Below are 144,179 nucleotides of genomic sequence, written 5' to 3' on the forward strand. Positions count from 1 at the left end.
TCGTTGTGGAAACTATTAAAAGCAGCTCACATCGAAGATCATGTTAAATTTTGAGCTTCTGTAAAACTTTGCCAATCTTGGGGATTTTGCATTCTTTTAAATTTGGCATGTTCTACACATTTAAACCAGACTGGAAGGAGTGGAGAATGTCTCTTAGTTAGGTGTCAACTGATATTCAGCTCCTTTTTTAAACAGATATCTTCTGCATTTATTTTTGGTGGAGTTGGATGTCATGGTATTCAGTCTTGCTACACCAACTTTTTAGTCTCTAATCCCTGTATCCGTCATGATGCTCCCTCTATTTGCTCTGCATTCTTTGTTATTAAGAGGTCAAATATGTTTTTGCAACAGTTCCTTCCTTGAGTGAGCTCCTGAACTAACTGTTCAAAATAATGTTTTGGAAAAGTGTTCAGTACAATTTCGAGTGACACTATATGTCAACCACTGACTTTAAACATGTATTTTTGCCAACATATTGAGGGTAGATTAAAGTTACCACCAACTATAATTGTATGACTAGTGTATTTGTTTGTAACAGACTCAAGTTTTCTTTTACTTTAAACTCTCTGGCAACTGTATCATCCAAATCTGTGGGTGGAGGGGGTCATTAAAAGGAACCAGTTATTAATTTATTCCAGTTGTCAAATACAATCTCTACCCACACTAACTTACATGAACAACCTACTTCAGTTTCACTGCAAGGTAAACTACTTCTGACAGTAATTAGCACTCTACTACTAACTGCATTTAATCATCTATCTTTTCCAAACACAGTAAGGTCATTTGCAAAAATTTTGGCCGAACTTATATTCAGCTTTAGCTAGCCTTCCATACCTACAATGATTTGAGCTTCAATGCTTTCTATTAGCACTTGGTGATGTGGTTCTTTCCCAACACAGCTACAACTACCGCACTGATTGTTGTTAGGTCTACCCTCATCCTGTCTTTGACCTGCACCCTTCTAGACTGATGACCTCTATCTGTATTCTCCCCAAGACCCTCTAACTTAAAAAAAACTGCCTAGTCCCCTCCACACAGCCCCTGCTATCTGTGTAGCTGCTACCTGTGTATAGAGGACCCCTGACCTATTAAGTGGAACCCCAGAATCAACCACCCTAATGTACAAGTAGAGGAAACTTTAGCCTACACGGTCGCAGAACCATATGAGCCTCATATTCAGTCCCTCCACTCAATCCTGTTGATGACACTTCAGAGGTTGAGCTTTGCTTTCATCTTGCAAGCAAAATGACAGTCTTCACCAATTCAGCTAGCACCTGAAACCATACAGAATCTCTTTCAATCCAAAGCTACACACACTGTTAGTATCAACATGAGTCGCTGCAGTTTGCTGCACCCTCTGTCTTCATGGTATCCAGAAGCACCTGTTCCACATCTGGAATGACTCCTCCCGGTACACACATAGAGTGCACACTGGTTTCCTTCCCCTCCTTGGCAGCAGTATCCGTAAGGGACCCCATTACATGCTTAACATTGGAGCTCCCAGCAACAAGTAGTTTCATCTTTATGACTGCCCAGATCTTGCAAGCCAAGAGGCAGCCCCTGAAAATGGGTAAGTGACTGCATCCGGGTCAGGATGTTTATCAGTCAGTGCATAAAACCTGTCCATCAGATAAACTGGGGATGTCCTCCAATTGGCCACCTGGGATGTCCTTCACGACTTGCCACAGCTTGTAATCACTCCCACTTGACCAGGGTGAGGTGTCAACGTCAGTGCGGGCAGTACCTGGGGCAGTCACAGCAGTGGACCAATCGAAATGTGCTAGACATCCATAGGATCCCCTCATCCGGACCTTCACAGTGGTGCCCATTGACAACAGCTTTAACCTGTGTGACCAAAGCCAGCACCACCTGGAGATGTGAGCAGAGGGTCACCAAGTCAGCTTGCAACAGATCAGAGCAATCACAGTTTCTATTCATACTAAAGGCAACAGAAATACACCCTAGGTGGTTATTAAAATGCAGAACTGTGCCTGACAAATACAAGAACATGCACAAAATTTTGGAGTTTAAACTAAAGAACACAGAGGAATTTCACAATAAGTCTTTTGTTATGAGAAGTAGTGTCAGTTCACAAAAAAACTGTGTACTTCAATGTACTTCTGCAGTGACAAAAGCTACCACTTGACTGAAGGATATAACAGTGGCAATGAGCTATCAAGCTACAATTGGGATGCTGTAATTCAGTATTGACAGGAACCCTTAACTGCAAAATACATGATCATCCAAAAGTTGCAGAGGATTTGTTAGTTTTCCCATTTCTAACTGCAGGATTTCTTAATATAAGGGGCAGTTAGCTGAAAATGAGCAACATGGGAAAAAGAAAGTGAGGTGTTTATTATTTCAAAAGTAGTTGTCACAACTATTAATACATTTATCAGACTTTGAGACAACCTGGTAATGCCTTTGTGGAAAAATGTTTGTCGATGGAACCATTATTGCATCTAGGCACATTCCTTTTCGTGCAAAGTGAATAGATCTTTCTTCAGGGTTCCAAAAATACAGAAATCAAATGTTGAGAGATTTGAACTGTATAGAGGATGGATAGGTGTTTTCTAGTGAAACTTCTGTAGAATAGTAGAAACAACTTTCCAACAAAATTCCCGTCTACATGTTGCCTTGCCGGCCGCTGTGGCCAAGTGGTTCTAGGCGCTTCAGTCCAGGACCGCGCGACTGCTATGGTCGCAGGTTCGAATCCTGCCTCGGGCATGGATGTGTGTGATGTCTGTAGGTTAGTTAGGTTTAAGTAGTTCTAAGTTCTAGGGACTGATGACCTCAGATGTTAAGTCCCATAGTGCTCAGAGCCATTTGAACCATTTTTTACATGTTGCCAAGATTGTTTTGACTATGTTGCAGAAATTTTGCGGGGAAGCCCTTACACATATTTGACACAGTCCCAATCTCTCCCCACGTGTTTTCCACATTGTTGGAATCCCAAAGAATGGGAGTCATATTTGTCTATTTACTTCAGACAAAGAGAGGCATGCCTGTGTACAAACATGGCAAACAACTTTCCATTCAGGCATTAACTGTCTTGTCTCAAAGTAGAATACGTATATTTACAGTTATGGCAATTACTCTTGAAATAATAAACAGTTCACTTACTTTTTTCCATTAGTCTCGTTTTCATTTGACTGACCCTTATAAGACTCAGTAATCTGGTTTGTAAGGTGGTAATTTTGAGTGTATATTACTTCTTTCTATTCATCTGGCAACTGCTTTTGCATTATTTGAAAACATGGCACACAGTCAGAGGAACTTTCACTCATCAGTGCCATCTACCATGACAATGATGCATTTCCATGCCCATGTTCACAGGACCTTGTTTTCTCCATCTCCAGTCAGGAATCTGTCCCTGCAGTCGGTTGGTTTTATTAATATTCAAGCTGCATAGGAAAGGCTTCCTATGCAGCTTGAATATTAATAAAACCAACCGACTGCAGTATGGGGTTTATTAATAATATAGAAAAGCATCTTTGTTACAGTTCTAGATACTCATTCCACTATTCCTTATGCTTCAGGATGAAAAGATGTTGTCCGCCACATTTTGACTATCAATAGTTTTGAAATTTGGACAGTAACAAAGGCACAAATTTTGCCCCTTGGTCTGTAAGAACTTCATAGGGAAGGCAGAACCAAGTTTATAATGAACACCTTCACCCCAGGTTTTGTTGTAATGTCAGCAGTAGGTGGTCAATCATTGATAATATATTTTTGTTGTTTAGTTGGGGCTGTGGAATGGACCCAAGTATTCTAGAGTAACAATTTCAAATGCCCTGGCAACTTCAAGTAGCAGCTACAATGAAATCCTATGCTTAGTCTGTTGCGCAGTGAATTCTACTGCAAATAGATTCCTCTATATCTTGCCGTCAGTTTTTCCACCAAGACGTAGTGGTCACACATGCATTCTAGCCAGGCTCCCACTATGATAAGCTTGAATACTGTCATGACACTGCACTTTGCTGGGGTGTTTTCATCATAACAAACTAGTTTCCTTGTAGAGTTTTGTGGTACAAAACACAGTCTTTAAGAAACAAATTCTGGCTAGGTGGCAAATTGTTGGAATACCTCACATTTTCTTTGAGCTTCTCCCAACTCATCTACAAGCACTTCACCTACCTGCAGCATGCAAGCCTTCCTACTTAATACATCGGCATTTTGATGTAGTTTGCTGCACTTCATAACTGCCTCACTAAGTTTCTATGCCCATTCTATCAATCAGCTACTCGGGTATTTTCTGTGTGAAAGCCTTAGGACTGTCGCATGGTCATGGACTTAAGTGAAATGGCTGCCACAAAGACAGCATATGAAATAACTTACACCAAATACCAGAGCTAATAGCTCCTACTCAGCAGCACTCTAGTTAACTAATGCTTTGTTAAGTTGTCGAGAAACATAGCTAATCAGTCTTTTTCTTCCTTCTTGTTTGTAGCGCAATACACAGCCATTAGCATAACCACTGTAAAACGCAACCAGTTTTCATGGCTACATTTTAGTTACTTAACTTGCTGATCATCAATGGTTTGAATCAGATATGTAGTTCAGGTCTGTAGCAGTTCCTCCGCCCAAAATGATATCTGGATCAAGTTTTACACACGAGACAATTTATGTCACATTAATGAAGAAATAACATAGGCAAAATGGACATTATACTTTTTAAGTGAGTTTATTGCATCACAATACAGATAACACTGACATTGGTTTAGTGTACAAATAACATAGACTGACGTAATACAACTACTGCCATGGGTGTTTATGTAGGTTCCAACAACTACAAAGTTACATTAGGAATTGTTTAAACAGAAGTTAATTGGATTTAGAATTATGATTTCAATGGCTTCACAAAATTGGTTACAGAATGTGGCCTTATAATTCATTACAATTTTTCTGAAATAGTTAGCATGTCAAAATACTTCAGTTCTTGAATTAAAGTTAAGTGAAGCATACATCAATAACAATGTTGTAATCACTTCTGTTAATTAACCACATGGTGAATGATTGTAGCAGAGCTGGTATATGACATAGCTGCTTTCACAGGTGGCTCGGCCTCTGATGGGGCAGGATAAGCCTATGGCAGGAATGGAAAAGGAAGTGCAGGGTAGGTGGAATGGGCAGGACTACAGCAGATCTGATATAGGACATGTTTGCTTTCACAGGTGGGCTACCCTGTGGCACAACATGCAGCCTGAACATAACACCTTTCATTTCAATGGCTGCTTCACAACCCAGGCCATTTGGATCCTATCCTCTACCACCAGCTTTTCTGAAATGCACAGGTGGAAGTTATTCTTACAACACATTCTCTGCACCTAAAACTATCTAGGCCTCAACTGATCATAACCTACTGTTCCCATACACTTCACCCAACAGTTTCTATACTATCATATCCTACCGATTCACGTCCCCTCATCCTCATTGTGGGCCAATTCCTGCCAATGCACCCACCAGTTGTAGCAGTTTGGCCTGATTTATTTATCCTTTCATTTGTTGTCCTCAGTGTCAACGTACTGCACTGCTACACTGGCTGAAAAATGGGTTGTGGATTGACATTGACATTGTAAATAATGTAGCCGACAGGTGCACAGTTGTGTTTCACAGTAATTTAATTTCACTGTTCACAACCCCCTAATAATACACAGTTATATGGCCAGTGCACTATTGTTTAACTTTTTGTAAGCCTCATTAATAGTGTGCAGGCAAACCTGAACATACTGCTACAATAGTTTACTATTGAACATCTACAAGCAATAAAAGCCTAACCACAAAGTTCACAGTTCTTGAAGAATATAAAGTTACGTATGGAGCAGACACTGTTACTGTTTTAACACACGGCCTAATTGTGTAAACCTTATTACACCGTTAAGTTGATGCATTGTTGTCGTTCTAACAAACACAGGTTCCTGGTCTGAAACTCGGCCGTGGGCTGACTGTCTCTTGACCAAAAATCGGGCTCTTCTATATCATCACAATAATAGGTACTGAAACTACACATCATTTGAAATTAAATTTACAGAAATTAAAATCAAAACTTAACTCATTAAATTAACTGCATACACCAAAAAATTCATTCCTTTTAACAGTTTCTTCTACCACAAGGTTTAGGCCGAATTATTTGTTTAAGTGATTAAATTAACATAAATAGTTATGTAAACAATACTTTGACAAAACTGATAGTTACTTTGGAATTAATAAAGGGCTGGTTTTGCTAACATTTTTTCGAAGAGAGCCAAATAGATACTTTAAGATTACTAGTATTACGTCTTCCAAATGTTTATAATTAGTACAGAATTTATATTTGTTTATAAGTCAACAACAAAATTTAAGTTACGAAACAATTACTGATTTCACCCTATAACAAAAATTACTAACTAGGCATAAGCCAAAATAAATTAGAAAATCAATTTCATACATAAAACTAAGCACAAAATTAGATCTGGTGTTATATTCTTTAACACTGAGGGCCAACCTTTCTCCTTTATGAAAATAGAGATTACACTCACGTATGTTGATGGTTTCAGTTGTCTGAGACAGCAGACGTGTGCAAGTTGCGTTTGCATGAGTGTGTGTGTGCATGTATGTATGTGTGTCTGTTACTGACAAAGGACTTAATGGCCAAAAGCTATAATTGCGTGAATCTTTTTGTTGTGCCTATTGCGACTCAGCATCGCCGCTATATGGTTAGTAGCAACTTTCCTTGTTACATTCCATCCTGGAATTTCCATTGTTGATTGTATGTTAATGGTAAAACTAAAAAATTTTTTAAAAAATAATTTAAAGAGGCAGTTGACAAAACAAGAGGGGAATTACAAACATCCCAACTTGCTTCGTCACAAAGTCTCTTTCCCCTCTCTGCTACTCCTCCCCCTTCTCTGCCCCAGGACTATAACACTAATATTACTGAAGTATTATCAGAAGAGATTCTTCAAAATATTAGGTAATTAGAGCAAACCAATAAGCAGAGTGATGTCACTGGATATGAGAATATTCTAAGCATAAGTCTTTGTGAAACATCTGGGAAAAATCACAAATGAGATTATCTTGAGTTGAGTGCAAAACAAAATTTTGCACTTGATATGGAAACATGGATCCACTCAAAGAAAGGAATTGAGAAATTTATTAAGGTGTGAAAATGTAAGATTTAGAAACATACAAAATATAAATATTAGTTTAACAGGCATGATGTATTCAGTGAATATAGTGATAAAAGCTATCCAAATATTACTTGTTCCCCTATTGTTCTCCAAAACAGAAGGGTTTCTAGACATCTCAATGAAGATACCAGGAATCAAACAATGGAAAATCCAGGATGGAAGTAACGATATTATGGAAAGGAAAGTTGCTACTCCCCATATAGCGGAGATGCTGAATCACAGACAGGCACAACAAAAAGACTCTCACAATTAAATCTTTCAGCCATTAAGGCCTTTGTCAATAATATATGACAGACAGACAAACAGACACACACACACACACACACACATACACGACTGCAGTCTCAGACAACTGAAACCATCAACATACATGAGTGTAAATGTATTAAATGAAAAATGATTGTTACATTTTTAATTTAGTGTAGAAAATGATGTTTATTAACATGAAATCAGTGATGTAATTTAAAGTTATTGGAACTTATTACCAAAAATGCATAACAAAAACATCATCATCATCATTTCAAATGCACCAATATACCACCATTTACCACAATGACTACACATAAACAAAACTATAGAACACTAAAATTTGATGTTAAAAATACTCTGAAAAAAATTTAATTGTGTACATTTGTTAGATATAACTAAAAAATATAACTAAGATTAGCGATGAAGAGCACATGGGGTGGGTAAGATGAAGTACTTGATTACAAACAAAAATGAAATATAGTCCTACCAACTTTTTGAGAGAATAAAACTGAAAAATATTTGCATTCTTTCAAATAATTTTAAGTGGCAACTCTAGTAGCGCAATACTGCTTCTGTTATGAATCAGAGATTATGTACAAACGGAGTAGCCTCTGTACTGTAATCTAACACTAAATACAAGAGGTATCAATTTCCTTATTAAATATTTATTTTAAAAAAGAGTACAGTTTTTGCAAAAATGCTGTTACATGTACAGAACTTTATAAATACCATCTGTTTCATGATTCATGGAGAAAAAATACGCACAGCAATGACTCAACATAAACAACTTATATGTGTTGAAGTGATTCATACATTCCTACTCTGCTTTGCAAATATAATGCAGCATCTTTTAAACAGACATGAACAAGCCAAAATATGCAAGCTAGATATACATAAAACTAAGTAGATTAATCAATAACAGTATCACCTTTCTAAACAACTGAAACTGAACAAACAATGTTTCAGTAAAATAAAATCCCTGACAACAAGAATATCAAAAGCCATCTATTGTCAAAATGATGCAGATAATCAATAGAACTTTAACACTTCAATCAAAACAGTCCTCAGTACAAAGGCATCTCCTAGTGTCTTGATGATTTACTTTGAATAGAGAATGACAAATCGAGTTCTACCTACAAGGACAGCATAACGTCCAAATGGGTCACACAATATCCTCTTCACTAAAACTTCACCAAGAGCTGATCCATTGGGCACTGTCATGCATTTAGCTCCTTTAGTGACATTTAGAATGGTGATGGTAGAAGTGTTAGTAGTTGATAGCAAACATGGTTTCTGTGGATCCCAGATCATACCTAAAATGCAATGAAGGGAACATCTGTAAAATTAATTCTTAGCAAACATTAGCTGGTACATCAGAAACAATAAAAGTTGAATAAGCAGTTAAATTGTCTCCTGAGAGGGCAGTGCAAATGATATTCCTGTTACTATGACACAACACACTATGACACAACACACTATAACAAGCACACAATAAGCTTCTGAAGTCTTCTCCTCAACAATAAAAGTTATAAGAGGGCGGCCCCCAAAGTATTTTGATTGGGACTAGTAAGCAACAAACAACTTTCAAGTGACAAAGTCTCAATATACTTTCTTTTATACCTCACTCTGAGTACCATTCACCAGCAAATAAATGACATAGAAACAAAAGCTACACACAATTTTTATGGGCAAGCAGAACACTCAAATACCAAATAAATTGTGAATAGTGAACCATAAAAGCAATTAATAGAAACTAGGAAAAATTAAATAAGGATGGTTGGACCCCAATTTGAACTTCACTCATCCTGAAAAAAAAAAAGATCCAGTACTTTAACCAGTGATTCAATTTGCTGATATAACAGTTTATTAAGTCAATGGTCACTTGAACACAATTTATATATGTTTATCTTGCATTTACAAATATCTACTTCTGGCTGCCAAAATGCCAATTTTCAAAAAAATAATTTGATTAATTTAAAATGTCAGTATGGCGCAAGCCAGTAAATAAGAAAAACTGTCATAAACTTCAGAATTATATATAAATAGTACATTTGATGCTGGATATGAGAGACAAGTTACTGGACATTTGTTGAACACTCAGTACAATATGTGCCTCTCAAAATCATTTCTAAAGGACTTGCCCCTCCTTCCAAACACCTCTCCCTCCTTACAAAACAAATAGTTATGAAAGCCAGGAACAATTTTTTCCCTACTTTTAATGTGTAGATGCAGGACTGACCAACAAATTCCACATCACTGCAAGTAAATTCTGAAGAAAATTTTCGCTTTTGATACAAAGCAATACTTTTTAGACAGAGAAAAATAAATGTCACCAGTTTAGATTAAAAAAGGTCACCCTGTCTCTGATTAATGCAGAAAGCGGGTAGGATAGAACACTAACTGAAATCAGCAATAGACTCAATAAGACATGGAAGTATATCTGTTGTAACTGTGTTGTTGTTAGTATCCTTAGTAGCTTACTGAAATGTTTTCAGAGTTTTATCAAAGACTATCACATTTTGTTCTTATTACATCCTTCCTTGTAACTACTACTTAATACTCAATGAAACCTCATATTAAAGGTTCATTTCCTCACATTGTAATCATAAAATCAACAATGAAACACTGAGCAACAGTTATTGAGCACAACAATGTGATTTCCAAATCCTATTCTTGCTTCCTTAATGCTAAACATTTTTCGGATCCTGTTTTGTTTATGAACTCTCTCCTGCACTGGTTATTTTTCCCCAGAAATTAAGATACTGATTTTATCTTAGTTAAATGGCTCCATTTGTAAAGCGCCACTTAATGTATTGTTGAACACCATACCTGTTCGAATTTCTTTTGTAAACTTTTATGTTGCATCATCAGAATGCAAATTAAGTAAATTTTTTACAACAATTATAGATTTCCTGTTTCCAAATGGATTGTCACTCAACTTTGATAAAACATGACAAAGCCAAGTAGTACCACAGTTCAGACAAGGAATCTCACCCTGTAAGCAGTGTTTTACATTCTCATTTGGCCCCAGGACAAATTTCCCTGCAATTTACCTAAATCATTAGTTTAATGCCAGATTGGTTCCTTCACCAAGAAACCAGCCTTATCCAACCTAAGGTAGTGCTCCAATTTCACCTCACAGTCAATTGTACATTAAACTATAAGTTCATTTTCCATCATTTGGGTAAAATAAAGAGCATAAATTTCTCTATGAAAGACCACTTATCAATAACCAAAGAGCTAGGAATAATTAGTAAATCAAACATAATTTGCAAAATTCTTTGCTACGCACACTAGTTAGAACTTTTATTTCTTATAACATGATTTCTTAAGCAAATAATATCAGTAACTTCTGCTCTGCATTAATATCCTACGAAGTTAATACCATATGAGGTTAACACAAGCAGAAACAAGTTACTAACTTACTGTATAAGTCAAGCACAGTCCCAGGCAACCAAATAGTTAGATATAGGCTATTGCCAACATATTCAGTACACTTACTGCCTTGTCATTACTTTTATGTACTTATTTCAGAATAACAAAGTCTTGTTTGCAGAATTATTTAATGTCAATTTCAATATTAAATATCAACACTGACATTAAATAATTCTGCAACCAAGGCTGTTCCAATACTGGTTGCTGTAGTGCCCTGCCACAATGGAATGGAATAATTTTTAACTTTATGTACACTGCCCTTATTGCTTGCTCTTTAATGTCACTTCTCTAATGCCATAGGTGTCAATATTTTGTAACACAGTGAACCACAGCGTTGTAAATATCACAATGATTCTAAGACCCATGTTTGGGTTTACTGTTCTTCACAGTTCAACAGAACTATTATATATTCTGACAATGTAATAATGTTAATCTCATATTTGTTTTTGTACACTGTCAAAATATAGCTGATGGTAGAGAATTACATGCTACAATTACTTCCACGATGTAAGAGTGCCTTCACTGTAATTGGCAGAATTTGCTATGCTATGGCTCACACTAAGAGATAGTAGTCGGTGTTTTTAATTCAGTTGTTCACGAGTGTACTTCCGCACTACAATATCTAGCCCTTGTAATACAGGGTGATTCAAAAAGAATACCACAACTTTAAAAATGTGTATTTAATGAAAGAAACATAATATAACCTTCTGTTATACATCATTACAAATAGTATTTAAAAAGGTTTTTTTTCACTCAAAAACAAGTTCAGAGATGTTCAATATGGCCCGCTCCAGACACACGAGCAATATCAACCCGATACTCCAACTCGTTCCACACTCTCTGTAGCATATCAGGCGTAACAGTTTGGATAGCTGCTGTTATTTCTCGTTTCAAATCATCAATGGTGGCTGGGAGAGGTGGCCAAAACACCATATCCTTAACACACCCCCATCGCAGGGGGTAAGATCAGGGCTTCTTGGAGGCCAGTGATGAAGTGCTCTGTCACGGGCTGCCTGGCGGCCGATCCATCGCCTCGGGTAGTTGACGTTCAGGTAGACGATAAGGTTTCATAACTAACCTTTTTTGTAGGACTCTCCATACAGTTGATTGTGGAATTTGCAGCTCTCTGCTAGCTCTGCGAGTCGATTTTCCTGGGCTGCGAACAAATGCTTGCTGGATGCGTGCTACATTTTCATCACTCGTTCTCGGCTGTCCAGAACTTTTCCCTTTGCACAAACACCCATTCTCTGTAAACTGTTTATACCAACGTTTAATACACCACCTATCAGGAGGTTTAACACCATACTTCGTTCGAAATGCACGCTGAACAACTGTCGTCGATTCACTTCTGCCGTACTCAATAACACAAAAAGCTTTCTGTTGAGCGGTCGCCATCTTAGCATCAACTGACGCTGATGCCTAGTCAACAGCGCCTCAAGCGAACAAATGTACAACTAAATGAAACTTTATAGCTCCCTTAATTCGCCGACAGATAGTGCTTAGCTCTGCCTTTTGTCGTTGCAGAGTTTTAAATTCCTAAAGTTGTGGTATTCTTGATGAATCACCCTGTATATAGATAATTCTATAATTATAGCCAAATTAAAATAACATATGTTAAATGTGAGCATGACTGATTACAGTTAGAAAAACTGCTGTAAGACAACGAACTTGTCAAACTGGACGATAAGACTGTCTTAAGCAGAAGAGGTTTTTCATGTCCTTGGGCATCCTTACTTGAAGAGCAAGAAGTAAATAACATTCCAGTAGCTTCTAATAATAACTAGTTAACTGTCTTTCCATTCTGATATTCTCTTGCTTCAAAAGACTGCAGAGTTATAGACAGAATGTTGACTGAGTTCAGTCTGTAGACCTGTAGTCTTTAAAGACTCCAGCAACATAAAATAATCTTCATAATCCTTCTTTTCCTTTTTTACCTAGTTGCGGTAAGGAAACATGGTTGAAGAGGGTGTAACAGAATAGAAGCTGATATCACAAACATTTTAGTAAAAATTATTTAAACTTATTTTTTGTATTTACAAATTAAATAAAAAACACACACACAAGTAGATTGAACATTTCAGTGTAAAACTACTTTTACTACATCTAAAAATATTGTAGCTCTCTTTTTCACCAAGAACTACATTCACTGTCTCACCCTATTTTAGCAAGGTATTGATATCCAGTGTTTTGCAGGTATGATGTATGGGTGTTGCATTTGTTTATCTTCTTCTTTACCACCCATCCACTGACACTAAGAGGACCTTTTCCTCCCTCTGACAGAGGATCTTTTCCTCCCCCCACCCCAACTTACTCATTTTTAGAAGTAAGGGCTGGATTTCATATATCATATTTGTTACCTTCCACCTAGTCAAATTTATATAGCATGGAGTCACATCCCAATCTTTTAAGAAAATGAATGTTAATTGTCATTAACTCACCTCGTTTGTAATGACAAACTGACAGCACAATACACATGACTGGAGAGGAGTTGGAGACTTTTACTGATACAGGACACCCATACAAAAAATTCCCTCAAGAAACAGTATGATACCTTTTACTCTATTCTTCATACAGTACAGGTAATATATCAGTTTCAAAAGTTTTGCACCTAACAGAATATTAGCTCACTTGGTTGGTCAGTTGCTTTGGAGAGAGGGGACCAAACACGTAGGTCATCAGTCCCATCGGGTTAGGGAAGGAAGGGGAAGGAAATCGGCTGTGCCCTTTCACCATCCCGGCATCTGCCTGAAGCAATTTAGGGAAATCACAGAAAACCTAAATCAGCATGGCCGGACGTGAGTTTGAAGTGCCGTCCTCCTGAATGCAATCCACCTGTCTGCCACACATGCAACACATCCACCCAGAATAACAGAAGGCAAGAGACAGATCCAGTGAAAACTTGCTGATAATTGACAATTTGACTGCTGTGTATACCTCAGGTTTCTTGCAAGTTCTCCATGTAAAATATCATCTATGTCACACATAATAGTTTTGAAATATGTTTACTGCCTCATAACACAGAAAAAGCTGACATTGGTTTAGTGTCCAAAATCAACCATAAGACTGACCTTCAAAACAGAAACACTACTAACTTAATTTTTATAGATTCCAACTATAATGAAGTTACATTATGCATTGTTTCAATTAAACAAATCTGCATTTATGGTTAAGATTTCAATGTTTTTAGAAAACTGGCTATGAAATTTAGCTTTGCAATTCGTTACAATGTTTCTGAAAGTGTCTGCATGTCTAAATATTACAGTTCTCACATTAAAGTTACATGAAATGTACATCAATAACAATGTCTCAATTATTTCTGTTTATTACTTTAGAAATACAATGTGACTTTTGTTCCTAACGTAAATCCTGTGTCTTTATAGTTGCCTGTATTGTAATTTTTATTACTTTTCTACATACAAATTTCACGATTGATAAATTGGGATTTTGTTTACATTATTTTTGACATTTTTAATTTATAGTTCAATATATCCATAAATTAATTAGAATTCATCCTATCTTATCACAATTCATTTTAAGTTGACTTATTCTGCTCAGAGTAATCCAACAATATTACAATTGGAGCTCTTGCATTTACATAACTTCGCACTAACAACACGTTAGTATCGCATTCTCTGGTATCTTCAGAAACAACTTTTTGTTGAGTCTGTTCATTTTGTGATATTTTTAATCTTATGCTTTCAGTTTGTTCATTTAAATTTTCATAAGGGCACATTTTTGTTATTTCTTATAAATTTGTGTGCTTCTGCCACAACCAAATCGGTTTTCTATTTTACAACTCAGTTCAATCAATCAAAACAAGATTTATGATAATTTGTTTTGTAGCAAATGGTTCAAATGGCTCTGAGCACTATGGGACTTAACATCTGAGGTCATCAGTCCCCTAGAACTTAGAACTACTTAAACCTAACTAACCTAAGGACATCACACACAACCATGCCCGAGGCAGGATTCGAACCTGCGACCGTAGCGGTCGCACGGTTCCAGACTGTAGCGCCTAGAACCACTTGTCCACTCCGGCTGGCTTGTTTTGTAGCAAAACATTTCAATAATCATATTAAAGTTAAAACTGTTTTGATAAATTGGTTATATTAAAGAAATATTTAAATATTTGTATAATATATACAATTTTCACACTCTCTATGGTGGTCATACTGTTTTTGTTCAGTAAAAACTGGGACTAGATATAGTATGTACCAAGTCAGTTGTAAGAGGGAGTTGTGAAATGTGTTGTGGGTAGAACTGTATCATATTAGTCAAGATATATGTTATATTTAATAAGAAACCAAAATGATGAAATTCTTCATCTATTTATGAAAAAACTGAACCAACTAAAAGAATATGAATTAATATAGAACTTGACATCCTGCAGCAGCAGTTCGAGAATGGGGTAGAAAATTCAGTTTTACTACTTGCTCTCAAACAATTTTCAGAATGTGCAAAATATCAGATTTATTTGAACAGATTGCACTCATTTGTTAACTTTTTCCAGATTAGGTGAGAATGGGTATTATAGTCTCTAAAAATTTTGTATATTGTTTCCAGTCAACACCTTAGGATCTATAAAGTACCCGAGGTCTAGCACCAGTACAATCTGAAAAACACTTTCATTTTCTGCAGCAACATTATATCCTATACTAGTTCCCACACACTGCATGCAGTACAAATGTGACACCATACCTTGCCAACATTATACTTACTCACACACGATGGTGTGAACATTTAATTACAAAGACAGGTAAGTTGAACATAGTACCATGTGACAGCATAGCTGCTTATTAATGGATAAGACCTCTTCTGAGTACTCATTGTCACACACAAAGGCAACTGGAGGATTAACTGAGATGGCACAAGTTGAGTCCAAGATCCAATTAAAGGATTTGAACTGCCTGCTGAATATGGCATTGCACCACCTGTGGTCAGAAATTGGCTTTTGGTCATTAAGTCCATCTTTCCCACACACAAAGCAAATCAAGTAGAGGGAGTAGTGGAGATGCAGAGGGACAAACACTAATCGTCTGAGTAAGGCAGAAAAAAATGACACATATCACTGCACTGTGCCAAAACGAGCTGGTCTCTGATTTATGAGGCATCAAATTGCAAGGTATTTTACATTGCTACCAACCTTAGCCCAGTATACAGTATAGTGTATACTGGCACTGCCAACATCTTTCTGTGTTGTCTTCACTGTACTGAGTTTTGTTTCAAGTGCCATTAACATTGTGAGTCCTGTCTTCTTTCACATACAAAACCAGACAACTTGCCAAACTCAGTGCTGTCTGCTAATGCAGTCAGGCTACGTCAGCAGCCACGTTAAAGCTGACAGGCTGATCTGATCAGTTAGTCCAGACCACCCATGGTGCAGTGTCTCCAAGCAGTGGGCAAATAGTACATGTACACATAAATAAGTCATTGTGCATTATTACTTGAATGCTGAAGTAGCATTCAACACCTTAAGTGTATGCCTTGGCCTGAAATGAGACCAAGCTACAATTAAAGAATAGAAGAATCTTTAAGAATTAAAGAATAGAAGAATCTTTGAGCCATCCACCCAAGAGTATTTACAATCCACACCTTACTGAATAATGCTCCGAACTCCCACTGAAGTCCTGCTGACCTGTACTGGAAATCACAGTCTGTTGCAGTGTCATACTTTTTTCCTGGTGTAAGAATGGTAAGAGACTGAAATCTAACAAAGGCTTCTATCGTAATGGCTACCATGACCACTATATACCAGGAATATTTGGGGTCACCTAAATAGAATCTAAACAGACCAACCCAGAACTCTGTCTACCCCAGACAGATGCAACATTGCTGATAGCAATGAATGCGACTGATTGAGCAGCAGAGTGTACTATGAAACACACTGTCCAACAGTACTCCATGAGAAGATATTCTGGGAAATGGGTGATAGTGAACATTAATAAAGATCTGTAAATGGTGAATGCTTCATCAAAGACACCAACCACTTTCTCGAACGCCTGGATTCCTTACCCAATCCGTTACCCCCAGAAACCATCCTTGTAACCATTGATGCCACTTCCTTATACACAAATATCCCACACGTCCAGGGCCTCGCTGCGATGGAGCACTTCCTTTCATGCCGATCACCTGCCACCCTACCTAAAACCTCTTTCCTCATTACCTTAGCCAGCTGTATCCTGACCCACATCTTCTTCACTTTTGAAGACCAGACATACCAACAATTAAAGGGAACAGCCATGGGTACCAGGATGGCCCCTTCATACGCCAACCTGTTCATGGGTCGCTTAGAGGAAGCCTTCTTGGTTACCCAGGCTTGCCAACCCAAAGTTTGGTACAGATTTATTGATGACATCTTCATGATCTGGACTCACAGTGAAGAAGAACTCCAGAATTTCCTCTCCAACCTCAACTCCTTTGGTTCCATCAGATTCACCTGGTCCTACTCCAAATCCCACGCCACTTTCCTTGATGTTGACCTCCACCTGTCCAATGGCCAGCTTCACACGTCCGTCCACATCAAACCCACCAACAAAAAACAGTACCTCCATTACGACAGCTGCCACCCATTCCACATCAAACGGTCCCTTCCCTACAGCCTAGGTCTTCGTGGCAAACGAATATGATCCAGTCCGGAATCCCTGAAGCATTACACCAACAACCTGACAACAGCTTTCGCATCCCGCAACTACCCTCCCGACCTGGTACAGAAGCAAATAACCAGAGCCACTTCCTCATCCTCTCAAACCCAGAACCTCCCACAGAAGAACCACAAAAGTGCCCCACTTGTGACAGGATACTTTCCGGGACTGGATCAGACTCTGAATGTGGCTCTCCAGCAGGGATACGACTTCCTCAAATCCTGCCCTGAAATGAGATCCATCCTTCATGAAATCCTCCCCACTCCACCAAGAGTGTCTTTCCGCCGTCCACCTAACCTTCGTAACCTCTTAGTTCATCCCTATGAAATCCCCAAACCACCTTCCCTACCCTCTGGCTCCTACCCTTGTAACCGCCCCTGGTGTAAAACCTGTCCCATGCACCCTCCCACCACCACCTACTCCAGTCCTGTAACCCGTAAGGTGTACACGATCAAAGGCAGAGCCACGTGTGAAAGCACCCACGTGATCTACCAACTGACCTGCCTACAGTGTGACACATTCTATGTGGGAATGACCAGCAACAAACTGTCCATTCGCATGAATGGACACAGGCAGACAGTGTTTGTTGGTAATGAGGATCACCCTGTGGCTAAACATGCCTTGGTGCACGGCCAGCACATCTTGGCACAGTGATACACCATCCGGGTTATCTGGATACTTCCCACTAACACCAACCTATCCGAACTCCGGAGATGGGAACTTGCTCTTCAATATATCCTCTCTTCCCGTTATCCACCAGGCCACAATCTCCGCTAATTTCAAGTTGCCGCCACTCATACCTCACCTGTCATTCAACAACATCTTTGCCTCTGCACTTCCGCCTCGACTGACATCTCTGCCCAAACTCTTTGTCTTAAAATATGTCTGCTTGTGTCTGTATATGTGTGGATGGATATGTGTGTGTGTGCGCGAGTGTATACCCGTCCTTTTTTCCCCCTAAGGTAAGTCTTTCCGCTCCCGGGATTGGAATGACTCCTTACCCTCTCCCTTAAAACCCACATCATTTCGTCTTTCCCTCTCCTTCCCTCTTTCCTGATGAGGCAACAGTTTGTTGTGAAAGCTTGAATTTTGTGTGTATGTTTGTGTTTGTTTGTGTGTCTATCGACGTGCCAGCGCTTTCGTTTGGTAAGTCACATCATCTTTGTTTTTAGATATATTTTTTACCACGTGGAATGTTTCATTCTATTATATTTATACTATATATTTATATACTATTATTATTATTAAAATATTTATTTGCAATTTTTCTTTCTAAAATTTCTGATCTGTAACTTTTTTTTATTCATAATTTCTGCATCTACATAAATCTAAGACTGTTACATCTTAGATTGTCATACAACAAATACATTGTTATATTGCAATATCATTCCAGAAAAACTACTGAAAGCAAATAATTCACCTGATTAGATCTTATTTGCACATGAAAGGTATCACTAACAGATTTCCAATTCTGTGCTGCTAACACATTTTGCATTTTAAGCCTTATGTTCAAAAACCACACGTGATTTAAAATTCACTTTCTTTCGAACAGTTTTATAACTTCTGCTGAGAAATTACTATATATCCTTTGAATAACTACACAAACTTTTTCCTCCATAACAGTTATTGCCTTTGAAACACTCTTTGAACTATGAAATTTACAAAAAAAGGTTTGAGCAGAAGTAGCAGAGATACTTTAAGCAACTAGTTTTATTTCTTTTCAATGTGCATATTCCTGGAAATGTGAAACCAATCTCAATCCTTAAAACTATATAGCACTTCCAGGATACTGAAAGAAGAGTAACCATGTAGCAGATCCATTCTCTTTGCCACTTTGCTCATTTGTTTCCAGACAATAAAAAGTTTATCTGCAATGTAAAAAAAATGCAAAAAACACTAGGAAGATGTAAACTGGTCATTCAGTCAATTGACAGTCAAACACCCGCCTTTAACTTCAATACAGGAGGGAAAAAAATCCTTAATGATGACACAGTTTTTAATCAATGACAGTCTTTCCTGTCCATAACATATGGTTCACAGTACTGTAATACATGAATCCACATTGTAAATAAGGAAACAGTAGTGCAATTATTGTTTTACTAACTAAATTCTCCATAGATTAGCAGCATTTTTACCTTACACGCATCCACAACAGAGGTTTCTAATGCACACCTGCAACGGGCACTCAATGCTGAGGTAAGGTGATTTGAATCCTTGAGGTGAAGAAAATTTTCACTGCCAGTACTTGAACAGCAAGGAGTGCAGAGGTGGTGGTGTGAAGTTCTTGAGCACCAGTCTTTGCACTAGTGTTGTGGATTAAATATCAAAACTCTCTGCAGTGTCTCATGAAGTGAGGGCATGTGGTACTGTTCATGGTTTTCAGTCCGTTGGATGGGATATTAAGCCCAGCAGCCCTCTTTGTGCTATTCGAGAGTGGAAGACTGTGCCAGACTGTGTTTCATCCTCTCCCTTCTATCTTATGGCCAAACAATAAACATAACATGACAATACACATGCACCTATTACATTTGCCTACACCCTACAAATACATGTGTGACACAGCTCTCACATATCCCCACAGGAAGGAGCCAATGCACCCAGAGGAAGAAAACACTTTCAAGAAAGGCAGTTCTGTGAGATATCTCAGCCAACAATGCTATATGACCTTCTCTTCATTGATGTATATTGTACGTACACAAATCTTAAACTGAAGATGATTGACTGAATGACCAGTGTTTTCTTGTGTTTTCCTTGTGCTTCCAGTGAATGTGTTACATTACTCTGGATACTTGCAATGTGTGCTAGCACAGGAACGTGAAAGTCAACTTTTGTGTTACATATTTAACATCATGCTTGCACGAATGGTACGTTGTGATATGATTCTGAATAGGTCTTGAGGACAGAAAATGGATTATGAGAAAAATAAAAGAAAATTAAGGTGCTATTTTAAAAAGATATAATGCTTTTCATATTTTCATAATGACCAAAGTTAGAAGAAAGGCACTCATGCTGGGAACGTGTCCTGGTATGTTTATATATAGTGCTATATCTTGCTTAAAGATATTTCTCCTTTGTAGATTAAGCAGTCCTGCTCACAGATCACAAATGTAGTTATTATGTGTCAAATCCACCTCAGTGGCCGATATCACTAACACACGTTTGTGCAGTGGCACTCAACATGGGTGTAAGCCAGTTCAAATCCTTGGTGGATGAAATTTTCACTGCCATTATTTGGCCAGCAAAGGGAGGAGTTGTGGTGACGTAAAGTTCTTTATCATCAGTCTTTGCACCAATGTCCTGGATAAAATTCTGAACAACTCCACAGTGTCTCACGAAGTGAGGGCATGTGACACCACTGATGGTGATCCGTCTGTCGGAAAGGGACATTAAATTCATTGGCTCCCTTTTGCGCTATCTGCGAGGAGTAGGATAAGGGTCGGCACAGGCTTTCACCCTCTCCCTTCTCTCATCATCTTTAACATAAACAAAACACTATGTCTCTCTCTCTCTCTCTCTCTCTCTCTCTCTCTCTCACACACACACACACACACACACACACACACACACTTCAGTCAGTTACACTTACATACACATCTCACATTTCACAACAGAAAGGTGCCGATGGCATTAAGTATAGGGAAAACCTTCACAATTAGGTGGCTGAACCTGCCCTTTGGGGTTTCCATGCCATTCATGCAATACAGTCCTTTTTTTTTTTTTTTTTCTTTCCCTGTGTTAAATATAAAGTCACATAGTGGATGTTGAAACACTGAAGCCACTTTTTTTGGGCCAACTGTAATTCAGACTTCCTGCAACTGAACATCTTTCAAGAATGAATGACAGATTATACATACTCTTATTTTTTGAAGTGTACAACAGGCATTTCCTATGATGATTCCAGGATTTTGCAATAAAACTTTGATCTAACAGCACAACTCTGTTATGCTACCCAAATCAAATAGTGATGCATGCTCCACACAATGACATGTCCCGCACGCAAATTGTTGAGTGATCTGCAAATGCCATTATACCTCCCCATGTGTACTTGTAATGGGGCAGGGAACAGGAGATATAAATCAGAAGTTAGAGGGATACATGGCAGGGATGGAGCTCCAAGACTGACTGTTCATAGCCTGACTTGGTCTTCCTCTTCCCCTGCTACTTTCACAAAGGTGTCAGAAGGATGCTACATCTCACTGACCTGTAATGGGCTCATTGTGGATGACAGCACTGACAAGGCAGCCATTCAAATCCCAGACCCATGCAAGAGCAGGCATGCTGTCATCGCGTGTCACCAGCCACGAGCCACAGCTACTGAAGTTCAACACACCGACACCCCGGTTTTTCCAGCTGTCACCTCCCTTGTCCCAGGCCAATGGTATCACTGTCACTGGGCGATATTTTACCACTTCAGCTGCAACAATTCAGTTGCAGTGTAGTAGTGACAGACAGTTCACCAGCAGGATTCATAAAATTTCATCACATATTAATATGAGGGAATGATTCAATGATGAAATTTGATCAAAAATAGCCAATAATTACAGACATGAAAAATGATACACGTACAAAGCACATAAATTTTAATTGTAAAATAAACATAAACATGACAAAACTGAAACATTATCTTATTATTTGATTTAGATGGTCAATATACTACAGTTGCCTATCAGAAAGGTCTTGTTAGATGTCAAATATTTTAATGCTTCATTACCTACTGTGCAATTAGAAGATCAAATTTACTGAGAATAACTTTTGAGTCATTCAGGTAAATATTCTGGGTGGGTGATATCCCACACTGCTACTGAAACATATTTGTTGCTGAGTCATATATATTAAGCAAATACTACATTCCATAACAGAGCCTGTTAAATTTTGAATAGGGTAGAATTCACCAACAGAACAGCACATTTTCGTTATTCCCATCAGTCTTTGTTAAATTTAAATGAATTAATATCATTCATGCCTTCTTACTGAAACAGGCAGTCTCAGAGTCCTGTGTCATGCACAGATAGGTCTGTGCTGCCACGGTGTTATTTGCATGCTTCAATGTGTTCTCTCCTTCGGAATCCTCCTGCGCTCAGTGTTGCTCGCATGCCTGCAACATCTTTCTTCCTTCTGTAACAGTTGATAGTGGAGGACTCCCAAGTTTAGAATTGATCCACTGCAGAAGCAGTGTCACCGTTCCAATTTGGCAGCTGTCACACATTTACAGCTCCACGTGTGTCGTGTATTCTCGGCTACAAGCCAGTATTCGTGCATTATAGAAATGTGATATAGGAAAGAGAAGTATATAAATTTTACATTCAGTTTTGAGTGTAGTTTGTATGTGCTTGTCGACCATGAATAAAAGATCAAAATCTAATTATTTGTGGAGATATTTTTTCATGTGAGATGAAAATAACCAAATTATGCAATGTGATATTTGTGGTCAAACGTGATTTTTCAAAACTGCTGCAAGTAACCTACCAAAACATGTGGAGTGAAGGCACCGAACAGTACGTTTCATTCACAGTCGAAGTATGGTAACTGCATATTAATCAGACCAAGTGCTGTTTGTGATAATATTGATGATGTCAATGGACAAGATAACCAGCAGCTTCAAAACTCATTGTTGATTATTATTCACATGAATCTCTGGCATATTCCTCAACAATTCAAGCTGCTAAACAAAACTCTGAGAAAGAAACTAGAAGAACTTATTTTAAATTTATGAAAACAATGGAAACTTCTGGATGGAACATTATTATTTTAAATTTATTCACAACAATGTCCAGCCAGTTGCAGTTGTCTAAAGTGATAAAACCTTCATATTTTACAAGTATTTGAATCAAGAACATTGTTCTCTGAGCCAAAAAGTAATTACTGGAACTACAGTTTGTAAATGGTCCGCCTAGTCGTTGATATCGCTAATTGCTATAAACGCGCTATTTCACTCCAATTTACGGAGCTTGTTAGCACTTGATGTTAGGTTGGCGCCATTAAAATGCATTGTATTGTAGTAATCGCTGCTGCTTGCTGGATCGCTGCTGTGTCTCGATGCTGATGCTGGCTCTAAATCTGGTTGTCTAGGGTTAAAAACATGAGGTCCCGTGTTTTTCATGTGCTTTTGATGATAAAGAACGAGCGAAACCAACACATATGTAAACATCAAATATTTATTAATTTGGTGGCCATATTAATTCCACTGTCCACCAAAGACCATAACTCAACACAAAGTAGTACTTCCTTTACATGTTCTTTGCATTGTTTTTCCATCCCAAACAATAACACAGAAACACACTTCACCAAAGTGACATTCCGACTGCCTCCCGACCCTTCTTGCTGCTTGTATTTATAACATTGTCAAAGAACTACTAAAAAGAGATATAGTTTATAAATCACATGTACATCTGTTATCATAATGTGTGCAGAAAAGTTATTAATTTGCATCGAGTGACATAATTTAACATGTTATTAAAATGACAGACAGATTTGTTGACTTGACAGAATAATTCTTTGTTACAAAAAGGCCGTGTTTTAGAAGTTTGTCAATTGACTTCTCTAATTTGCATAAATAAGTAAGTAACATGAATTATTAAGAATTACATTGGTTTTCGTCTAAAATAGGATTGATTACGTGAATACTGAGTGAAAACGCTCCTAGTGAACAAATAGGTTTCACTGGGTGATTTTTATTTAAGGGGATCCAAAATACCTAAGTTGGCCACTATTTTTCATACTTCATATTAATTATTTAAGATAAACTTAGTGTTTTTACATGATGACATTTGCTGTATCAGTGATCAAGTGATATTAACTTTTGTGTGGGTCAGTTATTCAGTATAATTTAATGGGTTGACTGTTTATGGAGACATGTTGTGCAATCATTGTTAACATACATAATAACTTTTCTATAATCATAAATACTCGTTAAACTGGTTGAATTTGGAGGGCATCGCATACTTCGGTAAAGTAAAGCCTTTAATATGTTCCGTTACAAGTTCCAGCAAGGTACAATATGTTTATGAATGATGTATGAGAATGGATTACACAAGGGGTGACTGAAAAGTTCTTGGCTCACTCATGAAATATTTGTTGTAGTCAAATGTTAGTTGAGCAACTAGTAGTACACACCTTTGATAGGTTACATACCACATTTTTCATTAACATCTATTTTTTTTTCTCCAGATATTGGAGTTTGAAGTGTCCAAGGTGTACACATTTTGAAAAATGTACAAGGAGAGCAAGTGCATGGTCATCTAACACCTGCTGAAAAAGAGCATGAGTGCAATGGAGATCCATAATGGTATGATGTAATATTGGGGGAGGATTCCCCTTTCTATTCTAAGGTCAAAAACTGGGTGGCAGAATTTGAGAGGAGTACTACCTGTCTCCAAGATGCATCACACAGAGGAAGACTGGTAATAGTCAGTACAGATGAAAAAGTCACTGTAGTCCAGGGTATCGTCATGGCCGACCGGTATGTGACAGTACACTACATTGCTGAGAAAGTGGGCATCTCTCTGGAACAAGCTGGACACATCATAAGAGTTGTACTTGACATCCACAAGGTCTCGTCTTCATGGGTCCCAAAAAATGTTGACACATAGAGAAAAGTCACATCCACCAAAAACTTGACTCTTTTTGAGGCAGATGCTTTGACATTTCTCAAATTTTTTTGTGACAATAGTTAAAGCATGGGTTCACCACTTTCAACCTGAGTCCATGGTTCAACTGAAACATTGGAAACACCCCTTCCCACTCACCCCCACAAAATTCAAGACAATCACATCACCTGACAAGTTGATGGTATCCGTTTTTTGGCATTCAAGAGGTGTAATCTTGACTGTATACTTCAAAAAAGCTGTAACAGTGAATGGAGCATATTCTGTTGCTCAACTAGTATGTCTGAGGTTGGCCATCGACATGAAACATGTTGGATGTTGCCATAACAAGTGCTCTTTCATCAAGACAATGCCTCTCTGCACATATCCATTATTGCGATGTTTGCCATCGATTCCTGTGCCTTTGAACAGCTTTGATACATGCCTTATTCACCCAATTCATCCTTTTCTGACTTTAATCTCAATAAACATCTAGCTGGAACCCATTTTTGATCAGATGGCATGTCGTGCCTGCAGGAAGAAATGATCTACAGGGAGGTTACGGTGGATCTGCAGCACCAATGGCAAAAAAGTCTGTGGTCCTAAAAGTGGACTACACAGAAAAACAGCCAAAAATGTTTGGATACTGACAAAGTTTATTGGGTGTGCTGTGAATTTTTCAGTCACCCCTCATAGTTGGAAACTGTACGCTTGAGAGCAGATACAGGCACATCTGAAAATAATGAAAGCTGGGTGGCTATGACAGGTGACAGTACATTCCACAACAGAGGATCTAAACTCCAGCGAGATTCATAACAGTGTTCCTCGATGGAAGGTTCTCGTAATGGTGTTCACTTGGCAGAACAATCAAGAAGATGCAGTTCAACTTTTCAGATAAGGTTCTAGCAGTAATCACTAATATGTGGCAAACATGAAAAATATAATAGATACAAATTAACTTCAGTGGAAACATTTTGGATGTTTTGCTCACATGCTGAACCTAATTCTGCTAGAGGCTTTCAAATAAATTAAAGTGTTGAAAGGGGAGATAAAAACTATGTTTACTTATTTCAAGAACAGTACATCAGGTGTGGAAAAACTTACTGCACCTTGGAAAAAACTATGTTGGAGTTAGAAAAACTAATTCAAGATGTTTCAATGAGGTGAAACTTCATTTTTTACATGACTCAAGGTTTCGAGAAAACTAATTGATGCTATAGAAACAACTGTAGGACTAATAAAGACATTTCAGTTTTAACAGAGGAGAAGTGGGCAAAATGCAATTAACTGAGTGAAGGATGGAAATAATTTAAAGAAGTGACTTCAGGTAAGTGACAAACAGCATGTGACACATTATTCTGTTCTGATTTCCACAAATGGCCTCATAGATGCTTGCAAGAATATAAATAAATGAAAATTCTTTCTGGTGGTGTTAATGTGGTCAGTCTACTACATAAAGAACTGGCTGCATGAACAAGAGATACTGACAATGTGTGCAACAAAATTGCAGTGTCAACTTCCTTGGCCCCCAGATTTATGTTGTTGACTTATTGCTGCCCATTCAATAAAAACTCATTGCATACAATTAAAGTCAAATGCACAGAGCCAAAATAACACAGAAAACACAGAACAAGCCATAAAGAATAAACAAGCAAAGATTTTAGAAAATATTGGAAATTTCTCACTTTTGGAAAGGTTTCCACAGAAGATTACCACTAAAAACCTACAAGTACATACAGTAGCTCTAGGGTAAGATAACTGTGTTCTTAGAGCACTGGCTACAACTCTTTAAGAATTCATTCATATGCCTGCTATAAATACTTTAGTTGTATTATGACACTTTTGTTATTACATTTGAGTGACACACATCTACTCCCATTATAGAAATGAATTGCTATTTGAAGGAAGACTACCTTCACAATGACAAAGATTCATTGTAGTTACGGAAACCGACAAGAGCTCTTGTCCAATATTGTGAAAGAGTCTTGCACTTGAGATTCCATGTGTTTGGAAAACCACTGCCTTGGGAAAGGACTTTTTTCAGATGCAGGCTATCATATGTAATAAATGATTCTCATATTTGCTTAAGCACAAAACTTGTTGTTTGATGAAGCATGGACACTGTTTCAAATCTTCAATAAATCTTAAATTAATTAAATTCAAAATGATTTCCTTAGCCACATGAAATACCTATAAAACATTGCTACACTAATACAAACTATTTTGCTGGGTTTAATGTATTTAGACCCAATTTGGAACCTATTAATAATTAACAGGTTTCTGAACTTATTACCTGTTGTAATCTTACCATAATTAACATTTTAGTCAATCCTTAGCATATGTGTAGTTTAAATCTGTTATGCTTTATTGTAAAGAAAGTCAATTTCAGTTAATGATCAGAAACCTGAGCTATATAAGCAAGCCATAGCACAGTGAAGTCATTTCTCGATATAATATACAACTCTTCAATACCTACAAGGACTTCAAAGCAGGCATTTCATAGTCAAAATAGGGAAGAGATGTTAGAAGACATCAAGCTTCTTGGCATACCATCCAAATATATTTCAGTTTTTAAGGCAATCTTGGCAGGTTCCAAGGCAATGGTAGGAGTGAATGGGGAGTTAACTGACTGTTACAATGACAATATTAGTGTCAATAAAGATTTAGACAAGATGATGCTCTTTCCATAATGCTTTTCAATTTGATCTCAGAAGCAATGATCCAAAAACTCCAGATATCTGAATGCATAGGTATAAGGGCCAGTTGGCTGCATGTGCTGATGATGCAGTTATTAGCAGATGGAGGATGCCAAGTGGTAGAATTGAAAGAAGCTGCACAGCATAGGCCACAGAAAGTTAACGAATTGAAAAATAAATATATGAAATTTCATAGAACAGGAGACAATAACCGGGATAGCTTGTTGGCAGCAGGTTTAAATTTTTGGCATGTGGAGGATTTTGAATGCCTAGGGGCTAATATTAATAAAGTAAATAATGATGGTACCTGGACAGCAAGAACCAATTACGAGCTGATCTGGCTCATACAAGGAGCTGATATTATAGTAAAAAGTAAAAGTATAGCAAGCCTGTGGCATATCCAAAGGGAGGAAGATACAAAGTAGGTCTTCCAGTGGAAACTGACAGGGAAAAGATTAAAAGAAAGACTACATAAACGATGGCTGGACACGAAAGAAAACATCAGAGCCCTAGGAATCAGAGGATGGAGAGGGAAAGTAAACAAGAGAGTAGTATGGAAGGAAATTGTTAAGAAGGTGAAGACCCACTCAGGGTTATGAAGCCACAAGAAGGAGAAGAGTCAATCTTTAGCATATGTGTAGCTTAGATCTGACAATATTTTGAAAAGGATAGAGTGATACCATATAGTGGAGATTTTGAATTGCAGGTAAGCAAAACAAAGAGACTGTCACAACTGGTAAGCTGAAAAGGTCTTCAACCAAATTAAAAACAAACAAACACACACACAACAAACAGGTGGGAGGGGAGGCCAGAGAGGGAGTTGGAGGGGGGGGGGAGGGGGGGGAAGATAGAGAGAGAGAGAGAGAGAGAGAGAGAGAGAGAGAGAGAGAGAGAGAGAGAGTTAGTGCCGGTTTTTAGTGAAATGACTACAGGTTGATGAGTTAGATGTTTTATGCAGCATCAATGTGTGCAAGGAAATGGAATTCTCTGGTTGTCTCAAATCTGAATGAGTGAGTTTTGCACTCAGTTCTCTGTTCTTGAGCAAACAAAACTCTGGTCGCAACACAATGAAACATTTTCTGTCATCATTTCCTACGCTACAAAAAGGTATAGACTATTCAGCTCACAAAGCACAACAAGCATATATTGACCAAAATCATGATAAAAAATCCTGTAGCCACATCTTAAGGCCAATCCATGAATGAAATTTTAGACTCAGCAATGCAGTGAGTGAACTAAGAAATCTTCATGAGATATTAAATATATGAGCAGAATTGGGCTCAAGTCCAGACCTAGGGCTTTCCAGAGCACTGTCTAAATTTGTCACAATGTTACCTTGATTATGAAATTAATGCTAAATATTTCAGTACTAGTGTGACTTAATAGCGAAAGATTGAAAAATTTCCTATGTACTTACTGCTATAGCTGACATCAGTTTTCTCCTTATCTACTGGTTGCCTGTAAATGGCGCAGTCTGAGCCACTCAGCTCGTTGCTATGTTTGATCACTACAAGAGGTTCCCATGTTATATAATTCAATAGCAGCACCTGTCAGATACAAACCCACAAAAAAATTGCTATTTAGAATAAAAATGTAAAGTGTGGTGAACTATTAGGCTTTGCTTCTGCCATTTCTTCTCAAAGTTCAAGGCTTTATCGTGAAAACTTACAAAAAAAATATGATTCAAATTACTAGTCATGACTGGCAATTACTTCCTCCGATCTTTTGCGTAACACGTGAACCCTGTGGCAGAAGAACTGTGTGTCTTTTGAGGAGACCCATGAATCAATCCAATTTTGCACTTTTTAATATGGCCAGAAGTGGTGATCAGCCGGTTTGTGTACCACTGAGAGAAAAAAGTGGCAGTCAGAGGAAGCATTGTCTGGAAAATATGGCAGGTGGGGTAGGATTTCCCATTCCAAATTTTCCATGTCTGTTTTGACAGGATGTACGACACGGGATCAAGAATTGTCATGCTGAAAAATTACCTTTTCATGTCTATCACTTTCAGTGTTCAGCCCAAATGTATCAACTGCTTTCAATAACAATTTCCTGTGATTGTTTCTATTGGTTACAGTAGCTTCAAAAACCTCTCTTCCACCACCAAGCCTGTCTTTGATGCCAAAATGACCATTCTTGAAGTGTTGAAACCATTCTCTGCATGTTGTTTCACTAAAGTTGCCTCACCATAGGTTTTACCCAGCATTTTAGGAGCTTCAGCCAAAGATTTCTTCAAGTTAAAGCAGAAAATTAAAACTTCTCACAAATGAAGAGAACTGGGTTCTTAAAGTGACATATGCAATTGAGAATAACTTTATGATGCAATCACAACTCGACTATTTTTATTAATGGTGGTATGTTTACAAATGCCTAAGCTTCCTGTATGACACTTACAACTCACTGGTACCACCTGGACCATCATTCACCACTACTGCCATCTATTGTCAAAAGGCAGAAGCAAAGTTACAGACTAAGAAAAACATTAAATAGATAGGAGGGTTCCTCAAGCCAGACTCAAAAATGAGATCATCTCTATTATATGATTAGACCTGGTATAAAAGCTAGTTATCTCTTATCACAATGCAAATATTTACTACTCAGTTGAAACCTTTGGTATCCCCTAACTACCATTCTTACACCAGAATTCCTACTTCAGCAAAACCTGTCCCAAGCATGTCCATTCACCAGATTTTTTGCTGACAAAACCTACAATATCAAAGGTTGAATCACACATGACAAAGTACACATTCCTTATCAATAAACCCAACACTCAGTAACTGCCATATATTCATTGCTGTGTCTTATGCGTAATGAGTCTCCGAACTATTGAAAAGTTTTATCTTTTCACCCTCTGTACATGAACAGGCTTAACGTTTTGCTTGTGCGTATCCACTGCTCAGTACTTCTCCTGTGCAGTGAGTGGTTGTCTTTAGCCAGCAGCTGTCACTGCTGCCAGCAAACACAGATGTATGAAGGCCTCCTGTAGCCTTTCCCATCCATTAGCCTTCAGTTACATGCATCCATATTGCTTCTCCACATAGTCTAATGACCCATATTCCCAATTGTATCAGATTATCATCTTTGCCTTTTCGTATTCTTCAAATCCAGCAAAGAACTTTTTGGTCAATACACTACATTTTTAGTTGGCTATGTGACCGATCTACTCATTAAAATGACAAATTATGTCTTCCACTCAAGTCTGTTCCCTGATACACTTCTTCTCAAAGTAATTTGCCACAAATATCTCTCCATTGTCCTCAGTTATCAATTCTCACGTTCTTAAATGTTTTCACACTGAAAGTCCATATATCACTGTCATAAGAAAACCTCTTCATATCCTTTCCTTTTTAGACATGTGTAGCTTAATTTTGGGAAACCAGTTTACTTTCTCCAAAAGCATTTTTACTCTTCAGTTTACTTTTATTCATATCCAGTCTGTCAGCTTCAACTCCCCTAAGTAAAAACACACACAAATGGGATCTATGAGAATTGTTAATAGTACTATTTTCTTTTAAACATTTGTTGCATTTATTTAAATCTTAGTACTGATGCTCAGGTCTATTTTTAAACTTGTTCATTTTTTGTTAAAATTTATCTGGCAACACAATGAGGAAAACAAAGGTGGTTCAACTACATTTCATCTCTATACATACAAATGGAAATACTCTGACTTGACTAACTGACTGACTTATCATCACCTAGCCTAAACACTAAGGACATAAACTTAAATTTTGAGAGGGTGTTGATCTTATACTGCAGGCATCATTTAAGAAGGGACTTCTCAAAATCCCACCTCTAAGGAGCTGAAAAATGTTGTTATTAATGCAATTATGAAGTGAGAACTACGAAAATTTTGTGTTTATGAAAAGGAAAGTTGCCACTTATCATATAGCAGAGATGCTGAGTGCCAACTTTCCTTCTCATAATATTGTTGCATTCCATCCTGGATTTTCCATTGGTTGAAAATTGTGTTTGGTTTCTCTGCCAGAAATAAATACCTGATTCAGCAGTTTTGAAAATTTAACCTCTTAGAGGGTGAAATGGTGGGTGAAAGTTTTCTTCGAAAATAAATCCACGTTAAAGAACTACTAAAACATTTTTAAAGCTACATCTATGAAAACTGGTGAAAATTGGTATTTGACTTTTTGGTAAGAAATAAAAAAAAAGTTTTTTAATGTTTTCAGAAATACAATCCCAAGGAAGTGAAATAGGGAACAAAAATTTTTATAAAAATATTTCATCATGAACGTTTTTACAGCTAAATGTGAGAAAATTTATATTTGGCTTCTAAAGTCTTTTCTAATCAGTTATTTTCTCTATTGCTTTTATTCTTCATCCTCTCCCTTCCCGCCCCCACCTCCCTTCTCCAATTCCACGGCCTCTTGTTTTCTACCTCTCACTGTGTTTTAGCTGGCACAATGGTTACCAATGTACTAGCTTCAGTGCCTACTCTCACTCTGATGCTTTCCCCTTTGTGCTCAAAGCATGTGGGTCCCTCTCATCCTAACCCTTTCTCATCCCCAAAATATTTCCAAAAGGTAGGACAGTGTCGTATACTTTCAGATGTGTCAGTTGACAATGCTAAATGTTCTGCCTCCTGAAGATTATTAGAAGCCAGAAATTCGTAGTTTTAATTTCATCAATACATTGATGACGATGATGATATTTTTGTTGTTTTAGTGGAACATTGGGGTTAAATATAAACAATGGTATTAGTAAAGGTGTATGTGTTATGTAACTTAGCACCACCATTTTGCTCAAGCAGACTATATGATTGCCACAATTTTTTTTTAAATTGAATTTTTATGTTGTTTACAAACTGCAACATCTTCTAAGCTTTTCGTTCTGATTAAGGCCAATGGTCTTTACTAACAAGTTAATGTGTTAGGTATTTGACATTTAGCATGTAAGAGAGAAAAAGTTTAGAAAAAATTTGAAATTATGTTTTAAGTTTGTCAGAAGTCACTAAGTGCTCTCATTATGATACCATGTATAAATGTATTCTGGGCAATTTATGTTACATTTTAAGCAATCGTATCTCCTGAACTATGTCTTGTACAATGATATAATTTTGCAGGTATATTCAGTGGTACACGTAGTTACTGACTGCTAAAGTCTTGTGAATAGAGTTAGTTAGCAAAAAAGTTATAAATTAAAATGTCATGCTTGACACTGAAGTTTTACTGCAAGAACAGCAAAAATTTAAGGAGAAACATTTTTCCTACATCATTTTGTGGGAAGTGTCAGCAATAAAAAGTTTTGTAATGATTTGAAATTATGTTTAAAGTTGTGACTTCTGAAATTTTCCCAGCGTATTTCTTTTTCCAGTAATTTTCAGGTTTGCAGCCGGATCCCATCAACATTCTGCCACGATATTTCAGCCCAGAGACGTCCAGCTATTCTCAGGTGAGTAGACGAGCATGCAAATGGTACTGGCGGTTTATGGTGCATGCGTTAGGAGGTGACATGTGCAAGGCAGCCAAGATGTGTGTGCTGCCCTCAGTGGTTAAGTAACAACAAACTAATCGCTGAGTATTGACTGAGCTTGTCAATTCCGTTGTGACCGCATAATTTTAATAATAGGATTCCAATTTTTACCCAGCTGAAAGCCGTTATCACGATTCATTAAATTATCAGCAAGATGTATTTCCATGGATTCTTTAATTACAGAGTCCCAGAAGCTGGAAACGAATGCTAAAACTTTGGTATTATTGTATTCCATTGAATGTCCCATGGAAATGCAATGTTCTACCACTGCTGATTTTAAAGGTTGCTGCAGACGGGTGTGTCTCTTATGTTTTATACAGCGTTCCTAGACTGTCCGTGACATGTGACCTACATATGCAGAGCAACACTCACATGGGATTTTATAAACACCCACCTTCCTCAATCGTAAATCGTCTTTAACGAATCCGACTAAGGCACTGCTCTCTGCTAGTGGACAGAAAATTATGTTAATATTATTCTTCCTAAGCAACCTGCCTATTTTAGAAGACACAATCCCGGCATATAGAAGGAATATAGTAGATTTATAGTCATCATCAGTCTCCTCAGAGCATTGCTTCTTGCTATTATAATTGTGCATGGTCCTTGTGACAAGGGAAGCCACAACGAGAAGATATATAGTCAACTAAGTGACTCTATGTACCACAAAATTGATGAGGACCCAACGAGCTATATTTCCAGAAAAACTGTTACTCTTTCAAATGATAGTTCTTTATCTGAACAAGTTACCAAGAGGCTGAGACCACACAATGCTGTTCCACCAAGACTGTATGGCCTGCCCAAGATTCACAAGGATGGCATTCCTCTATGACTGATAGTGAGTAATATTGGTGCCTCTACTTATTCGACAACAAATCATCTGGCCTCCTTACTCAAGCCGCATGTGCTTAAGTGCTGCCACCATATACGTCATTCCAAGGATTTTATCAATTGTTTGAAGACTGTTAAGCTAAGCAGCTCGGATTTACTAGTTAGCTTCGATGTGGTCTCATTTTTACTGAAGTGCCTTTATTTGACTCACTACATCTTATTGGTAACTTGTTCAATGATGATTTTATGGCTTTTTTTTAACATGACAGTGTCACCATCGGGAGTCCCTTGTCCCCTGTGGTGGCCAATCTTTATATGGAAGATTCTGAGGAGAAAGCTCTTGAGTTTGCCGTCTTAAAGCCTACGGTTTTATGGGGTTACATAGATGATACTTTTGTTGTATGGCCTCATGACAGACAAGAACTGGAAAAATTCCTCTGTCATTTAAACTCTTTACATGAGAACATCAAGTTTACAATGGAGATTGAGAAAGATGGGACTTTACCTTTTCTAAATGTGTTAGTACGCCCGAAGAATGATGGGTCTTTGGGACATTCGGTGCACAGAAAACCCTCACATACAGATCTATATCTTCAGACACCCAGCTACCATCACCCTGCATTATCAGTATTTTAATTCATTAGGTGCAAGTAATATCGGATGCTGATAGCCTTCACAAAGAATTAGTGCATCTGGAGAAGGTTTTGAAAGAGAATGGCTACACTTCACACGAAATATGGAAGGCCATGCACAATTACAATTACAAGAAGAGAGGAGACTTGATGACGACTATAAATCTACTGTGTTTCTTCTATATGCCGTGAACATGTCTTTTAAAATAGGCGGATTGCTTAGGAAGAATAATATTAATGTCATCTTCCGTCCACCAGCAAAGAGCAGGGCTTTCGTCGGATCCGTTAAAGAAGATTTACAATCAAGGAAGGCGGGTGTTTATAAAATTCCCTGCAAGTGTGTTTTTGCATATATACAAACGATGACACAAATGGTTCAGGAATGCTGTGTAGAACACGAATGACACACCCATCTGCAGCAACCTTTAAAATCAGCAGTGGCAGAACATTGCATTTCCATTGGACATTCAATGGAATACAATAATACCAAAATTTTAGCACCTGTTTCCAGCTTCTGGGACTCTGTAATTAAAGAATCCATGGAAATACATCTTGCTGATAATTTAATGAATCTTGATAATGGCTTTCAGCTGGATAAAAATTGGAATCCTATTATTAAAATTATGCGGTCACAACGGAATTGACACGCTCAGTCGATACTCAGCGATTAGTTTGTTCTTACTTCACCACTGAGGGACGCACACGCAACTTGGGTGCCTCATGCATGTCACTTCCTAACACATGCACTGTAAACCACCAGTATGATTCGCATGTGCAGAATTCGCTATAAATACCATGACTGCATCAGTTCTCTTCAGTACTTCGTCTACTCACCTGAGGATGGCTGGACGTCTCTGGGCTGAAATATCAGGACAGAATGTTGATGCAATCCGGCTGCAAACCCAAAAATTACTGGAAGATGTTTAAAGTTGGTTGGAAGCCACTAAGTGGTGTCATTCTCAAATATTGGATGAATATGGTCAGTGTAATTTACACGCTGTCAGTTACGTCGCTTTAAGACATATACGCAGCTTCCAACTGTAATACTTTTATTTTGTTAAACCTTTAATGTAAGATTACACCTGCTAATTGGTAGATCATAACAGCAGTTTATATATTTAAATTCAGTCAATAAGTATATGAAATATTGAAAATCAAATTTCTGTTGCTCCTGGAAGCCATCAGACAGGCAACCTGCAACTGGCAGCATGAACCATGAGTTGGGTTAGTCTGTTAGTAATAATATACATACTTTTCTATGTTTATGAGCAAGATGAAATAGTTTTTCTCCTGAAGGTAAGTACTGGCCAGAAAATGTGTGTCAATTTTATAGTTTTCTTGAGTGCATTTTCCTTTGAACATATTTAATAACAATCAAATCTAACTAACATATTTTGGTAATGTATAACTTATTGAAAAACGTTTGAGCTGTTGAATAATGTTCATATTTTGAGCGCAAAAGGAAAATTATAAAATATTAATCATTCGCCACTTCCAAAACTCTCCTTCTCTCCTCCCTAAATTTTTAATATAATTATATTACTCCTTCATCCCTTTCCTATACCCATTTACTATGCCATTATTTTTTGTATTACAGTTTAAATTCTGAATAAATTTACTTTTATTCTGCCTATTTCCAAAGACCACGTTGTCCTCCATTCTTGCTATAAACTGCTATTGTGGTGACAATAAGTTTACTGGAGAGATTAAGAATTTAGTTTTGAACACGAAAGGGGAAGGAATTCACTACATTACTGAAGCACTATGTTACCAAGTGATCTAGTGCAACTAAAAAAGACCACAAGTAGAGCACTGGACTTAGATGTGAAAGGCCTGTGGCTGTCTCTCATCTTCATAGCACTATTATCTGTTAATCTCAGCCCCTGTAAACCCCATATCCACATCCACTGTGTGGCTTCGGCTGCCAGAGGCTGCAGTCTTGTGTGTGTGTGTGTGTGTGTGTGTGTGTGTAGTCCATTTTCGACAAAGGCCTTATTGGCCGAAAGCTTATGTGTGACAGCCTATTTGTTGTGCCTATCTGCAGCTCAACATCTCTGCTACGAGGGTGGTTTGAAAAGTTCTCAAAACAGAATAGAAAAAAAGTACTTACATCACTGAAACTTTTTTTATTTTTCAATGTAATCTCCTTGTCAATTAATGCATTTGCTCCAATGATGTTCCAGTGCCTTGATCCCATCTCGAAAATGAGTTTCCTCCAGGTCTGCAAAATAGTTGTCAACTTCGGCTATCAATCCTTCGTTTGAAGTGAATCTTCACCCACCAGGAAAAATTTTCAGTTTTGGGAAGAGATGGAAGTCTGACGGAGCCATATCTGGTGAATAAGGCAGGTGTGGCAACAATTCATACTTTAGTTCATGTAATTTTGCCACGGGGACGCACATGTGTGCGGGCACGCACTGTCTTGAGGGAAGATGACTTTCTGACTTGATAAACTTAGCCTTTTTTGGCATGTCTTTTGCTGCAATTTGTCCAGGAGGTTAGCATAGTATTCTGCAGTAATTGTTTGCTCAGTCGAGAGATGATCTACAAACAGAATCCCCTTCACATCCCAGAACACTGATGCCATGGCCTTTCCCGCCGAAGGAATTTTCTTTGCTTTCTTTGGTGGCGGGGAATCAGCATGTCTCCACTGCTTTGGCTGTTTTGTCTCTGGGGTATAGTGGTGCACCCAAGTTTCATCTGTGGGCACAAACCGGTGCAAAAAATCTTGTTTGTTTCTCCTAAAATGAGCCAAACATTGTTCTGATATGTCATGTCCATTCTCATGCATTTCTGATCCAGAATCAAGAGTCGTGCCACCCATCTTGCAGATAATTTTTTCATTTCTAATTCTCCAGTTAAAATTACAGATTACATCTGGCAAGCATAGACAATTTACACACTTTCAATTGACAATCCTCTATGACCATTTTGTGCACTTTTGCAATGATTTCTGGAGTAGTAACACATTTTGGCCGACCACTGTGAAGATCATCATCTAAGCTTCCCGACCAAATTTAAATTTGTTTGTCCACTTGGCAACAGTTGAATATGAAGGAGCAGAGTCCCCCGTGTATTCTGGAAATCGGCATGAAGGTCCTTTGCTTTCATATCTTTGTTTACAAAGTACTTAATCACTGCTCAAATCTCGATTTTGTCCATCTTCGCAAATCACTAAGTGGGAACAACAACAGAGCCACGTCACCACCACAGCTTTCTTCCAAGACCACTGACGTGACACATGTTTACAGGCAACAGTCCAATGAATATCATGTGACTAACTTGTTGCGACAGTGCTGATTTCTTGTGGTGATTCCAAGAACATTTCAAACCACCCTTGTATAATGTGAGTAGCAACTTTCCCTTTCATAAACAATCTTAACCAATAGACGTCGGAAGTAGCTATCTTAGAAGTAACCACACATTAATTTTTGGAACAGCTATTGTATAATACTTACAGTGCCATCCCAGCAGCCAATGGCAAGAAGCTGTCCTGATGGTGACCATGCAACAACTTTGACACCAAGACAATTGTGCTTATATTGGCCTATCCATGACCCAGTTTCCATGCAAAACAGTTTCACAGAACACTGGTGGCGTTTGTTGTCCCACAAACATAATGTTGAGCCATTAGGGGACCAAGACATTCCACCAACACCCAGAAAGTCATCGCATGAGACATGCTGAAAATCAATGTTTAAAAATTAGTAAAAATTATAATTTTTGCTTCAGCAAAATATGCAAAACAATATTTCTGCCTGATTTCTTAAGTGTTTTTGTGGTCTCAAGAGACCAACTTCATACTAAATTTGTAGACTGGATATAAGTTGAGTGGGTGCCATAAGACAGATTTCCACAAATGAACACAGATGAGTAAACACTCTGACAAGAAGGAAATGAACACAGTCAAGTACAACATGCATGCCAGGCCAAAATTGAGTACTTACTGTCACAAGTGTATTAGTCACATCACATCAAATACTAATAACCTTTGAAGCACAAACAGCAACTACCTACAATATGATTATTATTAAAACTGTTAATAACACTGTCCCTTTGTTGTTCATGTGTTACAGAATTTTTTTTTTTTTTTTTTTTGTCAGCTGATGTTTGGACTGGGATTCCACTAGAATAGGTGAGTCAGATATGTAAAGTCTTGCTAGTGGGACATCCACAACTGTTCTGTAAATTGTTCACAATCGAAAAATACTGCTACAGTTGTATTATTACTACTACTACTAGTACTACTACTACTACTACTACCACCACCACCACCACCACCACCACCACCACCACCACCACCACCATTATTTTGAGTCATCAGTTTTCTGACTTGTCTGATGCAGCCCATCACAAATTCCTCTCATGTGTTAACCTTTTCACCTCAGAGTAGCACTCGCAACCTACATCCTCAATTATTTGCTGAATGTATTCCAATCTCTGTCATCCTCTACAGTTTTTACCCTTTTCAGCTCCTTTTAGTACCATGGAAGTTATTCCATGATGTCTTAACAGATGTCCTATCATCCTGTCCCTCCTTCTTGTCTGTGTTTTCCATATATTACTTTCCTCGCTGATTCTGTGAAGAACATTTGAGTCAGTTTCAACCATAAGGGTTTTTCTGATGAAATGTCCAAATTTTTCAGAACACAGTGATCTGACTTTCACTATCATAGTATAGGACAATCCAGATAAAGGAATTATCAGTTGAGTAAAACTAAAGTGATCATTGAATCAATAATGTCTCAAACAACTGATGCAGCTGTTTGAATGGGAATAGTTTTTGGTGGGTAGTATTTTCAATCGGTATCCAGTTTAAGGCAGCTATGCATTGGCAGACCCTTATCCAATGAGAGAAGTTACTGTTTCTTTTTTGTGTGAAAAGAACAGCAGTGTGTTTGAATTGAGCACTGAGAAAGCACCAGGTAGTTACAATTAAACTTTCCCTATTTAACACGTTATAACATGGAAACTAATTATCGTATAACAACTAAACTTGGAAGCATTTAATGTCAAGGACATGGGGAAGAGAAGTAATGCAGAACCAGTTAAATTTCAACACTTTTAGTGGATTGCTACAGTACATCATACCATTACATACTGGTACCATTACTGCTACAAACGAGGCTGAATATGGTGTCCATCAGTGTACAAAAGAGTCTGCAAGCGCAGGCCTGCGTTCTGCACAGCGGAACGAACCATGTCCATAGGTATGCTGGCTGCCTCTCTTGATATGCTGCACTTCAGGTCAGCACATGTGTGAATGTTCTCCTGGTAAACCCTGTCCTTCAGGTAGCCCCACAAACAGAAATCATTGGGAGTGAGATCAGGTGATCATGCCGGCCAAGAATTTGGAAACGATTGGCTGATAATTCAATCATTTCCAAATGTGTTTCAGAGAAGCAGGTTAACTTCATGAGCAATGTGCAATGAGGCCCCATCTTGCATGAAAACCGTTGAGTTCAATGCATCTCTCTCTCCTGTAGGGCGGGTACGAGATGCTGGCGAAGCATATCGCAGTAACACTGGCCACTCACACTGCACGTTTTTGGTCCTTGGGCACCAACCTGTTCAGAGAAGAATGGGCCAATGATGAATGTAGCTGTGAAGCCACACCATACTGTGACACAGGCCTCACCACATTGTGACATGTTCGCCATACAGAGTAACTTCATGCACAGTGACTGGAGGTGAAGATCCCCACACACGGCAGTTCTGTGTGTTCACCTCACCCGTCAGAGCTTCGGCTGTCCATAGGATGGTCCACAGCCAGCACTTGTCAACTTCAGTCCTTGCGAGAAAGTGGAGAGCGAAGTTAACAAGTCATTGTGGGTCCTGTGGTGCAAGCTGCTGTATGATATGGCTCTTATACAGGTACTATTTGACAATCACCTTCAATACACAGGACCATGGGATGTTCAACTGTCATGAACACACCACGTGCACTCCCTAACGATCAGGAATTGCAAGCAGCATTGTCTGCCATAGCAACAGTGATTTCATCAACCAGTCACCGGCCTCTCCCTGGAGCGACATCCAGTTCTCCAGTTGTTTTGAACTTCTTCTTCATACTCTGCACAGCAGGTGGAGAAAGAGGTCCCTTCCATAATCCTTTAAGCTGGCGATATTCTTGAAGTGCAGTTGCGGCATTACTGTTGTTTTGATAATAGAACTTCACCAATAATGCCCTGCTCCTTTTGTCCAAGCTCATGTTGACACGCCAACTAATGAACTGCAACTGGTCAGGTGTGTGTGTTGTGACTACAAATCACAGAGACTGATCATGGCATGTGGTGGCCATTGTTGGAACTGGATGGTGGCACTGTGACATGTGGAAATCATGCACCCCATGCTCTGGACATTAATGCTACAAAGTTTGGTACCTGTATGGTAATTATTTTCCATGTTATAATGTGTTAAATAGGGAAAGTTTAACTATAAGCACCTGGTATAAAACTTCACCAGTGGTATTGAGGAATTATAGAATAACTAGGAAAAGCACTAATTTCAACTTAATGTAAATGTTTCTTCAAATATCCACAAACCATTATTGTTAGATAGACGCCAACACTTGAAATGGACAAGATTTTTACTGAAATCTGTAAGTGATAGGGCTAAAGTCACGGTGGCAATAAAAGACTTTGTTTAGAAAATGTCAAGTTACTACCACTGGGGAACATAGTGGAGCTTGGAGGCAATGAGTGTGTGCACCTGGAAAGACAAATTTATATGTGCATTAACAGCACTAAAATATAATTAACTTCTGTTTTTCAGTTTTACTTACTATTATCCAGAAAGAATACAAATAACGAAAATAATATTTTTCTCTTCCCCTGAAAAGAAAGGCTATAAGAAAGCTATAATAATTACAAAAGCTGCAGTGAGAAGAGCATGATTTACATTTAGATATCTGAGTAATTACAAACTAAAATTTAACTCAGATTAATAAAAAGAGTAGAAAGCATGTAGTCAGATAGAAAATTGAATCATGAGTTTCCAGTTTATATAAAAGAACTTTGTTAGCAAATAACCAGAAATTAGTGTGAGTTATTTGTTACTAGCCAGGTATAACTTGATGGATTATGGCTATGTTTTGATAAAGACTTATTCTGTAAATATAAGAGAATGTATTTACTATGTAACAGTGGTACAGTAAATATAAAACTTTTTCTTTGGTGAAGCAAATTCTATAACTTATATCTTTAGAAGTACAAAAGTCAGAAATTGCTCATAGCTTACTGAAATTACGACCTACAGGATTTTAACAGTGTGCAGCACATAAACTTTTCATGCATAAGTATCATTTTTGTATAAAGAATTATGCACAGGAAGAAACATTTTCATGGATCCAGCAGTCTTGCGTAATTTAATCATCATGCTCCTCCAACAGTATGGGGATGCTAGGCAACAGATCAAAATGGTGTAGATAGTCTTTCATTAATGGAAGACCTAAAGCTTGAATTTCTTCAATCAAGATGGTTCTTCACATTATCAAACGCAGCTGTTCCTATTTCCATCTGCTCTCATGTGCATCTGGTGTGTCCTGAAAGACACTACGGGGCCCAATTACTATCCCATCCTGATCACTGTGACACACCTTCTCTGCTCTAGACAGTTGGGAGCCTGCAAATAAAACATTTATAGATCTGACTGGGAAGATAATTTGATACAAGTAAGAGAGGTAAATAACACTTTCCCTCACAAATTAATTAGCCATATGACATATGAATGGCTCATAGATGCACTGGGGAGAGCAGCTTCTACAAGCATTCCTAGGAAAACTATTCACTATCCCTACAATACGTAGCCTAATATATGACATTCTTGAACTGTTGCTCCAAGACCAGCATTTCAAGATTTTTAAACAGCAGCCCACAGAGAAAATGTATCTCAGAAACACACGGATGTCAGCATCAAGTGATTAGTGAAATAATACAAAGGAAATGCTTCAGGGTCGTTCTGTGCCTTGTTCAGTTGTAGCACTTACATAAGTCATATGGTAGGAATAAAACTGGTTAAAAACAGAAAATATGGCCATGTCAGAATACTGTCACACACCAGATAGAAAATTCTGTGGGCACAATTGCCCAATCCTCTGTAAATTCTCAAACAATTTAATTTGACTGCACCATGGAGAATTACTTTCTATGCACCCCCATTGCTATTACAGTTTATATGTACACTAGCACTTGTAGATGTGTGTGTTCAATGCCCTTCATGTTACCAGTATGTTGATTGACTTTTGTCGCACATACAATTCACAATTTGCAATTTGACAGTTCATTGTTTGCTACTCATCATACGTATTATATTTTTAGCGATGTCCCTCTATGTAGTTGATTCTGTAGCAAAGGTATGGTGTGTCTTTCAAGCTCAAATACTTTACATTTGTTTTAACAAACTTGTTTTATTTCTGCTGTTCAATCTTTGTTCATTTGTTTTTTGCATAGTTGCTTTATGTACGATGTAATTGGATAGATAGAAAATCTACTCACCAAGTAGTGCTATTAAGGTTGCCAACTTTTGGAGCCAGCGGCTCCTCCTTCTGGCAGAAGGCTTGAGGGGGGAGGAAGAGGGGTGGAGGAAAAGGACGTGAGATTAAGGGAAAGGGGCAGAGTTTGGCTAAGTCACCCAGAACCACAAGTCAGGAGAGGCTTACCAGACAGAATGAGAAGGAATGACTGACTGTTGGAGATTGCATAGGACAACATTTGAAAACCTGAGAGCTTAAAGGTGGAAGATAGAGTAATATGCAAGACAAAGATCACTGCTAAAATATTGTGCATGAATTAATACAAGTGTAAAGCTAAGTGCATAGTATGTGATAGAGGAGGGAGGAGGACAGCAAAAAGAAGATAGGTCAGAAAATGAAAGATGTAGAAAACTGAAAGGGACTGAAGAAAGGAACAGTTACTGTAAAAAAATGCTGAGACCAAACAAATTAATGTAAATGAAGGCCAGGTGGATGGCAAGAACCAAGGACACGTTACAGTATCAGTTACTACGTGCCAAGTTCTGAGGAACTGGTGTCTGGGGAAAGAATCCAAGTGGCACTTATGGTGAAAGAGACACCAAGGTCATGACTGTCATGTTGTAGGGCATGCTCTGCAACAGGATATTGTGTGTTGCTGATACACATCTTCTGCCTATGCCCGTTCGTCCTGATAACTTCACAGTAGACATGCCGATGAAAAAGGTCGAACAGTGTTTACATAACAGTTGGTATAGAAAGTGTGTTGTTTCACAGGTGGCTTTCCCTTTGATAGTATATGCTTCACTAGTTAGACGACTGGTACAGGTGGTAGTAGGAGGGTCCATAGGGCAAGTCTTACGGCAGTCACAGTGGTAGGAGCCATAGGGTCTGGAAATGGGTGCAGAAGGAGCATAGGGTACAAGGATATTGTAGAGATTGGGAGGGTAATGAAAAGCTATTGTAATTGTGGTGGGCAAAATGTCAGACAGGGTAGGCCTCATTATAGGCAATGATTTTAGAGTTATAATCTGGCTGAAGTAGCTGATTAATACATTCAAGACTTGGATGATACTGAGTGACATGTGGTGTACTCCTAGGTTGTTTTTTGGAGGGATCATCAGTATCAGGATTTGCTGTGATGACCTGGGTGGTGGTGGTGGTGGTTAGTGTTTAACGTCCCGTCGACAACGAGGTCATTAGAGACGGAGTGCAAGCTCGGGTTAGGGAAGGATTGGGAAGGAAATCGGCCGTGTCCTTTCAAAGGAACCATCCCGGCATTTGCCTGAAACGATTTAGGGAAATCACGGAAAACCTAAATCAGGATGGCCGGAGACGGGATTGAACCGTCGTCCTCCCGAATGTGAGTCCAGTGTGCTAACCACTGCGCCACCTCGCTCGGTGTGATGACCTGGGAAATCTGCTTTTGAGCTAGGCTGGTAGGGTAATTACTTCCATTGAAGGCTGGGTGACAATGGTGGTGTTTTGCTGTAAAGAGTGTGCATCTGAACAAATATGTTTGCCTTGAATACCAAGGCTGTATGGATGGGAACATCTGACATGGAAAGAATGACACCTGTCAAAATGTAAGTACTGCTGTTTGTTAGTAGGTTTAATGTGAACAGAAGTGTGTAGCTGACCTTTGGTGAGGATGAGATCAAAGTTAAGAAAAAATGGCATGGGACTCAGAATATGACTATGTGAAATTTAAATGGGAGAATGTATTTAGAAATTACAAGACTTTAACAGGTCAGCCTCACCATGAGTCCACCTGTCAAAGACATCATCAATGCATCTAAACCAAACCAGGGACTGAAAGGTTATGGACCCAGGAAAGCCCCCTCTAAGCGACCCATCGAAAGATTGGCATAGGAAGGAGTCATCCTGGTTCCCATGGCTGTGTCCCTAATCTGTCTGTATGTCTGCCCCTCAAAGGTAAAGTAGTAGTTGATGAGTATAAAGTTGATTAAGGTAAGCAGGAAGGATGTTGTAAGAGGCACTGACTGAGGAACAGCAGACATACATGGGGGATGTTAGTGTAGTGGGAGGAGGCATCAACGGTGACAAAAGTGTGTGGTGGTAGTGGATTGGAGAAACATTCCAGATAGTCTAGAAAATGGTTGGTGTCTTTAATACAGGAGGAAAATATTTGTGCATGAGTTGCAGGTGTTGATCAACTAAGGCAGATGTACATTCAGTGGGTGCTTTGAAGCCAGCAGTTACGGGACGACCAGGGTGATTGGGTTTGAGGATCTTATGAAGAAGGTAAAAGGTGAGGATCCGTGGTTTGGGTGGGGTAAGAATTCAATGGATTGAGGTGTTAGTCCTAGGTCTTTTAATGAGGGAGTGCAGCAGGTAAGTTTTATGTGTGTGTGTGTGTGTGTGTGTGTGTGTGTGTGTGTGTGTGTGTGTGTGTGCGCCAATTCTTTGTAGGTCACTACTGTCTGATTCTTATTTTGACACAGGCTTATTCATTTTTGATTATGACAGTTTAAACTGTTGAAACTGGTAAAGTGAACCAAATAAGGTTTTTCTTGTGCAGTTGACAACTGACTTTTTATCTTTGTTGTAACAGAGACAGCTGAATGAAACAATATGATCTCCAATGTTTCCTTTTTCAACCACAAGAGCAGCATGAATCTACAAGCATTTTTTATTTTTATTTTTAATAGCCAACCTGAGGTTACTTTATGAATAGCCCTTATACCACAATATGCAGCTGGTGTATACCTCCATTCACACTGATAGCTGGCTTATGAAACAACAGGCTAACAGTATTGCCCTTCAAATTTAGAGTACTGGCATTTACTCAGAAATGCGTGCAGCACCTTGTTCTAAGGATGAAGTTAGGTGACCATACAGTGTCAGTAATTTAAACTGTGCAGTTCCTGAAATTAAGAGACAGCTTATGGCTGAAGTGGTATACCCACATCATATGTCATCTGTCAGGGCCAGAACAAATGAGAAACATGTATGGCAGCTCATACCTGTTTTAACACACTGCCTGCCTCAAACAATGCTCTGCAGCAGGATGCTACTTCACGTTCATTGCAAATTTCTGGCAGGTCAATTCACATTGTGGAGAAGCCACACTCTAGAGTCCCAGGAGTACCTCCAGAGCAATTATCATTTCTCCAATAAACAAATGTGCACTGCTGTAAAGTAAATGTTTCCCTCCAATGCTGTTGATCAGAAACATCAACACTTTGAAATGCCATTTCCCTGGGCTACTCCTTTTGCACAATATCCATCTGCTCCTCAAATATGAAATGCTGAACATTACCATATTCATGACAACTATGCAAATTCCGTGGCAAAATGTCATTTAAATATTCACTGACAGGTCAAAAATAACTGATCAATAATTCGTGGGCAATGCTACATCTTGTCCTTATTTCCAAACACAAGTCATATTCCCTGCCTCAGAATATGCCAGTGGGCTTCACACAAGCTTTCCAGTTAATCAGGCCACTGGGACTGAATAATCTCTGTCATATCTAATCCATTAAAGGCGAATTGTATAAAGCTGTTGATCATGGATCAGAAAAAAATGAACTTTGATCAAGGTGAATTCAGAAATCTGCATGGTGTACATGTTAATTCCAGATTTTTTCACTGTGAACTGGGATCAACTTTTCTATCAGATAGTCACAGATCATGTTCAAATGCAATCATTAGTTCACAGCCTAGTGGCACAAAAAAAGAACAGCTTTCCTTTTGCACAAATATAAGTTCAGGAAAAGAAAATAAGTTCAGTATAATTTTTTTATGTAGAAAGCTAGACTGAGGAGAATGTCAATGCTGCATGTGTCACTGAGTCAAAGAGTGCATTTAATGATTGCTCCCATAAGAATTCTTGGAGACTACTTTTAATTAAAATGTGAAAAGTTTAATGACATTTCATAGAAACCATTACCTGTAATTCCGTTACTAGTAACAGTTATATTTAAAGGGTAATGGCAGTGTTATTTCCATACAGCAACTTTAGTTGGAACTAAGTTACTTTTATCAGTAATGATGTAATGAAAGTGTCATTACTTTTTGATCGCATGTAGTGAGAATCTCAAGACAGTATAATATGGGTCTTTATTTTGGGAAAAAAGCAATATTTGGGTAAAAATTAAATCTTTTCAACAATGAGTGTGTTACGCTTGCTGAAAACCTTTGAATTCACTGTGACCTCCGGTGACATTTCCTTCTCACAACTCAGCTGCACACCGCGCCTCACTGGCATTTTGTTCTTCCACATATTTTTCTATCTGTTTCTTCCTGATGTCACTTAGTCAACAATATGTCTGCTGCTTATTAATTATTGTCACTTGTGCATCATATTCTAAAACACATATAGGAAATGTCTGATGTCCGATTATAAATTTTAGTGCCATCACTGCATTTAATTCATGTTCATTTTTTCATAACATTTTTATTTGAAAATTATATATGCAACAATGAGTATACCACAGTCATGCAACTAATCTCACATGAATAACATGCAGTCATCTGTCCCCGGTGGCTGAGTGGTCAGCGCGACAGAATGTCAATCCTAAGGGCCTGGGTTCGATTCCCGACTGAGGTCGGAGATTTTCTCCGCTCAGGGACTGGGTGTTGTGTAGTCCTAATCATCATCATTTCATTCCCATCGACACGCAAGTTGCCGAAGTGGTGTCAAATTGAAAGACTTGCACCCAGCGAACGGTCTACCCAACGGGAGGCCCTAGTCACATGACATTTACATTTAACATGCAGTCTCTGATTTACATTCATTTCCACATCTTTCAGACATGGAGAAGGAAGCAGAGACATGCATACCTTGGGCAGCTTATGCTAAAATGGATGGAATAAATTATTCCTTTCATCACAAACTGTGTGCTGGTGGGAAAAGAGTACAAAGCAGTTGGAGCTCCACAGTGAACATAAAAAAAATGTACAGATAAGGCTGTTCTTTGCAGTTAGTTTTAAGTATTTTGTTTTATTTAAATAAGAAATATCCTAAACATCTATAACAATACACCTGAAAAAGTTGGCATATTCAAGTCTCACTTTTGTTTAGAGCAAACATCCACATTCCTTAAAACAAATTCAGTAGGAGGAAGGCAGTTGGACTGGAGGCTGATGCCAATGCCGTTGCAAAACAGGCAGCGAGGTATTCCATGAGAACTGAAGGATTTGTACAGATGCCACCTGCAAGGACAAGACCCAAAATGGCAGACTGCCGCTGACAACCTCGGAGGGTGCATGACGAAGAACAGAAAAACCTACAGAGGATATAAAGCATTCCCAACACACCCATTTGCTATGTTTGCTTAAGCAACAGGTTCTGGTCCGAAGATGTTTAAAAATAATGAGACTGGAGGTGGACAGGTGCGTCTTAACATGTTGCAAGGCATGATGACAAAAAAAAAAGTGTGGAATCTTATGGGATCACGATGCCAATTATGGATAGTGGTGAAAATGGATATGCTCCATTACAGAACTGGCCGATGGCATATGGGGCCTGTCAAGTCGGGAATGGCAATGCCAGCAGCATAGATTATTTTATCAGACAGATCACGTATGGCTTCATCAATACAACCAGACAAATAAGGTGGAAACATGATTTGGGAGGTATATAGAGGCCAATCAGCATGTTGAAAAGCCCAGCGGGGTAACCTGATCAGTGGGAGGTCAGAAGCGAATGAGAGAATCAAGGTAAGTGGTTCCCATCACAGAGATCAATGTGTGGCAGCCAGTGTAAGGAAGGAAGAAGGGGAAAGGAAAAGAGTGAAAGATCAATGGCAGAAAAAAGTGTTATATGCCACACTAAGATGAGTAGAGGAACCACCATTAATAAGGCACAGGTCATTGTCCATAAGAAACTGGTCAATGAGGAGCCCCCAACAAGATGTAGAAGCAATGCACCACAAAGAGTGACTGGCATTAAAATTTCCAAGGAGGAGGAAGGCAGGGGGAAGTTGCTGAAGGAGGGTAGTTAGGATGGCAGATGTAGAGACCTCAAACCGTGAAGGCAGAATCCAAGTGGACCCTGCTTCCAATGGTGTACAAACTGGGATCCATGTACTAACAATATCTGTACTGACCAATGTGCAGATGCACCCTGAAGCCCTCAAACGGATGACCCCATTCTGAAAAAAGCATGGAGCCCACAAAGGGCCGGTGGGTGAGCATCAGTAAAATGAGATCCCTGGAGAATGACACAAGCTGCCGAGTAAAAGGCAATAAGGGATTGCCACTCTGAGAGGTGACTGAGGTATCCATTACAGTTCTACTGAATAATCATGGAGTGTGTAGCCAAATGGGAGGTAAATGGGCTGGAGCCAATCATATCGCTGGGTCACCACCACCACCACCAATGACAGTGGGGTGACAGCTATAAATAAGATGTTTCCAGAATGAGATTTTCACTCTGCAGCGGAGTGTGCGCTGATATGAAACTTCCTGGCAGATTAAAACTGTGTGCCCGACCGAGACTCGAACTCGGGACCTTTGCCTTTCGCGGGCAAGTGCTCTACCAACTGAGCTACCGAAGCACGACTCACGCCCGGTACCCACAGCTTTACTTCTGCCAGTATCTCGTCTCCTACCTTCCAAACTTTACAGAAGTTCTCCTGCGAAACTTGCAGAACTAGCACTCCTGAAAGAAAGGATATAGCGGAGACATGGCTTAGCCACAGCCTGGGGGATGCTTCCAGAATGAGATTTTCACTCTGCAGCGGAGTGTGCGCTGATATGAAACTTCCTGGCAGATTAAAACTGTGTGCCCGACCGAGACTCGAACTCGGGACCTTTGCCTTTCGCGGGCAAGTGCTCTACCAACTGAGCTACCGAAGCACGACTCACGCCCGGTACCCACAGATTTACTTCTGCCAGTATCTCGTCTCCTACCTTCCAAACTTTACAGAAGTTCTCCTGCGAAACTTGCAGAACTAGCACTCCTGAAAGAAAGGATATAGCGGAGACATGGCTTAGCCACAGCCTGGGGGATGTTTCCAGAATGAGATTTTCACTCTGCAGCGGAGTGTGCGCTGAAATAAACTTCCTGGCAGATTAAAACTGTGTGCCCGACCGAGACTCGAACTCGGGACCTTTGCCTTTCGCGGGCAAGTGCTCTACCAACTGAGCTACCGAAGCACGACTCACGCCCGGTACACACAGCTTTACTTCTGCCAGTATCTCGTCTCCTACCTTCCAAACTTTACAGAAGTTCTCCTGCGAAACTTGCAGAACTAGCACTCCTGAAAGAAAGGATATAGCGGAGACATGGCTTAGCCACAGCCTGGGGGATGTTTCCAGAATGAGATTTTCACTCTGCAGCGGAGTGTGCGCTGATATGAAACTTCCTGGCAGATTAAAACTGTGTGCCCGACCGAGACTCGAACTCGGAACCTAAAGCTGTGGGTACCGGGCGTGAGTCGTGCTTCGGTAGCTCAGTTGGTAGAGCACTTGCCCGCGAAAGGCAAAGGTCCCGAGTTCGAGTCTCGGTCGTGCACACAGTTTTAATCTGCCAGGAAGTTTCATATCAGCGCACACTCCGCTGCAGAGTGAAAATCTCATTCTGGAAACATACCCCAGGCTGTGGCTAAGCCATGTCTCCGCTATATCCTTTCTTTCAGGAGTGCTAGTTCTGCAAGTTTCGCAGGAGAACTTCTGTAAAGTTTGGAAGGTAGGAGACGAGATACTGGCAGAAGTAAAGCTGTGGGTACCGGGCGTGAGTCGTGCTTCGGTAGCTCAGTTGGTAGAGCACTTGCCCGCGAAAGGCAAAGGTCCCGAGTTCGAGTCTCGGTCGGGCACACAGTTTTAATCTGCCAGGAAGTTTCATATCAGCGCACACTCCGCTGCAGAGTGAAAATCTCATTCTGGAAACATACCCCAGGCTGTGGCTAAGCCATGTCTCCGCTATATCCTTTCTTTCAGGAGTGCTAGTTCTGCAAGTTTCGCAGGAGAACTTCTGTAAAGTTTGGAAGGTAGGAGACGAGATACTGGCAGAAGTAAAGCTGTGGGTACCGGGCGTGAGTCGTGCTTCGGTAGCTCAGTTGGTAGAGCACTTGCCCGCGAAAGGCAAAGGTCCCGAGTTCGAGTCTCGGTCGGGCACACAGTTTTAATCTGCCAGGAAGTTTCATATCAGCGCACACTCCGCTGCAGAGTGAAAATCTCATTCTGGAAACATCCCCCAGGCTGTGGCTAAGCCATGTCTCCGCTATATCCTTTCTTTCAGGAGTGCTAGTTCTGCAAGTTTCGCAGGAGAACTTCTGTAAAGTTTGGAAGGTAGGAGACGAGATACTGGCAGAAGTAAAGCTGTGGGTACCGGGCGTGAGTCGTGCTTCGGTAGCTCAGTTGGTAGAGCACTTGCCCGCGAAAGGCAAAGGTCCCGAGTTCGAGTCTCGGTCGGGCACACAGTTTTAATCTGCCAGGAAGTTTTATAAATAAGATGTCAGACTCAGATTGCGAGGGGGAAGATGGCATCTCCAGGGGCACCAGGGAGACCTAGTTTGTGGCACTTATGTCTTTTCTTCTTCTTCTCTTTGACAAATTGAAGAGGACAGGGCACAGAGGAAGAGCAGGCTTTTGCAAGATCTGAAACCAAAAGAGAGTGGGCAACCTTGGGGCGCACAGACTGTGTGTCCCTTGGTTGAGTTGTGGTAGCAGACCTCTGGCCTGAGACACACCGGGGCAGGGGTCCTGGGAGAGTGCCCCATCATCAGTACGAGCCAAAGAAGGGGGACATTTTCTGCGGGTGCCGAAGTAGGTGGGCATTTTCTTGGCAGGGGAGGGGGAGTGCCATCCAGAGGAAATGGTGTGGGAACCACAAGGGGCAAGGGAGAAGAGAGGGGGATGGGACTGGGGTAAGGAAGAGGGAGAAGGGGGAAAGGATGTAACAGAGTCAAAAGTAAAACTCATAAACACAGGATGAAGTTGGTCAAATTTCTGATGAGCCTCTGTGTAAGATAAACGATCCAGGCACTTGTGCTCTTGCATCTTCTTTTATTTCTTATAAGCCGGGCAATCTGTTGAGCTTGGAGAGTGACAGTCATGGCAATTTACACACATGTGACAGAACACAGGGGCACCCTCATGGAGTGGGTGTCCACAGCCACCGCAAAGAAGGTCCACCAAAAGCAAATTGTAAATATATTGTTTTAGAGTTGTATATTTAAGTATTGATTTAAATATAATAGAGGGAGACATCCACGTGGGAAAAATATATCTATAAACAAAGAAGCTGTAACTTACCAAACGAAAGCGTTGGTAAATTGATAGAGACAATAAAAACAATTTAAAAAACACACACACACACACACAAATTTCAAGCTTTTGCAACCCAAGGTTGCTTCATCAGGAAAGAGGGAAGGAGAGGGAAAGACGAAAGGATACATATCCATCCGCACATACATACACACACACACACACACACACACACACACACACACACACACACACAGGCAGACATATGTAAATGCAAAGACTGACATCTCTGCCCAACCTCTTTGCATTTACATATGTCTGCCTGTGTGTGTATATGTGCGGATGGATATGTGTGTGTGTGTGTGCGTGAGTGTATACCCCCCTCCCCCCAAGTGCAATCAGACTACTACTATTGTGCTGCCTTTAGTTGCTTCACATAGTCAAAGAGAAAGTCTGGACATGATGAAAGCTCAGAAAGTGGTACAACAATTATATTCTACTACAATTTCAAAAGAACTATTTCGAATATTTACTGCAAATTGCGAAAAAATTTAATATAAAATTAAAATATCAGAACTCAGTATTGCCATTTTGATATCGATATAGCAGGGAAGAAATTATTGCCAATATACATCAATATTTTCTAGGATAAATACTGATATTTTATCAATAGCGCTAATACAGACCAGGTTGTAGAGAAAATCTTTCACCCCAAGCAGGATAGCCTGGTCCTCCTCCCAGTGTGTAGCCAGGGAAGGGAAGGCCACAGGGTCATATAAAGCAGCATTCAATGATCGACTACCCTCAAGGGGACAGCCTTAGGAGAATAGCCAGATTTTTGGAGCTCGATACACTTCATGCACAAAGCATTCGACCTGATACCGTCCATTCCAATCAGGTGCTCCCCCACGGGTGCCACCCAGTTACAACAAGGGTTGTCTGGCATGGCGGCCATTGCCAGGAGTTCTGATGTTCTGGAATGACAAGCAATGATTCCTAGGCATACGTGGTATGGCAACACCTTAGGTATCAGAAGTGTGATCCCTGTGTCGTCAGGTGGCTCAGCCAGATGGGTAAAAAACAGCCCCGCACCACAGACTGGTTACACATGCTGGTGACCTAGGGGAGCAGAGGGGGCCTACAACACGGAAGGAAGAGGGAAGAGGAATCTACACTGTAGATGCTGGGGAAGGAGTTCTTCCCCAAATGGCTCACACTACAGACAAAAAAATTTAGAAGTGGAGGCCAAAACCCAAAGAGGGACCAAAAACGCCAAAAAGGAAGGATGACAGAGAAATGGCAATAGGAACAAAAGTGCAAGAAACACAGGAAACCAGGTGGACAGCAAGGTCAACATAAGAACACTGAGATGGGGGAAGGTGGGAGGCAGTGGGGAGGGAACAAGGGTGTGGGAACAGAAATGCAGCCCAGGAAGGAAAGATGGGCTGCATTAGCTCGGGGCATCATGGGCGGCACGCATGAACTCACAAAAAAAATTGTGACCCTCCTTGGGGGGGGGGGGGGGGGGGGGGTGTCGGCCAAGGGCAAAAAAGAAGTACTTGAGAATGTGGAGGGAGATTTTTTTGCTTTGAGAGACAAAATATATTTATCTCGTGTGCTCAACAGGATCCTGAACAATTTTTCCTAAATTCTTCATCAGATATACAGATGCTCAATGTGCTTTCCATGGTCAAGACCCTCTTTATTAAATATAATACAGGCATACCTATCAGTTCATTCATAGAGTTTTCAGTATCGCTGATATTGTGTTGAGGACAATGAGGGTCAAATTAGGGGAAAAAAAAATTTTGAAAAACAACTTTCATTGCAAATGAAGAAGCAGTTCAGCTGAGGTGCACTGACATAGAAGAGGGTGTAGAAAATGTATTTAATTATTTATTGACATTAATGGTTGTTTCCTTTCTAAATGTATGGGGTTCATAATTTTTTTACAATTGAGTAACAGTCATTATTTTTGACAGTAGCTGTGATGATGCTTAATATATTCATCTGAAGTAACTTTAATTGTAACTTAGTAGCTTTTGAAATGTAAGTTTCCAAACTCTGGTAGAAACTTATCAACAGTGTAAGAAATGATAATCTGAACTATTTGCAGTGAACAGTTAAGTACACGGAGTTTGACAGTAGCAAATAATGACTGAACACCTCTTACAAATATGCTCCCTATGTTTGAAAAGCAGTAATTAAATATTTTTACTATCAGTACCAAACATGTGCTTAAATTGCTATAGCTGCATGTGCATGGATAGAAATAGTTTGTACATTTATGACAAGTTATCTTCATTGGCCAATGTGTTGGTCCTCTGTGGCTCAATGGTTACAGACTGGATCTAGAGTTGTGAATGTCAGGATTTTGATCCCTGGTTGGTCTCATTCCTGCCACCCCTGCCACTCATCACTTCTTTTACCTCTGGCAGTGTTTATTAATCAGAAAAATCTGGAGTTGTATCACAGATGGGTCTGCCTGTTCAGAGTTCTAACAGAGGCAAGAGTACATCATCCAGGGTGTATACGCGGAAAAGGAAAAAAAGTTCCCAGACTTTCCCCGGATAAAAATACACTTTTTCTCGGGTGAAAATACACATTTTCCTGACTGAAAATAGCCCTCGGAACTGTAAAACTTATCAATTCTTTGAGTGGTAAAGGTTTTATACACCACTTCCCAGCAATTTGGAGGGGGGGGAGGGGGGGGGGGGAGCGGTTTGGAAAGATCTTTGATGTGCAGCAATGTGTGTGCTGCATATTTCCATATTACGCAAGTATAAATACGAATTCCACCAAACACAGCATGTTAGTATCTGAAGCATTGAAATCCAGATTGAGATTCGCTTTTGTCAGCCAATCACAACTCACATCACATTATCTCGCCAGCAAATGAAATCAGATACTCAGAACACAGGATACCTGATGCAGTCAGCCAATAGCTACATCACTGTCAAGTAGAATGAATACACAAATAGGAAAAGTTTATGGTTTAAATTAATATACTTGTAGTATAGCTATGTCCGCTCCCGGTAACTGAGTGGTCAGCGCGCCAGACTGTCAATACTAAGGGCCTGGGTTCGATTCCCGGCTGGGTCAGAGATTTTCTCCGCTGAGGGACTGGGTGTTGTGTTTTCCTAATCATCATCATTTCATCCACATCGACGCGTAAGTTGCCGAAGTGGTGTCAAATCGAAAGACTTGCACCAGGCGAGCTGTCTACCGACGGGAGGCCCTTGTCACACGACATTATTATTATAGTATAGCTACAAGAAAAGTTAAGCTTTCACATATAATACTGTTTGCTTCTTCTTCTTTTTCTTTGTGAGTGTTACCCTTTAAGATACATCAAACACAAACGTGCCAGTAAAATTTTAGATGACGAGATAAATTTCTTATCTACTTGGCCTGAAATTCTTCTGAGTGGCTCATCCTGAAAGTGTTAAGTTTTGAATGAGAGTCAATTGCTCTGTGATTTAAGAACTTCATTGCACATTTTCACACGTAACATAATTCATCTTGCGAAAAAGGAAATTTACTTTGAAAGTACTGCTTCTCAAACTATCATTTTCAATATATTCCTGCAGTGTGTTTGAACTATAAACTTTTATGATGTCACGCTCTTCAAAAGCAGTTATTGTGAAGTATTGCATAGTATTCGTCCTGAAGCCTTTGACATTTTGCTGCCAACAAATAATCATGTGCGCAATGTGTTTTGTTGTAAGTTTTACATTGGTGTTCCTCTCTCGATTATGTTTTATTGCTGCAGTATCATTCTACAGTAGAGAGCTAAAGTAAAATTATTTGTTAGAGTATCAGTTCTTGCCAGTCAAAATTACAAAAATTTAACTGAAAAGTAAGACAATGAAAAATTCCCGGAGTTCTTAAAAATTCCCGAGTTTTTCCCAGATCTCTCAGTTGTCCCAGGGCGTATACACCCTGATTATCTAAAAAGTGATCATGTCCATTAATCACTGTTGTGGTCAAACCAACATTTGGGGTGATGAGAGCTCTACCTAAGCAGAAAATACAAATGTCTACTTCTGTGGTGATAACAATTCTTTAAAAATCTGTGAACTATTGAAACTTTTGTCTACAAAAAAAAGCCATTAACACCTTGACAAATGATATTTAATGCTGATGAAATGCCACTATCATCAACAGCTTGTGTTTACAGTCAAATCAGCCACACTACCTAATGGCCAATGCCACATGACCATGAATTATCAGCTGCAAAATGATGTATTCCCTGCAAATTATTTATAAAGATAATTGTGACAACACTGATTAGAAAACACACTGCCTGATACTGAGCATTATAGTCTTTCTTTTCATTTTCTTTATGGGTATCTGACTATTATGATCTCTTTCTGTTATTGGGGAGTTTGAAAAATGCACCTTTCTCCACTTATTTTTGCCCCTTTTTGCAATGACAAATAATGTGCCTCTATGACACATGGTTAATTTCTGCAGTCAAAGTCCGATATTCATGTTGATAACCAATTCAGTACAAATAATCCTGTTGGATGAACATCTGCAACTGAGCATTATTCTAGAGGTTGAAAATACCGCTTCAGTTGTAAATTTGTTTTATTATCACGAGCATTTCTCATGGTAATTTATATGAATACTTTAGTTGATTCAGTTGATTCAAATTTAGTGTCATACAACAAAGCAAATATGTGAGAGGGTACACTATCTGAACTGAGATCAAAATTTGACTCTATTCTGCGACGTGTTTATACAATCGGCCCTAAATGTCCTACTAGCATTTAATGCCCCAGAAATAATGGAAAATTTTTTGTCTTATAATGAAGAAGATGACTGAACTGCTGAGGTATGGAAGTTCAGTGAACTTTCTCTGAGTACCATAGCACCAAAGTCTCCAATAGAATGAGGACAGGGAGCATTTATTTGTCCCTGATACCAATGCATTTGACTACATATCTGAAATTAAAATGGAAACTGTAACGCATAGAAAGAAAAAAGAGTAGCAAGATATGTGACAGCAGAGAGAGATTCCCAGTGCCATAATCTGTAACCTGCTTAACTCAATAGATTATGGTTTACAGATTGGACATGTGTCCTAATACCTTATGTCCACCATAAGGATGGCTTCCACTGTAGAAACTTCATAACGTAAATCAAAACATGTTTCCACTTCCACAACATCTACTTTTGTGTCTGAAAATACAGTAACTTATTGAATTATCATGGACTTAAGAAATTGTAATTTGCAGATGTTACTGAGAGTCTAATACTACAAAGAGTTTCTGTGCCATATGCTGGATATTAGGTCATATTTTTAACCTTTATCTTAAGGAAGCTATTGTGTAATCAGAAGATGATTTCCTAATATCACTTAAGAACAATTTCATGTACTTGTTCTATCTCTATCTCTCTCTCTCTCTCTCTCTCTCTCTCTCTCTCACACACACACACACACACACACACACACACACACACACACACACACACACACACCCTTTACCCCTCATCATAAGGAATTTTATTTTGTGTCTTTTACCAGAGTGTGTTGGTTTCATCAGTTATTGTCTACTGTGTGTTCTATATGCACTTAACAAATTTCTTTTAGTAATCAGATGTACCACATAAGTAATATTGTGGTGTCTGCAGGGTGTGCACACCAAACACCCATATATAAATAAATTCATACCTTAATCAGTTTCCAGGCTGCTGGGTCAAAGAATGAAATCTTGCTTGTGGACCCATGGTCTTCTATCACTGCTAGGTAACTGCCATCAGGACTAAATGACAAAGCAGGAGAGGCTGTCGACTTTACATTGTGTATATATAAGACAGAACAGTTTACAAGAGACCAGACACTGACACACGCCTGAAAATGGAAACATTAAATTAATAATTAATTAACAAGAAACTCCTTTGATAACAGTATTTTCTCACTTACAGTCTCCTGCAGTGTTATGTGCACAATGATTCTAGACACCCATTTTTAGAGCATTTGATAGTTTCAGTACACATTATTCCAAAGTAAATTCAAGTATTATTCAATTATTTTTCTGTTTTGAAGATATACTATTTGTCAAACTAAATTCAATTTGTCAACCTCCACTCTATGTGTTTTTTGTGTGCTCCCACTGTTTTCTTTACTAGTGGACATATTTCAATTGATGAACTTTATCGCAACAGAAGTCTCCAACCTATTCACTGTACCATACATGCATTCATTCACATATTGTGATCTGTAGACCACTTTACAAAGAACAGACCATATAAATATGAAATGAGTCTAAACATGTGCTACTATAGAGATGCAGATGAGATAAACTGCTTCTTTAGAGCAATTGTGAGGTAACATTTCTCATATGAATTTTTATGATAAAATTAGCTCAAGTAATTAAAATAATTAGTAGAAGTTTAATGATGATTAACTTTTAATCTTGTTTGTAACAGCTGATCCACTTTATTACATGTACCTTAACTCATTACAAATCCTTGAAAATTCTCCTCCATAATTGGACCTACAGAACATAATGAATGAATAAATGAATGAATGAATGGAGGTAATTAATGATGGGTGGCTTAGATATTTGTCAAAAATAATTGTTGTAGTCTAAATTACACTCACACGGGAAGGATAAAGTAACATGAACACCCTGGTACAAATACCTCTCTTCAGGAACTCCTTTTACAACTTATTTGCGAACCACATACATAGCCTTATTTTCCACTTACAGGCACAGAACTTTTCTGCAGCCCAAATACATCTGTAAATGTGGTGTGTTTATTTACTGTCATGTCAGATGTTACGGATTTCAGTGCAAGGGTATATTTCAAATGCCTGCTTAATTATTGTGTTTATGATTGCAATCCCAACCCACCTAGGTTGTCTAGATCTGCAGGGTTCATGGGATATCTCTGTCTGCTAAATGCAATAGTGAAACATACATGCAATGTCCTAGTAGAGACATGAGGACACTAAAGAGAACTGTAACCTTTGATAACACCACAGTCACAGAACTCTCTGCAGAGTGTAAAATGCAGGTAGAGAAATATTTATGGTAAAGCTACTATCGGAAAATTTCTTGTAAGCAAGGTAAGTACAAAGAACAGCATTCTGTGGCTTACGGAGCATAAAGATAAGACTACCGAGTCGTGTAAGTATGTAAACTGGTCCAACAAGTCTATTTTTACATTTTCGCCTGTCACAGCATGTTACATTACATTTTATACAACAACGGTAAACATATGAAGTACACGGCAGAGGGAACTTAGCTTGGTTTCAATAGCACAGGAAGAATGACTGCTTAAATGGCTCTGAGCAAGCTGAAATTAGCCTAATCTTACCGTTATGATCCCTACAAGAATGATAAGTAGGGGACTGATGAATATATCTATTGATTCTTCACTTAATACTGATTTCAAAACTTTGTAAGTAAACTTTTATGGGCCAGTGGCTTCGATCTTCAAGTGCCCATCAAGTCAGGTTTATCAGTATATTGAACAGACTGTAATCAAGTAATTTCAGTTTGGGATGAATAAATTATATTACTTGAATAGAAGAAAAAAATACACTTCAAAAGATGTAGAACAGACTCTATTAATAATAGTAATACAACAAAAAAGTGTTCAAAGGAATAAAAGATTTATGTCATTTGGAAGTAGAAAACACACACAAAAATCAGATGCACTAACAAGGATATTGTCCACCTGTACACAGACATCACAAGATAATAAGCAGAACATGCCATACTATGTAACACTCCCACTCGTTTTTGCTGTTTTAAACACACAATTGATCATCAATGTCGCAAGCGTCACACTAATTGCCGAAAGTAGTGACCCCATGAACCAAGGATCTCCATCCCAGATGGATACCACCTTTTCTTACAGCCTGCTGACAGGGTATACCACAGATAATTTTAATTTGATACATCCCCTACTCACTCCTCTTCCCCTTACTCTCTTGCACTAAATATTCCCCTCCACAATTATATTCTCTAGATTTTCTCCATCTCTTCTCACAATATTGCTAAAGACTAGCAAAGAGATAGAGGGGCTGGCCAGTACTTACCTCAGCTCAGTACAGCCGATAGATACACAAAAAACAGAACCGAAAATTTATGTTCCTAGCTTTTGGAACAAATGTTCCTTCATCAGGGAGGAGAGAGGGGAAAGAAAGGGAAGAAGGGAAAGTGGATTCAGTTACTCACAACCCAGGTTATGAAGCAACAGGGAAAGGAAAACATGGAGGGTAGCAAGGATGGAGGCATGGTTGTCAGAGGGAAGCCAAAGATATTCTACTGTAAGTACTGCGCCAGCTTCAAACCAAAGAGGACGCATACAGAAGTAAAGAGGTATATAGTATAAAGATAAACACAACTATGTAGGATGAAAAGATGTGTGAATGGCTAAAGAGGTAAGGGAAAGAGGAGAAGACTGAAGAGTAAGGTTGTTTAATGTAGGTTCAGTCCAGGGGGATGGCAGGATGAAAGAATGTGTTGGAGTGCAAGTTCCCATCTCCGCAGTTCAGAGGGACTGGTGTTGGGTGGGAAAAGCCAAATGGCACATACGGTGTAGCAGGTTCCTAGGTCCCTAGAATTATGCTGGAGTGCATGGTCCGCTACTGGGTATTGGACATCTCCTAGGCGGACAGTTCGTCTGTGTCCGTTCATGCGCTTAGCCAATTTAGTTGTTGTCATACCGATGTAAAAGGCTGTGCAGTGCAGGCATGTCAGCTGGTAAATGACATGTGTAGTTTCACACGTGGCCCTGCCTTGAATTGTGTATGTTTTACCAGTAGCGGGGCTGGAGTAGGTGGTTGTGGGGGGATGCATGGGGCTGGTTTTGCAGCAGGGTCGGTTACAGGGGTAGAAACCGCTGGGTAGAGAAGGTAGTCTGGGAATATTGTAGGGTTTAACAAGGATGTTACAGAGGTTAGGGGGGCGACGAAAGGCAACTCTGGGTGGCGTGGGGAGAATTTTGTCAAGGGATGATCTCATTTCAGGGGTTGACTTGAGAAAGTCATATCCCTGGCGGAGTAATTTGTTGATGTATTCGAGGCCAGGATAATATTGGGTGACAAGGGGGATGCTTCTGTGTGGTCTTGGGGTAGGAAAATTGTTGTTGGATGGGGAGGAATGTATTGCTCGGGAGATCTGTTTGTGGACAAGGTCTGCAGGATAGTTGCGGGAGAGGAAAGCACTGGTCAGGTTATTGGTGTAATTGTTGAGGGATTCGTCACTGGAGCAGATACGTTTGCCACGAATACCTAGGCTGTAGGGAAGGGAGCGTTTGATGTGGAATGGATGGCAGCTATCAAAGTGAAGGTACTGTTGTTTGTTTGTGGGTTTGATATGAACAGAGGTGTGGATGTGAGCTTCAACAAGATGAAGGTCAACATCGAGAAGGAGAAGGAGAAGGACCAGGTGAAATTCAGATTCGAAAAGGAGTTGAGGTTATGGAGGAAATTAAGGAGTTTTTCTTCACCATGAGTCCAGACCACAAAGATGTCATCTATAAACCTATACCAGGAGAGGGGAAGCAGCTGTTGGGTCTTCAGGAAAGCCTACAATTTCTTTCTTTCTTTCTCGTCCTTCCCTCCGTGTTTTATTCCTTCTTATGATTGCCATTTTAACTTTATTTATATTTCCCTACCCACCAGTTACGCACTATGTACCCTAATCCTATACCATATTATTTACATTCATCCCGGATACATGCATTCACCGTAGCCAAACTACAATCCCACATACTTTTCCTCCAGTTCTGCTTAACCTTTGGAATTACCCCTAAAGGACTTACCTTAAAAGTTCCCATCTCTGGGTGCAATTCCTCCTTCCACCAGTCTCTCCTGGACTTCCAGAACCTTCAATCCTTAGCCCTTACCCAACTTGTCCTGAATCTCTACACTACTCCATGTAACCACCAGTCCCAACAGCTCCTATCTCTCTTCAAAGTCCTCCACCTCTCAAACCCTTGCTTGGAGAACACACTCAGGAACATCATCCTAGAAGCCAGCTGCAAACTTGAGTTCCATGCCACACACCACCTGAAAAAACTGTCCACAGTGCTAGTGCAACACCTAAGAAGTGGGGTCCCTCTCCCTATCCCTCACAAACACCAACCACAACAGAACCTTCAACAAACCCCCCCTCATAGCCAACAAACCTAGCCTAGCCACACTACTCAATCTCCCCATCCCAGCACATACCCCACACAGACCAAATCTCAACTATAACCACAGTCAAATGCCACATATCACCAGTCCCAATTCAGTTCTAAACCTCTCATCCAGATCCCTCTCTCCTCCAGAGATATCTGTTCTATCAAAAGGCTTAACCTTTAGCCCCATGCCAAAATTCAACCACACTGCCCTGGTTAAAGATCTCCTCTCATTCACCCGGAACCTCAACTGGAAATATCACTTCACTACCCAAACACAGCCCCCAAATACTAGACCCAGTGTTGAACCCTGTCTAGAACAGTTCCAACCGCCTTCTCAAAGGTATCCTCCTCCACTCCCCCAAAACCATCCCTTGCAGACATTTCAGTAATTCCTCACATACAGTGTTGCCTCCCAGTCCTTGAAGAACATCCCGACAACCCCCAACATCACCCCAGCTGAATCCCGTGCCATTAAGGAGCTGAAAACAGACCGCTCTATTGTCATCCTCCTGGCGGATAAAGGCTCCACAACTGTGGTACTTGACCATGTGGAGTATGTGACAGAAGGACTGCGTCAACTCTCCGACACCTCAACCTACAAAGCTGTTACCCAGGATCCCATTCCCTCCATCCAGACTGAGCTGCAGAAAATCCTAAAAATCCGGGTCCCTCACAAGGCCTCACAACGGCTTCCATAGACTTACTCACTCCACCTGAGCCACGTACCCCTACCTTCTACCTATTACCCAAAATCTACAAAGAGAAATATCCTGGCTGTCCCATTGTAGCAGGCTTCAAAGCCCCAACAGAACGTATCTCAGCTCTGGTAGACCAACACTTCCAACCTATCACCCGCAGACTCCCATCCTACATCAAAGACACAAACCACTTCCTAGAACGCCTCAAATCCATTCCCACTCCCCTCCCACCTGAAACCTTTCTTGTCGCCATAGATGCTACATCCCTTTACACAAACATCCCACATACCCATGGTCTCTCTGCCCTTGAGCACTACCTTTCCCAACGCCCACCCAAAGATCTTCCAAAAACCTCGTTCCTTATCACACTTACCAACTTCATCCTCACCCATAATTACTTCACTTTTGAAGGCCAGACCTACAAACAAATCAGGGGAACGGCCATGGGAACCAGGATGGCTTTGTCCTATGCCAACCTCTTCATGGGCCGCATGGAGGAGGCTTTCCTGAAGACCCAACAGCTGCTTCCCCTGGCCTGGTATAGGTTTATAGATGACATCTTTGTGGTCTGGACTCATGGTGAAGAAAAACTCCTTAATTTCCTCCATAACCTCAACTCCTTTTCGAATCTGAATTTCACCTGGTCCTTCTCCAAAACCCAAGCCACCTTCCTGGATGTTGACCTTCATCTTTTTGAAGCTCACATCCACACCTCTGTTCATATCAAACCCACAAACAAACAACAGTACCTTCGCTTTGATAGCTGCCATCCATTCCACATCAAACGCTCCCTTCCCTACAGCCTAGGTATTCGTGGCAAACGTATCTGCTCCAGTGATGAATCCCTCAACAATTGCACCAATAACCTGACCAGTGCTTTCCTCTCCCGCAACTATCTTGCAGACCTTGTCCACAAACAGATCTCCCGAGCAATACATTCCTCCCCATCCATCAACAATGTTCCTACCCCCAGACCACACAGAAGCATCCTCCTTGTCACCCAGTATTATCCTGGCCTCGAATACATCAACAAATTACTCCGCCAGGGATATGACTTTCTCAAGTCAACCCCTGAAATGAGATCATCCCTGGACAAAATTCTCCCCACACCACCCAGAGTTGCCTTTCGTCGCCCCCCTAACCTCCGTAACATCCTTGTTAAACCCTACAATATTCCCAGACTACCTTCTCTACCCAGCGGTTTCTACCCCTGTAACCGACCCCGCTGCAAAACCAGCCCCATGCATCCCCCCACAACCACCTACTCCAGCCCCGCTACTGGTAAAACATACACAATTCAAGGCAGGGCCACGTGTGAAACTACACATGTCATTTACCAGCTGACATGCCTGCACTGCACAGCCTTTTACATCGGTATGACAACAACTAAACTGGCTGAGCGCATGAACGGACACAGACGAACTTTCCGCCTAGGAGATGTCCAATACCCAGTAGCGGACCATGCACTCCAGCATAATTCTAGGGACCTAGGAACCTGCTACACCGTATGTGCCATTTGGCTTCTCCCACCCAACACCAGTCCCTCTGAACTGTGGAGATGGGAACTTGCACTCCAAGACATCCTTTCATCCTGCCATCCCCCTGGACTGAACCTACATTAAACAACCTTACTCTTCAGTCTTCTCCTCTTTCCCTTACCTCTTTAGCCATTCACACATCTTTTCATCCTACATAGTTGTGTTTATCTTTATACTATATACCTCTTTACTTCTGTATGCGTCCTCTTTGGTTTGAAGCTGGCGCAGTACTTATAGTAGAATATCTTTGGCTTCCCTCTGACAACCATGCCTCCATCCTTGCTACGCTCCCTGTTTTCCTTTCCCTGTTGCTTCATAACCTGGGTTGTGAATAACTGAATCCACTTTCCCTTCTTCCCTTTCTTTCCCCTCTCTCCTCCCTGATGAAGGAACATTTGTTCCAAAAGCTAGGAACGTAAATTTTCGGTTCTGTTTTTTGTGTATCTATCGGCTGTACTGAGCTGAGGTAAGTACTGGCCAGCCCCTCTATCTCATTGTTAGTATTTGTTTCTCATCTTTATATGAGATTTTCTATTAATCATTAATATTGCTAAAGAGTTAGAAAACTCTGTGGTTGACATGAGAAGAAAGGTATCTGAAAATACTGAGTGCTCAATAATGGACTCGTCTGTTGATCTCTTTCAGTCCATTTTACTCACACCATCCTGTGCATGTACCAACACTCAAATGCATCAGTATACTGCTTATCTCTGGCCTTAAGGGTCCACATTTTGCAAGCATTAAAGAGATGGAAAAATATTTGTGTTTAAACATGCTGAACGTTTTTGGTGATTTGTTATTGCTCTTTTTTTGACAGATCTTGGGAAGCTTCTTCATACCCATCTGCACTAGTGTGACCTGTCATCTTATCTTCACTGATTCCTGTGTTGCAGATGCTTGATCCAACATCGATGGAAGAATGCATGGCTGCCATTTCCTTTAATCATCAATTAAGTTGAAGCTTTGCTCCTTGATCAGTTGTCATGAGTTTGGACTTGTTGAGATTGATGTCTGATCCCTGATAGACTAACATCCTTTACTTTTGCTAGTGGTTCGGTAAGTCCATTTTAGCTGCTAGCTAAAAGCACGGTGCCATCAGCAAATCATAGGTTGTTAATAATTCTACAACCAATTGGGACACTTTCAAGTCTAACCATCAAGAGCATTCCTAATGACATGTTCTCCACAAATGTTGAACAGTGGAATGGGAGGAGGAGGAGATTAGTGTTTAACGTCCCGTCGACAACGAGGTCATTAGAGACGGAGCGCAAGCTCGCGGGAGGGAAGGATGGGGAAGGAAATTGGCCGTGCCCTTTCAAAGGAACAATCCCGGCATTTGCCTGAAGCGATTTAGGGAAATCACGGAAAACCTAAATCAGGATGGCCGGAGACGGGATTGAACCGTCGTCCTCCCGAATGCGAGTCCAGTGTGCTAACCACTGCGCCACCTCGCTCGGTAGTGGAATGGGGATGGGGAGATAAAACATAACCCTGTCTGACACCTTCTGATACAATGAAGAAATGAGACATGCCAGCACTTGTCTTCACAGCTGCAAGGTGATTATTGTATAGACTTCTGACATCATTAGACCAAAACACAATTGCTAATGACCTACAATTAATTTTGTACCTTTCATTGGTAACTACTTTTGCAACCATGTTTGCCAACTAATATGACTTGACATAGGACTAAAGAATAGAACCATCATTTGTCTTCTAGTGAATGCAATGAAACTTTATGTCCATCTATTTAGTCCTTTTGTGATGTTCATTATTATTTCCACAACTGCAGTGTACTCTGATTGTCCTTAAAGAGCTGAGCTGGTTGTCCCATGATGACACTGAGCTCCTGTAATAATGAGCAAGGCCACATTATTTCAGCAGCTGAGTTGGATGCTGCTGCATACTCAGCTCCTGTTGTAGATCTGGCAACAGATCTTTGCCAGCAAGATGGCCAGGTAACAAGTCCACTTGTTAGTATACTGACATAGCCCAATGTTGAATGACGAACATCGATGTCTCCACGGCTACTGAAGAGACTACTTACACTACACTTATCCACTTTCTTCTGGTGTATTGTTGTGGATGCAGGATGTGCATCAGGTAGAGTTGATAGAGACCACTAACAAAGTTCAAAAAAGGGCAGCTCATCTTGTATTATCACAAAAGAGTGGAGAGAGTGCCACAGATACGACACAATAATTGGGTGAGGCAATCATTAAAACAAAGGCATTCTTCATTGCAGCAGGATCTTCTCCTGAAATTTCAGTCACGAACTTTCTCCTCAAGAGTGTGAATATATTTTGTTGGCACCTACCTAATAATAATCATCATAATAAAATAAGAGAAATCAGAGCTCACATTTAAAGATTTAAGTGTTTGTTTCCCAGAATGCTGCTCAGTAATGAAATAGTTTGAAGGTGGTTGGAGGACCCCTCTGACAGGCACTTAATTGTGAATTCCAGGTGTAGCAAAAGCAGAATCCACGTACACAAGAGGTTCAAGACTGCTACCACTGTATTCAATACCTTTGTTTTTTGAAACTTTGAGATATTTTAGGATGCATTTAATTGCAATCCAACGCTCAGGTCCAGCGTTGTTGAGAAACTGACATACTCGACTGACAAAAAACATTATGTGTGGTCTTGTTACAGTCGCAACAAATATCAACCCACCTACAGTCTTGCAAAATGTAACATTTTCCACTGATTTCTTGTCTTCATTAGCTGAGCACTGTCCTAAGTGCAACTACAATCTGTAATAAGTAGGTGTTGCATGAGGATTACAGTTGTTCACATTGAATTTTTCTAAGAAGCAGTTGATATAGTCCTCTTGACAGATGGGCAGTTTTTAACTTTCAAAGTCTTGCCTGATTTCCAGTCCTACAAAGCAACTGGGATCATCAACCACAATTTCAAAACAAATCCTGAATTCTTCAAGTATTTTATTTACAGCTGCTGTTGATTTACTCAGAACGAGTCCACCATCAACAAAAATAGCTAAAAACACCTATTGGGCATCAACCTGGATGTGAAATACACAATTATCTGAATAAAGCTGTTTGAAAAGACAAATAACTGAACAACAATATTTTGATTCCAACATTAAGGATATCACTTCAGTCCATAAAGGACTTTCTTTAATTTGCAGACTAAAGTTGCATAATCATTGATCCAACTTACAGGCTGTTCCATGAAAATATCTACTTGCAAATCACTATCTAGGAAGGCAGTCTTCATATACATTGCTTCATTCCTATATCACACTCCATTCAAAGCTAAATGAATACAAGTTGATTCATTCATATCAACAGGTGAAGAAGTTTCTTTGCAATCAAGTGCCAGTTTCTGTGAATATCCCTTTGCACATAATCTAGCTTTATACTTCAATCATATCACTTGGTTTATATTTGATTTTGGAATGAGTTAAATGTACATGCTGTTAATGGGGAAACATCTTAATACAAAGAGAGATCTAAACATGTGAATAGAATAGAAGATTACAGACTTTCCAAGAAAATCCTGAACAATTACTCAAAAGGAAGGGGAGCGACATTCATTGACCAAGGAAATGGTGGACATAAATTCTGTGAAAACGGAATAGGCATATGCCTAATCTCCGTACATAAGATGATGACAAATACTTCTCATATTTTGTACTGCAGTGACACACATCACAATCCATTCAAAACAGAGTTGTTATTTGCCACTACCTTCACTAAAGTATAAATATACTGGAATGGAACGTTAATCCTATTGTAAATTATGCACGAACAGGCCAATAGGTCTTTAGTACCGTAAGTTCCTAGCAAAAATTTAGACTCTAAAGTACTGAAAACAACTGTAGCGCCTGCTCAAATGCTCATTCATTTCTGTGACACAACATACTTAATTTCCTTCAGTTACAATAATGTTGTAAACTGACAATAAATGATACATTACATGACAGGTAAGATAAAATTAATCTATTTATCAGGTCTGTTGGGTGAAGCACTACCGCACATATGCGTACACTATAATGTACAAAGCCTAGGAGTCACGAATACTTCTTACATTTAGTACTTCGGCTAAAAGCTAAATAGGCTCTCCTGATCATTATTCACACTTCATTCAGAACATTACAATATTAAAATTTTTTATGAATCTAGATTGATACAAAAACTTACATAGAATTCACCTATGGTCAGAATGTGTCTGCTATCAGGACACCATAAAGCATCTATGAGGCCACTCGTGCCTTCTGTTATTCTGCACTTCCAGTCACAATCTGTAAGGGAAAAAATCTGCACCCTGCATCTTTTGTAGAGTGCACACAGCAAGTATTCAGAATCCGGTGACCATGCAATTTTCTGCAGAAGAAAGAGAGAAAAAAAAAAGATTTATCAACAGTGAGACTGAAAAGTAAAACATTTGCCAGTGAAAAAACATAAAATCCACCACAGTTTTTCTTACGATATGAAATGAGATAGATTGCAGCTAACCCTATAGAGCAGGATTGAGGGGAAGATAGGTACATTGAGAGAAGACTGCTTGATGTAATTCTTTATAAAAGTAGTTGGTAATAATAACTTACAGAAAATACTATTTCATATTGTCCAATTTTTCTCATGTATGACATTCTGTAAATTAGTTAACGAATTCAATCAAGTTGCCATAAAGGGATGTATTTTGTCATAGTGTGTTCTATACAGTTATGTCAGTGACTTCAATCCATCAGCAATGAAGTAAAATATCCAAATTAACCAGGTGACATCCTGAATTACTGCATTTCATTGTAGCAGTCCCTTGAAGCAATACTATTGCTGACTCCCTAATTTGATAACTGCTGCCTTGTTTAATTTCTTTTTGTTTCTTGTTATTAGTTCTGAACATAAAACTATCACTACAAACTGTAACTCTCCAAAAATTTTTGCATTGCAGATCTCAGCCTCATGGAGGAACGTTTTTACACAATAGCTCAGTGTTTGTATAAATTACTGACATTCTAAGTACTTACTGTGTGGCTGACAATTTGCAATTTTTCACAAACACAACTTTTATTTATGTAAGTTTACAAGGTTGATGACTGAAGAACAAAAGGAAGGTAACAATAATGATGCCAGTAAAAGTCTCCTAATTGAGGCACACATACTAGTAACTACTAAAAGTCCAATTCAGAGACAGAGATGTTATCTTCAGCAGTCGAAATCCACGACGTCGGCATCCAGAGTGAACTGAACTTCGGGGCTGGTTCTAGCCCCTAAATAGCTGTCTCCAGCCAATCAGGTTTTGGCGTACTGATACTTCCTGCAGGCCGTGTCTTGAGCTCCCCCTTGCAGGAAGTAGTGCTCGGAATGTCTGTTTCCATTATCTTGTATGTTTATAGCTGGTGTTTACCATTATGCTTTTGGTACGCCTTGGACATAGGCAACCCTGTCCTCTGTGGTGTAATATGGGTTGCTGGCCCTCAGGAGCTACCTTGGCTCCGGCATAACACTTACCTCCACAAATCATCATAGCCTCCTTCTTGACTTAATTTGCAGCACCTTATCCATGAACAATCATTGTTCTCCTGTTCAGAATCAAGAAGAGGGCCTGAACGAGAAACTCACAATTATGCAATGATCTCACCTGCAGATTTCATGATTCTGCTATTGACAGGATTATTGTAGAGTCCTATTCAAGAGTTCAGGTGGGCTCTCCATACAGAAAGCATCTACTTAGATAGTATCTGTCATATGCATACAGTTTTTAAGGGAGATATTCCATAAGCACGATATGTGGTACTAAGGATGTTATAGCATCAATGACACCAAATGGCAAAAGAAATGTTAAGATAGGTAGCAAAATATTCTTTCTTAACCAGTGCAATAGATAACAGTTGCAAATTATCTGGGCAACCAATATCAAACATCTCTGATGATGAGGATGTGGGGTATAATGGATACATTTGAAAAATATAGTACAATATGCTGTAAACATCTACACGTCAAGCAATGGTGTGAAGGAAGGAAATGCTCAGGTAAGTCAAAAGTGTAAATTTTATGGCTGTTTTAATGAAAAAATAATTATGACTTCTGATGTTAAGGAATGTCGATAAATGAATCAATGTCATTCATATAGTCACTCTCTTATTCTGGCAGAGAGAGGGAGAATAACAGGATAAAATAATGAATTCGGTCTTCCAGAAAAGGGCCACTGCAAAAGGATTTAAAACAGTCCCCTTTCAAACATTGCACACACACTGAAAAGACAGATGTTTGAAGTGATTGCAGAATAGAAAGTCAACTAAAACAGCTTGAAGGAAAGATAACTGAAGGTGGTGAAATACCAGAATAATTCAATATAGATAATGCAAAAGAGCTGGAGCAACAAAGCATTCCAATGATTGGTAAAGACACAAGTCATCTGACAAATGCACAAACTAAAGGTTTGCCATCAAACTCTTTCAGAGATAAGGGACATTTTATGCTCATGTCCTTTTTGAAGAACAAAAATTTCCTCTTTAGGAATCAATACAGATTATACAAACAGCAACCTTGTGGAAAACAGATTCCATGTTTGTCCACGAAGTCAAGAAGACACTAGATTATAACTCCTAGGTTGGTCCTGCAATGTAACCTAATGAACAAATCATGCGCCTAGAAAGTATCAGACCAGCTTTGGGACTATATTCAGCAAATTCTAGAAGTTCCAAATGACTTGCCAAGTTCTAACATGGTGAAACAATCATAGATAAATGTATCCCAAGTGAGAGTTATAGAGTTGTTATATGTCACCTAAACATGCACCAAATTTCAGTGACAGATGGTGCAAGAGAGGTACTATGCATCATTAAGAGGTTTACTGTTAAAATACAAAGGGTATAAATTCCAAGAAGGCTCAAAGTCCCCTCGTACATATGTATTGCAAAATTTTCATGGGGATCATCACAGAAATTTGAGCTGATATGGAGTCTTACCATCATTCATTTTTCCTGCACAGGAAAGGGGGAAAGAGGTGCAGGGGGGTGGGGGTGGGGGATGATCAATGCTGCCGAAGCACACTATCTCACACTCACAGTACAGTGGCTTCTGGAGTACAATGATGTAGGTTTATGCACTGGTGCAGTCTCTCAAATGACTTTAGAAAGACTTCATAATTTCCTTACACACTCCATTTCCTTCACTTTTGCAATGAGAAGGTAATCATTTACACCCACAATTATACTCTGCAAATCATTATGAAGTGCATGGCAGAGAGTACTTCTCATTTACCAATAATTAGTGTTTCTTTCAATTTCATTCAAACACGGAGTGAGAGAAGACGGATTTCTTAAATGTGTCTGTGCAAACTGTAATTAGTTTACTGTTATCCTTGCAATACCTACAGTAGCATCATGTTGGTGGCTGTAGAATACTCCTGGATTCATTACTTTAAGTTGCCTCATGAAACTTTGTAAATAGGCTTTTATTACGTAGTTTGCATCTACCTTCAAGTGACAACCAGTTAATTTTCTTCAGTATCTCTATAAGCTTTTTGTGTGGTTCAAACAAACCTGTGACCACTCCTGTTGTCTTTCTTTATATACATTCAATATCTTCTTTTAGTCCTCTTTGCTATGGATCTCAAACACTGGACAGGTCATATGAGTAATTCACAAGTAGTCTCCTTTGTAAAGTGATTGCACTTCCCTAGTATTCTATCAATCAATCCAAATCTGCCACCCGCTTTACCTACTACTGATCTTTTTGATTGCTGTTCCACTTCCTTACAAACTGTTACATCCAGGTTTTTGTATGGGTAGACTAATTCCAATTGTGAACTGCTGATTGTCATCATAGGATACTACATTTTGTGAAGTGCATAATTTTACATTTCTGAACATTTAAAGTAAGATGCAAATCTTTGCATCACTTGGAAATCTTCTCAATATCCAACTGAATATTTGTGCAGCTTCTTTCAGACAGTACTTTGTTATAGGCAATGGTGTCACCTGCAGTAAGTTTGAGGTTAGTGTTAATATTGTCAGCAATGTCATTAAAGTACAAATGAACACCAATGATCTCAACACACTCTCAGGGGCAATATGAATTTTTTAAGATTTTATTTTTGTGGGGGCCACTGCCTCAATGTGTTTTGAGAACAATAATATGGTCCAAGTAGGCTGTATTCTTTTTATTATCTGTGCAATCAGCCAATTTTAGCCTTGGGTAATTTTCAAGCACATATCTTAAGCTTAAGAAATGAAGCTGGAAGCTTAAGATATGTACTTGAAAATGACCCAAGGTTGAAATTGGGCAGTTACACAAATAATAAAAAGAATACAGCCTTCTTGGACCATGTTTTCATTCTCGAAACACATAAAGTTACTTCTACATCCAAGAGAACAAGCTGCATCCTCCCAACCAAGAAATCATCAACTCAGTTACAAATTTCTCTTGATATGATCATACTTCTGATAATGATCATAGGTGTGGTACTGAATCAAATGGTTTTCAGAAGTCAAGAAATACTGCAACTATCCAACTGCCTCCACATCTATGGTTTTCAGAATGTCGAGCGAGGAAAGTGCAAGTTGGGTTTCACGTGACCGACACTTTTGTAACTCATGCTTGTTCGTGTGGAGGAGGTCATTCTGCTCAGGATATCTCACTACATTTGAGCTCTGAATATGTTCTAAGAATCCCCAACAAACAGAAGGCAAGGATACTGAACAGTAAGTTTTGTGGATCATTTCTACAGTCCTTTTTGCGGACAGGTGCGATCGATGTTTCCTTCCAATTACTGGGCACAGTATTTTGTTTGAGGGATGGATATTATATTATGGTTAAAACAGGGGATAACTCAGCTGCAAATATGGTATAGAATCTGACAGATTCCACTGGGCCCTGGAGCTTTCTTCAATTTTAGTGATTTTAGCTGTCAGTGCTACAGATATTAAGTTTTAGCACTCGTCTTTGCAGTGATGCAAGAATTTAATTTGGGCAATAGATGTGGATATTATTTGAAAATTGAGTTCAGCATTTCTGCTTTTGCTTTGCTATCCTCAACAACAGTTCCTGTCTTGCCCCTCAGAATCTGGACACTCACTTTGACACAACTAACAGGCTTTACATTTGACTAGCATTTCTTTGAGTTTTGAGAGAGATCTTTCAATAAGATGTTGCTATGGACATCACTGAATGCTTCGTGCATTGCCCTCCTGACAGCAAACTGTGTTTCATTCATGATCACTATCTATAGCCCTATGCTTTGTTTTACACCTACTATGCAGCAGCCTGTTTTTTCTTCTTCTTTTTTTTCAAGATTTTTTTACAGTGACTGTATACCATGGGGGTCCCTCCCATAACTAACTATTCTAATAAGCACATATTTATTAAGTGCATAGTCAATATTCTTTTAAACCTGAGCCACAGTTCTTCTACATGCTCCTGTTCAGGTCTGCTGAATATACAGATCCGCCTACTTGTTTAGTTGCCCTTTGTACCTAAGTAATCTTTGTTGCGGGAACTGTCTCATGGTCATAGATAATGGTTTCAACATGGATATCCTCAAAGAGGTCAGATCTATCTTCTGCCATTAGATTCAATATATTTTCAGCATGAGTGGCCTTCCAAACTATCGTTTCTACGTAGTTTCCAGAGAAGGCATTTAGTAATGTTTTACAGTACATTTTGCCATGCCCCCATTTACAAAACCATAATTACTCTGATATACTTAGTATCATTGGGACACTTACATACTAGCAAACTGAGAATTACTCTAAAGTTTTCAAATACTAATACAGGTGAGTCTGGCAGTCAATAGTGGGCTTTGGTAGTAAGTTTATGCCCATTTTTGATAATGAGTTTCACCCAAACAATCTCACATGCAGCATCAGTTTGTATTTTGGTGGATCTGAGTTTCTTTTCTATTTTGACAAATGCACCACCTCCTGTTCCCATTAGCCTATTCTTTCGACATGCACTTACATTTTCTCCAAAAATCTCAGTGCTTTAAATTTCTAGTTGTAACCAGCTTTCTGCACTTAGTATTATGTGAGCTCCACTGCTTTTGAGGATTGCTTCAAACAGTGGCACTTGTTGTGAATTCTTTGGCAGCTAATCACTAGGGTTTTAGTACTCAATCCAGCAAAGGAATTTTTTTTTTTTTTATTTTACAGCAATACTTCTGAGTCCCCTAAAACTATCATTATCTGGACTTGATGGAGAATATCCTAATCTAAAAAAAAAAAAAAACTTCTGCACATCTCACACACAGTGATGTTACCTGGATAGCAGCCTCTGATCAGTGCATGCCTGACCCATTTAGGGGGACCCTGTACTTCTCAACCTTAAAGTGCACTAATGCAAGTTTAGGAAGTCACAGCCTGTCTTGCTGCAGAACCATTTGAGTCCCTGCCTTCTGCTCAGCTTAGGACTAGAGGGTCACTATTAGTTCTGGGGACAATGCTGCAAACTGTGAGCTTCATTGAAACTCTATGAGCAAAGCTGGTCTTCTTCATCATCTCTGCAGTCACTGGAATGGTCAAAGAATTATACCAGAGCCTATACAACAGGCATCATTTGTTCCAACATGCATTGCAATCAGCAGCTGAGTGCACTCTGTTACCTCAATGACTGCTGGAACAGCCTCTTCAATGAATGAAGCCCCCAGCCACACTCACTGAGTGCATTTCACATTCCTTCCCATCCATTCCTGCAGTTTCCCTGCTGGTGATTGTGAATGTCTTCTCCCTGATCCCTAACCCTACAACTAACATGCCACTAACAGCTGAGTTGATGAACAGTGATACATCACATACTTTCTCTAGAGGAGAAATGATCCACAGGAGAGGACAGCAATGTAGATACCTTTGGTATTTCTGGTTCACAACGCTCAGTAGCCCTCTCAGCTCAGCCATTCATAGCAGCTTAAATTCACTTGCAGTAGGCAGGTCAATTTCCAGCTGCTTACAGAGAGCTGACTCATCCCACACTCAAGAACAGCATATAGGATCACACACGCATTTTAAAATATAGTATAAAGTGTGAGTTTGGGACTCCTCCAGAAACCCTTCTCCCTTTCCATTTTTGGAGTAAATGTGTCTCCCTCAGTGGGACAAGATATCTTACAGGTCGTTTCCACTCTTTTCCTGGATTTTCTCTAAGTTTGGCAGGGCTTACTCCAACATTTCAATCAGCTATTAATTCCATGTCTCTTGCAGCAGAAAGTACAACATGTGTCTGTAAAGTAGGTACTGTTTTGTTCTACCGCCACTGCGGCACTAGTGTCATAGTTCCGCACATTCACACTCGTCTCTCCGGTTCATTGTCTTTCCACTGATGCTACTAAAGTTGCATAATGTTGTGTTTGTATTTGTTAGTGATCACTCAAAATGTTTAAGACAATCTCCGAGCCTGCCGATTGAAAAGTACATTCTATAATACGGGTTTTGAACTTAAAGAATGTTAAGCAAACTGATATCCATCATTAACTTGTAAAGATTTGTGATGAAAATGTATGATGGATTGGTGAAAAAGTGGGTGAGACAATTCAATGATGGGCAACACAATGTTCATGACAAAGCATTGTGTGAGTGGCCTTCTTTTGTCCATGATGGTTTGGTTGCGAAAAAAGCAAATGGGAAAATTCATGTAAACAGATGATTCACAATAACAATGCTTTGTGATGAGTTTACACACACACACACACACACACACACACACACACACACACACACACAAACAGAGAGAGAGAGAGAGAGAGAGAGAGAGAACTATTTTGCATGAGATTGTCACAAATCACTTTTATTCTCACAAATTTTGTTCCCGTTGAGTTCTGAAAATGCTTACTGATGTCCACAAAATGAACTGACTTGGGAGTGCCTTCAGATTTATTACCCAGTACAGTGATGAGGGAGATGAATTTTTAAACTGACTTGTGACCAGTAATGAAACTTGGATTTGTCTTGACACTTCAGAATCAAAAACAATAAGGCACTCATGGTCTTGCAAAAAATTAAAATTCAGAACAATGTTGTCAGCACAAAAAATCATAGGTGTTGTGTCCTGGGACAGACAGAGCATTCTGCTTGTTGAGTTCCTTCCCAGAGGTGAAACTGTCAGGGTGGTGTGATACTGTGAAACACAGAACACTTTGGTTTGCCATTCAGAACAAAAGGCATTAGATGCTTAGTCAAGGCACTGTGTTGCTTCATAACAATGTATGTCCCCATTCTGCGGGGGTTGCTCAAAACCTTATTCAACAATTTGGTCAGCAGCATTTCGATTACCCATCGAAGTCCAACCTCACACTTCTGACCACCACTTGTTCTTTAACTACAAGCAACTTTTGGAGGAAGGCACTTTGGCAGCAATGACAACGCAAAAAACAGTGTTCAGCAGTAGCAGTCTTCAATGGTGGCATCTTTTATGAAGGGTGCTGTGTTGGCAGAAGAGCCAACACCGTGTTGCTAGAGGAGGCCAAAATGCACGCGTTTAATTACACGCAGACTGGCGTGAGGTCTGGAACAGGTCAGAGAAATAAGACTAGCAAAACAGGAGGTAACTGGTAGAATACTTAACTTTAATCCACAATTGGTGAACATCTCTCTTGACTGTACATAATTTCCATCTAAATATAAACTGGTAATGGCGCCTTGCTAGGTTGTAGCAAATGACGTAGCTGAAGGCTATGCTAACTATCGTCTCGGCAAATGAGAGCGTAATTGTCAGTGTAGCATCGCAAGCAAAGTCGGCTGTACAACTGGGGCGAGTGCCAGGACGTCTCTCTAGACCTGCCATGTGGTGGCGCTCGGTCTGCAATCACTGACAGTGGCGACACGCGGGTCTGACGTATACTACCGGACCGCGGCCAATTTAAAAGCTACCACCTAGCAAGTGTGGTGTCTGGCGGCGACACCACAAAGAGGATATATAAAAGTTAATTTCCCGCTACAACAAACATCTGAACAATAGTGGCAACAACACTGAAAAATAGTTTAAAAAATGCCCTTTCTTGTAAAAATAAATTGTAGTTTTTACCCAAAACAGTACTTAGTTTCTGGATATACCTTCCTTTCAAGCTCGCTCATAGTACTCACGTTCAGAGGTGTAACTATCACTTCCATTAATGCCTCATATTGGCACTGTATAGTTCAATTGTTGTTGTTGTGATCTTCAGTCCTGAGACTGGTTTGATGCAGCTCTCCATGCTACTCTATCCTGTGCAAGCTGCTTCATCTCCCAGTACCTACTGCAACCTACGTCCTTCTGCATCTGCTTAGTGTATTCATCTCTTGGTCTCCCTCTACGATTTTTACCCTCCACGCTGCCCTCCAATACTAAATTGGTGATCCCTTGATGCCTCAGAACATGTCCAACCAACTGATCCCTTCTTCTAGCCAAGTTGTGCCACAACTCCTCTTCTCCTCAATCCTATTCAATACCTCCTCATTAGTTACGTGATCTACCCATCTAATCTTCAACATTCTTCTGTAGCACCACATTTCGAAAGCTTCTATTCTCTTCTTGTCCAAACTATTTTTTGTCCATGTTTCACTTTCATACAAGGCTACACTCCATACAAATACTTTCAGAAACGACTTCCTGACACTTAAATCTATAATTGATGTTAACAAATCTCTCTTCTTCAGAAACGCTTTCCTTGCCATTGCCAGTCTACATTTTATATATTCTCTACTTCAACCATCATCAGTTATTTTGCTCCCCAAATAACAAAACTCCTTTACTACTTTAAGTGTCTCATTTCCCAATCTAATTCCCTCATCATCACCCAACTTAGATCGACTACATTCCATTATCCTCGTTTTGCTTTTCTACGGAATCCAAACTGATCTTCCCCGAGGTCGGCTTCTACCAATTTTTCCATTCGTCTGTAAAGAATTTGTGTTAGTATTTTGCAGCCACTACTTATTAAACTGATAGTTCAGTAATTTTCACATCTGTCAACGCCTGCTTTCTTTGGGATTGGTATTATTATATTCTTCTTGAAGTCTGAGGGTATTTCGCCTGTCTCACAGTTCAATTATCATTCTTAAAATAAGGTACTCATCAAACATTGCTCAGGGTACTTCAAGTATTCATATTCTTGTTTTTCTTGCACCTATCTCCTTGAAGATGATGCACTAACTAATAATAGTTACTAAAAAATAAATTACAATTGTCTTAAACATCACTTTCATTATCTATAATGTATTTCATAACAATGATTTTAAAGCTAGTTCTTATTTACACTATGTCATAGTATTAGATTTAATATATGTATATATAACGATTTAAGAAATAGACAGTACTTTGTTTGGCAGCAATTCTTGTTTAATTTCTTTATGTATGTATTCTGTTTACATGCTGCAAACAATTTTTGTAACTACATGATCTATGAAAACTGTAATGTTATACAAATGCCTCCTTGATAAACAGTAATGATAAATACAAAAGTAAGGGAAAAACTGTGGAAAATGTCCTTGGAAATAACCAAATAGTACTAAAAATGAAATAACTATATTTTATAACGTGAAAAACAAATGATACAGGATGAGGTGTTTCTAAACTGTTTCATAGTTTTATGTGATCTATTATCCGTAAGGTGCAGGGTACAAAAAGATGCAGATCTGGAAACTAAAGCAACTGATTGGGAAGAAAGTGAGAAATACAGATTAAGACAGCTCAATTAAGAAAACAATATATGAAATTAAATTAAGCAACAAATTCAACACTGAAGGAAAGATCTGGTAGAATATAAATACTTTAGGAATAAAGGAAAGCACTGAAAAGCAGAAGCCTGGAATTGTCAACAGCCCCCTCCCCCACACTCACACTCTCTCTCTCTGCCTGTACATGGTCCCAGCTGTATGTATAATTACAGTGCTGTATTTCGGCAGGTGGACTAGGTGTCTCACTGTCTCCACACTTTTCACCCAACAAGTTCTCTCTTCCTCCATCATGTCACCTCCACCACCAGTACACATCCCCATGTCACCTTCAGCTTACATCACTCCCCATTGGCTCTAACAACTGTGCATCCCATGTCTAGACCATGCACTTGCCTACCCTTGCTCCTGCATGTCTAGCTGGAAAACTGGCTGCCTACCTCCAAGCTACTAGCCACACACTCCCAACCCCTCTGCCCACCTCTCCCCCACCAACCTGACTCAATATCCCACCCCATCATAGTCCACATGCTTAAATGCAGCACTGGCACTTTACGTCCCGTTGATGTAATGTGGGGGCACAGGAGTGTGTGTGTAATCTAGCTCAAAATGACTACTCCTAAAGCTAGCAAGTTTTCTTTCTTTTTTGCGTGCACCTGTTAACAACTCAATGCTTCTGCTTTTCGGTGAGTGGTCTCCTTTACTCATGAAGATTAAACAGACAAAGATGAATGAGGCCCTTTAAATGAACAGCAAAAATTGTTGCACATATGGACAGGAAAAACAAAAGAAAATATCTTGTGGATCAAGCAAGTCATTAAAGCAAAAGTAACAGTTTCAAGTTGGGAACAACATGAACATAACAGGCACACTGTGTTACGTTAACCATTTGGAAATATAAATAATGTTTATTTCTCACTTTTATTTATTTATTTATTGTTCCATAGTTCAAGGGAGCGAGTGAATCATGAATCTTAAGGATATGGAATGTGTCAAATTATACAGAATTCCAATATAACTTACATGACAATAATGATATAATGAAAAAAAATTTACAGGACATATACTGAATTAAGAGAGGGTTGTGTTTCACTGTGGAAGGATGAGTAATACATACAAGAAGCAGTGTTATGCTAAAGATTACCACGGAATTACAATAAATAAATACATGAATACAAAAACCAAATAATCACTTGTCTATGATAGTACCCAAAAAATACAAGACAGGTGAAAAGTTGAACTTAACTTATACCTAAGAAGACAAAGATTTAAATGATATGATACATCCACTGTACTAGAATTTCTGACATAAAAGTAATCAAAACTAGTTCCCAAACAATTGTAAGATTGGCAATGACAAAAAAGGTAAAAAATATAACACAGACATTTTAACTCCGCTATGCCGGTCCCAAGCCCGGAGCCTCATTTACAAGAGATGAGGAAGGAGGAGGGAGAGGAGTAACAACCTCGTAAAAAAAAAAAAAAAAACAAAAAAAAATTAAATTAAAAAAAAAAAACCCTGGGTCCATCTGGCTTCGGATATAGCACCCAGTAAGAGCCCCTGCCTAGGGTTTCTAGGTGAAACCCAGTCAACAGTCTCAATGGTGGAAGAAGAATCTCAGTTCCCAACAAGTGAGAGAGTGGAAGTACCAAGTGGAGTAAACTATGGAAAACAATCATTTTGGACTAACAATCTGATCTTTCTTTGGATTTTATTCCCTCCACCTACACAAAACAATTTCATATGCAGAAGCGAAATGTTGCTAAATGAGAGGACTACGCCATGTGGTAACTTGAAAAAGGAATCCACCACTGCAATGTGAAATGCATCGGGACCTAGGATTCTGGGGGGTCCCACCATCTGCATATGATATGAGTCAGAGTGTCTTGAAACACTTTCTAAACTGAAATTTAGGAAGGAATACTCCATTGGGACCATAAACATAAATTCACTCCTCTGAATCGGGAAACAGAAAATATTGGAAAAGCTTCTGAAAGAATTTCAGATCTTGCTGTACAAGAGACCAGATTCCTGGACGAGCACATCATGGGCACACAACACTACAGAGTATTCAAAGGAAAGCCAGCAATAAAGATAATGATTAATACCCCTCTCCTGCAGACTGCCTGTTACATAAACAAAGCCATAGTGAACCTTATCATAAACTTTTCATTAAAATCTGAAATGTTATTTACACTGACAATCAAGCGCAAAAAGAAGAAGAACCCACAGAAAATACAAGGTGATTATAATTAAAGTCAAACTTTCAAACTGCTGTAGAAATAACACTACTGGTTAGAATGATGTCTAATTGCAACAGAATATTATCGGAGAAGGGGGAAACATATGGCAGAAGAAAACTAAAAAGTTAAAAAATGTAGCAATAGATGGTGTTGTAAGCATCATCATTTAATAGTGGTTGACTACAAATGACAAATGAATCATACAGCAATGCCTAAGGTGTACGTTTGATGTTAAACAAACTTTACTGCTCAGTGTGTATGGGTGTACAGGTGTGATACTGTTAGCTATGTAAGCCCATCCATCACGCAAGGCCATATCACATCGGATGGGAAAAATCAGTTTTTAATTGTCCTGAGGCCAAAATCTGCATAAAAAGCATCAATCACGTTGGTTTTTAATTGTCCTGAGGCCAAAAACTTCATAAAAAGTATCAATCAAAATCAAATTGGATTATTAATTTGCATGTGGCTGGCACAAAACATGTTCAGTGTGCCGTCCAAGGTTTTCTGCAACAAGTTGAAATCGAGAAACAGCATGTTCCACAACTGACCGAAGCATTTCCCAGGTCACTTTCAGAATGTGTTGCGCAAGGTGTGTCTTCAATGCAGCTAAGTTTGCAATCAGAACATGGAACACAACACCTTTCAGATAGCTCCACAACCAGAAGTCACACGGATTACGATCAGGTGATTGGGACAGCCAGGCTGTAGGGAAATGTGTTCAGAATGTTATAGCATCCTTATGACTCAGTTGCAATAGAGGATCAGTGAGAAACTGGAAACTTTCAGCACAGGTCAGGAGCATGTACGGGAACTCTGGCTCAAGTTTAGAAGAACAGTTGACCACGCACTAGACAGATATGTATCCTGTAGAACAATTCATAATGGGAGGGAACCTCCATGGTGTACACTGTAAAGAAACCTCTAGGCCTAATGAAACAGAGATTACTGCATAACAGGTGTAAAACAAAGCGTAAGACAGAGAAATCCTGAATGAAATGTGTTTGGCTGTTAAGGCAGCAATGTGTGATGCCTTCAGTGACTACCGTAGCAAAATATTGTCAAATAAGCTTTCACAGAACCCAAAGAAATTCTGGTCATATGTAACGGCTGTTAGCAGAGGCAAAGTAAGCCAGGTGGTATATACAAATCGAACTGACCTTCACTTAACCAAAATTCTTTAACGTATAAAATGATGTTTTTGTTCTTTCCTAAAAGAATATTCCTATTATCAATATAATTTCGTAAGAAGTGTGGTATTTATATGCACAAATAAAACTGATTCACTGTTACATGACAGTGAGACTAAACTGTTCTGCAATTTTATATCTGTTTGTGAACTTCTCAAGTGTGAATTACTCTTTTACTTGGTGTTGGCTAACTAACACATGCTGCTAACTGCTTGATGGTGCTGGGACCAGGGACTGGTGATAAAGGAGATTCCCTGGAGCCAACCATAAAAAACTCATTGCTTCTCTTTGGCAGCTTTCTCGACCTAGAGCTCACCTGTACTGGAACTTGTTTTTAATATAGACTCATCTATAGACCTGACACTTGCATCGAAACAAGTATCAAGTACATAGTGCTGTAAAACGTGGGAAAAAACCGCAAATTGGCATTAAAAGAAGAAGAAAAACACCAAAAATGCAACAGGAGCGTATTATGTAGGAAGTCGTCCATGCAACCTGCCACTGAAGATGCCTTGCAGAAAATAAAGGCGAAACGCGTATGGCACTAAAATTGTGTTTCATTCAGTTGCTGTCAGACGGTCCATAAAGTAAAAATTATCAATATACCGTAATATTACACGCAACCAGGGAGACAGGACTACAAAAGGTGAACAGTTCTACTTCTTTATTCGTCACAGTAAACAATAATACGCAAATCGCACTAAACATCTAACACACTAACCTCAATAGCGTCATCACACGTAAAGGACTGAACAATTTCGCCGGTTTCTGATCTTCTAACTACGAGCTGATGTTGGTGTGCGCTAGCAATAAATCCTCCATTAGTTGACAATTGACAATGCCATCCACTTGTCCTAAACGTCTGAGAAAATCTCATGGTAAATTTCAGCAGACATCGGTAGCAACACTAAGAAACACTCGGCTAGCAAAATGTAAACAACTTTTGACATAAGGGTGTCCGTCCCGCCACTTTACGAAAGAGTGATTGGTTCGTGTGCGGGAAAACACAAGCTTCTCGATGTAAGTTACAGGGTTTCAAGTTTGTTCACTTGCCAAATTATTTCTGACGATTGCTCAAAATAGGAATTATGCTTTAATTCTTCTACTTCATACAATAAGAGAGAGACGACTGCTAGGCCTACTGGTCCATCAGGCTCCTCTCCATCGTGAACAATTTATTACTAAGATTTACCCATTCGATTAGGTTGTCATGGTCGGGGTTCGGGCTTCATTTTCAGTTTTCGTGGTGTGAGTGCGCCACATATTTATGTTCAATCTGTGTGTGGCCGTGTTCCGTGACATTATATATATATTTGCGGTTACGGTGTAACTTTTGGTTGCAATAAAGAAAGGAGCAATAAGTTACTTTCACTCCAATTTACCGTATTTCGCTCTGTGATATTCTGCCAAACATAATTAAAGACATTAGGTTACGAGCCCAGGCAAACGCATACATACGGTATTTGTTTTTGTTCTGTGAATTCATTGCTTTTGATCGGAGTTTTACTAGCGTGAACCGTGGCGCTCAAGTTCTGGGACCGTCGTATTTCCCTGGTCTATTGTGGAAAACCTCCGTTTTATTTTGAACTATTATACGTTTGACTTACATTCAGCCTACACGAAGATGGATAAATTGAAAACGTACAGTATCCAGAAAATTTCCAACTGCGGAAATATCAGTTGCATATTACTTTTCGTGCCGAAAAAGTGCACGATATCGTCGAGGGGAAACCGAGGCAAGATGAAGCTGGTGAGATTCAAACCGCTTGGGACGACTTAAATGCGAAGGCGATGCTCATTCTATCTACTGTGATGGAATTTGACCAATTGCAATCTTTTACGACGTGCACAAATGCAGCGGAAATGTGGGCCAGACTAAAGACTATCCATGAACAACGACACGCAGTCAATAAAATGGCCTTGAAGCAGAATTGTTTTGATTACAGAATGTCGCCAATAGACACAGTCGCACAACACATCAGTCGAGTCCTTGGTACAGGCATTAGCTGATATTGGGGATCTGTTACAGAAGTTGACAAAATCGCTAAAATTTTGGTAAGTCTGCCAGCAAAGCTTGCAAGTTTTTCAACTGTCTGGGACTGTACTGTGTGTTCTAACGAGAGAAATGTTTCTTCAAAGTCTACTATAAAGCCAACGGAACGAGGAAACTTGGAGAACAACAAATATCAAGTCTGTGTATTATGTGATAGTCATGCGAAGGTTGTGGCACAAATAATAAATGATCGGCAGTCCCAATTTAGAGTAACAGACATTGTCAAACCTGGCTCTCCCCTTAATGAAATAGTAAATAAGTGTGAAAACTTAGTTGAGACTGGAATATGCTGTGTGCTAATTGGTGGAGCAAACAACATAGGCAAAAATGAAAGGCAACTAGCGACAAGGGCACTTCAAACAACTTATTCTTAAACAAAATTTGTACAATTGGTTATCTGACAATCCATTTTATTCTATGCAAGAATATTATGATCTGAGTAGCACAGAGATAAACCTGTAATTGCATAATTAACTCAATTAACTACTATATATACTGTTACAAAATATTTCATATCTAATACCTTTGTATTTCAACTGTGTTAGGTAACTACTTTATTTGCCAGTGTTATGATGTGTTACGTAACTACTGTGTTTGCTACTACAATGTAACTCATTTTTGGTACCTTTGTATGTATCTGAAACAAGAATATGTATTAAGCATTGTAGTCACCTGCTTAAGGTTTAGGTTATTTGTAAGTTACTCATATGCTAATTATATCTATGCCTTATATATAGTGTCTGGAATATTAATATTATTTTATGTACTGACGAAGCCTATTTCATCTTGCATGATCAATGGCTAATAAAGAATCTTGAATCTATAAAATAGCTGTCAGATCTAAATTTAAAGGTTCTCGTTGTAAGTGTGCCACATAGACACGATCTAATCGAGGAATCACGTGTAAACCAAGAAATAATGTCATCAAATAATAAACTTAGGAAGATCTTCTGTGCTTTTAAGTGTGCAACTTTCGTGGATGCAAACAGCTCAGAGAGAAATCATTTCACGAGGCATGGACAGCACAGGAACTATTATGGAAAAAAGATGATGGGTGAAAAGATACTAGAAGAAATAAGCCGTATATCAATAGAAAAGTTCCCTAAAATCCCACTTCAAATGAGGGCATAAGCAGAAGAAATGAAAACCTGATTTTTGTTTATTTTATTTATAACAAGAGCAACATTTGCTGAAGCACTGAAAACATCAACATCTGCTATATTCAATATTAAAATGTCATCAGCTGCCACAGCTAGTGGAAATAATCAATCAGTATCATCCATTTAAAATAGAAAAAGCACCAGAAACAAGAAACTTGTGGCACAACAGGATTTTTGGTATCCGGCCTTAATGAAAGCTCCAAGTTGGCAGTGTTAAACGAAAGGAGAAATACCATCGGTGCTCACTCCCCTGTTCTAAAGATTATGACTCTAAATGTGCAGTGCCTCAAGAACAAATATTGTGAACTAGAAATAGCAGTAAGTAACACCCAACCTGATGTCTTGTGTATTACGGAACACTGGTGTAAGGACCATTAGTAGTATTCACATTAATCCATTTAAACTGGCAGTTATAGTAGGAAAACTGCAAAAGGTGGTGGAGTCGATATTTACCTTAGACAAGAATTTAAAAAGAGATGTGAAGCAGAGAACTTAAGTATTGAAAAGTTCTTTGAAGCAGGTGCAGTCCAGCCATATGGCCTGATGAAAAAAGCCAAAGTCATAACAGTGTATAGGTCACCAAGTGGAAACATAGAAGTTTTTTTGATAAATTAGAATTGTTGCTAAATACTTGTAACAAAAAAAACTGATTATTCTTTGCAGTGATTTCAATATTAATCTTCTAGTTGAAAGTCTACAAAAAAGGCAATTTTTGGACACATTAAAGAGTTTCAATATGTCACCACACATAAACAATTCAACTAGAATAACAAACACCTCCAATAGCCTTGTAGATAACGTTTTCTCAAATATGTCAACAACTGACATAGAGGTAACAAACATAGATTTAGGATTGTCAAATGCTCTCACCATTGAAATCCCTTTAAGGTCAAAGGAAGATAAAGGTGTAAATAATATTTACAAAAGAAACTTCTCTGTAGACAGCTGTCATTAGTTCATAAGTATCATTATATGATTAACTTTGAGATGTGTTTTCCAAAGAAACTGACCAGAATCAAGTCTACTGGACACATAGTCAAGTTCTTGGATGTCTCTTAGCATTAAGAAATCATGTGAAAACATGAAAAAACTCAATTCAGAGTTGAGGGAGTGTGCAGATACTGATTTTATAGAATATGTAAAAAGGTATAGGAAAATATACCGAAGAGTAATTGAAAATGCAAAGTTACTAAGTAATAACATGGAAATAAAACAGTCCAGAAATAAAACTTAAATAGCATGGGAAACTGTGAGAAGAGAAACCGGTGTATCTATCAAAGATACGGAAATTATTCTGAAAGATGAAGAGAATAAAATGGTGGATAAATATGCTGTGCATAATTATATAAATAATTACTTTTTAAATATACCTCAGACATTAAGCAAGAATTTTGGGAAGCAGATTAAGATAGCAGCACCCAAAGCAACCAGCAGTATGATGGCAGTCCCAACAAATGAAAAGGAAGTTTTAAAAGCGATTAAAAGTCTGAAGTTCAAGATGTCAGCTGCAGTAGATGAAGTGCCAATAATACTAGTAAAGAAAACGGATAATCAAGTAGCAAAACCATTGGCGCACATAGCAAACTTGTCAATGGCTGAGGGCATGTTTCCACAAAAATGAAAATTTCTTAAGTCGTTCCCCTGTTGAAAAAGGGTGATAAGCTTAAAATAGAAAACTACAGACTTGTCACACTTCTCCCAACATTCTCTAAGGTTTTAGAGATACTTATGAAATATAGAGTCACACATTATCTTAATATCCACAATCTGATAAACAGTAATCAGCATGGATTACAAGCTGGGAGAAGTACCGAAACAGCTGTACTGGAATACACAAAAGATATAATAAGTAAATTGCAAGAGAGAAAAAGTGTAGTCGGGATAAATCTAGAACTGTCAAAAGCCTTTGACACTGTTGACCACAGCATACTTTTGGAAAAGCTTGAAGCTATAGGTATCAGAGGACTGGTAAAAAAATGGTTTGAGTCATATCTGGAAAAGAGGATGCAGGTGGTTGAAATTACAGCGCCAAATGTTAACCAAAAACTTAAACTAAGATCAGATCCAGGGGAGGTCACAGTAAGAGCACCCCAAGGAAGTTTATCATGCTCCTTACTGTTCCTCATTTACATGAATGATATTCAGGTGTCAGAGAGAAAAGTTAGAATCATGTTATTTGCTGATGATGCTAGTTTAATGGTTAGTGATATGAAGCAGTCATTGCACAGTACTGTGGACCATGTCCTACAAGATATACAATAATGATTTAGTGCAAACAAGCTAACACTGAATGCAAAATAACTAATTACGTGCAATATGGAAAAATAAGTGAACATGAGGACCTAAATCCCGCCATGGGGGGCAAACAACTTGAAAGAGTACAGTGTGCAAAATTCCTGGTTATGCACATTGATGAGAAGATACACTGGAAGGACCATGTGGTGAGCTTAGCACCAAAACTAAATTCAGCATGTTTTGTACTTAGAATAATTTCAAGAGTTTGTAGTAATGACTGTACCAGATTAGTATATTTTGGCTATTTTCAGTCCATTACATCCTATGGAATAGTATTCTGGGGAAAAACAAATTGTTGTCTAAATGAGATTTTCAAATTACAAAAACGCACTATTCGGATAATGACACAGAGCCCACCTCAAACACATTGTAGACCCCTTTTTAAAGCATTGAAAATTTTAACAGTTCCATCATTACACATTCTGAAATGTCTGTTGATGATCAAAAGAAATCAGGACAAAATGAAAACCAATACATACTACCATAATTACTATACACGGCAATGTAAAGATCTCTACTTACAAGCTGCAATAAGGACCTAAAGTCAGAAACATGTATCTAATCAAGGCATCAAACTTTTTACTGCACTACCAAAACATATCAAAGAACTGGAAAATGAGGATAAATTTAAAACTATTATAAAGAATAATATGCTTGACAAATGTTATTACAGTGTATGTGAATTTCTATGTTCAACTGTATTAGAATATTAAGAACCACATGCTTGACAAATGTTATTACAGCATAAGTGAATATCTCTGCACAGATGTATAAGAACATATGTTTAAATTAATGTGACTAATGAAATTACATCAATGAATATGTCTGTCAAGCATATAAGAAGATTAAGAACCACATGCTTAACAAATGTCACTACAGTATAAGTGAATAGCTCTGCTCAACTGTATAAGAATACGTGATATCATAAATGTGACAAATGAAATCACAACATCAAGGAATAGGTCTGTCAGGCACATAAGAAATTATGTTATAAAAACACTTATTAGTTGTATAGTATTAAACATAAGTTAGATTCATATGAATTCAGCATAGAAAAAAATTTTGTAACGATATTATATAGTTCTTGAAATGCATCCTGACTAATCCTATATCACAAATGTGATCATTGGGATGATAATAAATAAACAAATAAATAAATAAGACTTGTGTGCTGAAGGTCAACAAACGTTCGATAATTTGCCTTTAAGGTTATTGAAAGAAGAACAAAACTTTTACAATGTGATGAAAACTCAACAGCCTTTGCAGCAGTTAATGTGGACAAAATATGCAAATTCAGTTCAAATACCACTAAGAACAGTACGTCTAACATTGTCAGTAGAAAAGACATTGAATGTTATCACTCTCACAAAAAAGGACATTTTTAAACCTGAGTGCAGAAAACGTTTAGCAAAGCTTAATAAGAAAACTGATTCGTCTGAGCGCCGAACTTTGAGTGCAGAACATGTGTATGGTTTCGCACCAGGCTGTGTAAACATTTTGGTTAGCTGACAGTGCTGCGTCAAAACAAACGATGTCACGCAAAGAGTCGTTCAACACATTTAAGCTAATTGAGTCGGATGACTGATTTGTTCAAATTTGAGACAACTCGATCGTCAAAGCAGAAGGTATTGAATCAACTGAAGTATTCTCATTAGTTGAGGGCAAATAGCAACCTCGCTTGCTGGAAAACTCATTATATATTCCTAAGCTACAGAAAAATTTATTTTCAGTGGCAGCAGTCGTAAAAGAGGAGTTGTTTTTTATGACAATAGAATAGAAGCTCGCAGTTCAGTCCTAATTGCAACAGAAATTTAGATGGACAATCAGTGTTATCAAATGTTGTTTAAACGTCCAGATGTACTACAGGCAAATCCTGCTTCCCTGAATTCCACCATGATCTGGCAAGAGAGACTTGGGCACATTCATTTCAATGGCCTCAAGAATATGGCTGATCTGAACTTAATACCTGGTTTCAATATGAAGAATCTTGAAAATCGTCATTGTGAACCATGTCAGTATGGCAAGATGAAAATAAAATCTTTTCATACAAATTCGGAATCTAGATCGGAAGTTCCTGGAGAATTTATTCGTGTACTCTGATGCTCATAAATTAAGTATAATGCTGACACATGATGAGACAACGCTCTGGTGGGCCGTTTGCGGGTTTAAATCACCTCAGGGTATGACCATGCGGTGCATTTGACCTGCAGTTGGCACATGGTGGCGCTGGCAACAGTCCACGTACGCAGAGGTGTGTTTGTGAATGTCACAGTATGGTGCTGCGAGTAAGTGTGCAAACGTTTTCAGATGTGCTAATGGTGACTGTGTGTTGAAAATAGCTCAAAGAACATATATTGATGACGTTATAAGGGGTAGAATACTAGGGCGACTGGAGGCTAGTCAAACACATCAGGCCTTAGCACAGGCCCTCTGTGTGCCACAAAGTGTGATCTCGCGGAATTTTCATCTGGCGTGAACCAGGAACCAGATACCAACACCTTAATGTCCTTGAAAGGGACCTGTATTGAGGTCATAGTTTGATGGTGTGGGGTGGGATTATGATTGGTGCATGTACACCCCTGCATGTTTTTGACAGAAGAACTGTAACAAGTCCGGTGTATTTTGATATGATTTTGCACCAGTATGTCTGCCTTTTCAGTGGTGCAGTGGGTCCCACCTTCCTCCTGATGGATGATAATACATGGCCCCACCGAGCTGCCATCGTGGAAGAGTACCTTGAAAGGCGAATGGAGTGGCCTGCCTGTTCTCGAGACCTAAACCCCATCGAGCACATCTGGGATGCTCTCGGTCGACGTATTCAAACCCCTAGGACACTTCAGGAGCTCCAACAGGCAATGGTGCGAGAATGGGAGGCTATACCCTAGCAGCTGCTGGACCACCTGATCCAGAGTATGCCAACCTGTTGTGCGGCCTGTGTACGTGTGCACCACATTCTGCAATTAACTTTAGTTTATGAGCATGAGTGTAGATTTGAGTGGATGGATGAGAAAACCATCTCTTAGAGGTGCACATTTGTACATAGTTTTCAAGGATGATTGCACTTCATACAGAATCGTTTATTTTCTTAAAAGTAAGCATGATACTTTACCTGTTCTTTTGGAATTTCAGAGACTGATTGAAAGACAAACTGGAAACAAAATCAAAGATCTGAGAAGCGAGAATGAGACTGAATTCATAAATAAGCAATTTGAAGATTATTTCAAACAAAATGGTATAATACATGAGAAAACAAGTCCCTATACACCACAGCACAATGGGCCGAATTGAACTTGAAAACAGGTCCATTGCTGAGTGTGCATGCACTATGCTATTCAGTACTGACTTGCCTGACAAATTGTGGGCAGAGGCAGTAAATTGTGCTGCATATCTCTTAAATCGCCGATCGTGTAAAGTAAACAACAATGTTACACTGTATGAAAAATGGTTTGGAAAACCTCCTTCTTTAGGACACACGAGGAAGTTTAGATCAGCAGCATACATACACGTTCCTGATAAATTTCGATCAAAATGGGATAGTAAATCAAAGAAATTGATCTTGATTGGCTATGATGGGTATAGTACCAATGATCACCTCTATGATCCTAAGTCAAAGAAAATTACAATCTCCTGCAATGTATCTTTCAATGAAGAACAAACACACAGCATAAACGTAATACAATGATATGCTAAATTTTACCTGGGAGACCATGCTGCAGAAGATTTCCAAGAGGAATCTGAAGAGAGTGATACTGGTGAACAAATGAAAGAAAATCAAAAGATGAATCTGAGAGATCGGTCTAATCTGCGAGCACCTGCTCGTTTTTGGGAGCAAGATATAGCTTGTTCTGCCATTATCTTTGAACCTCAAACTTTTGAGGAAACAGTGGCATCGAAAGAAGTGGAAACAAGCTATGGAAGAGGGAATGATATCCTTGAAGAAGATCAAAACTTGGGTTCTAGTACCCGTACCACACAAACGCAAGGCAGTTAGATGTAAGTGTGAAGCAGAATTCTGAGGGAAAATCTGACCGCTTTAGAGCTAGATTATGTGCAAAAGATTATTCACAATGAGGAGGCATTGATTATGAGGAGACATTCTCTCCTGTGGTCTGATATGATTCGATCAGAGTTTTATTAGCCATAGCAGCTTCACAAGATATGGAAATTAGGCAGTTTGATGATAATATTGCAGTCCTGAATGGGGATTTGAAAGCAGTAGCTTCCATGGAGCAACCAAAAGGTTTTGTTGTGGAAGGCTCAAATGATGTTTGAAAACCGAAGAAGAGTCCATATGGACTCAAACAATCACCATGTTGTTGGAATCAAAAATTTGTACAGTTTCTGATCATGTTTGGCTTTGCACAACTGAATGCAGACAAATGTGTTTTCCATGGTTTAATAGATGACACTGTTGTTTACCTGGCACTTGATGTGGATGATGGCTTACTTATTTTTAAGTCTCCAAAAAGACTGGAAAATGTTTTGACAGCACCAGGATCAATGTTTGAAATTTCTGTGGGCAATAGAAAATACTTATGTGGATAGAAAATTGAACAAAGCCCTTCGACAAAAGATATCTATGTAGGCCAGCAAAGATACATCAGTTGTTTACTTCAGAAGTTCAACACTGACGACTCAAAACCTAACTCCACTTCCTTTGATGTTGGAACCATGTTGCAAAGTGGGTAGTCTCCTGCAAAGCAATATGAGGTAAAGGAGATGGAAAGCAAACATAGGCAGGCAGTCGGCAGCTTAATGTTTGCAGCAACTATCTCACGGCCAGACATCATGTTCGCTGTGAGCATAGTGAATAGGTTTTTACATAATTTGGGTATCGATCATTGGCATGCTCTTAAAAGGATTATGAAGTATCTGCAGGGGACCAGGGACCTGACCATAAGGTACAAAACTGCCTCTACTGGTCAGGTGGTCTACTCGATGCCGACTTTGCTGCTGATTGTGAGTCTCATCAGTCAACAACAGGCTATGTGAGCTTGTTAGCAGATGGACCTGTGACATGGTGTTCACGTCGAGAGAAATGTGTAAGCTGACCAACAATGGAGGCTGAATACATAGTAGCTTCAGACGCTGCTACTGAAGTTGTTTGGTTGTGTGGTTTTCTTAGTAAACTTGGTTTTCAATTAGACAAACCAATAATACTCCATGTTGACAATTAACGTGCTATTTCTGGTTAAAAACACAGAACATCACAAACATACCAAGCAAATTGACATTAAATATCATTATATACGTGATCATGTTGAAAATAATGAGACTGAAGTTCATTATGTTTATTCTGATAAACAGTCGGCAGACTTATTCACAAAACCTTTAACTAGAGACAATTCATATCAAACAGAAAAGCTCTGTCAATGATCTCACAACAAACTCAGTAAAACAAGAGTGGGAGTACTGACAGCAGTGAGCTTGTTGTATTGAGTTTTTTTAGTGGCTTAATTTTCAGTTTTCACAGCGTGAGTGCGCCAGATATTTACGTTCATTCTGTGTGTGGTAGTGTTCCATGACATTATAAAATTATATCTTTGTTTTTTTTTGTTTTGTTGTTACGGTTATGGTGTACCTTTTGGTTGCAATAAAGAAAGGAGAAATAAGTTACTTCTACTCCAATTTACTGTATTTCGCTTTGTGATTTTCAGTCAAACGTAATTAAAGACATCAGGGTTCACTGTCAGGTAGAATTTTTTAAATGACACCATATTCACCATTGACTGTAGAAATTATTAATTTCACTACTGCAGTTACGGTCTTAGGGACATTTTCAAGTGGTTTTTAAAGTGTGACATGTGCTGAAGCAAAATATTTTGCTGTTCCTCTTGAAAATGGCCCAAAGGCCGAAATTGCAATATTGAAACAAATAATTTCTACCGTCAATGGCGAATACGATGCCTTTAAACAATTTATCCATTCATTAATACTATCTTACATCGCACATTTTAATCAAACATAGCATTTCAATCCTGCAAAGGGACACGGAATCGAAGCGGAATGCCACAATGGACCATTGGAAAGTCAGGAATAAAATTACAGAGACGATATTGCAGTGCCTTTGTTTTTAAGAAGAACGATGCAATGTTCCTTCTGATAGTGATATGTATGTATAGGGACGTAGAACCACTGGCTCTACCTCCCCCCCCCCCTCCCCCCCAATAATATCGCTGCCCTATTGCAGCAAGAAAAACTGCATCTTTGCCAGATCTCTACAATATGCGCTCTATGCTACACGCATTTTGCATTTCTTGCAAGAGTAAAAGTATCCATAGTGCTAGGAGTGCAAGAGATTATTTATCGTCGTAATTACCATGCCTGCCCCACACTACCAACACATGCACTAAAGTAATTTTAGAAGCACTGGACAAAGGTGAAAATATAAGTGGCATCGTTTTAGACTTGTCAAAGGCCTTTGATACAGTTGACCACAAAATCTTACTTCATAAATCAGGGCAAATAGTGTAACCTCTCCACACGAAATTTTGTTAAATGAAAATGGAAATGGAGCCAAGCGTAACCTCCCCTCAGAAATTAAAAAAATGATAATGGAAATTGGAACCATGAACCAAATGTAACCTCCCAACAAAAATAATGTTTAATAATAATGCAAAATGGAGCCAAGCGTAAACTCCCTGCAAAAAATTAACAAATGATAATGGAAAATGACCATAAACCACACAATAATATTAATTAAATAATGAACCATGAACGAAATGTAACCTCCTAACAGAAATAATGATATCTGGTAAATTTTATAACGACAGCAGCGCTGACCTTCGGCCCTGTATTCTGAATGTTGTTGTTGTTGTGGTCTTCAGTCCTGAGACTGGTTTGATGCAGCTCTCCATGCTACTCTATCCTGTGCAAGCTTCTTCATCTCCCAGTACCTACTGCAACCTACATCCTTCTGAATCTGCTTAGTGTATTCATCTCTTGGTCTCCCCCTACGATTTTTACCCACCACGCTGCCCTCCAATACTAAATTGGTGATCCCTTGATGCCTCAGAACATGTCCTACCAACCGATCCCTTCTTCTGGTCAAGTTGTGCCACAAACTCCTCTTCTCCCCAATCCTGTTCAGTACCTCCTCATTAGTTATGTGATCTACCCATCTAATCTTCAGCATTCTTCTGTAGCACCACATTTCGAAAGCTTCTATTCTCTTCTTGTCCAAACTATTTATCGTCCATGTTTCACTTCCATACATGGCTACACTCCATACAAATACTTTCAGAAAAGACTTCCTGACACTTAAATCTATACTCGATGTTAACAAATTTCTCTTCTTCAGAAACGCTTTCCTTGCCATTGCCAGTCTACATTTTATATCCTCTCTACTTCGACCATCATCAGTTATTTTGCTCCCCAAATAGCAAAACTCCTTTACTACTTTAAGTGTCTCATTTCCTAATCTAATACCCTCAACATCACCCGACTTAATTCGACTACATTCCATTATCCTCGTTTTGCTTTTGTTGATGTTCATCTTATATCCTCCCTTCAAGACACCATCCATTCCATTCAACTGCTCTTCCAAGTCCTTTGCTGTCTCTGACAGAATTACAATGTCATCGGTTTTTATTTCTTCTCCATGGATTTTAATACCTACTCCGAATTTTTCTTTTGTTTCCTTTACTGCTTGCTCAATATACAGATTGAATAACATCGGGGAGAGGCTACAACCCTGTCTTACTCCCTTCCCAACCAGTGCTTCCCTTTCATGTCCCTCGACTCTTATAACTGCCATCTGGTTTCTGTACAAATTGTAAATAGCCTTTCGCTCCCTGTATTTTACCCCTGCCACCTTCAGAATTTGAAAGAGAGTATTCCAGTCAACATTGTCAAAAGCTTTCTCTAAGTCTACAAATGCTAGAAACGTAGGTTTGCCTTTCCTTAATCTTTCTTCTAAGATAAGTCGTAAGGTCAGTATTGCCTCACGTGTCCCAGTATTTCTACGGAATCCAAACTGATCTTCCCCGAGGTCGGCTTCTACTAGTTTTTCCATTCGTCTGTAAAGAATTCGTGTTAGTATTTTGCAGCTGTGGCTTATTAAACTGATTGTTCGGTAATTCTCACATCTGTCAACACCCGCTTTCTTTGGGATTGGAATTATTATATTCTTCTTGAAGTCTGAGGGTATTTCGCCTGTTTCATACATCTTGCTCACCAGATGGTAGAGTTTTGTCAGGACTGGCTCTCCCAAGGCTGTCAGTAGTTCTAATGGAATGTTGTCTACTCCCGGGGCCTTGTTTCTGCTCAGGTCTTTCAGTGCTCTGTCAAACTCTTCACGCAGTATCATATCTCCCATTTCATCTTCATCTACATTCTCTTCCATTTCTATAATATTGTCCTCAAGTACATCGCCCTTGTATAGACCCTCTATATACTCCTTCCACCTTTCTGCCTTCCCTTCTTTGCTTAGAACTGGGTTGCCATCTGAGCTCTTGATATTCATACAAGTGGTTCTCTTCTCTCCAAAGGTCTCTTTAATTTTCCTGTAGGCAGTATCTATCTTACCCCTAGTAAGATAAGCCTCTACATCCTTACATTTGTCCTCTAGCCATCCCTGCTTAGCCATTTTGCACTTCCTGTCGATCTCATTTTTGAGACGTTTGTATTCCTTTTTGCCTGCTTCATTTACTGCATTTTTATATTTTCTCCTTTCATCAATTAAATTCAATATTTCATCTGTTACCCAAGGATTTCTACTAGCCCTCGTCTTTTTACCTACTTGATCCTCTGCTGCCTTCACTACTTCATCCCTCAAAGCTACCCATTCTTCTTCTACTGTATTTCTTTCCCCCATTCCTGTCAATTGTTCCCTTATGCTCTTCCTGAAACTCTGTACAACCTCTGGTTCTTTCAGTTTATCCAGGTCCCATCTCCTTAAATTCCCACCTTTTTGCAGTTTCTTCAGTTTTAATCTACAGGTCATAACCAATAGATTGTGGTCAGAGTCCACATCTGCCCCTGGAAATGTCTTACAATTTAAAACCTGGTTCCTAAATCTCTGTCTTACCATTATATAATCAATCTGATACCTTTTAGTATCTCCAGGGTTCTTCCATGTATACAACCTTCTATCATGATTCTTAAACCAAGTGTTAGCTATGATTAAATTGTGCTCTGTGCAAAATTCTACCAGGCGGCTTCCTCTTTCATTTCTTAGCCCCAATCCATATTCACCTACTACGATTCCTTCTCTCCCTTTTCCTACACTCGAATTCCAGTCACCCATAACTATTAAATTTTCGTCTCCCTTCACAATCTGAATAATTTCTTTTATTTCATCATACATTTCTTCAATTTCTTCGTCATCTGCAGAGCTAGTTGGCATATAAACTTGTACTACTGTAGTAGGTGTGGGCTTCGTATCTATCTTGGCCACAATAATGCGTTCACTAAGCTGTTTGTAGTAGCTTACCCGCGTTCCTATTTTCCTATTCATTATTAAACCTACTCCTGCATTACCCCTATTTGACTTTGTGTTTATAACCCTGTAGTCACCTGACCAGAAGTCTTGTTCCTCCTGCCACCGAACTTCACTAATTCCCACTATATCTAACTTTAACCTATCTATTTCCCTTTTCAAATTTTCTAACCTACCTGCCCGATTAAGGGACCTGACATTCCACGCTCCGATCCGTAGAACGCCAGTTTTCTTTCTCCTGATAATGACATCCTCTTGAGTAGTCCCCGCCCGGAGATCCGAATGGGGGACTATTTTACCTCCGGAATATTTTACCCAAGAGGACGCCATCATCATTTAATCATACAGTAAAGCTGCATGCCCTCGGGAAAAATTACGGCCGTAGTTTCCCCTTGCTTTCAGCCGTTCGCAGTACCAGCACAGCAAGGCCGTTTTGGTTATTGTTACAAGGCCAGATCAGTCAATCATCCAGACTGTTGCCCTTGCAACTACTGAAAAGGTTGCTGCCCCTCTTCAGGAACCACACGTTTGTCTGGCCTCTCAACAGATACCCCTCCGTTGTGGTTGTACCTACGCTACAGCTATCTGTATCGATGAGGCACGCAAGCCTCCCCACCAATGGCAAGGTCCATGGTTCATGGGGGGGGGGGGGTATTCTGAATAAAAAAGCAAAAATTCTTACCTCAATAAAAACTGCAACTATATCTGCTCTTATTTATCGACACAGCTTCGTGCAATGCTGGCGTATATATATTTTTTTTTGATTCTTGGAAGGAATGCATAGGAAATATTCTTTAAATTGAAATGAATGTTTTTCTTTAAAAAAAGGTTACTTTATATTGTAAAAATTATTATTGGGGCTTTTTCTTCTGAACAAATTAAATTACAATTAACATACATTATTAATTATGCACAAGGCTGCTTCTTTACCTTCTACAACAATACTCATCCTCCAGAGTCCTGACCAGAGTCGCGACCAGAGCACACAGCCGACGCATGCCGACTCCCGCAGACTACTACTGTCCACTCGCTACTAAAGCCGACCGACTACTACTGTATCCGACTGACTACTACTGCAGACCAGCGCAGACTCGCGACAAGCAACAACTAACAATAAACTACTCTCTGGTCAGAGATTCTGTCATGCCTCGCCCATCGCTGGCAAAGCATACACCTTACAATAGGAATAAGAGGTGTGACAAAGAAGTTGTTCAAATTATACTTGGAAAAGAGAGTTCAATGAGGAGATATCACAAGTTTCAAACAATTCCCTTGTAAAACACCTGCCTGACCCACAACATGTGAATATAGGCGTCCCACAGGGAAGTGTATTAGGCCCAATATTGTTTCTTATATTCATTAACGACTTCCCACAAAGTATCAGACATGGAGAAAAAATACTTTTTGCTGATGACAGCAACATAGTAATAACAGTTGAAAATCCAATACAACTGTCAGAAAGAGCAAACGAGGCTCTCAATGATGTCCACAACTGGTCATTAAAAAATAAAGTAAACCTAAAGGTGAAGAAAACTAACTATATTAACTTCCAATTGAACAAAAAACACAATGCCACAAGAATAAAAGTTAATAATAATGAAACAGAATGTGTAACAAGTACCAAATTCTTAGGGCTGAATGTAGATAGCCAACTGAAATGGACAAACCATGTCAACATTTTGGCAAAGAAATTATCCACAGCATGCTATGGTCTTCGAATCCTTGCACTGGTATGCAATAATACCTGTCTTAAAATAACATATTACTGATATCTACACTCAATCCTCAGCTATGGGATCAAGTTTGGGGAACAAGTGCCAGTAACATACAAACTGTGTTCAAAGTACAAAAAAGAGCCATAAGGATAATAACAAACAGCTACAACAGGGCCCACTGTCTAGAATTATTTAGAAAGTTAGGCATTCTAACTGTTCCTTGTGAGTATACCTTTCAGAACATAATGTTCATTAAGAAAAATCTCAACATGTGCGACACAAACAGCCTAATACATGACCATGAAACAAGATCTTTTCACCACCTCCATCTAGATAGAAAGAACAAGGCAAAGACGCAAAAAGTATGTTTTGCAATGGGATAAAACTGTATAACAAATTACCACACGAAATTAAAGAAATAAATGAGCCCCTCAGTTTCAGACAAAAGCTTAAAAACTTCTTAGTAAGTAAAAGTTGTTATACTCTAAAAGAATATTTAACATAGATGTAGATTATTAGCAACATATGACATTATCACCAAAATATGATGTAATTATAAATGTGTGTATGACTAGTTATAAAAACTACACAAAATATGAGAAATCTGTTTTATTGTAAATGTAAATGTGTGCTCATGTATTATAAACTGACGACATCCATACAATATATATTGCTCCACGGATGAATAAATAAATAAACGCATGTCTGAATGAACAGGCACTGTGGCAACTACAACCATTAAGAAATACATGAAGTGTTTTCGCAAATGCGAGTACGAACAACCATCAGTTTTAAAAGGGAATGACAACAGTAAAAATTTGTACTGGACGAGTACAGAAACCCGTATATCCTGCTTTATGTGGACGATCCCTTAATCACTTTGGCTATCCATGCACAACTCGTGGCCAAACCCCCATGTCGTTGATCCTCCGTCACAACGTGTAATCGTCAGTGATTTCTATACAACCTGGATGTAGAAGTCTGGTCTTTGAGTATAGAACTCCGGTGTCTCTGTAGATTCACTTACTTTGCGTCATCTGCCATGAAGTAGTTGGGCAAACAAATTTTCATCGGTCTGTATGTGACAAATAATTGCAGACTGATTTCTTGTTTTGAACTTTATGTCAACATCTGATGTAATAGGCTTATGTGGGAGCAGAATCTAAAAGTATTTTCTTTTCGTGTTCTAGTGACATTTCATAGCAGCCATAGTTTGGCAAGAAACGAAGTATGAACAGGTATGGCTGGCACAATCAGACAGTTGGTTCTACATCCAAGTAGTATAGAGGTAATCATACACACATTATGTTATTCTCATACGGGGGAGGATATTTTAATTAAAAATCGCTGGCTGGGATCGGCATGTAAATGCAATATAGTGTGTATGGTGTTAAGAGGAACAATGCATTGTTTCTTCAGAAATGCATGCACATCCCACTTCTTGTTTAAACTGGGCCCAGCTCAGTTCAGTAGGTTATACTGAAAATGACATGGCGTCAGGGGTACCACTCAGTGTTCCGTTTGTCAATTGTTCTAATTCGTCTGTCTTTTTTGCACCTAGAATTTCTTCTTCAGGTTAAACTTCAGCTTTCCTCTCATTGAGTGAAAATGAGACTTTCTGTTCAGCCACTCCATTGTGTCTGTCTTGCGCCAGTTTGAAAGTAGCAGATTTTCGATTTGAATGGAATAACAGCTGGCATTATCCATTATGATAACTGAGTATTTTTTCAGCGCAGACAACAGTCGAATAAACCAGTTCTTAAAAACTTTTGCCACCAAGCAAAACAAGTTTGGCCTCTGGTATGAAACCTGCTTCCAATGAACTAGCATGGGCTACCTTTAGTCAGCCACTTCTACCAGTATGAACTTTCAAACCATCGTTTTCTTTGGGGTCATGTCACATGTATTTATAGCTACGTTTTTTGAATACTAAGTTTCATCTACGAATACTTCAGATCTAGGTCCTCAGCATGCAATAAGTGCATTTTATGCACAAAAATTAGTCTTGCTGCTGCAATGTCTCTGCATTCCATTAAAAACTGTCGTCCATCATTACACTTTCTGAATCGAAATCCAAGTGAACAGAGAAGATGAAGAACAGAGGTCTCTGAGCCAGAATAATTAAGTTTTTCACGGCGATCACCATGTATTTTTCTAGCTGTAAGATATTCTCCTTTGTCGTAGAAACCAACGTCAGTTCTATGCACGAGTTCTTTGGTAAAACCATCAAATTCTGCAGAGTTTTGTTCTCGTTTTTATCCCTATCTTGCAGAATTAAAATATGTATTCAATCTGTCGATCCTGCTGATGTTATTGTTGTATTAATATGGCTTGCAGTCGACCCGAAAACACCACAACCTTTTTCTGTCAGTTTATGAATATGGTCGACACAACAATTTCAGTTTCTTTCCAAATGTCTTCTCGTCCTTTATGCACACTGGCAGGTGTAACACTACACGTAGTCCCTTGTTCCTGTATTTGACTCACTATAAAAATTAAGTCACCGCATCTTTCAACAGAAGACTGAAACCATATATGATGAGGGTACGAGACTTCCTAGATATGTTGTTGCCAAAGTTTGGAAATAAAAAAGTGCGTTGAGGGAAGTAAAATCTCATACTAATTTTTAATGTAAATGAGCAAGCTTTATTAGTAGAATTATATGCATTTTATGTCATACAGAATAATCGTTCAGAATATGAAGTTTTATTTATTATGTAAGAAGATTTATTAGGGATTAGTCCTGCTTCGTGTATTTTATTATTTGCTTGAGCTATTCCGCCAGGTCTCCATTCCATTTCAAGAGGGTTGAAAGGGAAAAGTAGTCAAAGGTGTCAAAGAGTCTTCTGCACCAACCATGCTGTCAAGGAACACCATAGACCAGAAGTTTACACCAATAATGTACATACACACACACACACACACACACACATACATATATATTGAAGAAATGTTTGCTATTCATTGCCTGGAAGGTCTCCCATAACAAGATACTTATCATCTAATATGAGTTATATTTAAAGGCACAATTAAAGCCTTAAAAGATCGGAATTATCAAGTCCTGGGCTTTGGTAAAAATTAAGTTATTCTACAGACAAGAAGAATATTAACAAGTTGGGGGTTACAGATAACTTAAAATATAAAGGAACCCTCGCACATGGTGATCCTGGTGTGAAACTGGCTGGAAGGCGATTAAGTAATATCGATTGGTATATCAAACCAAAAACTGGGCAGGAAGATTTAACGTCAATAAGGAAGAGCTGAGCATGAAAGGTAAATTGCTAATACAGTAAGCAATTATTAACCAGGCAATACAGATATAGTCAAAATGTACGTTCTTCTTTCCAGAAGTAACGACTTTAACAAGGTAATAGGAGTTGGTAAAACGCAATACTAACCAATAGTAAAGCTACTATTCAAGAGCCAATACAAACAACTATACGACGCTGAAACATCACCAATCAGTACAACCAAAAGCACAAAAAGTGGAATTCAACAAATTTGAACAACATAACCGATTTTACCATACATTGGTTTTTACTATATATTGGAATTTCGGTTCATGTATGATCTTGTATACAACGTCACTATCGGAATCATATGCCAAGCAACTAAGCAACCATGGAATTACGACTACATCTTCCAATATACGACCCATGACGGACGGAACTATGTGCATTTGCAGTGGCACGAATGTGTGCATGTGAATCCAAAGCACTGCTTGGCGAATATTAGCTCCCTTTGAAGAGGGACGAAAGACCGACACGCAGCAGGTACGGCGAAAACTGGCCGATTGGCGCTCGGAAAGCAGCAAGCGACCATACCACAGTAACTGCGAGTCAGCGAGCAGATGCTCGGCAATCGCCATATGCCGCCGTAAGGGCATAGAAGGTTGGCAACCGTCCATCAGGTCGCAATTCACCGAACCACCCCGAGAGAGCACGCTGATATCAACAGTAGCAGACGACGCCAAACAGCAACCATCTTTGCAGTCGTCTACAAGTCGCATAACACCGCAACTCGACGTTTTCTGATTTTTATTCTTCTTCTTTTCAAAGTCCAGTAGTGTGGTCACATTAATATAAAGATTAATGTGAATTACTAGTACAGTAATTTGGTTGAAATGACTTCAGTGAATACAGTTGCTTACAGTTAGGTAACTGTGACATTCCAACGTTATATTATTATGAGTACTGTATTATTACATACAGTAAATAGAAAACCAGACCATTCCGGCGTATATACCTACACCCATTCCACAATTAAGTATAGTTCAGTATAGCTACATTAATATGTGAGATTGTTATAAATTTGTTCTAGTTTGGAAATAATACGATGACACACATAGAAAACAGCGTGACCACGGTAGAATTAATGCAGTCTGTTTTACAACATTTGGCTCACTTAAATACTACAGTTTGTATATAGTTGACAAGTTCACACAAGTAGAAAAAATATTGACACAAATTGACAACAGACTCACGAATTTAGAAACACAGTCTGATGCTTTTTCTAACCAACTTAACAGTAGGATAGGTACGCTGGAAATAAGATTGAACGTGGGTTCGATAATTTTTCCGAAATAGATAGGCACTTACAAACAGATGAAGCTAGATAAGATGGTACCTTAGAGCATGTACATACTATTAAAGCAGAAAATGTCAAATTAGCAAGGTGAATTGAGATATTAGATAAAAAAACCTGATGAATACTAAAACAATGTTACATATTTACACTAACAAAAATATTTATGTTTTGTAGGTAATAAGTGACGAATTTGAACTAAGGATACAAAAACTTGAATTTAGTAAGGATACAAGTAGTACAAAGTTGGTAGACAATAAATCTACCTCTACAAAGAGTATATCTGCAGTGTCAGAAATACCAACAGTTCACAACAGTCATCTTTTAAGTTGAAACACAAATGCAGTGATACATAATACCTCTGAGCTAATAATGGGCTTAGAGGAGACAACGGAAACAAGTAGTAGACTTTTTATTAAAGAACAGAACAGTAACTAATAATTGCGATGACTTCTCCGCAATGCTAAGCAAAGGATTAAATAAAAAATTACCCAAGTTTGCACTTTCATGCAATATTTACCCCATTTTATTTTTAAAGTCATTTAAGGGCATGTTACCCACTTCCTGGTCAGATTTTAATAAGATACGTTTTTTGATAAATCATTTGATGGGTGATGCTACATAGTGAGTATGTTAAAGCTAGAAGAATTCACAACTTACAATGATTTCGAAACAGCATTTAAGTCTAAGTATTGGAGTGAGGGAGCTGAAAAGAAATTGAGATTAAGGCTTTTAGGATCGAAACCAGTAGTTCATAGAACAGGTATAGAGATTTTGTGGAACATCATTTTAACAAAGCAAAATATCTAGAATATCTCATAACAGAGGAACATTTATTAGAAGTTGTCATTAGCCAATTATCTGCACTTTGTAAGGGACAAATTGTCAGGGAAAGACTAGGGAGAAGTGAACAACTTATTGGAATATCTAGAACAAGATGACACATGGAAAGGCAATCAGAAAGATGGCACACAGACAGCCATACTAATAATAATAATCACCCTCAAAATGCAGGTCTGTGATTTTTGCAACTGTTGTACAGGCAGTGGGGCCTTGCATTGTCATGTTGCAAAAGGACACCTGCTGACAGCAATCCACGTCGCTTTGATTTGATTGTAGGCCGCAGATGATTTTGTAGGAGATCTGTATATGATGCACTGGTGACAGTGACAGGCATGTAATGCTCCAAAATGACGCCTTTTTCGTCCCAAAAGAGAGTCAGCATAACCTTCCCTGCTGATGGTTCTGTTCGAAACTTCTTTGGTTTTGGTGATGAGGAATGGCGCCATTCCTCGCTGGCTCTCTTCGTTTCCGGTTGGTGGAAGTGAACCCAGGTTTCGTCCCCAGTAACGATTCTTGCAAGGAAGCCATCACCTTCTAGTTCAAAGCACCAAAGAAGTTCTTGACAAGCATCAACGCGTCGTTCTCTCATTTCAGGAGTCATCTGCCGTGGCACCCATCTTGCAGACACTTCGTGAAACTGGAGCACATCATGCACAATGTGGTATGCTGACCCATGATTAATCTGTAAACATGCTGCAATGTCATTCAGTGTCACTAGGCGGTTTTCCGTCACTTTGGCCTCAACTGCTGCAATGTTCTGTGGAATCACAACTCGTTGTGTTTGAACTGAGCGAGGAGCATCTTCCACTGAAGTCACACCATTTGCGACTTCCTACTCCATTCGTAGTCTTGCTGCTCTGACAAACATGCATCACCTTCATTCGTCGATGAATTTCAATAGGTTTCACACCTTCACTACGCAAAAACCGAATAACAGAACGCTGTCCTCCTCTGGTGCAAGTCGCAAGTGGGTGGTATCTTTATACCGATACTGCGACGGTATGTGTGCATCTGCACTATGCTGCCACCTACAGCCTATTTTGCACGCTGTTTGTAGCACGCTTACCAACTTACAGGATAACGGCACAAAATTTCGATTTGTTATTACAAATTTAAGGTTTTCATTTGAATCACCCTCGTATATGTGACAACAAGGCTGTGAAGTAGTGCTTCGCACCAGGAAACTACAGGCAATGGATGTGACTTTGAGCTGACTACTTTCATGATGACCATTATAGTGTTTTATAATCGATACAGTCAGAGGCTTTAGTGAGATTCATAAATATTTCCACTCATTCATTCCTATCATTAATTTGTTAATGATGTTCTAAATGTGATCCATGTTTGCATCTGCTGTATATTTAAATTTCTGGAACCAAATTGACTTTTATATTAGTCTATAATTTACATGGTCCAGTCATATTAATAAGACCGCTGTCTATGTCCGACAGCAATGTGCAGTAGCCATCCACAGACGGCCATTGCAGTGGGAGGCAGAAAAAGTGGCGTCATTGTCATAACACAGAAATGGAACGATTTATCTGACGTCCAAAAGGGCATGATCATTGGCTTTCAGGCCTTGGGTGGAAGCATTTCCGAAACAGCAAACTTTGCAAACTATTTACATGGCAGCAGGGTTAAAGTGTGCTGTGCTTGCCAAAAGGGCGCTATCCAAAATTGGTGCTGAGGAAACTGTGGTGCACCACAGCCCATAGGTAACAGGGTTGAATGATGTTTGGGGAAGCTGTGTACAGGCAAGTAGATGTGCAACTGTTGAGCAACTGACCGCCGAAATCATCCAAGGGGCTATTAACAGCGTGTCCTCAATGACCATTCAGCAAATGTTGCGGGACCTCCATGGCAGGTGCTGGTTCATGCACGAGTGGTGACTGCTGTTTATCGGTGAAAAAAATCTGGAATTTGTGCGTCAGTACAAAACTTGGACGACCACTGAGTGGCGGCAGGTGGCCTTTACAGATGAGTGATGTTATATGCTCCATCGGGCAGGTGGCCATTGGCATGGAAGGTATGAAACGTCTGAAAACAATCACCCGACAACAATGGTCAAAAGGATGTGAGCCAAAAGAGGGAGCATTACAGCCTGGGAATGTTTTCTTGGTATTTCTGGGTGATATAGTCATTCTGGAGCAACACAAGTATGCATCTTTCCTTGGTTTTCCTTCGCACAGTGGCATCTACCGACAGGACAGTGCATCGTGTCATAGGGCTTCTGGTGTATGTGTGTGGTCTGAAGAGCATCTGGATGAGTTTCCTGTACTGCTTCAGTTACACAGATGTTTACTTTGTGTGGGTCCCTCTCGTTCAGTTGAAGGGTTGCTATGTAAAGTATCCAAGTATGATTGTCTATAGAGGGTAATTTGGTATTTAATTTATTTTTATAGTATTTTACCATCCCCCGGTTTCCTTCTTTTTCGAAACAGATAATCTTATTACGACTTGTTAATAATGTGTAACCTGTAATGATAGCATTTGTGTGACCTGAGGTTGTAATGAGTTATGCTTTTGCACTAGCTAAACTAACAAATGAAGAAGCAAACTGGTGTTTCCTTAAATTTTCTCTATTTTCTCTGCCAGTACTACATGCTTAGGGTCCAAGACTGAGAAGCAATAATCAAGTATCTACCGAACAAGGGTTTAGTAAGCTCTTTCATTCGTGAGGATACTATGTTGCCTGAAAATTCTTCCACAGAATCTCGTTCCGCTATCTCCGTTGCATATGATTAGTTTTATTTGGTTCTTCCACGTTGAATTGCTCCATACGCATATTCCCAGATATTTAATATATTTGCAATAACTAGTCTTTCCTCTGATTTATTCGCAGTACATTACATTTTCTTACGGTGAGGGTCAGCTGCAATTTCTTGTACCTGGATGCAAGTCTGTATGCATTTTGCTACAATTTTCATGGTGTCGTATCACAGCTACATACGAGCAGTAGAATCTATGAATAACATTTTGAAGATTATTAAGCTATCGACTGGGTGCAGTAATGTTCCCAATAAACTCTGTTACGGTATGCCTAAAGCTAGCTTTATGTCCGAAGATTTCTCTCCATTCATAATGACATGTGTTCCATTATCTACAAATGCTTTAATACAGCCGCAATACTGGTCTTGTATTCTGTATGCTAGTATTTTGTTTATTAGGCAACAGTGAAGAACTGTACTGAACACCTACTGGAAATCAAGAAATGTGACTTAATGTGATAGCAGTACCAGCTATAGATTTAAAGAGATGCGGTTTAAAAGGGCACGATTTAAAATGCTGGGAATCACCTACAGTTGATAAGAATCAACATACCACTCACACACCCTAGACAACTGGTTTAGTCAAGTTCAAGGTCACCCCACCTTCTCCTATCCCTCTCTTACCTGCACCTCCTCTAGACCAACAAGATTCAGCACTGCATCCTCACTTCTGCTTTTACAACTGGAGCACCTGAGTGGGTGACCATTCTGAAACTGTGCACCATAGGGAGTGGATCAAGGTGTGTCTATTTGTTAACAACAAATTAATGTTATTGTCATTACACTGAGTCATGTCACTCGATATCTAGGGTGTGGATATTTATTAATAACAAATTAAAATTAATGTTTTGCGACCCTTTTTACTTGAGGCAGCATCAGGGACCACACCCAGGCAGATACGTAAGTACTCACATTGTCTATGTTTATAGAGCGTTTGTGAGAATCTGAGTTGACATCAGCTGTTTGTGACAGATGAAAATTTAGGCTGGACTAGGACTTGAGCCTAGGTTTCCCACTTATAATGAGTGGTCGCTTTAATTACTTCTATCCAAGCATTCTTTCAAGATCGACCCAAACCTCCATATACAACAGAGCCACAACCTTGACACTTGTACAGTTTGTGATTCCCACACAGGGAGACAAATATTTTACCATCATTTTAGCCCATTGAGGCGTGGATACACAGTTGATGTTTACTGTAGCATTGTAGCCTATCGATACTGCTAGACACTGGAAGGGGATTCCTGTGGGTGCTGTGAGCTGTGCTATGAAGTGCTTTGAACATCACCACCAATGAACAACCTGCAGACTGCCGACCAATGAAGACCTCCAAGGTGGCGTTATAAGTGGCAGGCACCTAGGTATCAGTCTTCTAGTCTATATTACTTCTGCGTTGTAGTTGGTGCTGAAAGTTACATTGAGTTGTTACCAGCTAGTTGTACTGGAAAACATGGAAGCACGCCTGAGTCGGGCCTTTGGTTATATCCAGCCACGACTGCCACAACTTGTCAACAGTGTAACATTTTTGACCTACGAATTCACTACAATACATTTACTTAAGGTGCACTTGTGTAAATTATTCTTTCACTTGTCTATCTAGATTCCTACAGCAACAGATTCTTTTGTCATCTTCCACACATTTACCATTAACAGTGAAGATGTAACGTTTGGTTTCTCGCAACATAATGCTTACTTACTCGCATCATAACAGTTAAAATGTCTGTTTTTTTACAGTGTTTGTATCTTCACATCACATGAAACATATGAGTGTAAAGGTTGTGGACTCTGTGACATATGAAATTTTGGATTGGTTCTGTAGTCATGCTTGGACTCCGACTCCGACAAGTGGGAAATCTGAGCTCGAGTCCTGGTCCAGTACAAATCCACATCTGTCACAAACAGCTGATGTCAACACATATTCACCAATTTCGTAACATTTTCTATATTTCCCACAATTTTACATATTTGTCCACTATTTTCAATCACACATATTTCATATTTTCTGTAGTTTTCCAAGTACGTGAGTTTCACCACACTCCTGTTGATATCATGTCACTGTCACGTCGTATCAGATCACATTGCATCATGTTGTATCATGTCAACATCATGATGCTCTCAGCCAATCACAGTGCCACAAGTGCCCAAAAGTATCTGAATTATTGATCGTTGCTAAGCCATCCCTAAATCACTAATGTGTGTGTGTTTGTGTGTGTGTGTGTGTGTGTGTGTGTGTGTGTGTGTGTGAGAGAGAGAGAGAGAGAGAGAGAGAGAGAGAGAGAGAGAGAGAGAGATGTCATGATGTATGTGTTAAAAAACCAACACATCCCCCTATTGGTAGCAATAATGATGCCATGATATTATCTGCAAAATTAGTGATGTCATTGCAAATTCTGTAAGCAATGGAGCTTTACCAACTTCCAACTAAAATTTTGTATTGATGAGAAATATCACAGAGCAACAGATGAACTTTTGTTGTCACCCCTACATGACATGTGTGTGATGCCATCATAGTTTTAAAACTAGCACAATGTTAGAAATAATGATGCCATGGTAAATTTGTATCATAGCAAAATTCTGAGGTTTACTGATTTCCAAGACAAGCATGGGGTATTTCAGGAGAAAATGGTACGGATGCAGCGAGAATATAAAAAAAATCCATCTGAAGTAGAACTGGTTGACACTGAAACTGACCATCAGCCTGTACTATTGCAATGGCCTTTTATAGACGACAAGTAGCTTATGGCTTCAGATGATCAGAATGGATATGTGCAACTACATAATAATAGGGAGAAACGTTTGCATCTTCCTCTGCTAAAAAATATCTGGTTCCTAAACTTTGATCTATAACAATGGAAGTGGACTGCTCGAGTTTGAGCAGTGTAAATGCTGATGATGCAGGAGTATATTTCAAAAATCAGTATTGGATGTATCTGGAGTGGAAGACTAGATTTAATGGAACATTTGTTAATGATGGACACGAGTACCACATAGAGCATCACTGAATTTAAAAATAGCCTTGACAGATGTTTTGAGATTTAATTATATGCATCTCATTCCATTGCACCACTGGATTACTGGGTATTTTATTTTCTTCCTAAGAAAATTGCATTTCGAAATCAGCATCTGATACAACACAGGTACATGGCATGAGAAACTATAGTCTTAATGGCACATTTGTTAATGGTGAACAGGAGCAACACACAAAGCTTCATGTCATTTAAATAGCACTGACAGATGTTCGGTAGCTATATGCAGGTGTATAACATGCGAAATTGTAGCTTCAATGGCACACATATTGTTCGTAGGAGGGAGCACCACACACAGCTTAGCTTTACTTAAATAGCCCTCGCAAATGTTTGGTAACTATGTCATAAATAACTATGCTATCGACATCTGATTCCATTGATTCGCTGGATAGGCTGTATTTTCATCGCAAGCAGAGTACATCTCCAAATCAGCAAGGAATCTATATGCATGTATGTGGTATGGTAACCTCTAGTTTTAATGGAACATTTATTAATGGGGAGAGGGAGTACCACTGTACTAAAGTGGCATTGACAGACATTTGGAAACTATACGACAGCTTTTCGCAAATAATTGTTTTTTTTATGTAAAACCCGCTGGAAAAGGTATACTATATTGCAATGAACTTTCATTAATCTTAGAATGACTCAGTGACCGAAATCACGAACAGCACAACTCAATCTCAGTGCCCCCACTCTCGAGTTGTTAATATTAATGTAGTAACACCAAGCACAATGAATATAGAAGCACTAACAGTTCCTCTGTCGCAGACGGGAATTCCGAGATAGAATGTGTCCTACTTAGGCGTTAAGTACCCCTCGAGATATGTGTCACTTTGCCGCACACCTTCCCCCACTCTATATGAACGAGTCCCACTATCGTACCTTACTATACATTCTCAATTTCCACTATAACTTTGAGGTCATTGTCAACTACTATACTGATACTAACACGCATAGGCCCGTTTGTGGTTAAATCATACGTAGTAGTGAACAGTAGGGTAACTTTGTTGTTTGGTTTAGCGACAAAGCCCACTTTCATTTGGATGGGTTCGTCAATAAGCAAAATTGGTGCATTTGGGCGACTGAGAATCCACATTTCGCGGCCGAGAAGTATCTTCACCCTCAACGGGTGACTGTGTGGTGTGTTATGTCCAGTCACGTAATTATCGGTGCGATATTCCTTGATGGCACGGTGGCTACCGACCGGTACGTGAAGGTTTTGGAAGATGATTTCATCCCCTTTATCCAAAGTGACCCTGATTTCGACTAGGTGTGGTTCATGCAAGACGGAGCTCGACACCATCGAAACAGGAGAGTGTTTGACGTTCTGGAGGAGCACTCAAGACTGCATTCTGGCTCTGTGGCATCCAGAGGCCACTGGCGTCGACCTCGATTGGCCGCCATATTCTCCGGATCTGACCACATGCGACTCCTTTCTGTGTGGGTATATTAAAGACAAGGTGTACAGAAACAACCCTAAAACCATTGTGAGCTGAAAAAAGTCATTCAGGAGGTCATCAACAGCATCGATGTTCCGACACGTCAGCGGGTCATGCAGAATTACGCTATTCGTCTGCGCCACATCATCGCCAATAATGGCAGCCATATGGAACATCTCATAACCTAAATCCGAATACCTGCAGTGACATTTACATGTTGAATAAATTGTGTGCACTCCGTAGTTTGTAACTAATTTACGTTTTTTTTTTCCAATAATTATCACCCTGTACCTGGCGAGCGTCATCTGAGTGCAGGAAAAAATGAACCATCGTGCAAAGGGACTCTCATGATCAATTTAATAAGTTAGTCAATCAGTTTTGTATTACTTACATGCCGCCAGATGGATAGAGCCGATGGCGAGAGTGCCAGGGATATGATACACGATCTGGTGCAGTAATCAGGCATTTTTTGTTGCGACGAGGTCTTTAACGAAATTTTAGCACGGAGAGGTGCCGATCGTAAAAAATCAGTTTTATAACAGAATTTATAATGATGATGATGTGGTCTCATACTCCGAGGAGCATAGGGGACGATGCAGAAGACCCGCACTGCTGACTAGGCAAGGTCCTAGCGGAGATGGTTTGCCAGTGCCTTCCTCCGACCATAATGGGGATGAATGATGATGATGACGACGACACAACACCCAGTCATCCCGAAGCAAGAAAAACCCTGACCCCGCCGGGAATCGAACCCGACAATGCTACCGCAAGACCACGAGCTGTGGACACCGAATTTATAAACTGACGTATATATTAGCCTGATATTTACAACTCCTCTGTTTGGTTACCTTAAGAGACTTCCTAGGTGACGAGACTTTTGACTTCCTAAAGAAAGCTCAAACTGAGCTCTCATCCTGTAACAGAGGTAGAGCATGCTCTTAGCAATGTGTCGTGAGCTAAAATGAGTTTAATATTCTGGTCCTGTGATCCAAGATGTAACAGACGTTAAACTAATATGAACAATTTTTTTATCAGACAAGAGAATACTTACTGAATACTCTGCAATTCTCTTGTTCCAGATTTTCACACTAAGGATCAATAAGTGTTACCACTTTAGCGATGCGAAAACACGCGTACGCTCCGATTTCTTCTATCTTCGAAAATAACGCTCGTAGAAGGGAGGTATCTACATTTTGCCAGAGAAATTCCAGTTGTACAGACAAGAACATCCCCGTCTCGAATTGGGTGAAATGGATTTTTTAACCTGGGGTGTCTGTGTCGCAGGTGGAAATACAGTTAGAACACTACGTGCAAGCTGTGCCTGTTTGTTACAGTGCACTAGGAGTTACCGACCCAAGTCCGCGGACAGCAGCAAGCTGTCCCACGTGGGCTCGGCCGACCGGAAGCCAAGACTGTCGCAACCTACTGGTACAAAGAAAGGCTCTAGCTGGTCAGCTCTTCAGGTACGCAATACACTCGGCAGATGGCGCTGGACTGGAGATGACTGGGAAGTTTTTTGGTCTTGTTATGCCACGTTCAAGTAAGATAATGAGCACTACACTCTTAAAAAATTGTTGTATTATGTATTTTCGACATTTTTTGGCTAGGTTGCGACATGGGTTTCATTCACCAATGCTGTTGCTACGTGACTCCTGTATATAGGGAGCAAGAGATTTATGGCAGCACTTGAGGCAGTGGGCCTTATGTCCCTCCAAAAAGTAGCTATTGACTTGCATTTGCAGATTGGCAGGAGGCTTCTCCCCTGCATTTCGGTGATAATTTGCTGCCCTATTATTACTGCTCGTCATTCCTACAGAGGTCTATTGGCTCAACTGACAGGAGCAACTCCCTAGTGTTAGACTAATAGCGAAAATATCCTCTCTATATGCAGCAGCTATTGATGTCGTTGGCTAGGTCAAGTGCTCAATCAATGGCAGTTACCCCTTCTCAACTCCCATGTTTCACAGCCAGAGGAAAAAAATTGTATTTTACATTGATTTTTTAATTCCCATCAATTTGTGAAGTTCTTGCCAATAGAAGGAGAGGAGAGTTATACTGTGCTAGTATTTTTATATTTTATTATTATTATTATTATTATTATTATTATTATTATTATTATTATTATGTCTTCTACAAAGAAATGTAATTAGTTTTTGAATTTACCGCTAAAATTCGATTTTGCCACGAAAATTAGAATTTATCTCCTGATTTTGAATAGGAGGTGGTAAGGGGAGGAGTATGGGATTGGGATTACGCAGAGGGGAGGAAGTAGTTAACTTCAATTTAATTATTTGTCAATTAAATTGATATCAGTGTGTAGGGGTGGGGAGGGAAGGCGTGGGAAGGGCTGAGGATTTCCCAGTGGGGAAGGGCGTACTTAAGTGATTAATTTAATTAATTAATTTGATATCAAAAGTGCGACATTGTCACATCTACTCCAGCGGCTGGGGACAGGGGTGGGGGAAGTGTCCGCCATCTTGAATAAATTAAAAGTAGCTCCACATAGGCTCTGCTGTACTGTCTTGATACCTAATAAACGTGAAATGCCCTCTGTCTCTTCTCGATTCCTGCAACCACCTCTAGTTCATACCTCCTTCAACGTCCTGGGGCTATGATGTCAAACTCTTTCCCACAGGGCAACCCTCTCTCTATGCGCACATCTGTGTTTCACGCATGTGCTCTATCACACTTATAACTGTGGACAACACATAGATTGGCTGCAGGAAAATATGTTCTACACATATGTGATAAATGTAGAATCCTAGCCATTAGATACACCAAACCCAGAAATTGCAAGGAAACACACATGCGCATCCTATATTCATAGCTATATTCCTGACTACATCTACGTCTGCATCTACATGGTTACTCTGCAATTCACACTTAAGTACTTGGCAGAGGGTTCATCGAACCATTTTCATACTACTTCTCTACTATTCCACTCTCGAATGGCGCGTGAGAAACAGGAACACCTACATCTTTCTGTTCGAGCTCTGATTTCTCTTATTTCATTATGATGATCGTTTCTCCCTACGTAGATGGCTGTCAACAAAATATTTCCGCATTCGGAAGAGAAAGTTGGTGATTGAAATTTCGTAAATAGATCTTGCCACAAAGAAAACCGCCTTTGTTTCAGTGACTGCTACCCCAACTCGAGTATCATATCAGTGACGCTCTTACACCTATTGCGCGATAACACGAAAGGGCATGGCATATGGAGTATCGTCTCAGTTGTGTGACTGGATTCGTGATGTCCTCTCAGAGAGGTCACAGTTCGTAGTGATAGACTGTAAATCATCGAGTACAACAGAAGTGATATCTGCTACTTTTTGGAGGGACATAAGGCCCAGTGCCCCAAGTGCTGCCATAAATCACTTGCTCCCTATATACAGGAGTCACGTAGCAACAGCAGTGGTGAATGAAACCCAAGTCACATGTCGCATCCTAGCCAAGAAACGTCGAAAACACATCATACGATATTTAAGAGTGTAGTGCTCATTATCTTACTTGAACGTGGCTGCCCTTCTTTGCACCCCCTCGTTGTCCTACCTGGTAAGTATCCCACACCGCGCAGCAATATTCCAGCAGAAGATGGACAAGTATAATGTAGGCTGTCTCTTTCAAACGGTTCAAATTGCTCTGGGCACTATGGGACTTAAAATCTGAGGTCATCAGTCCCCTAGAACTCAGAACTACTTAAACCTAACTAACGTAAGGACATTACACACATCCATGCCCGAGGCAGGATTCGAACCTGCGACCGTAGTGGTCGCGGTTGTCTCTTTAATGGGTTTGCCGCATCTTCTAAGTGTTCTGCCAACAAAACGCATTCTTTGTTTCGCCTTCCACACAATATTATCTATGTGGTCTTTCCAATTTAAGTTGCTCGTAATTGTAATTCCTAGGTATTTAGTCGAATTGACAGCCCTTAGATTTGTACGATTTATCGTATACCCAAAATTTATCGGATTTCTTTTAGTACCCATGTGGATGACCTCGCACTTTTCTGTGTTTAGTGCCAGTTGCCACTTTTCGGAGCATACAGAAATTCTCTCTAGATCATTTTGTAATTGGAATTGATCGTCTGATGATTTTACTAGACGGTAAATTACAGCATCATCTGCAAACAATCTAAGGGGGCTGCTCAGATTATCACCTAGATCATTTATGTAAATCAGGAACAGCAGAGGGCCTATTACACTACCTTGCGGAACGCCAGATATCACTTCTGTTCTACTCGATGATTTACCTTCTATCCCTACGAACTGTGACCTCTCTGAGAGGAAATCACGAACCAGTCACACAACTGAGACGATACTCCATATGCACGCAATTTGATTAATAGTCACTTGTGAGGAATGGTATCAAAAGCCTTCTGGAAATCTAGGTATACGGAATCGATTTGAGATCCCTTGTCGACAGCACCCATTACTTCATGGTAGTAAAGAACGATATTTCCTGAATCCATGTTGGTTATGTATCGATAAGTCATTTTCTTCAAGGTGATTCATAATGTTCGAGTACAGTATATGCTCCAAAATCCTACTGTAAATTGAGGTCAGTTATATGGGTCTGTAATGCAATGGGTTACTCCTACGATGGAATGATGCCCTTTGAAGCTGTGCATGGTGTCCTAGCCGCCTCAGTTCACAACAGATAAGTTCTAGAACACAGAGAGGTCGTTCAGTTGATATGCTAGCGTGGCTTAGTACATCCAGTTTCAACATCACAACCTCTTGATTCTTGTAACTGTCTCTAGCCTGTGGCTGATGATGTGGTGCCTTCCAGGACCCCAGGCTTTGAAAAAATACAAACCTGCACAAAGCAGATACTCACAGGGACTAATGCATCTTGGCAGCTCTCAGTAGGTCAGCTACTCTGAGAATACTGCAGTGATCTCGTTGGGGAAGGTGAGTAGTTACGTATTGTAATGATTTTTCTGCCACATGGGGTAAAAGTCAATCCATACCTCGCTGATTACATAAATATTTATCCGGAATATTTATTTTAATGTTTCAGCAACTGATGGCTGCTTTGAGGATGTTATTAGAGGAAATGACACAGGATTACAGGAATGGGTCAATGTGCAACTTCAGGACGGAGAGAGTGATGGCAGTGATTTCAGCAGTGAAGATGGGAGAATCATGGCGTCTGACTTTGAAAACGATCACAACACCACATCCAAATAAAACTTACCTGACGATGAAGAGGATACTTCTCAACAGATACCTGACATTGGTATATCGCCTTCAACCAAGTCTAATCCCAACTCTCCAGCCATCATGTCCCCTTCAAGTGAAGATCGTGAAGAACCTACACTTTAAAGGGCGAAAGGCCCGCCCAAGAGCTACTTTGGGAAGAATAGATTTAAATGGTCTTTTGAAGCACCACCTAAGAATATTCACTCCAGAGGTCATAACATAATAACGCATCTTCCATGGATCATAGGGCCTGCGAGACAGCTTGGGCGGCATTGTCATCAAAATCAGCATGGAAACTACACTCCACTGAAAAAATGATGGAAGAAGTCCTACTTAGAACAAATGAAAAGCGTTCATCTACCTTAGAGAAGCTTCCTGATGAAAACAGAGCTAACTATAGAGATGTGGCCATTGAGGAACTGTAGGTTTTTTACAGGTTTTTGATGTTTTCTGCTATGTTTAAATCTAATAATGAAGACTTAGATGCTCTATTCTCCACAGATGGAACAGGAAAGGACATCTTTCAAAGTGTAATGTCACTGAAGCGCACATGTGTCCTCCCAGTTTGTCTTCAATTTGACAAACTAGAAGAGAGGAAAGAGAAAAGACTGACTCAACACCTCCCGTTACCTGGTTATTCGAAAGTTTCGTAAAAAACCTGCTAGAACTGTTATTCAATCGGGGAGTATGCTTGCACTAATGACATGCTGGTGGGGTTCAGAGGCAAGTGCAGGTTTAAAATATATATACCCAACAAACCTCGTAAGTACGAGTTGAAGATTATGGTCCTAATTACACTAAGACGCTTTGTTTCCTTAATGAGTATGTTTACCTGGGGAAAGATAGCAATGGAATCACCCTCTCGGCAGATGAGAAAAAACTTGCAAAACCAATGCAGGCTGTTCTATGGCTTTCAAAACCCATTTTTGCTACAAATAGGAATATGACAGCCGATAATAGGTTTTCTATGATCGAAGTGATGAACGAGTTAAGAAAGAACGGCCTTACCTATGTGCAAACTCTATTAAAAAATAAGAGAGAGATGTCAACAGCCTTCATCCTAGCATGCGGCAGAAAAGGAATGTACAGGTTTTACAGCTTTACCGAAGATGTCACTCTGGTATCATTTGTACCAATGAGAAATAAAGAAGTCCTGCTAGTATCATCTATGCGCCACAGTGAGGATACATATGCGCTTACCAACAAGCCAGAAATTGTCATGTTTTGTAATAACAAACAATCCTTGACGAAAAATATGTCGTGTACTCGTCGTCAGGCCAATTGGTGGCCACTTGCTATCTTCTTTGTCAAGGTCAACACCAGCGTGGTCAATGGATTTGTCCTCAGCTTTCCCACCAACCCAGTTCAAATCGGAACTGTGTTTGTGAACTGGTGGTGGCTACCTTACGTACGAGACTTCAGAGTACCCACAAGCCACGTGAGCCGCGGTTGATAATAAGCTGGACCTTGAAAGAACATGTACAACGCCAGAGTGATTCAGGCATGTTAGTAACATGCGGAATATGCCCCAGTCGAAATGATCACAAAACAAAAGTCCTTCGTACTAATTGTAAGGTGTCCATCTGTGCTCAGTGTGCAGTTCATATTTGTGAAAATGCTGTAAATAAGATAGTGTAGACACTTAGTTAACATTGTAGTTATGTAACTATATACATTTATGTGACAGATAAACTCTTCGTTAGTCAGACATTCATGCTTAGTCATAGCACATTGTTTCAATTACTCTTTATTAAACGATTGTTGTAGGAAGAATGATTTGGTTTAAATTAATTTTTACTTCAACTTACTTACCGCTTTCAAAAGTTGTTTTTTGTATTAGTCCAAAGCATAACTACTGTTATGTACCACTAAAACACATATTTACACTATTTTCTGTGTTGAGGTGTGTGCAGTACTCATGTCACCAGTTAGGTAACTAATACTTCTGGCTAGGTGTATGCCTCCTCTGATATCTGTGACCATGCACTCACAGCAACAGTGACTTCTGTTTGAGAGATCAAGTGTCTCCACGTGGTGTGTGTGTGTGTCAGTCGTCTAACTGGGAAGGGGGGGGGGGGGGAGGAAGAAGAACCATAAAGGCATCACCATATTTATACATTGGTTCCAGGTAGCTGTGTAAAATCTTCCTAACCGTCAGAGATTCCCCATTCCTCGCCCTGAGTGTCACTCATGGTAATGGTCCAGAACTCCTTTTGCTGACATGAAGTGTGAACCTACCTCATGCAGATAACTCTTAAAAACACCATCGCCCAATCACCTCGCGCACGCGGAATGATAGAGATGCTTGCATACACTACGAGGTAGTCACTGAACAAAGTATGAAGGTGACCTTAAAAGCTCTAAAATTATTTTTATTACACAACTCAAGTGTGTGGTTGACCTCGACTGTGAGCTGCCGGAATTGCCCATCCGATCTTATTAACAAAAATACGAAGATATTCTGTGTTAAACAAATGCATTATGTGATAACGAATACATTTGTACATGTACTCATTACAACAAAATCATTAGGTTTACAGAGTTAAAAGTTGACATTTATCATGAATTCTCCTTTCCTGGTTCCCAAGCAACGCGAGAGCCGTGCCAAAGTCCCGCCTACAGCAGCGTCATTGGGGATGAGTCACACATCGGTTGACATAACATTCAAGTTCGTATAGATATAAAAATGGACCACTTGGCTTTCAGCTCTCTATTTTCAACTACTTTTTAAGCTTATACAACAATCCACATCCCATACACGTAGATAATAGTTAATAGGAGATTTTTAGGATTTTTTTGTAGGCAGTGAATAACAAAGCAAAATATATTCCTGTATGAAAACTTTATTAAATCTTCCCTATAAATTTACACACAGAAAATAATTATGTATTTATTAAGTCTACTTTCAGTAACATCCAGCTGAATTTTTAACTTATGATTTAAATATACATCTGAGTCAGCTAATCCTTTCTCAAGCCAATAATTTGACAGATACAAACAAGGAATATTCTCGAATTCTAATACATATTTAATTTTCTTCCTATAAAATATTTGATTTATGGCTTAACAATTACTTCTGTTCTTTCTTATCTTCCAGATGTCAGCATTTAGAGATTTTAATTTTGCATTTTATCTCCTGCATAACACTATTGTTGAAACCTTCCACATCTTCCTGGGTGTACGCTGGCCATTGATCTGCTCCACATTCTTGTGGAATTTCTGTATAGAACTTAAAGTTTACAGTTTTTGTAAAAGAGTATGCATTAAGTGTTGTTCTTCCATTCGTCTTAAATTCCACAAGTGGCTGTTCTCTTGCTATGTGGATAACATCCAGTCCGCCACAGTTAGATGGAATATGACCATTCCTTTTAAGCAGATCAAAATGGGAACCGAGGTTTACAATAAAAAAGTCTGTATCCTTTAATGTAGTAAATTCTCAGTTCCATTGATTTCGACCAATACACCAATATGTGACAATTTCCGTTGATGTTTTCTGCAAGTGAAGAGGTTTTACTCCAGTCATAGCCATATTTCGCCAAACACTGTGTCTTATGCCGCCTGTAAACCTTGCTTCACATCTCCAATAGCTTCTTCGTTTTCCAACTGCAGTCTATGTTCGTCCTTTGTGGCAATTGTCTTCACCATCTACTCCAGCTTTCGTTTCTGACTTCAATCTTTTTCATTCCCAGTTTTCTTTTACGTACACAACACACAAACCGCACTTAAAGGGATAATTTCTTTAATAGGGAATGTCTTAAGTATGTATGATATATTTACTCCTTTTCTTAGGACTTGTGGGGCAACATTCTTTGTGTGTTACAGTCGTAATTCTGTGATTTCATTATCTCAAGATATTGTGGAGAACACTGTCCTGGTCTGAGAGAAAAATGTTTATCCCGATATAATATTGCACGTCTTTGTTGCATATATTTGACGATCTTGAAAACAGGAATCACCTGCTCATTTTTCGAGTCACTTGGAATGCCTCATTCCTTCAGCGGTTTATGATATGACTGTTCCCATAAGGGCAGTAAATTCTTTTGCGTATATTTCCCCCCCTCGCCCCCCCCCCCCCCCTCACCCCCATGAACCATGGACCATGCCATTGCTGGGGATGCTTGCGTGCCTCAGCGATAAAGATAGCCGGATTGTAAGTGTAACCACAACGGAGGGGTACCTGTTGAGAGGCCAGACAAATGTGTGGTTCCTGAAGAGGGGCAGCAGCCTTTTCAGTAGTTGCAGGGGCAACAGTCTGGATGATTGACTGATCTGGCCTTGTAACACTAACCAAAACGGCCATGCTGTGCTGGAACTGTGAACGGCTGAAAGCAAAGGGGAAACTACAGCTGTAATTATTCCCGAGGGCATGCAGCTTTACTGTATGGTTAAATGATGATGGCATCCTCTTGAGTAAAATATTCCAGAGGTAAAATAGTCCCCCATTCGGATCTCCAGGCGGGGACTACTCAGGAGGACGTCGTTACTAGGAGAAAGAAAACTGGCGTTCTACGGATCAGAGCTTGGAATGTCAGATCCCTTAATTGGATAGGTAGGTTAGAAAATTTAAAAAGGGAAATGGATAGGTTAAAGTTAGATATAGTGGGAATTAGTGAAGTTCGGTGGCAGGAGGAGCAAGACTTCTGGTCGGGTGAATACAGGGTTATAAAATCAAATAGGGGTAATGCTGTAGTAGCTTTGATAATGAATAAAAAAATATGAGTGTGGGTAAGCTACTATAAACAGCATAGTGAACGCATTATTGTGGCCAAGATAGACACGAAGCCTACGTCTACCACAATAGTACAAGTTTATATGCCAACTAGCTCTGCAGATGACGAAGAGATTGATGAAGTGTATTATGAGATAAAAGAAATTGTTCAGATAGTGAAGGGGGACGAAAATTTAATAGTCATGGGTGACTTGAATTCGATAGTAGAAAAGGAAGAGAAGGAAAAGTAGTAGGTGAATATGGAATGGGGGTAAGAAATGACAGAGGAAGTAGCTTGGTAGAATTTTGCACAGAGCATAATTTAATCATAGCTAACACTTGGTTCAAGAACCATAAAAGAAGGTTGTATACATGGAAGAAGTCTGGAGATATTGGAAGGTTTCCGATAGATTATATTATAGTAAGACAGAGATTTAGGAACCAGGTTTTAAATTGTAAGACATTTCGAGGGGCAGATGTGGACTCTGACCACAGTCTATTGAACTGTAGATTAAAACTGAAGAATCTGCAAAAAGGTGGGAATTTAAGGAGATGGGATTTGAATAAAGTGAAAGAACCAGAGGTTGTACAGAGTTTCGGGGAGAGCATTTGGGAACGATTGATAGGAGCGGGGGAAAGAAATACAGTAGAAGAAGAATGGGTAGCTTTGAGGGATGAAATAGTGAAGGCAGCAGAGGATAAAGTAGGTAAAAAGACGGGATAGTAGAAATCCTTGGGTAACAGAAGAGATATTAAATGTAATTGATGAAAGGAGAAAATATAAAAATGCAGTAAATGAAGCAGGCGAAAAGGAATACGAACATCTCAAAAGTGAGATCGACGGGAAGTGCAATTTGGCTAAGCAGAATTGGCTAGAGGACAAATGTAAGAATGCAGAGGCATATCTCACTAGGGGTAAGATAGATACTGCCTACAGGAAAATTAAAGAGACCTTTGGAGAAACGAGAACCACTTGTATGAGTATCAAGAGCTCAGATGGAAGCCCAGTTATAAGCAAAGAAGGGAAAGCAGAAAGGTGGAAGGAGTATATAGAGGGTCTATACAAGGGCGATGTACTTGAGGACAATATTATGGAAATGGAAGAGGATGTAGATGAAGATGAAATGGGAGATATGATACTGCGTGAAGAGTTTGACAGAGCACTGAGAGACCTGAGTCGAAACAAGGCCCCGGGAGCAGACAACATTCCTTTAGAACTACTGACGGCCTTGGGAGAGCCAGCTCTGACAAACCTCTACCATCTGGTGAACGAGATGTATGGGACTGGCGAAATACCTTTAGACTTAAAGAAGAATATAATAATCCCAATCCCAAAGAAAGTGCGTGTTGACAGATGTGAAAATTACTGAACTATCAGCTTAATAAGTCACAGCTGCAAAATACTAACACGTATTCTTTACAGACGAATGGAAAAACTGATAGAAGCCGACCTCGAGGAATATCAGTTTGGATTCTGTAGAAATATTGGAACACGTGAGGCAGTACTGACACTACGACTTATCTTAGAAGATAGATTAATGAAAGGCAAACCCACATTTCTAGCATTTGTAGACTTAGAGAAAGCTCCGACGATGTTGACTGAAACACTCTCTTTCAAATTCTGAAGGTGGCAGGGGTAAAATATAGGGAGCGTAAAGCTATTTACAATTTGTACAGAAAGTGTAGCCATGTATGGAAGTGAAACATGGACGATAAATAGTTTGGACAAGAAGTGAATAGAAGCTTTCGAAATGTGGTGCTGCAGAAGAATGCTGAAGATTAGATGGGTAGATCACATAACTAATGAGGAGGTATTGAACAGAATTGGGAAGAAGAGAAATTTGTGGCACAACTTGACTAGAAGAAGGGATCGGTTGGTAGGACATGTTCTGAAGCATCAAGGGATCACCAATTTAATTTTGGAGGTCTGTGTGCAGGGTAAAAGTCGTAGAGGGAGACCAAGAAATGAATACATTAAGCAGATTCAGAAAGATGTAGGTTGCAGTAGGTACTGGGAGATGAAGAAGCTTGCAAAGGATAGAGTATCATTGAGAGCTGCATCAAACGAGTCTCTGGACTGAAGACCACAACAACAACAACAACATTATTTTTTAATCATGTAGATATTTCATCAGTTCAAGTTCCATTTCTTCTGTTATACGACTTTAGTTGTTATCATTCCATGATCACTTACCTCACTAACTTTTTTGTGTTCGTGTGAAAACTGGCATCCTCTGTTTTGGAGCCATCATGGCCAGTGATTGAATGAATCTGGTTATTAACTTTACTTTCGAATTCGTTGAATGTGTCACATATGATCTCTCCATATTTATTTTGGCTTTGCCCATTTTTTTTGTTAGTGAACCATGGTTTTTATATCTTTCAATATGTGATTATTTTTGCTTTTGGAACAATATTCTATGATTGGTGTACAAAGGTGGACCAATCCCATCCCTCAAAAATGTAATGAAAACATAACTCCCTAAGGCATATTAGATAAAGAATTGCTCGAAATTGTGGATGGTATGCAGAAAAATGTCTCCAGTTGTGATTATTACATAGCAAAAGCTAAAGAATCATTTACAATGCCTAAAACAAACAACGAAGTGTTAAAATCTTATAACACGAATTTGCCAGTCCATTTGGCACCTCAAAAGATTGTTTTCTCAAAAAGAATGGATGTATATTAAATAAATTATAATTTAAAAAGCTGTCACTTTCTTTTGTGTGTGTTTAGAAGAAAAACTGCATTTTCTTTACATTATAAATGAGATAATTTGTGGAAGATGGATAAAAATTGTTTTATTGCTGTATTAAGTAAGTAAAAACATCGATCGTTTTATAGGCCTCCATTTGTTATGGAATACTTTTTAATCTGTTAACAGACTTACCATCTACATCAGGTGTCTTTGCACCGCAATGTTTCTGTTGTTGGCTTTCTGTTCTCTCTGTTTCAAATGAAGTGAAATACACCTCTTCCAAGAATAGTTGCGGTGGATATAGTGTTAGCAGGTGTGTGTGTTTATACTTTTTCAGCAGTGACATACAATGTGCTCATCCATTTACACCTTTCCAGAAGTGTGATATAAGAAACTTTTATGTTCTAATGGTATCACTGATTTTACTTCTTATACACAACGTAATCTCCTCGTAGACTAAGTATGTGTGGTTTTATTTCCAAATCATGTACCAAGCGAGGAGTCTCAGCTAATAATAATGCACTGGACGCGTTCAGGAGGAATGTGATTCATCTCTCATCCAGCAATCCTGATTTGAATTTTCTATGGTTTTCCCAAGGTGCCATTGATAAGACCATGACTAACTTCTTGCCCTATGCTCATCTAATGCTCTTCTATTTTGTATAAGTTTTATGTATGTGTACATATTTTTGTAATGGGGTCTGACATATCTGATTCTGTTGTGCTGTATGGTCTAGGGACAAATGAATAAATAAATAATAAGCGTCAATTATCAAAGTGTCACTTGTAGCTTCACTTGAACCAATTCTGAATCTTTAATGTGAGCAGTGGCTAATTTAACAGAGTGAAATACGGAACTCAAGCACTCGAAATTTGTTTACAAACGAATTATGGCCTTCAGTTGTTAATTAATTACACAAATATATTTGTAGCCCTCATTTTACTCCCACGCAAAATCTATTTTACTAGCCAACATTTGCGTTTTGTTTTCTTTGTATTCAACTCTTGGCTCTATTACAGTGCCAGGATCTGCGCTACTATGTAACGGTAGCCCCAAATCATCAGCGGACGCTGACGTCGTACTGAAAACTATGCAACTATGCAGAACTTGTGGCATCATATATGAACGTAAAAACTGTGCCACAACAATATATTACGAGCAGTGTGTCACTTTAGTTGCGTGTGTGAGCTCAGTTATATCTGAGATTCGTATCTGTTGGGTGGTGTCGATTCACACTTGACAGAAAGTCACGTCAAAACATTCCACAATGTGTTTCAAATTGAGGCATACGAACAGGCTGTCAACGAGGGGGAACTGGACGGGAAGGACGGTACGTGAACGTCAGAGTTCCTCAAGAAGAAAGTTTAAGATTGACGGCGCTGGGGCGAGAACGGCATCGTCGTCTGCTAACATCGAAAGTTAAGGTATTTATCAGTAGCCGATTGCGTGTTTTTGGGTCTTCATAGTAATTTTATTAGTTTGATCTGTTTTTGTAACACAGTGCAAATACTTCATGACCAAGTGGACATTTTTTTCCATGCGTGTTTTTCCACAAGAGGGCGAGGAATCTAAAAGTGAAAAATGATTTAGCTTTTACAATAGACAGAGAAAAAGTATAGATTGTGCATAAACAAGAACTTATACTAATTAAACAGTTTTCGTCAAACAGCTGTTTTTAACACACAATGATGAAGTGACGTCTATTGAATGAGAAAAATATAGTTTTTTAGTTATTCAGTAGTTAAAACGAAAAGAATAGGACAGATAACAGTGAAAATGCTATATGTACTGGCTCATAAATGTTGTTTGATGTGCGAGCATGTACAGCTAAGAAATAAATTTTGGTGCTTCAGATATTTCGATGACACTTTTTCTCAAGAGGTTCCATAAAAACTTGATTAAGAACATCCATTATGAAGTTTGCCTTGATCATTAATGAAACACAAATCGATAGTGACGTCATTTTCTGTTCTATGTTGACATCTAGTGTGAACTGGCTTTAAACTTCATGCTTTTAATTTCCCGACTTCTATGTAGAACAGCTATTTGCTCTGTTTGTAGAGTTTTCTTTTAATTTAGGCTTAGCTTGGAGTTAGTCTGTACATGCTACACTTGTTTTCCATATTTTCTCTCAGTTCTTTTTTAACATCTAGTGACACAGGTTTAGCCTTTAAAGGTGGACTTCTTATATTTCTTTATTCACAGTACTGTCTATGAGCCTGGCCAGAACTTCAAAGAACATGTTCCATTTATGGTTGACCCCAACTGTAGTAATTACTGACTCCAACGAAAAACTGTATCTTAGCATACCAGCGTTTTCAGAAAGTATTCTGTTGTGCTCATACATTTTCTTGATTTCAATGTGCTGTTACATTTTAGCACCAAAGTCTTGTCCAAATGATCTGAGGGGTTACCTGAGATTATGTTGTTATAATATTATCTATTAAACTGTTGTGTGTGTTAACTATTCCCGTGCATGTGGTGGATCATCATGGCGGAATAATTACCCTGTTAATATATATATATATATATATATATATATATATATATATATATATATATTTTAACAGGGTAATTTTTCCGCCATGTACACATTCTTGGGATTAATTGATGAGAGGATACAGAACAAAGAAGGTCTAATGAATTTATGTCGTGAAATGCATGTTTCCCATGCTAGAGACCACTTATTTAGTCACACTTTGTTACAGAGACTGCGGTATAACACACGCTGTACCATGTAATCACAGTTACAGTATGTGTGGTTCCCTCCTAGAGCGTGGTACTGTTCCTCGTATGTCACACCGTAGCGCCCTCTTCTGCCTTATTAGTTATTGGTAATGCTGTGTCCAATTCATTTCTCTTGCTGACTCACCTTGTAATGGGCGTGATACAGCATTGTAATAATGATTCTGTATTCGAATCGAGAGCTTGCCGACATAGTGTTTACTTACAGAAAGGTAAATGGCTATGGGCGGCATCCAGCAAGGTTGTATCAGGAGACAAATCCCAGCTGACAACAACCAGAGCATTCAATGTTTGCAACAGTGTTTCGCTGTTTGTCTGAGACAGTATCATCGCAGGAAGGAGGAAATCATGAAAGACGTACTCAAAATGTTCGGACACCAGACTTCGAGGGAAATGTGACTAACATTGTGGAAAGCGACCGCCATGTCGGTACCAGGGCAATTGATCCGCCAGTACAGGGAAAGCCAGACGACTGCGTAGAACATTCTCCATGACAATTGTTACTACCATTACCACTTACAGCGCGTACAGGGCTTGCTAACGACAGACTTTCCACATCAGGAACAGTTTTGTCACTGGCTTCTTCACCAGGCAATCACGATTATGGGATTTGTGTCATCCATACTATTCACAGATGAGGCTAACTTTATGTGGAGTGGTATCTTCAACTTTCATAACAGTCATTTGTGGAATAGTATAAAGAACCGCCATGGTATGGTGACAGTGAATTATCAACATCAGTGCAGTTGGAATGTGTTGGGCTGGATAATTGACGACTGTATTTTGGGACCAGTCTTCCCTCCACGTTGCCTAAGAGGCTGCAATTATCAGCGTTTCGTGTGGGTGACTTTTCCTCCCCCGTTGGAAGAAGTGCCATGATTCGAAAGGTTATGTGACTGCAACATGATGGTGATCCAGTCCATTTTGCATTAATGTCTGGACGCATCTCAGTCATGTCTTGCCTGGTTCATGGATCAGATGAGGGGGTCCAGTCACATGGCCTGCATATTCACCAGATCTCAACCCAACCAATTTTTGGTTATAGGGCCATTTCAGAAGTATTATGTATGCAGAGCCCATTCAAAATATGGAGCAGTTTATTCACACTGCCTTTGACACTTTTTGGATGCAGCCTGGCCAATGTGAATACATGAGAGAGAACATGCTACGGCACATACACACATGTGTTGAGGCATATGGAAACCACTTTCAACACATACTCTGTGGGTGCACGGTACAGTGCATACTAGACCACAGTCTCTGTAACAATGTATGACTGAATAAATGGTCTCTAGCATGGAAACCACGCATTTCCAGAAGTAAGTTCATTAGACATTTTTTGTTACATATCCTCTCATCAATCAATCCCTAAGAGTTTGTACATGGTGGAAAAAATCATTCTGTATGCACACACACACTCACACACACACACACACACACACACACACACACACACATTCGCACATTTGTGTGTGTGTGTGTGTGTGTGTGTGTGTGTGTGTGGGTGGGTGTTGCATACACAAAACAAAGAAAGAAGCAGAGTGAAATGCGAATTTCGATTTCTATTTCAACCAAAACCTGCTCACCCACGCTTTTTCTGTGATTATAAGCTTACATTTTCTTACGTATGACAGCTCTGCAAGCAAAGCTCTGTGTTCTGGTTCTGATGGGTAAACCGGGACTGACTGATCGCTATGTCATCGTCTGCCAATGGCGTCATCAGAGACTGTATGAGGGATGTGATGTCAGCACATCGCTCTCCTGGCCATTGTCCTCTTTCTTGACCTTGGAGCCACTACTTCTCATTCAAGTAGCTTGTCATTTGGCCCCACGAGGCTCAACACACTCCAGTCTAGTACTACCAATAAGGACAAATCCCTGAGCTACAGAGGTGGGCAAGTATATGGCAAATTCCACTGCTTCGTTAACTTTAAGACAACTCTTGCTTGCTGGTTTGTGAGAGAAATTACAAGACACACCTTGAGTATACAAGGATTCACCTAAAATTTGCTTGACAAATATTGCAGAAATGGAAAGTGCTATTGATGTGCGCTTTTCACAGAATGGATTGGCAGTCAGGTGCTTATATTGTTAGCCTATAAACAGATTTTAATAATACTTAGAAAGTTTATTTTTGTGCAAACATATACTTTTTAAATGGAACAATGCCTATTGACATTAACAGACCAAAAGTAGGGTAAATTAGAATGTCAGTTGGGTTTGTTACACGATTCTAGTGCGAGTCGTTTACGAGATATAGTATTTTGAAAAGTTTCCACACTTACTTTTGTGCCATTCAATCTGTTTAGTTGGTAGATACAATGTTACGTTTGTGTGTTACTTGAGTGCATTTAGACTTGCTAGTCAGTTAGTTTGTGACAATCCAAGCAGTAGGCTGTAAGTGGACGATGAGATTCACCATGGCAAAAAAAAAAAAAAAGCCAATATGCTCATGCTGTATGAAATGTCAGGAGAATGCAGTTCGTTCTTATACAGAAATCTCAAGAGATGTCAACCACCTGGGCAGTTATTTATCGGCCTCTTCAACCAGTTACGTTTAAGTGGTACTGTAATGTCTAGACAATAGAAGGAAATAAGTGATGGCAGAAGAGGAGAATTTAATGTTCTTGTCACTGTTGCAGTTGATCCGCTTGTTAGCTCCTCCGCAATCATGTGAGGGTGTGGCATGAGTCAGGCAAGTGTCCTACACATTTTCCATCGCCGAAGGTTTCATCCCTATCACATCTCTCTCCATTATGAGAACTATATTAACTTCTGTTCATGGGCATTAAGACAGGATACCCCAGATGTATCATGTATCTTGTGTAGTGATAAAGCCACGTTTATCAATCATGGCCAGGTAAACCGTCGAAATATAGATTACTGGTCTGTTGACAATCCCCTTAGCTTCATCTGGTGGAACGTCAGCGTGCATGGAGTGTAAACACGTGATGTGGGACAGTAAACCATCAGCTCATAGGCCTGTTTTTCTTAGATGGAACACAGAACACGTACAAGTATTGCAACCTCCTCATAGATGCAAGACGATGTTCTTCTGCAGACCAGGAGGAACATGTGGTACCAACATGATGGCTGTCCAGCCGATAGTCCATAAAGTACTGCAGCACGTCTTCACGAATTGTTTCCAAATCATTGGATTGGACACAGAGGACTTGTACCTTGTCCAGCTTATTCCCTGGATCTGATGGCTGTAGACATTCTTCTGTGAATAAAGTTGAAAGATGCTGTCTACAAGGACACAAACTACACTCGTGATGTGCAATAATATATTACTGCAGCCTGCTCAGACATCTGTACTGAAATGCTAGCACATGTGCAGCAGTCGTTCCATACCACACTGGAAGCATGGACTGCCGCTGCTGGTGGTCATTCTGACCACAACCTGTGATGGTCAAAATGGTTCAAATGGCTCTGAGCACTATGGGACTCAACTGCTGTGGTCATAAGTCCCCTAGAACTTAGACCTACTTAAACCTAACTAACCTAAGGACAGCACACAACACCCAGCCATCACGAGGCAGAGAAAATCCCTGACCCCGCCGGGAATCGAACCCGGGAACCCGGGCGTGGGAAGCGAGAACGCTACCTTACGACCAAGAGATGCGGGCGGTGATGGTCAGCTGTCTCGATAATGGTTAGAATCCACATAACTGGGGTATACATTTGTGACGTTCTTTAGTGTGTGTTACTGCAGGTATTGTACAGGTGTTAAATTACGATACCTCTTAAGCAATTCGCAATAGAAACCTGCAAGGAACACCACTGACGTTCTAATTTCCCCAACTTCTAGTTTGTTGATGTCATTAGGCATTGTTCCATTTAAAAAAGTGTATGTTTGCACAAAAAATACACTTCCTCAGCAATATTACAGTCTGTTGATTGGCTGACAACACGAGCCCCTGACTACCGACCCATTCTGTGAAAATGGCACATAAATAGCAGTTTCCATTTCTGCAATATTTTAGGTGCAAATTTTAGGTGATTCACCCTGGATATCTGTTCAAGTTTACAGCCTAAATGGAGGCAAGTCTGATGATGGTGTTGTTACAGACAAAGTTTTCAGACACCTCCATTTCTCAAATCATGCTGTTCAACATCAGAAACATGGAGATTTATTACTAATCTCGGAAAAGACAACACTATGGCTGGGTCAAGAACACGTCCCACCTTCTTTCCTTCCAATGGTGAAAACGTTGTGTTATACAGCACTATTGTTCTACATGCCTGAACCCATTTTCGTCACCGAGCGAGGTGGCGCAGCGGTTAGCACACTGGACTCGCATTCGGAAGGACGACGGTTCAATCCCGCGTCCGGCCATCCTGATTTAGGTTTTCCGTGATTTCCCTATATCACTTCAGGCAAATGCCGGGATGGTTCCTTTAAAAGGGCACGGCCGATTTCCTTCCTCATCCTTCCCTAACCTGAGCTTGTGCTCCGTCTCTAATGACCTCGTTGTCGATGGGACGTTAAACACTAATCTCCTCCTCCCATTTTCGTCCAGCAATCGATTAAGACAGTATCTGATACTGCTCTGCACAGAAATTGGTACGTTCAGATATGCCTAATGAAGAAAATAAATTCTTAAAACTTACAAAATTTCATCACCAGGAGTATATCCGATTTGCTGTATATGCTGACTCAGAGTGCCTCCATATTCCTGTGATGTACTGTGAAGGTGACCTCTCTACTTCGTATACCACTTTCACAGAATGACACATACCATATATGGCAGCTTACCAGGTTGTATGCATATTTGACACAAGTCTTAACAGTTTTGATTCATACCCCAGGAAAAATCCTACAAGATGGCTCTCTTCTGAACTTAAATAACTTGCAGTGGAAGTTGATGTTATTTATTGGACCAGTATCCCGATGACTAGATCACAGTAAAATGATGCATTATACAAGAAAGCAGATAGGTGCTGTATTTGAGAGCTGTCGATACATAAAAAGCAGAATCCCTTGCCATGTAATCGCCAATTTCTGCAGTTTGGTGCACAATGCATGCAACCTGAACTGCAAACTACCACTGTAAGTTGGCTGTTTAGGTTTTCTTATTGGCAACGTTACGTAGCGCTCTGTATGAAAATCACTGGCTGTGCTGTGTGCAGTCTGTGGCTAGTTTGCATTGTTGTCTGCCATTGTAGTGTTGGGCAGCGGCAGCTGGATGTTAACAGCGCGTAGCGTTGCGCAGTTGGAGGTGAGCCGCCAGCAGTGGTGGATGTGGGGAGAGAGATGGCGGAGTTGTGAAATTTTTAAAACTGGGTGTCATGAACTGCTATGTATATTATGAGTTTTCAACATTATTAAGGTAAATACATTGTTTGTTCTCTATTAAAATCTTTCATTTGCTAACTATGCCTATCAGTAGTTAGTGCCTTCAGTAGTTTGAATCTTTTATTTAGCTGGCAGTAGTGGCGCTCGCTGTATTGCAGTAGTTCGAGTAACGAAGATTTTTGGTGAGGTAAGTGATTTGTGAAAGGTATAGGTTAATGTTAGTCAGGGCCATTCTTTTGTAGGGATTTTTGAAAGTCAGATTGCGTTGCGCTAAAAATATTGTCAGTTTAAGCACAGTCTTGTATAATTTTTCAAAGGGGACGTTTCACCACTACTTCCAGTTTTTTCCCCCGCAATCTGATCGGGTATGACGCTTGTTAAGCACTTGTCTGACTTTGTTTTGTGTAATGAACAGGTTAATATCCTTCCCAAGAGCATTGAAAAACACGTTTAATTTTCCAAACGAATCACCAAGGACAATACGCTGTGAATTCTTGAATGTATGGATTCAAAAACTTGCTGCAACAATACATCAGAGGGACATGCACCTCACTAGAGCTACACATCCCCACGATCATAAGTTTCAGCTCATGATAAAGAAGGGGTCTTCCACATGAATATCTGGATTTGACAGAAACATGAAATCACATTGCCCAATTTAAGTGCATTTTCCAGTAATCTTACAGACAGTGCCATGACTGATGCAGAGTAAAGTCACGTGGTAAATGTTTGACAGAAATTCAACATCCCTGATTCAAGAATATATGCAAGACTTTATATGGACATACATTTTCGAGAATTATTGGTGTGCATGGAAACATACACACTTGATCGTACACTCTTGTATACTACTCTAGGGCTTTCGTGAGATATGATCCTCAAAAAGAAACATGGAGACATCGATGTTGACATATTATCCTTCGAGTAAAGAATTCGCGGGTGACTTTGCCGTTGTGGCTATAGGGGCCAAAAATTTATTGCATTCAATGTTTGATTTGCAAAATGCATCTGGATGTAAGCAATTTATACATGCGTGCCATGCAGCAGTCTCTGATAACTGAAGGACATTGATGACTGCTCAATAAAGAAAACTTTGGATCAGGTGAATTCAAAGATGTGGCAACAGATTCTGTTGCAAGATGTGGAGGCAGACATGGCATATTGTAATAGTCTGCATAACGTGCACAGCGATTTGCCTTTGTCTCCAGAGCACCAACTTCCGAACAACGGCTCCCTCCCCAAGCTGTTCGTGACGCTGAGGGATAGACAGAGACATGTAATGCACTATAGAAACGTCCAGGAATGTATCACATTGGGAACGACATTGATTTCAGTCATTTGCGTTGTTAAATTACATTAGCCACGCTGGTTGGAGTAGTATACTGATTTCAACATCAAAAACAGGGCTTCTGCGATGTGCGACTTTGAAAAAGATTTTTTGATCTTGATCAGTGCAATTTTCTGCAAAAAATGGAGAATGTGAGAAACCACCGGAAACTTCAACTAACAACAAAATGGAATGGGTGTTAAGGCACGAAAAATTCTATTACAAGACAAAATTTTAAATGGGTCACGATCTTCAATAAAGAATTCGTCGCTCTGGAGATGGCTGAGGTTTTGGTTGAGTATGTGTATATTGGGCGTATCTAAACCCCACATACAACAGTTCCATTACAAGCTAGCAGCTTCATCTATTGGGTGAAGGGTTGCTATCCATACGAAGTAATGAGATGCCACCCTGATGAATTCGATACCTCTGCATCTACGACTAATAGTCCTTTAAGGCATAACATTTGCAAGGTTATCAGTGTAATGAAAGATGAGTACAATGGGTCATACACAGTGTTTGTAAGTATTAGATCAAAAATATATGCACACCGTACATTGACAGGTGCCTCCAAAGGTGGCTGAAGAGCGTGCATTTTATGGTCTCAATTCCTCAAACAAAGTTTCGCCTGGCCTGGAAAGCACGCAAACTGCAAGACATTTGTCAAGCAATACACTGCGTGTCTGAGGAACAAAATCACGTAGCATGTCAGAGCAGCGCAAGGTGCATTTCTGTCGCCGAATCAGCGTTTCGAACATGTGCACGTCGATGTTGTAGGCCCGCTCACAGACTGAGAAGGCTGTCATTATTCTTACGGACCGAGTTACTAGATGTCCTGAAACATTTCCCGTGGCGCAGACATTTTTTTGTGGTTGGATGGCCCAGTTCGGCGTACCGCTACGGACTACCACAGACCAGGGACGACAGCTCCAAGCCTGCCTTTTCAGAGCATTAGCCATATTGTTAGGCACGAAGCGTATACGCACCACAGCCTATCACCCTGCATCAATTGGTATAGGTGAACGATTGATTCGCCAACCGAAAGCAGATCTCCGATGTCACACGAAGCAGAATTGGATGGAGGCACTACCTATTGTACTCCTCGGACTACGGACGTCAATCAAAATCGATCTAAAAGCTACGGCACCAGAGCTAGTGTGCGGGCAAACGCTACGTCTGCTGGGAGAATTCTTGCACAGCATGGCAGACGATACATTCGATGCACCAGATTTTGCTGCTAGATTACGAGACCTTAGACCAACGGCGCCCAGAAGTCAGGCTGGGAGACACTTGTTTGTGTTCGTAGATCTTGAGAACTGCTCACACATTTTCTTACGCAATAATGCAATACGCAAGCCGTTGCATCCACCATACGACGGACCCTATTAGGTGATTGGCAAAGATGACCACACATTCCAGATGAGAGTAAATGGTATGCCTACCACCGTCGCACTAGACTGAGTCAAGCCCGCATTTTTCGACGCGTGGGACACAGCGAGGAATGCAGGAGGCCAACGAGAAGATACAAATATAGCACCAGAAAACGTCCCCGTACCCCACAGCCACCACGAGACACTACAGATGGCAGGCGCCTTGGAGAAGAAAACGACCCCGAAGACTGGTACCTCACATCCTGCTGGAACCACTGGCTCCAGTGGCACAATGCCATGTTTCAAAAAAGCAGTGGCGACGTGTCAAGTTTAATCTCCGATATCGTTAACACCAGGGTGGAGTCATGTAGCATCGCACTCTGTCCACGCAAACTCGAGTGTACACTGGTATATAAATATTCCGTGTGACTAGTATTTGACATTATAGTGACTCTTTGACGTTAGTCATACAGACGATTTCATGTCCCTCATAACAATTAACTTTTCAGCCTTCCACGCTTGCAAGCTATCCTGTATAGATGGGTTTTATGTGGAAATGAATGTTTGATTCTACTAGATATCGCATCTGTAATACCTTCGGAGAAAGGTAACCAAACTTCAACGAGTTTGGTGTAAAGTGGGGTAGGAGAAACGTACTATCGTTATTAGGGGTCAATTCTAGTGTCCAATTCCACTCGTCGGCTTTGAGCAATGACGTCATTCCTAAGGCAGACACACTACATAGGGGCAATCTTTGAAAGCAACTGATCATATTCGTAAACAAACGAATGTAGCGTATCATAAAACGACAAACACACTTCACGTGACTAATTACTTAGCCACAAATTATACCGACAAGAATTAAAGGCAACGAAAATAAACAAAAACAGAAAAACAGAAGTATACATGACTGAAATAAATTATTATTGTAATTTATGCGAATAAGAAAAGCACAGAGAACCTTTAAATACAGTGCAGTATAGCGCATAGAGTGGTCGTAATGTTATGAATCAGTGTTAACTTTTAATACTAATTGTTAAATACACACAAGTAACGAAAATTGACAAAAAGTAGGGTCTAACAAATACTGGAATCGGTAACTAAAACTTACCTGTATGGGTTAATTCTGCTTACAGATTCTAACCATTTGTGTGTGTGTGTGTGGTTTGAGGTTTTCGGGCGCTAAACAGCGTGGTCATCAGCGCCCAAACGCATAGAAACAGGAACACATGCGGTGAAGGGACGAAGGCGGACAGCGAACAAGGAGAACGGCTAAAAGACACAGGCCTGACGCAGTTCCAAATCCTCACATACAGAGGCAAAACAAGAGGAAAAGAAACGCACTAAAAAGGGAAAGGAAACACAAAGAAAAGAGAACAGAAATCGAAGTGAAACAAGTAGGTAATCTTGACTGGCGGACATCTTAACTAAAACCTGGGTGAACCAGTCACAAGTGTGTGCACTAAAGTGTTACAGGATTTATACGTATGGTATTACTGTCTTCATTATTATGAAAAAAGAAAAATTTTGAAGCTGTACCTACAATATTTGTTTCTCGTAGTAGTTCTGAGATCAGTGAGAAATGTAGAAATCCTACAGAAACATAGTCCACAGATTTACTGCAAAAATGTCCAAAATTATTAACCATCGAAAAGTTGAAATCGGTAACTAAAACTGACCACCTGCATACGTCAATTCTAGTTACCGATTCCAGCCATTTGGTGATTCATTAATTAGATTGTTTTTTCAGCACGCGTGTGCACTAAATTGTAGGCTAACATGGTTTCTGTATTTGTATTTGCTCTCTGAACTACTGCAAAAAAGTTACTAATATTGGAATCGGTAATTAGAATTGACCTATATGGAAGGTCAGTTCTAGTTACCGATTCCAACTTTTGTTATACATCGCAGTAGTTTTAGAGAGCAATTACAAATATAGAAATGGTATTAAGTTTCAGTGTATACAACTGCAAAAATAATTTACATATGAATCACGGAGCGTGTGGAATCTGTAACTGGAATTTACCTACATATGTTAATTCTAGTTATCGATTCCAATATTACTTTTTTTTGTTGATATTCGTTTGTCTTGTACTGGCTTTTCTTTTAGAATTTAGTGTGTCGATTTCTCCACATTTTATGCTACTGGTTAGTATTTGTTGTCATTAATCTAATTTATCGTTTTTCTGATACATTTTAGTTTCTCCCCTCCCAAAACCCCCACTTTTCTGCCCTCCTCCCGTTACATTCAATAATTAATGTAAAATTAACGCTATTTTATAACAGTATGACTTCATCATGTGCTTTACTGCAATGAAATTCAAAAGTATTCTGTGCTTTTCTTGTCGCATAAATTACGAGAATACTTCTTACCATACGTGATTTGTTTTTAACTGTTGTTCTTAATTTTCGTTACTTTCAGCTCGTTTCAAAAATGGTTCAAATGGCTCTGAGCACTATGGGACTTAACATCTGTGGTCATCAGTCCCCTAGAACTTAGAACGTCTTAAACCTAACTAACCTAAGGACATCACACACATCCATGCCCGAGGCAGGATTCGAACCTGCGACCGCAGCGGTCACGCGGTTTCAGACTGAAGCGCCTACAACCGCACGGCAGCTCGTTTCAATACAAGTCATGACCAAGTAAATAACTGCGTGAATGTGACTGTAATTTTATCGTATGGTACATTCTCTTGTTTACGAGTATAATCCTTTGCTTTCATAGATTGCCTATAAGTAGCGTCTTTGTTTTAGCGTCATTGCTCAAAGTCGACGAGTGAAATCGAACACTAGAATTTATCCGTTTTTAGAGCTGTCACATCTTTGACCAGTCCCTGGCTTTGTGGAATGAATTTTTAGTGGTGTTGTGGTCCAGTAATCGATGGTTTTGGCTGGTGCCAAGTGAGGCCACTCTTCGTAGTCACTCAACTACCCAATTTCAGATACTTTTCAAGACAACCATCCAAAGGTGCTTGAAACTAATATTCTTATGGATTTTCTGATGGGTTTAGCGAATAAGAAAACCAGGTTTGTAGTAAATACAGTTAATGTTTTATGCACTTAAATTTATACACTCCTGGAAATTGAAATAAGAACACCGTGAATTCATTGTCCCAGGAAGGGGAAACTTTATTGACACATTCCTGGGGTCAGATACATCACATGATCACACTGACAGAACCACAGGCACATAGACACAGGCAACAGAGCATGCACAATGTCGGCACTAGTACAGTGTATATCCACCTTTCGCAGCAATGCAGACTGCTATTCTCCCATGGAGACGATCGTAGAGATGCTGGATGTAGTCCTGTGGAACGGCTTGCCATGTCATTTCCACCTGGCGCCTCAGTTGGACCAGCGTTCGTGCTAGACGTGCAGACCGCGTGAGACGACGCTTCATCCAGTCCCAAACATGCTCAATGGGGGACAGATCCGGAGATCTTGCTGGCCAGGGTAGTTGACTTACACCTTCTAGAGCACGTTGGGTGGCACGGGATACATGCGGACGTGCATTGTCCTGTTGGAACAGCAAGTTCCCTTGCCGGTCTAGGAATGGTAGAACGATGGGTTCGATGACGGTTTGGATGTACCGTGCACTATTCAGTGTCCCCTCGACGATCACCAGTGGTGTACGGCCAGTGTAGGAGATCGCTCCCCACACCATGATGCCGGGTGTTGGCCCTGTGTGCCTCGGTCGTATGCAGTCCTGATTGTGGCGCTCACCTGCACGGCGCCAAACACGCATACGACCATCATTGGCACCAAGGCAGAAGCGACTCTCATCGCTGAAGACGACACGTCTCCATTCGTCCCTCCATTCACGCCTGTCGCGACACCACTGGAGGCGGGCTGCACGATGTTGGGGCGTGAGCGGAAGACGGCCTAACGGTGTGCGAGACCGTAGCCCAGCTTCATGGAGACGGTTGCGAATGGTCCTCGCCGATACCCCAGGAGCAACAGTGTCCCTAATTTGCTGGGAAGTGGCGGTGCGGTCCCCTACGGCACTGCGTAGGATTCTACGGTCTTGGCGTGCATCCGTGCGTCGCTGCGGTCCGGTCCCAGGTCGACGGGCACGTGCACCTTCCGCCGACCACTGGCGACAACATCGATGTACTGTGGAGACCTCACGCCCCACGTGTTGAGCAATTCGGCGGTACGTCCACCCGGCCTCCCGCATGCCCACTATACGCCCTCGCTCAAAGTCCGTCAACTGCACATACGGTTCACGTCCACGCTGTCGCGGCATGCTACCAGTGTTAAAGACTGTGATGGAGCTCCGTATGCCACGGCAAACTGGCTGACACTGACGGCGGCGGTGCACAAATGCTGCGCAGCTAGCGCCATTCGACGGCCAACACCGCGGTTCCTGGTGTGTCCGCTGTGCCGTGCGTGTGATCATTGCTTGTACAGCCCTCTCGCAGTGTCCGGAGCAAGTATGGTGGGTCTGACACACCGGTGTCAATGTGTTCTTTTTTCCATTTCCAGGAGTGTATGTGGAGAACAACTCTCCCTTTAAGATTGTTTGGTGTATTTTAAATAGTGCTCAGCTTAAGTTTCCAAGGATAATTTAAATCTATATCGGAAGCATCAAATTCTTTCTCAATCAGTAATTCAGTGAATACAAAGAAGGAATGTTCTCAAATTCTAACAGATATATATTTTTTCCCTGTAAACTATTTCCTGTACGGTCTTAACAGTTATCTCCATCCCTTCTTGCAATTCTTCTAGCCGAGAGCATTCAGAGATTTTAATTTTGCCTATTATTTCCTGAAACGTACTTTTCCACAATCTTTAGGAATATCCATATAGAACATTAAATTTGTAACATCTACAATAGAATGCCTATTAAACAAAGTTACTCTGCCAGTTTTAAACCCTGCAATATATGCACAATATCTATTCCACCACATTTAAATAAAATGTTGGAATCTTCTTAAGTACAAATGGGGATGGGGATTTGTTAACGAATTCTTCGTGTATCCTCTACTGAAATCAGCATCCTCAAATCAATTATTTTCTGCGAGCTCTCTGACATGTGGCCACTTTCCATTGATATTTGGGAGACAATCTGAGAAGCCGTCTTAGTTTGTTTGCAAATGATACTGTCATTTACCATCTTGTAAAGACATCAAATGACCAAAACGAATAGCAAAATGATTTAGATAAGCTATCGGTATGGTGCGAAAAGTGGCAATTGACCCTCAATAAGGAAAAGTGTGAAGTTATTCATATGAGTACTAAAAGAAATCCACTAAATTTCGATTACGCGATAAGTCAACACAAATCTGAAGGCTGTAAATTCAGCTAAATAGGCCTACTTATGAATTAGAATTACAAATAACCTAAACTGGAACGATCACATAAATAATGTTGTGGATCGAGCAAACCAAAGACTGCGATTCATTGGCAGAACACTTAGAAGGTGAAACAGATCTACTAAAGAGACTCTCTACAACACGCTTGTCCTCCCTATCTTGGAGTATTGCTGTGTGCTGTGGGATCCTCGTTAGGTGGGACTGACAGATGAAATCGAAGAAGTACAAAGAAGGGCAGCTCGTTTCGTATTATCGTGAGGGTGAGAGGTGGCATGAGCCCCCTCATATTTCTATCTTACGATTCTCCTCTCTAACTGCATGCGGTGGAAAGTTGCTATTCCTTCACACGCGGACTTCCCACGCAGCGTCTCTCGTCACCCGGGTGGTCCGGTGACAGGCGGGCTCTGTTGAACTGGAGAGGGTTAAGCCGACGGGTGCGAGGAAGTCGAGTGAATGCTTTGCAGACGCCGACATTGTCAAAAGACACGCCCGGAGGGGTTTGAAGTAGCGGCTGGGCTAGAGGTTCCGTTACTTCGCAGAATCTTAGCGAAAACACTTTCTGGCGGGCTACCGGCGAGGCGTGGGAATGACTTGTGTACCCAGGCAGTTGTGGCGGGAAAATTCCCGCGCTTTCTGCAAAATAGTAACTGTGATTGGCTTGCTCAGGGCATAGCTCCGTGACGTAGCAAAATCAGCGCAGAAATTGGCGCCAAGAATCTCCATTGGTGGAATGGTAGTGCTCCGGCAATGGAGTGGAATTTTCCGTCGGTTTTCGAGTTGCTGATTGGAACGTTCAACCACGGCCACTGTCGTGGGGGCGGGAATGTTCTGTGTTCGGCCTGTACGGGTGCTCAGGGGTAGTCGGCTCTCGCCTTTCGGTCGAGGACGTCGAAGCAACCAGCCATCGCCTCCTGTACGCCAGATCGTGTTCGGGCAGTTAAGAAGACAGTTTGGTAATGTATGTCTGCAGCACCGGCAGATAGGGATTTTCCTAGGTGATATCAGAGCTCAGCAGAGCGCGCCTGTTCGTCTTTTTCTAACTTTGTTTTGTCTTGAGTAGCAGCAATTACTGTTGGGTTAGCTGTGTGTCTCTCTTGAGATTTGAGTGGCAAGGAATTGGCTCCACATACCACTTCATCTTAAACCTCACGATCTAGTTTAGGGACAACTTCACCTTTACAGTGTTTGTATGAGTCTCCAATTTGAGCCAATTTGATGTATTATAAATATTTCATGTGTTTTTTTTATTATTTTGTGTTTAGTCTTAATAAATCATATTGTTATTTTGGACAGAACTTTCATTCTGTTAATCGGTAGAGCAACCCATCATTTCCCACTATGTTAATGAAACCTTCGTTTATTTAACTTATTTATCAAATTAAATTATTGCAGGTGCCAAACTCTCTTCTACTCCGCTGGCAGGGTTGATTAGAGTCAGTTCGCGTGTTTTTTTTATCCTTGTGCAACAGCAAAAGTCGGAGTTAGAATAGGGGGGGGGGGCTTAGAGCATCATTTACATATGTAGATTCAAGAAGAACTTAGTGTCAAATACACTGCTAGCCCCGGCACCTCGCAAGGGGAGATGGTGCCACAGATATGATACGTGAATTGGAGTGTCAATCATTAAAAGAAAGGCGTTTTACGTTGCGACAGGATCTTCTCACGAAATTTCTATCAACAGCTTTCTCCTCCGATTGCGAAAACATTCTGTTGGCACCCACCTACATAGGGAGAAATGTGCATCACGATAAAATAACCGAGGGCCTTCGAAAGTGGAACGGTAGGGAGACAGCTTGTAGGTGATTCATTGAACCCTCTACCTGGCACTTTCTTGTGAATAGCAGAGTAATCAAGTAGATGTGGAAGTAGATAGATGTACATATTCATACTAAATGATGATATGCTGTATTCCCCAGTTATATAGAGATTTTTCCATATTAGTTTAATTAATGTTTGGTCGTCTGCAATGGCTTGTCCTTTTTTCATTAGCAGTTTATATTCTTCGATTGAGGCAATTTTTATCGCCAAGTACAATTTCAGACTTTGACTTCGTTCTTTTCCATTACCAGTTTTCTTTTGTGTGCACGTACACATTAACTGGACTCAAATGGGTGATTTCTGTTACATGGAATGGTTTAAGCCTACATTAGTTCTGGCCATGATACATTTTTTATTGCTTCAAGTATTGTATACAGTTGTTGAACTTTGAGATTTTTTTCTGCTGGCTTTAGTGAATTGTTGGTTGGCTACAAGTGTTTAGTCCACATTTGCTACTGCCTATGAATGCTCTACTTACATTAAGAATTCACCACCATTCGAATATAAAGTTACGTCTTTTTATTTGACTGAAGGTATACTCAAAGATTAATCCATCTGTTTTAGCTTACATTATTATCCTACGTGATTGTTATCCATTAATGATCTTTATCCATTTTTAATTAATTTGACAATGTCTATACTAATCAATGTGCTTCATAAGTGATCCATGCCTACACTCCTGGAAATTGAAATAAGAACACCGTGAATTCATTGTCCCAGGAAGGGGAAACTTTATTGACACATTCCTGGGGTGAGATACATCACATGATCACACTGACAGAACCACAGGCACATAGACACAGGCAACAGAGTATGCACAATGTCGGCACTAGTACAGTGTATATCCACCTTTCGCAACAATGCAGGCTGCTATTCTCCCATGGAGACGATCGTAGAGATGCTGGACGTAGTCCTGTGGAACGGCTTGCCATGCCATTTCCACCTGGCGCCTCAGTTGGACCAGCGTTCGTGCTGGACGTGCAGACCGCGTGAGACGACGCTTCATCCAGTCCCAAACATGCTCAATGGGGGACAGATCCGGAGATCTTGCTGGCCAGGGTAGTTGACTTACACCTTCTAGAGCACGTTGGGTGGCACGGGATACATGCGGACGTGCATTGTCCTGTTGGAACAGCAAGTTCCCTTGCCGGTCTAGGAATGGTAGAACGATGGGTTCGATGACGGTTTGGATGTACCGTGCACTATTCAGTGTCCCCTCGACGATCACCAGTGGTGTACGGCCAGTGTAGGAGATCGCTCCCCACACCATGATGCCGGGTGTTGGCCCTGTGTGCCTCGGTCGTATGCAGTCCTGATTGTGGCGCTCACCTGCACGGCGCCAAACACGCATACGACCATCATTGGCACCAAGGCAGAAGCGACTCTCATCGCTGAAGACGACACGTCTCCATTCGTCCCTCCATTCACGCCTGTCGCGACACCACTGGAGGCGGGCTGCACGATGTTGGGGCGTGAGCGGAAGACGGCCTAACGGTGTGCGAGACCGTAGCCCAGCTTCATGGAGACGGTTGCGAATGGTCCTCGCCGATACCCCAGGAGCAA

At 39.8% G+C, this 144,179-nt stretch overlaps 1 protein-coding gene across 3 annotated transcripts; it reads right to left on the reverse strand.

Moving 5' to 3' along the window:
* Nucleotides 1-4,665: 4,665 nt before the first annotated feature.
* Nucleotides 4,666-83,844, reverse strand: LOC126203683 (WD repeat-containing protein WRAP73-like). 3 transcript variants are annotated; one of them, XM_049938050.1, is made up of 8 exons: nt 83,527-83,844; nt 68,924-69,106; nt 58,051-58,230; nt 38,179-38,403; nt 29,191-29,320; nt 21,696-21,908; nt 8,556-8,731; nt 4,666-6,002 (listed from the first exon to the last, which is right to left on the reverse strand). In XM_049938050.1, exons 1-8 carry the CDS (start codon nt 83,680-83,682, stop codon nt 5,982-5,984), a joined length of 1,284 nt encoding a protein of 427 aa, XP_049794007.1. In that variant the 5' UTR covers nt 83,683-83,844; the 3' UTR covers nt 4,666-5,981. The 3 variants fall into 3 exon arrangements, with proteins under 3 accessions (XP_049794007.1, XP_049794008.1, XP_049794006.1); XM_049938051.1 differs by lacking the exon at nt 8,556-8,731; XM_049938049.1 differs by having other exon boundaries at nt 4,666-8,731.
* Between the last annotated feature and the right edge of the window lie 60,335 nt (nt 83,845-144,179).

The sequence above is a fragment of the Schistocerca nitens genome, chromosome 9, assembly GCF_023898315.1.
Source record: "Schistocerca nitens isolate TAMUIC-IGC-003100 chromosome 9, iqSchNite1.1, whole genome shotgun sequence".
Lineage (NCBI taxonomy): Eukaryota > Metazoa > Arthropoda > Insecta > Orthoptera > Acrididae > Schistocerca > Schistocerca nitens.

Bases quoted from the DNA above. Each gene is read 5' to 3' on its own strand.
- LOC126203683 (XM_049938049.1), bottom strand. From the start codon at position 83,682: ATGAGATTTTCTCAGACGTTTAGGACAAGTGGATGGCATTGTCAATTG. The intron at 69,107-83,526 runs GTTAGTGTGTTA...TTTCTTCTGCAG, and splicing joins CGTGTGATGACGCTATTGAG to AAAATTGCATGGTCACCGGA. The intron at 21,909-29,190 runs GTAAGTACATAG...GAATTGTTGCAG, and splicing joins AACTGATGTCAGCTATAGCA to CTGAAGTGGTAAAATATCGC.